Source organism: Acomys russatus, chromosome 8 (assembly GCF_903995435.1).
Source record: "Acomys russatus chromosome 8, mAcoRus1.1, whole genome shotgun sequence".
NCBI lineage: Eukaryota > Metazoa > Chordata > Mammalia > Rodentia > Muridae > Acomys > Acomys russatus.
In genome coordinates, this window is record NC_067144.1 from 45576442 (window position 1) to 45698337 (window position 121896).

Sequence of the window (121896 nt, forward strand, 5' to 3'; positions counted from 1 at the left end):
TATCTTCAGAAAAGGGCAGTCTCCCATAGACACCAACCAAACACGGCATATCAAGTTGACCAAAACACTTTTTTAAAAAGATGAGCAAGAAGCATCAGGAAGAAATCAGCCCCTCCTTCTACAAAGAGCTATAAACATATTCACCCCCTCCCCTCTTTTCTCTGCTTCCTTTGAGCATGCACAGACAAAGGGTCAAGTGAGGACAACGGACAACAGAAGATGCTCATCTGAGAGTCAGGGACTTAAGTTTCCTCAGAGCCAGTCCTGTCAGCTTCGTGAGCTCGGGATTCCAGGCTCCAGAGAGGCAGAGACGTAATCTCGTTGTTTAATGCACTCCATCTGTGGGGTCTTATTGTGGCATACCAAGTACACGAGTGCCTTGAGCATTCTATAGAGTACGTGGATGAGGCTGTCCTTTCTACTGGGGGTACAGGAGTCCTAAAAAATGTCCACATCTACCCATAAGCAATAGCTTTAAAGCAATTTGAGAAAAGGATCACAATTATTTCCTAGTGTCAACTGCCTGCCGAAAAAAGTACAGAGTTTGTTAAAAGAATATAAAATAACCTACCACTCAACAATAAGAAAGTTCCAATAGTTAACATGTAATAAAAAAAATTGATGAACATGTCAAAACAGTAAAGGATAAATCTAAACCCCAAAATCAATCAATCAATATAAAGAGAGCATTGAATGGCAAAGATAGGTTAATAGACAAAAGAGCTATAAAAATAAGTAAATTTAGAATGTAAAATAAAATGTAAATGAAATGAGGAGATGAAATATAGAAAAACATGAAAAAGATTTTGAAAATGTAAAGTACATTATCTGTAAACTAAAATTCACAGGGTGAAGTAGACTAAAGTCTTGATAGGGAAAAAAATAAAAGTAAACTGGAAAATACAGTAATAAAAACTGATTGATTAAAATAGAATGAACTAATGGAGAGACGAAGCTATATCATATAAGTGTTGGTTTATTGGAGCAACATGGAAATGGGAAGGAGAGAAAGAGAGAGGTGTGTGCAGGGGAAAAGGTGAGAGAAAGGGAAGAAAGGAAGGAAAGAGAATGGGAATGGGGAAGGGGGGCCCATGGTGGGGGGAAGGGGCCAAGGGGGGGGAAGGCAGGTGGAACCAAAATGTCTGGATTATATAGTGAAGGATCTCTGGGGGAGGGGAAGTCCCACCTCTAGGCGGAGGACAGGGTATGCCAGCCATGCCTACAGAAATACCTATCAGGTATGTCAAACTGCCTTCTAAATTTGTCTCTCTACCCATTGATTAGTGTAGCTCTCAGATCCCATCAGAGAAATTTCTTTGTGTAGTGCTGTTGGTTAATGTTGAAATGCACAGCTGCTTAAATTGCAGAGAACAAGTGTCTGTGTGACATCCAGCCACAGATGGCACATCTATATGACACCTCTCACCAAGGCTCAAGGACCATTGAGGAACAGTGTGTGGATTGTAAAGTACATTTATCTATAAACTAGAATCTTGATAAGGAAAAATAAAAAGTAAACTGAAAAAATGCCACAATAAATGCTACCCAAATAAAACCACTGAGGAAGTAATGCTGAAAAAAGAAAACAAAAGAAAAAAGTATAGTCTCGGTGTCCTGTGGGACAATATCCACCAGCCTAAAGTATGTGTTATAGGTTATGTTGTAGATAAAACAAAAGCTGAAGAGGCAGTGTGGGATGAAAATAATTGTAGTGATAACAGCAACCATCTCCCAAGTTTTATAAGGATGATAAATTCAAGCTGATTAACAAAGGAAATAAAGGAGGAAACAATTCAGGAAGGGAGGAGGGCGGTAGGGAGGAAAAGAGAGAGTAAGGGAGTAAGGAGTCATCTCCAGTCATCACATCACCATGAAACAGTCACTCTTTTAAACAAACATGATTTCACTTGTTAATCTAAAGTCTTTATTTTATGTTTTTAAATGTGTGTTTATGTGAGTATTGCAGAGTATGCCACTGCCCCTGAGGGTGGAAGACAGCATTAGTGTTAGTTCACAAGTGATCCACTGGCCTTCCTCTAGGTTGCCTAGCAATCTCTGACATCATTACTTGAGGCCCCCAGATGTGTGCCAGATTATAAAAAGACCAACCTGACACCTCATCTCTCTTGCACTATCACTTCCTGGGCTTGTCTAGCTCCCTCAGGGGTACCCCACCCCGACTCCACCTCAGTCTTTCTCTACTCCTATGGCCCACTCAGACCCTAATTCCTCTCTCCTTTCCTTCCCCCAAATAAATCTCTCCATATCTATTGCATGGCATCTCATTCTTAATCATTATAACCATCAGCTTCCCCTGGAGTTGAAGCTGCAGATTGTTATGACATCTGACAGGTGCTGGAAACTGAACTCAGACCCTCTGCAAGAACAAGATCCTGCGTGAGGTTTAATTAAGACACAGAGCTATCTATAGAGTTCAAGGCTATGGGCCTTTTGCTGGGGCTGTCTGTCTGCCAGCTACTAACTTAACCCGACTTCTCCTGTGTTTGTCTCTGCCTTTCCATGAGGTTCTCACTACCTATCACCCTGCTACATTTTGTCTCCCTTCAATCTTTTTGGCTTCTTCTGTGACCTTCTAAGTATCTCAGAGACATTTCTGTCTGCCTGGAAGTCCAGCCTTACTTCCTGCCCCAGCTCTGGCTGCCAGCTCTTTATTATGCAAAAAGCCACATTCCTTATTGAACTAGTAGTCTAGGGAAGGTCACCTTCCCCACATTGGCTTGCTATTTATTTACTTACTTACTTACTTACTTATATAATGCTCTGCCTGCATCTATGCCTGTAGGCCCATGTGGTTGCTGGGAATTGAACTCAGGACCTCTAGAGGAGCAATGAGTGCTCTTAACCTCTTAGCTACCTCTCCAGCACCCCAGCTTGCCTTCTTTTAAAGGCAGGTGAGGAAGTGACATTTATATATCCTGCTGTGAAGACCAGATACTGCTCAAAGGACAGGACTAGAGTCACACTAGCCTCCAAAAGGACGGGCCTGCCTCCACTGGCACTGCCCAATCCCAGTTAGAGCCCTGAAGCCACAGAAAGAATTCCTTTAGAAGCCTTTAAAAGAGCCTTTGAGCTCCCCTTTGGAGTTGCTGCCATTTTGTATAGATGGCTGACCTCTGCATACGGGCTGTTTTGCCAGAATAAACGCTCCTTGTTTTTATATACTATTTGAGTCTGGAATCTTCCTTCAGTGACTTTCGGATCCATACACTGTTAGCTCAGTTTTGCCAATTCAAATAATAATTAATATACTTTTTCATAGCCAGAAAATATAACACTTGTGGGTCGCCCCAACAAACAATACATGCTCTTAACCACTGAGCTATTTCTTCAGCCTTCAGTGCACTTCCTTTTTTTTTTTTGGTTTTTCGAGACAGGGTTTCTCTGTGTAGCCTTGACCATCCTGGACTCACTTTGTAGACCAGGCTGGCCTCGAACTCACAGCGATCCGCCTGCCTCTGCCTCCCGAGTGCTCAGTGCACTTTCTTTCTACAATCTCTTCTGAGAGAGGATTGCAAATAGAGTGAATTTGAGGAAACATCCCTGCCCCCTTGATTCCATATCTATCAGAATCTACTCTGCACCAGGCTATCTTTTCTCCTTAGGATTCAGGTCTGTTACGATGAATATAAATCTACTTAATTGATTTTTAGAATATAGGCTGTTTTGATCATCTCCAGTCCTATTAACCATGAATTAGTTACTTTCCAGGCCATGATGTGGAGTAAGGAAGGTGCTGGCCCTGCCAGGGCTTGTACAGGGTGGCAAACAGTCTACAGAGACAAACTCACTGGGTTGAGAAAGTCCTACAATACCCAACTGTGAGACTTTGTCATATAGAGTCTACATTGCTTCCAATTGGATATTAAATATAATATTTGGAACTTTCCTCCTTGGTTTAATGAGTATTAGAAAAATACAGTTCAGGGCTGGAAAGATGGCTCAGAGGTTAAGAACACTGGCTGCTCTTCCAAAGGTCCTGAGTTCAATTCCCAGCAACCACACGGTGCCTCACAACAATCTGTAATGAGATCTGGTGCCCTCTTCTGGCACGCAGGCATACACGCAGACAAAAGATTGTGAATACTTAATAAATAAATAAATCTTTTAAAAAGGAAAATAAATTTTTTTTAAAAAAGAAAGAAAAACACAGTTCAATAGTTTAATTGTGCAACTTCCTTACAAATAAAAGATTACTTTCAATTATTACTTACATAAAGTCATTGTCGAATAATGAGTTATGCTGGGATTTGCTTTTATTTATGCTGGGGGAAGCTTTAGAGGCCTTAAGAGAGTGTTCAGAGCTGGAGAGATGGCTCAGCCATTAAAGGTTAGGCTCACAACCAAAAATATAAGAGAATGTCCAGTCATCTATAGCTGGAGTTACGAATGGTTGCGAGCTTCCTGCCTTACGTGTTGGAACCTTCTAAAAGATCAGCACACACTCTTAACCATGAACTACCTCTTCGGCCATAGCTTCCTTTTAGTAAATATATAAGTATATAATTTTATAAGTATATAAAAATATAATAATTTTGCTAACTCTTTGAGAATTTCATATATGCAATCTATATATTCTGAGCATATTCACTCCCCACTGCTCCCCTAAACTCCTCCCAGTTCCAATCTTCACTCCCCCCCCCCCCACCGCCCCGACCCTTCCTAACTTCCTGTTTTCTTTCTTTCTTTCTTTCTTTTTTTTTTTGGTATGTTTGTTTTGTTTTGTTCTGGGTTTTTTTTTTCTTTCTTTCTTTTTTTGGTTTTTCAAGACAGAGTTTCTCTGTGTAGCCTTGGCTGTCTTGAACTCACATTGAGCCACCTGCCTCTGCATCCCAGTGCTGGGATTAATGGTGTGCGCCACCACACTCTGTTTTCTTTTTCTTAGGCACAGAGCGCAAGTTTTAGTCCCCACATACTCATGGATAAGAGGTGCTGTGTAGGCTGTTAGGACAAAAACATCACCAGCAGTCTTACCCAACTGTGAACCTTGTGAGACAGTAATGTGGGAGATGCCCTTGGCTGCAACAGAGGCACAAATGTTGTGGAGTAACCAACTGCTTTCTGGATCCACTGAAGCATAGTCAATCCACCACAAGGTGCCACAGATCTGAAGAAATCTGACTTTTCTGCTGAAGCCAGCAACTATCAATTGCTCCTCGGCTAAGGGTCAAGACTCATGAGCTCTTCTCCACTCTGTGCTGGAATTAACTGTGGTGATTTTGTGTAGGTACAGGCAACCATTGCTCATATGAGTTCATGAGTGCAGCAATCCTGTCATGTCCAGAAGACACTGTTTCATTTCATTTGCCCCCTATAGCTGACTCTTAAAACCCACACACTCTTCCTCAATGGTCCACGAGCCTTGGTGAGAGGCACCCATCTGTGGCATCCATGTGTGGAATGTTACACAAACACGTGTTGTCTGCAACTTAAGCAGCTGTGTGTTTCAACACTAACCACCAGGCACTGCACAAAGAAACTTCTCTGATGGGCTCTGAGAGCTACAGTAATCGATGGGCAGATAGATACTAATTTAGGAGGTAGTTGGACACTGCATTCACTTAACCAAAATCAAAGTAGTAGGTTTTCCCAGGATCTGTGAGCTTCCCAACCATGGGTTCTTGGCTAGATTTATAACACCAAACACGTGTTTCCTTTTCTTATAGACAACCAAGGGCAATAGCAATATTCCGGGATAGTCCAGTGACCAACAACTCTATAAGAGTTATCCTATACCTGGCAATGAGCTTAGGGCTTATCCAGCAACCTATGACTTTGGGGACAAGCATTGTCCCCTTTATAGGATAACGCCATTAAGCTTCTATATGAGTATACTATACTTGTATATGTATACTTAGAAATCTTATAAAAAAAACAGATGCTTAAAGCCAGGCGTGGTGGCGCACGCCTTTAATCTCAGCACTCGGGAGGCAGAGGCAGGCGGATCGCTGTGAGTTCGAGGCCAGCCTGGTCTACAAAGTGAGTCCAGGATGGCCAAGGTTACACAGAGAAACCCTGTCTCGAAAAAAAAAAAAAACAGATGCTTATTTGTGTGTGTGTGTGTGTGTGTATACACAGTGTTCTGCCTCCATATACACCTGCACACCAGAAGAGGACACCAGATCTCATTACAGATGATTACAAGCCACCATGTGGTTGCTGGGAGTTGAACTTAGAACCTTTGGAAGAGCAGCCAGTGCTCTTAACCTCTGAGCCATCTCTCCAGCTCTGCCCATATGGGTTTTGTCTTTTAGAACCATCATTAATGTTGTTTATCCCCCACAATCATCTCCTTCACTCTACCCAACACTCCCTCTCCCTATTTATATCCCCCTGCCCATCGTTTTTCCTTCTCACCTTCATAATACCTATATTCTACTCTCTCCTTCCCTTAAGATCTTTCTTTAACCAACGGCCTGTTTCTAGCTTCCTGACTTCTGCATGTTCTCCAAGGTAAACACATCAATCGAAAGGCTCAGCCTCAAGATCTACATATGTATAAGAACAAACGTTCATCTTTCTGGATCTAGGTTACCTCACTCAATATAAAGTTATCCAGTTCCATCCGTTTGCCTGATTTCATTTTTCATTACAGATGAATGAATGCATGGGTACCATGAGTTAATTATCTGTTCATCGTTTGCTGGGCATCAAGGTTGTTGCCATGTCTCAGTAGCTAGCACTGCTCTCAATTCTGGCCTTTCCCACCTTCTCTTCCCAGTCAGCATTGTCTAACATGCTCTCTTCTCTGTGTGGGATGCTCTCCATCTGCCTCACTTTCTGTCATGAACCTTCCTCCTGCCTCCCGTTTTGAGTCAGCTTATTCTATTTCACAGCTTCATGTAACTATGTATTTTTAAGGTTTTGTATGTACAAGTAGTGTGCCTGTGTGTGTGTTTATGCGCTACATGTGTGCAGTGCCTACAATCCCAGAAGAAGCAATCAGATCCCTTGAACTGGAGTTACAGATGCTGTGAGCCGTCCTGTGGGTTCTGGGAATCCAACCCATGTTTTCTGCGAGAAGAGCTGGTGCTACCAGGCATGGTGGCACACGCTTTTAATCCCAGCACTCTGGAGGCAGAGGCAGGTGGATCTCTTTGAGTTTGAGGCCAGCATGGTCTGCAAAGCGAGTTCTAGGACAGCTAGGGCAATTACACAGAGAGAACCTGTCTTGGGGCGGGGGGGGGGGGGGGGGGGGGGGGGGGGGGGGGGGGGGGGGGGGGGAGTAAGAACAGCTAGTGCTCCTAACCACTGAGCAATCTGCCCAGCCTCTAATAATGTTTTGGGTTTTTTTGGGTTTTGTTGTTGTTGTTGTTGTTTTGGTTTTTCGAGACAGGGTTTCTCTGTGTAGCCTTGACTGTCCTGGACTCACTTTGTAGACCAGGCTGGCCTCGAACTCACAGCGATCCGCCTGCCTCTGCCTCCCGAGTGCTGGGATTAAAGACGTGTGCCACCACGCCCGGCCTCTAATAATGTATTTTTAATACCACCTTGTTCAAATAGGCAAGCACCAAGCATCTTTGTTTCTGTATATCCAAGGGCAGTATCAGGCGCTGTATCCGAGGCCCTCCTATATGTGGGCCTGGCTGTGGGTTTTGCATAAGAGTATAATTTACGAGGAGTATCATTTTATTCTTCAGCAAAGCTCGGGCTGATATTTGTCCTTATTTTAAATGCTGGATGGCTCTTCCAAGAGCGCTATATATTGAAATTTGCTTATTTAGCATTACTTGGGTTCCCACGTTGCTATGTAAAGAATCATTTAAAAAGCACGGTTATGTTTAACATTTAGAGGTAATATATGCATAAAAATCTAATGAACCTTTCCAAAAGAAAGTGTGATGAACCCATACCAGGAAATGGACACACTGGCTTATGATAAGATATCATAAAATGGAAAAGAAAATGAGTACAGGTCCAGAAAACCCAAGTTCAACATGTGAACTCAGGAGCCCTTCCTCAAGGCAAGATGAATCTGTGTCACAACACTGCCACCCTGTGGTCACATGCAGAATCGCTCTGGCTCTCGTGTTACTGCATGCTTTCAGGTGTAAGGGCAAGGTTCACTGAACCTGGGGCTTGTAGTTCCGCTAGACTGGTGCTGTACTGCTGTTTCCTCTGAGACTGAAACATCCCACCCCGTTTGCTCACTAAGGTGATGTCTTCGTCTTTCCTGTCTAGTGTTTCTAGATGAGATTAGGTGAGATAGTGGACCTCAGGTGATGGGCAGCCCTCCTAAGAGGGCCTGTGCACCTTTGGAACTGTTGAGGACCTGAAGAGACTGGCGGGGGTAGGGGGGGGGGGTGGTGAGGGAGGAGGAGTGACTCTTCCTCTTGCCCAAGCTTCACTGTTCAGGCCGAAAGAGCTCACCTTATTCTGCTCTCAGGCCGAGGCAGGGCACTTGCTCCCTTAGATCTCCTGCATGCAGCTACCAGGCCAGGGAGTTCTCTGCACAAGGATATGATTCGACATCTCATGAGAAATCGCCCAACACTTGTGCTTCTCTGTCTGGAGAACTTTGACTAAAATCACGAATTCTGTCGTCAAGCAGCAATTTCTGCTTGTTTTTTTTTTTTTTTTTTTTTTTTTTTTTTTAGAGTGGCTTAGTAATCAAATCAATAAGATCTCTCCAAATTCTATACTATATAATTACATGATGAACTGCATTGTTTATATTAAATATTTTAATTAAAAACACTTAAATTGCCAAGAAAAATATTTCGCTGAAGTCACAGTAGAACATAAATAACTACTTATTACATAACATAAAATATAAGTAGTGTCATTAACCTACAAAGTCTATTTATATATTATAATTTATTAAAATACAGCTTTAAGCTCTGAAGCGAGTCAGAATGCAATCACTATAATCACTGAGGATTCTCTATATGACTCATCATTTCCCATTTAAAAACATATGCATTAAACATACCTACAGTACAAAGGTCTATCCCACATCCATGCAGCATAATAAAGTCTATAACTGGAATAATTGGCCATATTAACGAATTATAACCTTGCCACTCAAATACATGATCCCTTTGTAGCTGATGATGGCCATGAACTCTGAATCCTCATCGCTGGCACTCCTTTGAAGAACAGAACAACAGGACTTTCCATGAAGCACAGAAGACTTCTTGAGGGCCTGGAGAGATGGCTCAGTGGTTAAGAGCACTGGCTGCTCTTCTAGAGGTCCTGAGTTCAATTCCCGGCACCCACGTGGCAGCTCACAATTGTCTGTAATTCCATCCAATTCCAGGGGATCTGACACTCTCTCACAGACATACATGCAGGCAAAATACCATCATGAATAAAATAAATAAATCATTTAAAAAAAAAAAAAAAAAAGACGTCTTGGGGCCATGCTGTGGTGGCGCACACCTTTAATCCCAGCACTAGGGAGAAAGCGGCAGGTGGATCGCTGTGAGTTCGAGGCCAGCCTGGCGTACAAAGAGAGTCCAGGTCAGCCAAGGCTACACAGAGAAACCCTGTAAATAAATAAATAAATGGAATTTTTTAAAAAAGACTTTTTGACCTGGATCAATGGGTGGATGTTCTGTCTCTTTCTAAAACCAATTAATTAGGAATATCACCCAGAAAACAATGTATTTAGGAATACGTGTTCTCTCTGTCTCTGTCTCCCTCTCTCTTTCTGCGTCTCTGCCTCTCTGTGTCCATCTGTCCCTATGTGTCTCTGTCTTTCTGTCTGTCTCTCTCTCTCCTCCATAGGTAACAATGTCAAGACTCTTTAGGAGTTCACTAGGGAAAACAGTCAGAAGAGGATTTTTTTTAAACAACTATTTGCCAACCCTAAACATTTACATTTCCTAAAAATGTCCTGCTCCTCCCCAAAATTCCCTGTCCCACCACCACTTTCTTGTCTAGCTATAAAGTTATTTGTATTTAAATTGCTAACAGTTCCTCAGGAATACTCAGAATTTCAGCAAAGTTATTTTTGATGTGCAAAGCCCAGGAGGGTTTTTTTTTTTTTTTCAGATTTGCATAACATAAAGTGGCATTCCATTCTTTTCAGCACTGTCTCCGACATCCTTCAACTGTATAATAGTGATGGGGAGGAACCAGGGCAAGCACAGAAACAGCAATCGGAAAGGGGATCTGATGCTGCAGAAGAGTGCTTGCTTTCCTAATTGCATGAGCATTTTAGTTTCAAAATATGGGAAAGGGTTCCCAGGAGGCAGGGAGGGGTTGGGAAGACCCAACAATTGGATAGAAAATGCATAGGGATTCAGAGTCCCTTCCCTTCCCAGATTTGGCCCACGAGAATCCTTTGACTTCTCCTTCGTGATGATTAAAGTTCCCTTTCTCAGTCTATAGCTCAGCATTACCTTCCACTGTGAGCATCACAATGGACCTCCTCCCCAGTCCTCCCTATGTAGTTGTCCCGCAGCCCCGCCCTCCTCTATTTCAGAATGGAAAACTCATCATTGATACAGTCTCTCTTTGTCATGGACCTATCATTCAAAACAGACTGTCGGGGAGGGGGGGTAGGTAGCAAGAGGCCTTAGCTGCCAGGCCTGAGGACCCATCCAAGTTTGATCTCAGATTCCACGTTGAAAAAAAGAAAACTGGGCTGGAGAGATGGCTCAGAGGTTAAGAGCACTGGCTGTTCTTCCAAAGGTCCTGAGCTCAATTCCCAGCAACCACATAATGGCTGCTCATCTCCATTTATAGAGACATCTCGTGCCTTCTTCTGGCATGCAGACAGAACACTATGTAAGTTATAAATAAATCTTTTTTTTTTAAAGAGATAAACCACTCCTGAAAGTTGTCCTCTGACCTCTACACACACACACACACACACACACACACACACACACACACACACACACACATGCAGGCACACACACATACACACACACACAAAATTATTTAAGAAAACAACATGGTGTGTCTTGTTTTGTGATGCTGTGCTAGAGTTGAGTCACGGGCCTTGCATATACCAACAAGGGCTCTGCCACTGTGGAATCTGAGCCATGGCGACTCCATCCTATGCCTGTCCTCAACTTCACCCAGTTACTGGGAAAACCATCCTAGGCCTGATCAGGGGACAGCGGGAAAGCACCTAACATCCCAGATGTTATAGATAGATTGCTTAAGCTTTTACAACCAGACTCGACCAATCCCACTGTGCCACCCCATTCTTGCACAAATTCCTGTCCCTTGCTGTAATGACAATAAAAAACCCCTAACAATAGTTCAAAGCTCTCACTACTGATTGGCTGCATTGGTAAGCTCTGGGGCCCTGAAGCTTAGGCAATAAAGGCTCTTTGCTTTTGCATATGACATCGGACTCCTGGTGGTCTTTGGGGATTTGGAGATCTGGGCATAACACAACTGCTAAGTTGCAACCCTTTGAATTAGGACATCAGAAACCACTACAATCTTCAGGAACCTTCAGAGCAATGTATTTTCCTGATGAATGACCAGTAGGAAAGCAATCCCATGCCATGGACACAAAACATTCAGAGAACTGTCTTGGCCACAAGATGTCAGTAAATTTCCACATTCTACTTTGAAACATGGTGCAGGGAGAGGCATTTGGTTCTGAGTAAGAAAAGGATAAAAGGCTTCGGTTCTTAATGTTAAGTGGAAAACTGTGACCAACCAAGGAGGGATGCAAATGCAATGAAAAAAAAAAAGCCATTTGTAATATCCTCTTGTGCTATCTGGACCTTAGAAATTTAGTTTTAGTAAAATGGAACCTAGTCTACATGTTTAAATGATAATTAAAATTTAATAATTTAAAGTTAATAATTAAAAGCCAGGTGGTGCCGGGCGTGGTGGTGCACGCCTTTAATCCCAGCACTCGGGAGGCAGAGGCAGGCGGATCGCTGTGAGTTCGAGGCCAGCCTGGTCTACAAAGTGAGTCCAGGATGGCCAAGGCTACACAGAGAAACCTTGTCTCAAAAAACCAAACCCCCCCCCCAAAAAAAGCCAGGTGGTGGTGGTGCACTCCTTAATTCCAACACTTAGGAGGCAGAGGCAGGGGGATCTCTGAGCTCAAGCCCGGTCTACAGAGTTGCAGGACAGCCAAGGAACTCTGTCTCAAAGAACCAAATTTAATTTATTTTAATTTAAAAATATACAATAATGATAATGATGATGATGATGATGATAAAATTAACACGCAAAAGTGGAGATACTACAATTTTTATCAAAATTCTCAATAACTGGTATCAGTAAACAAATTCATTTTGTGTTACTATTAGTTAGAGCAAATTTACTTTAGAAAATAAAATATATCTGCTCATTCAAAAGTGACTATGGAAAGCCTAATGTTTTCATGTTATCAAGCTTCATTTAGTCTTTAAGAGTTACTTTTTGTTCGGAGCCAGCCCGGGGTCATTCAAGGTTAAATGAGTCTACTGGCTATGGAAAGATACTGATGCCCCGCTCCAAAGCTAACTTCCTCCTTTCAGCCCCTGCAGATGTTGTTTAGCAGGTTAGCTAACTTCCTCCTTTCAGCCCCTGCAGATGTTGTTTAGCAGGTTAGCTCGGGACTTTCCAAGAGATAGTTAGCTAAGATACGATAGACACTGTTCCGAGATAAACCACAGGATGTTCCCCTGATGGTATTATCTAGAGACATTCTCGGGCCCCTCCTACTGCCTAGTTCCTGCCTCCATTCCATATAAGCTTCTGTTTTTGATTCAATAAATGGACCTTGATAGGAACGCTACTTGGTCTCGCCTCTTTCTTTCCCTTCTCATCCCTCAGGTATGGCTCCCCTCGCGACCCCATAATTACTGGTCCTGCTGGACGGGACAACTTTTGTGGGGAAAGGGATTAGCTTACAGTTCTAGAGGTTTATGTCAGCACTTGAATGGCCCTAGTGCACTGCCCAGTGGTGAGGCTGAACATTTATGGTGGAAAGTAAATAACCAAAACTATTACATTGTGGCCAGGAAACAAAGAGCTCACTTTTATAACAAAGTCTTTCTCCTGAAACCCTCTGAGTTATGAATCCATGCATGGAGTAGCCTACTCATGAGATCACGGCCATCCAAGGGCCCCAAACCCTGATCAGTTTTTAATAGTAGACATTCAGAAATATTGAAAGTCTAAGCCATAATGTTCTGCCCAAAGTTAAAAATGCTCACATCTTTCTCACACTGCAATACCCTTCAGTCCATCTCCAAGAGTTTTCACTGACTGAATAGTTCCAGCATTGCTCAAAAGTGCAAACTCTTCTGAAAGACTAGGCAAATTGTCTCTCCTTTATCGTTTACTTTTACTTTTCTTTTCTTTCTTTTTTTTTTTTTTTTTTTTTTTTTTTTTTTTTTTTTGGTTGTTGTTTGTTTTCTGAGACAGGGTTTCTCTGTGTAGCCTTGGCTATCCTGAACTCACTCTGTAGACCAGGATGGACTCAAACTCACTTTGATGCATCTGCCTCTGCCTCCCAAGTGCTGGGATTAAAGACATATGCCACCATGTCTGGCTGTTTCTCTCTCTCTCTCCTGTCTCTCTTTTAAATCAGCACACAAAGCAATGCATGTCATTATAGCATCTTCATATATGCATGCCATTTTACTGTGTTCTGATTAATCCCTTTTCTCCAATGCCCCCTATTCTCACATCCACTACGCACTTCTGCTCTTCTATCATTTGCTTCCATCTCTCTCTCTTATCCTCCTTCATCTTTCCCTTAACTTTGAGATCTCTCCCTCATCTCATGGTCCCCATTCTACTTTCACGACCTACACACATACATGCACACATGCAGTGAGTAAGGCAGGGAGAAAATTAAATTGTGTACATGATAGAAAATTTTGTTATTTGTCTTTCTGAACTTTACTCATTTTTCTTAACGAATGATCTCCCATTGAATCCATTTTTCTGTAAATGCTGTGCATGATTTCATTTTTTATGGCTGCACAAAATTCAATTGTGTATATGTATACATATGTTTAATCCATTCATTTGTTGGCCTGCTCCATTTCTGTGCTACTATGAATAATCATAAATAAACATGGATAGGCAATATCTCTGTGGTATGTTGACTTAGAATCTTTTGGGTATTTATACCTATGAGTGGAACAGCTTAGTCATGTAGTAGTTATATTTTCAGTATTCTGAGGCACCTACACAGTGGCTTCCCTAGTGAGGACCCCACTTTCCATTTCTATAGTAAGGCATAAGGGTTCCTCTTTCCTAACAGTTGTCAGTGCAAGCTCTTAGCTATGGATATGTATAAAATAAAATAAATGCTGCCAAGATATAATAGAATGGCATAAACTTCCCCATTCTCAAAGGGATGATACGGGAATAGAAAGTCAAAATTAAACCAAACCCAGCAGAGCAAATACTGGATCTTGTTGGTCCTGGGTTCTGCATTCAGGTCACACTGCAGTATGGTTTTTTTAAGTTAAAAGACTCAAGTAGCACTTTGGGGGTACAGCATACTTGTTCTTGAGTGTTTGTACCTTACCTATATGGATATGCTCGGATATAGATCTGGAAGCAAGTAAAAGTGGTAGATATCATCCTTGAGAGAATCAGTTTCTATGTCTTGAGGAAAGAGAGAGAGAGAGAGAGAGAGAGAGTAAAAAGAAAAAAGAAAAAGAAAGGGATGAATGAGAGACAAAGTGCATGGGGGGAAACAGGAAGATAACACATAGGGAAGTAAGAAGTAGCCACTGGTAGGTTGGTCATGTCTCAGTGGACGGCCTCACAACCATGGACATTGCTAACTGGGCCTGAGGTTATTAATAACAAAGACAAAAAAGAGAGGACACAAAGCTGGGAGAAAAGATGGCGTGGGAGGGACTAGGAAAGGAAGGAGTGGCGGGTGGATATGATCCCATACATTTGTAAACACATGGAACTTTCAAAGAAGAAAACACATATTTAAAATGTTTCTCACACCAATTCTCACTCTCTGTTGGGTAGGGAACCTTGAAGCCACAAACATAAAACAAGCCAGGACAGTAATATTGGCTTTGATGACAACAGACTGAAGGTCCTAGTAACAAGAAAACAAACAAACAAATAATCACCAACACATCTCTTCTGGCAACCTTAAATTGGGTGGAGGAATTCTGTCTGCCTGTCCCTCATCCTGGAGGGTGGCTCAGCACTGGAGACATCCACTGCATCACTCCTCACATCTGAGACTGCTGTGAGCAGGTCCAGGGGTTGACAGTGAGTGAACTATGCTGGGCAACAAGCATGAGACAGGCGTAAGGACACCCTGCACACTGTCAGGGTAGGAAAGAGCAAGGTAATCTAAGTCTGTAGGGCAGCTGGGCTGGGTGTAAAGCTACTTGGAACTTTTTGCTCCCCCCCTCAATCACTGGGGGTGGGGCGGCGGGTGTGTAGATGTCATAGTGAGCATGGTGACACCCTGTGGGACATGGAAATTGAAGTCAGGTTGTCAAGTGTGTGCACAGGCTGTTCTGAGGGCTGAACCATCTTACCCACCGGCCTCTGCTGCGAACATGTAAGTAGCAAGACTCAGTCTGTGATTGAAGAATGCCACACACAGTGGCCTTACTGTCCGCAGTAGGGAACGTAGAATGGAGGGTAAACAATTGCTCAGCCTTCCGGAGCTGCCTCACTTCCGTGTGTGGTTTGCCGAGAACCTGGAGGTGTGGGCCACTCGTTGCCTACAGCCTCCTCCCTGTGTGGAGTAGCCTACATACATGAAGGGCAGGATCTGAGAACACCAGCACTGGCCGGAAGAGTTCTGGTTCACTCAACTTGCAGGCTCTGCTGTGGAGTTCAATTCCGTGTCTGCTTTCCCAACTCTGATGTGGTCAAGAGACACCCCACCCCTTAGCTAGAAATGCCATACACCTGAGTGCATGTGGCCTCTGGAGCAAATGTAAACATGCCTCGCCCCATAGGCTTTAGAAGCCTTCAGAGTTGGCAGTTGCTCCTGGAATGCAAAGAAGAAAAGGTTCTAAAGGGAATACAGACCTGTCTCTGACAACATACATTTAAAAATATTATTTTTTATTATTTTTATATTGTGTGTTGTGGTGTGTATCTGTGCGTATGTGTGCTTGGAGACCGGAAGATGACATCAGATCCCTGGAGTTTTAAGCAGTGGTGACCTACCCAGCGTGGATGCTAGGACCTGAACCTTGTCACGAGCCTCAGCTGCTCTCTGGCTCCTCCTTTCTCCTTTGTATCCATCCAGTCTAATCACGGAGCTGTAGCAGGTAATCCGATTATTAGCTAACTAGGCAACCATGAAATTTATTAAAAAGACATGAAAAAAAGGGGGCACTAAAAGCTGCTAAAACGCAAGTGAGGTGCCAATTGCTTGTGTGAAAAGGTCATTACTGATTTGTTACAGCACTCAGTCACTGCGACCGGACCTTTAATGACAAACTGTTGGACTTTCAGAAGAGTTCTTCAGTCAGGGTTCTCAGGTAGCTCTATAAAGCTTGTTTCTCTTAGCAATCAATTTATGTAAATATTTGTTTTATTTTTTAGAATGACAACTCTTTTTTTAAAAGATTTATTCATTTATTTTGTATTACTGTGTATACAGTGCTCTGCCGGCTTATACGCCTGCAGGTCAGAAGGAGGTATCAGATCACATTATAGATGGTTATGAGGTGGTTGCTGGGAATTGAACTCAGGACCTCTGGAATAGCAGTCAATGCTCTTAACCTCTGAGCCATCTCTCCAGGCCTCTATATAAATACTTTTGACCATAAACTTTCTCTTTCAGTAATATTGTCACCTATACGCAGGAAAAGAAACAAGTCCGTTCACTGAGGAGCTTACATGGGCTCTGTGTGCCCTTGAGTTAGCTCCAGAAAAAAAGTCTCTCATAGAAGTCACAGCATTTGGACGTGGTTTTAAATAAAGCCCAACAGTTTCTGCAGTACACAAGCCACCAACATGACCTCGAAGAGATAAGCAGCTCTGCAGAACTCAACTGTTTGTACAAGAGTCACATGACCTTGTCATCTTAAAATAACCAGCTCTTCAAGGTGGCTTTGCTCATACACCACTTACACAAGGCGCCTAATAGTACAGAGAAACCGAGTCTGCTGAAGAAACGCTTTTTGTCTCTACCCTGCTCCAAAACCTCATGTGAACCCTTCCCTCTATAAACAGGTAGTGGGGGGGCGGGGGAGTGTGACTTCCTGCCCAGTTTTCCCTCCAGCAATTATAACTCAGGAAATGAAAGTTTACCTCTCCTCCCTTCAACAAATGAACCGCCATGCTGCTCTTCCTTATTCAGTTACTCACTTATTTAAGAAAGGGAAGTGTTGGCTGTAATGTTTCTTTCTTTCTTTCTTTTTTCTTTTTCTTTTTTTCTAGTAATGCCATTTTGAAAAATCTTTTTTTGTAATGTCTTTATTTATCGTTAACTTTTGGGGTTGCCAAAGCCTGCATTGCATCACTATGGAAAGGTCATAGGTCCTAAAGATCACATACCATTTTACTCCACACTAAAGCTTGTTTCCTATTGTCTTGCTTTCTATATTTCTGGGTTTTCAGAGAAAAGTAGAACAGGGAATTAGTCTTTATTCTTATGTGTAATACATTCCTGTGAGGAAGTTTGTTTGAAAGACTGAGTAACTTCAAGAACACAAGCCAGGACTGCTCTTCCACACTGCCCCTTAATTACGCTATTTTTCAAAGGTTTATTTTTATGCATATGAATTGTCCCTCTGTACATATTTGTACCATGTGTGTGCCTTGTGCACCCCTGAAATTGGTGTATAGAGTGCTGAGAACTAACCCTGGGTGATCTCCCGGTGGAGGAGCAGGAGCTCTCAGCCTCAGCTGTTTTCTTTCTTTCCTTTTTAAGTTTTAACCTTTTAATTCTTTTCAGGTAAAACATACAAACCTATATTACCACCCCCCCGCCCCCCGCAAACAATAGAAAAGTGTTGCAGTTTTTATTCTTGCAGTTCTCCTTTGTGTCTGGCTGAAAGCATCTGGATTCTCTGGAGCCAATCTGTTGCAATGTGTTGTTGTGGTGGAAGCATATTAAGAAATTCAGACTTATGGAGATCTATAATTTGGCAAAGAAAAATCTCATGTACTTCCTTGAAATAGTCCAAGGATAACCCCCACCCACCAAGTACAGGCTGAACATCTCTAATCTGAAAATCTAAAGTGCTCAAAAGCACTGAGCAATGAAACACAAAAACAAAAAATAAATAACCATGACCCCAGCCCCCAAGATTTTGAGGTCCCAAGCATTTCGGATGAAAGAATACACAGCTTCAAAAACTAAAAACTATCGCGCTTAGCTACCTATCTTAGAAGATTCAAAGAAAGGTGCCCCATAAGTAGTTCTAAGGATATGTGTTCCCTTAAACAAAGTAATTCTAGTAGCATCAGACATTGTTAAGAATCATGTCTTGAGCCGGGCGTGGTGGCGCACGCCTGTAATCCCAGCACTCGGGAGGCAGAGGCAGGAGGATCGCTGTGAGTTCGAGGCCAGCCTGGTCTACAAAGTGAGTCCAGGATGGCCAAGGCTACACAGAGAAACTCTGTGCCGAAAAAACCAAAAAAAAAAAAAAAAAAAAAAAAAAAAAAAGAATCATGTCTTAGAGGAGGAACCTAATCAGGCACAGGACACTGTCATCACCCTTCATGTTGCCCAACCAATTTACTGGCTTTCTAGGATATACGTCAACTAGGTCATATGAAGAAGCACTTTGAAATCCATTAAAATCCTGCTCAGTCATTTTCTTGCTGATAAAGCCTTTTCAGTAATTTCTGCTTTCCCTCACATTTGAATTGCATAAGTTGCTAACAAGTACCTTATGGTTTATTACATTCTATAAGGTGCTTCTAACTTTTGTTTCCTCTACCTGGTAAATTAATTTACTAGAGAAGTCAAAGTGCTTTAAAAAAAAAAATCACAAGGCTGAAGGATGGGGAAGAATGTTATGAACGTTGTCATCTGGACATGACATGGCCAGTATGCACCTGAAGTCACTGCAGCTATGGCTGCCTGCACAGGGGCAAGCCAATAAGATCAGTAGTCAACAGTCCAGTGGACACCCTTAACTTGGCTGAGTTACAAAAGGGGGCGGGGCATGGTGAGAAGGGGCATATATTGGGGTGCCTGTGGGAAGTCAGGGAGGAGATTTGGGGTGAAAATGGTCAAGTTTCACTGGTTACATATATGAAATTGTCAAAGAGTAAATAAAAAAATTCTATTAAAGAAAACAAAATAAGCATATAAAATTTTGGTGGCATCATAAAGCTATTTGACATGCAGTACAATTTTGATCAATAATAAATGGATTTCAAGCCAAAACTCACTTCAGATAATCAATGTCCTTCTTTGTCTGTTTCGGATGTTTGAAAACACTACCTATGGGATCTCTTGCATGGCACACCCACTGTTTTCCTGAATTCACACACCTCTTCGCCTACGTACACTGTGCAGTCTTCCCTGTGAATAGTTCAATCTACAGCAGGGAAACTGAAACACGCTTCTGTGTGTTGCTTTCACACATCAGTCAAAAGATCTCAGGTCAAACCATCAGCAGCCGAGAATTTCCTGCAACAGCTTTTCATTTAGTTTCTGTCAAACCACTTTGCCCTTTTCTTGGTTAAAAACACGGAAATAATATAAGCATATATATTATAAGCATATGTAAAAGCGCACACACATACAGAACAGCTTAGCAAAACGCTTTCGCAGTTTATAGTGACTAAACAAAAATTTTAAAGACAATAGTTTTTCCCTTTTGGGAAAAGTATAATATAAACTTTTTTTTCAGATCATTTTCTGGATGTTACCCACTGCAAATAAAAATTCAAATACTAATCACACAAATACTTAAAAGTATATGTCTATTTTTGGCAGGAGGGGGGAGGGGAGTGACCTCTTTAATATGGACACTCCATCCCGGGTGGAGGGAAAGAGATTAGGAGCTCAGAAGGCAAACAAGTGGGTGAGTTGTACGACCCACTGGTCCAGGCTGGGAGCCCCACTAGGGGACCTGAGGGTCAGTGCCTGAGATGCTATTTAAGCCAAGGAGAATTTACTCAGGACAGAGGATGGACTAGAGCGGCAAGGGTGGGGCCTGGTTGGGGACTTGCAGCACTCAGGAGCTGGCACCACTGGGAGCCTCCCCAAGCTGTTGCTGGAATTCCAGGCGTGTCTGCCAGTTGGACTCCAGCAGCTCCTGGAGGCAGTCATTGTCGTCCAGGTGGTCCAGACATCCTTGCTCATCTTCCACATCCATCAGCATGCCTAGGCCCCTGTCAGAGGCGGACATTACTGGCTCAGGCACTGCACAGAAAGCCGGCGCTGGGCTTTTTAAAAAATAAAGATCTATTTTAACCACTACTGAGTTTTGCCTACATATATGTGTACCATGTACACAGGCCAGATGGTGATATCAGAGCCCTGGAACTGTAGTTACAGATGGTCGTGAGCTGGACGTGGGTGCTGGAAATTGAATGCAGGCCCTCTGAAAGTGCTCTTAAGTGCTGAGCCATCTCTCCAGCCCCTGCAAACATGTGTTTGAAGAATGGGTGTGTGTTTCAGTAAGTGTAACTTGTGAAAAAAAATCAAGGTATTGTGTTGTATATGTATATACTAAAAGATACACACACACACACACACACACACACACACACACACACACACACACACACACACGGTTTTATTTCAAGACAAGGTCTCACTATGTAGTTCTGGCTGTCCTGGAACTCACTATGTAGACCAGGCTAACATCAAACTCTGCCTCTGCTTCCAGGGTTGCTAGGATTAAAGGTATGTGCCACTACACCCAGTTCAGATAGTCATCAAAATCCTTCACTGGTGAAAAACCAAAAAGTTTTACGGTGATCATTTTTTATTAAAAAATATTAATTAATAGGCAAAACTTATAACACATGAGTAAATGAGGCAGGAAACAGTCTATGCATTTTTCCTATAGAGTTTCCAGACTAACAGACCAGCGTTTCCTCATTCCTTCAGCATCAGTGATACAGTCCGAGGTAGGACTCAGCATAAAATATAAAAACAGTTTAGAGCCAGGTGCAGTGGCGAACTGCTTTTAATCCCAGCATTTAAGGAGGCAGAGGCTGATGGATCAAAGCAAGCCTGGTCTACAAAGCAAGTTCATGATACCCGAGGCTACACAGAGAAACCCTGTCTCGGAGGAAAACCTAGTTTAGGTAGTAAAAACATCAATGAGACATGACAAGCAGCACTTGGTAATAAAATAAACTATTAAAATAGTAAAAATTACTTTATATAAGCTAAGTAACAAGAGAATACCTTAAGAAATTAGGAGAAACCTCACACCAACAATAAATGCCTACCAAAACAAAACGTTTTAAGAGCAAACGCTGGTGTACTCCCTAAGATCAGTGTTTTTCTTTTTTCCTTTCTTTGTATATATTCCTGAGACAGAGTCTCCCTGAGCAGCACTGGCTGGCCTGGAAGTCCCTACAGAGAGGAAGCCTGACTGAAGCTCAGACCCACCTGCTTGGGCTTCCCAGGTGCTGGGATTAAAGGTGTGCGTGCGCCATCACACCTGGCTGTCAGTGTTTCTCTTTTTCCTAAACTCTTGTGCTGTCACAAACTTTTCTTTAAATTAGGAGTATGGCATATGCTGCAAAAACTCCCAATTCCTAGTACCAAATATTTTCAGGCTTTTCTCACCTATGAATAGAAATATAATTACTATCTACACATATACTTAAAAATGTACACGTGGGTTTTTGTTGAAGAATGAATTGTGTTTTCGATGAGCACTACTTTTGAGAAGGTAAGCTAATAGAGAATTTCCACCCAGTAAACTACACACTCCTTTAAAAGTAAATCAGTTTCTGAGAAATTATCCGATCCTACTACCGTGCAACTTCAAAAGCATGGGAGACAGAAACTATTTGGCCTGGCTTCCTTTAAAGCAAGGGTCCAGTGAGATGGCTCGGCAGGTGCAGGAGCTTGCTGCACAGCCCTGAAAACCTGACCTCAGTCCCCTGGGACCCAAGGGTTCTCAGCTTTCACGACTTCCCCTCTCATCCGCATACATGATTGTGTCATTTGTGCATTATATGCATGTGCGCACGCGCGCACACACACACAAGTTCACATATACATCTCACACTAATAAAAAACATAAGCAAGATTTCAACCTAAGCAGTAAGCTGAAAACAAAACAAATCCAAGAATAAACATTGGCTTTATAATGTAAAACCACAACTTAAAAAGACCAACTACATAACAATAAAATAAAATGAAATTTTGAATGTTACTTGAATATTGAAGCCTCAATGTCATCTTTTACAAAAGTACAAGCATGACCTTAAGTATTCTACCAGAATGTCGTTAATTGTCGTTAACTGGCGACACTGGCATGCAAGGAACAGGCTCGAAAGCAGGGGGCTGAGGCCACCCTCGAGTATATGAGGAGACTTCTCAAAATAAATTAAATAATAAATAAATTAAATAAATAGCTAGCAATTGATAACTCTAGCTTTTTCAATTTAGCAAATACTGGGCACTTTAAGGTTTCTATTGCTGTAAAGTGATATAAAACTAGCTAGCACACCAATAATTTATACTCTATATGTAAAGTGTTGTACTAGCCAGATCTTTCAAGTATTAGCTAGGTAGAATACAGCAAAAAAAAGTTTGCTTCAGCTGTTCCCTAACATACACAACTGTGGGCCAAAAAAAAAAAAATGTGTTTGTATTTTCTTCTGATTCCAAGCTTTTTTTTCTTAATCCTTTTTTTTGGGATTTTTTTTTGTTTGTTTGTTTGTTTGTTTTGTTTTTTTTTTTTTTTTTTTTTTTTTTTTTCGAGACAGGGTTTTCTCTGTGTAGCCTTGGCCATCCTGGACTCACTTTGTATACCAGGCTGGCCTCGAACTCACAGCGATCCGCCTGCCTCTGCCTCCGGAGTGCTGGGATTAAAGGCGTGCACCACCACGCCCGGCAAATCATTTATTTTTATGTGCACTGGTGTTTTGCCTGCACAAGTCTGTGTGAGAGTCAGTTCCCACGGAGCTTGAGTTACAGACAGTTGTGAGCTGCCATGTGGGTGCTGGGAATCAAACCCAGGTCCTGTGGAAGAGCCGCCAGTGCTCTTAACCAGAGCCACCTCTCCAGCCCTGATTCTAAGCTTCTTCAACAGCTTTCAAATCTTCTCAATTTGTTTCTCCTCATTATTTCCCTATACTTGTTAGTTGCCTCAGTTGTAAGAATATCCCACCAACCCCAAAGACAATTATTACCTTACGTTTGAGTGTTAAGGAGGCCTAAGTTTTTGCATACCTACATATTAAGCCAAACATGACCAAAGGGGGAAGGGTGAGGAAAACAAACACAAAGCCTCCCTGCCTAGAAGTTTGCTCACTTCTCATCTCACTGCAAAGAGGATCGACTATTGAGTCCAGATGCAGAGTAACCTGGGAAAAGTAGCCAATCCTCTCAATCTATTTATATTTCAAAATCTTCATGTTGACCTAACACTCTGCAGAAATATGTGCCTTCCTTAGGCTTTTACAAATACACAAGTTCAATACTGAAGTTAACGAACCAAAATTCTTCTGTAGTACTGACCCCAAATAGCACAAGGATAGTTTTTAATCTTATTTGTTTCTCAAGATATTTTTATGGGTACTTAAAACCTAAGAAACTATGGGCCAGGCGTGGCGACACAAGCCTTTAACACCATCACTCAGAAGGCAGAGGCAGGTGGATCTCCACTAGTTCCAGGCTAGCCTGTTCCACAGAGCAAGTTCCCAGCCAGGCAGAGCTACAGAGAGAAACCTTGTCTCAAACAATAACAACAACAACAAAAGCATAAAGTCAAGCCATAGAAGTAGAGCATGGGTAAGGGTGTGGTCTGGCTATCTTGACTTATAAACATGAAAATTGTTTTGCACACTGTTGTTCCTTTCTACCTAATTTTGTTAACAATATAAATAACAGGAAAATCTGTTTAGGAACTGTGGGCTGAATCTAAGCAGCCTGCTATTCCTACAGACAAAAAGAAATGCTGATCTGTCCTCTTCACAGAGGCACGCCACTAAACAAAAGGGGCTGTGGTGGTGCATGTGTGCCTCTTACTTCCAATAACCACAATCAATCTCCCTAGACTATCAGAGTCAAATGCAAAAATTTAACATTTAACACCATCACATTTTCCAGAACTTTTTCCAAATAGTAATTTAAAATTTGAAATTCCGACCAGATCAGCAAATAGTTACCAGATGATGAGATGTTAAGGCAGCTGAATAATCTGTCAAATCAATTTGGTTCTCAAATCTAGTAACATAGAGGTGAAAAGACTTTATGTTAGGCTATATATATGTGTGTATTTGCATACTCATGGTTTAAGTTCTAAACGGGCTTTGTTTTCATTTTGAGGAGTGCCAACCTCTGTCAAGATCAACAGTAATTTGTTGGTAATTGTGCACACGTTTAAAATCTCAAAGCATACTTTTCATCTGTAGGGTGTTACAGTAAACATTCTGTGAACTGTTGGCCCAACCTAAGCATTCTGGGTTGAGAACAGCATTTACTGCTCAAAACAGTTCAGAAAAGTAGCAGACTTCGAGATATTTGCTTGAACTAGAACAGATAACTTGAAAAAGAAGCTTTTAAAAGGCAGTATGGTTTTTTTCGAGGCTAAATTACTGGACTTTTGGAGAAGTCCGTGACTTGTACTTTATATAAGACTTTTGAGTTTATACAAAACATCTATAAAATGTTGGGGGGTTTTGTTGTTTTTTTTTTGTTTGTTTGTTTGTTTGTTTGAGGGGGGTAGGGGTTAAGACAGGGTTTCTCTGTGTAGCCTTCCTTGGCTGTCCTGGAACTCAGAGATCCGCCTGCCTCTGCATCCCAAGTGCTGTGATTAAAGGTGTACAACACCACCACACCCGGCTGGTTTTGTTTTGTTTTGTTTTAAATGGTAACACTTTAGCAAGGTGCACTTGTAAAATACTAATAAGAGCCAGGCATGGTGGCACACACCTTTATTCTCAGCACTTAGGAGGCAGAGACAGGCGATCACTGAGTTCTAGTCTGAGGGGAGGGGGGGAGAGAACACACTAATAAGCAATGAATACCATTAATCTCTGCCACTTAGAAATGTAGAGATTAGCAGGCTATTCACTAAATAAAATGAAAATATTACCTAAGGTTTCTAAGGCACACAGTTATTTACAACATCTCAAGTGGGATTTATTTGGTGGACCACAATAAGTTCTCAGAACATTTGCTGTAACTCAGGTAGAATTAGGCAAGTATTCACATTAGTCTGTAGTCCAAAAGGTATTTCAGCTAAAATATGTCAGTCCTCACATCTGCAATTGCTTAGAGATGATCAGTGTTGCTTCTGTAGCTACTTTAACCTGACCGGATAGATAGAGCTCAGTGCTTTAGAGGGTTAGGCAAATTCAGTTCCTTTTTGTTCAACAATACCTCATCTGCACTACCTAAACCCTGGTCTCCACTATCCAATGTCTGCCTTACATTAGGTCGTACCTCAGGGCTATTACACATAGTGATTACATTATAAAAGGCCTCCAGATCACTCTGTTCAAACGTAATCGCTGGTTTCAACGATGGGCCAGGAGTAAGGGAACTTCCGCCAACAATTCTGAGGTTGATAAACTTGATTTTCCAAGTATTTTCCACAAAAGGGCTACGGATAAGTCCAAAAGTTTGTTCAAATATGCCCAAACAAGTATTTCCTCGGTGGACAGTCCCTGCAACTCCAACCATAACCAATCCATGAGGAGAGGACGCACATTTTAATCCTTGAGAATCGAGGTTGGGACTGAGAAAAAGAAATTCCTCTTTCACTAATGACAGTAAGCGAAGGCTCACAATGTCTGCTCCATGGTAGTCTGTCACGTTTTGCTCTGAGGTGCTGTAATAAAACCTAAGCTTGACATCATGCCAGAAGTGCTGTGGGCCCCACTCATCTTGAGGTGGTCCCAGAAATGGGTTCTGAGAATTAAGAAGTTCAAAGAACCAGTGACAGAATTCTTCTCCTAAGCGACGAAAATCAACCTTTTCAGCTTCTTTTTCTTCTTTTGCCTGCTGGTTAAAGCAAACAGAAAGTAAAATAAAGATTTACCACTCACATCTAAGTTTCTATATAACCTGTTTCCTAAATAAGTGCTAATGTCCTGTTTAGAGCAAAGGGATCTGAAACACAGCATGCCAAGTAAAACCTCTTTCAAAAAGAAAAAAACCTTTTACATTTAAATTTTAGATATGTAAAATTTAACAAGGCCACTGCTGGGTTCAGTGGCACACCGCTAAGGATGAGGGAGGTGGAGGGCTGGCCGGGCACGGAAGTCCAAGGCCAGCCCCAGCATTCTGTCATTCACCCTTCCCTGCCCCACCCCTCTCATTCCTTTTTCTGTACTGTGTTTGGGGTCAAGCTGATATGTCCCCTAGACCTTCTGGGTTTTCTAGGAGACTCTTACTCTGCATTGAAAATTGACTTGGAGCTTGCATTCATCAAGCCTCTTGTCTCCTATGTGCTGAGGTTACAGGCCACGTATTCTGATAGTCTGTCTCTTCAAAACCAATGATAAAACAGCAATACAGCAATGTTATATGCAATACTGAAGAGTGTGATCTTAGATAAAGGAAGCTCAAAAAAAAAAATGAACAAAGTTCCTTAAAATATAAGTATCAGCATGAAGAGTCAATGATACTGGTTTGTGCATAATTTTCCCGTAATTATACATGTCTCTCAAAGCTTTACCACAACTGCTTCAAATGGAGCCTTTATTGACTGTAAACTAAATCTCAATAAAGATGATGAAAATAGGAAGCTGCAATAATTAATAAAACGCACGAGGAATTTGTACATTTTTCTAACATCATCATAAATTCTATTGAAAAGTATTTAAGCTCCTGTCACTCATGGAATCTACTCAAGCAGATGACCAGTTTTTTTGTTTTTGTTTTTTTTTTAGCCAAGAGAGGTTTGTCAGAGTTTTTTTTAATTACTAACTTCTTTAAATAGATACTTCAAAAAGGGACTGAAATGGGTAATTTTCTATGACTGGGATTATTAATTCTTTAAATGAAAGGGAATATTAGTATAAAAGCATACCCTATAAACTAGACCTCATGCATCTATGTATTCCAGGACAGAATACTCCATCAAGAATAAGATGTTATGCCAGGTCTGGTGGCACATGCCTTTAATCCCAGCACTTGGGAGGCAGAGGCAGATGGATCTCTGCGAGTTCAAGGCTAGCCTGGTCTACAAAGAGAATTCCAGGACAACCAGGGCTCTTACACAGAGAAACCCTATCTCAACACCCCCCAAATAAATAAATAAATAAGATGCTTTATCTTACTCTATACTATACGAAGCGCCTGCTATCAATGCATTTAGCACAGTATGTGATATATAAGCATACTTTCTCCATCTTCAAAAGACTGAAGAACATTTTTTCTTTTCAGTATATTAAGAACACAAGACCTTAAAACATTCTGTCCTAATATAAAAGCACAGTAACTATCCAAAATTATGTCAAGGAACATAAAGCACTCAATATCTAAGACTAAGACACACACACACACAAATGTATGCATGAGTGTACTTGCATGCTGCAAGGATTAACTGAAGAAAAATGGAAATCTTTTTCTTTCCTTTTAAAAAAATATTTATTTATTATGTATGCAGTGCTCCGCCTGCATGTACACCTGTACGCCAGGAGAGGGCACCAGATCTCATTACAGATGGTTGTGAGCTACCATGTGGTTGCAGAGAATTGAACTCAGGACCTCTGGAAGAAGAGACAGTGCTCTTAGCCTCTGAGCCATCTCTCCAGCCCCGAAATCTTTTTCTTTTAATTTCTTAAATGAAATTTTAAAAAATTTCTTAAACAAAAAATTTACATGGCTAATAAAGGCAGTTTTACAAAATGAGAAAAGAAATGTACAGTAGCTTTCTTTTAAAGTAAAATGAAATTAATCTTATAGTCTACTTTCTAAACATACAGTAATTCTCATTTTTGGAAAGAGGGTACTCCCTGACCCCCACTCCCAACCCAATATATTACATACACTTCACCAAGTCTGAAGTATTCGTTCATGGTCTTCAAGTATGTCAAGGAGATAAAAAGTGAAAACACAAGTGCTATGAACCATGAACCCTCAGATCCAGGATTTTTGCAGTTTCAGATACAACAAGGATGCAGAATGTCAGCACAAATCTAAGGTACCTGTTGGAAGAGCTGGATCTCTTCTGTCTTTGTACCTGGCTCCGCTGGCTCCTTCAGTTTCTGTGTCTGTTTTTCCCAGTAACCTTTTGCATACTGAATAAGATTGTGTTTTTCAGTAGTTGGAGGTACAACCACCCCTTGTATTGCCAAATACTTAAATATGACTTCTCGGTGGACTTTTTTGCGCCTCAGAAGTTCTTCTACATTTTGGCTATACACTAATATTGCATGGATAGCATCTATAAAAAAAATAACAAAAATTAATAGACAATCAGGAGGCATTTGTAAATTTGCCCTGTGTCAGAAAAATTCTACTGAAATGTATTTAAGCTCTTGTTTGCATTAAGATGGCTATGGCTTTGAAAATCAAGAAGTGGCTTATCCATTTAGTTCCCCACCCCACCTACCCACCTCTTTTGTTTTGTTTGTTTGTTTTTCTGAGACAAGGTTTCTCTGTGTTTCCCTGGCTGTCCAGGACTCAACTCTGTAAATCAGGCTGGCCTCCAACTCACAGAGATCCTGCCTGCCTCTGCCTTATGAGCGCTGGAGTTAAAGACGTGTGCCACCACTGCAGCAGAGCCATTTGTCTCCTTTTTTAATCCTTTATACTTTAAACTTTCTTTACCTTGCAGGCAGTGGTAGCATGCCTTCAGTCCCAGCACTGGGGAGGCAGAGGAAGGTATATGTTGGGGGGTAGTCTGCTGTATTTTGATGCTAAGTACAGCTTGCTGTCTGACCTACTTTTTGCTTAATAAATAGCCATCCCACCTGGGCAGGGCAAAGAAGACAGGTGGGGCTAGGAGTGAGAGGAATTCTGGAAAGAAAAAGGACTGCCAAGAGGAAAAGGGAGAGAGCGGAAGCAAAGAGAGGAAGGTCGCCATGGGTTAGCTGGAGGAGAAGCACATGGCCGGCGGTGTGGATGGAGAATCCAGCCCAGATGAAGAACATTAACAAGTATTTGGGATTATGGATGGGAGGTAGCTTGATAAAAATTATTTAAAACAGATGGCATGGGATTGAGACAGGGATCCCAGGCCTGAGGCCCTACTATGGAAAGTAGTTTAGAGGATTGAGATCTGCCCTGCTCCAGGTTAATTAAGGCTAGCTTAAAATATAACAAGTGTCTGTGTCTTGATTGATTGCTAGCCGGGCCTACTGATAACACTTGTAATTTTAAAAACAATAGGCATATTTCTGAGTTTGAGGCCAGGCTGATCTACAAAGTGAGTCCAGGACAGCCAGGGCAACACAGCCAAAAAACAAAACAAAACAAAACAAAACAAAACAAAAAACAAACAACAACAACAAAACTTACCCGGAAAAAAAAGTTATTTCTATGCCCCAAATATCTAAAATCCATAAACCTTGAGATGTCAAGGAACGTTGTCAAACTCCTGACTCTACAGATAATCGAAGTTGTAAGTGGCAGAATCAAGGAGTTGCATTTAAATCTGAAAATTGTGCTGACAACACGGACCAAATATCTTTGTGATATATGACGAAATGGCAATTTTTAAAAACTGCCCTCATCACACATACCTTCCTCAGATCTTATCCCATGGACACGCAGGATCTTTAAAGCCCCTATTTCAAAGCTCCTTAACGGCCGCTATCCTCTTTTCCCATTAATTTCGGGGTAGTTACTACATTCGACTGGTTTGTTTGTTTGTTTGTTGGGGGGGTATTTTTGTTTTGTCATTTCTATCCCTTTCTTTACAGCAACATACGTTTCCCTAATGTATTTAGTAAGGATCAGTAAGGACATTTTTAAATGATTTATAATTCAACGTACTTATATCCTTTGTGTCTTATATACAATTTTTAGAACTTAAAAGAAAGTGTGGTCCTGCCGCCTCAACTTTTATATGTAGGACAAAGAGACTGAGCATTCCTTGATATACATGGAATACATGGACTAACGCCATCAGCCTTCTGCTTGTTTCTTTCTTGCATACAGTGTTTACCTATGAGACCCACAAAAGGTGTTTCTGTTCCCTTCAAGCTGAAAGGAAACAGCCAGAGCAGCAGCTGACTCCTCAGATGGCTGAAACTTAAAACTGAAACACAACGGGAGGGAGGGGAGAGTTGGGCGGAGGCTGTCGGAGGTCGGGGGCTCTTGGAAATCATGAAAAATGCCTGATCTCGTAATCCGGCCAAAGTTTTACCCGGCCTGTAGCCCTGTCCGCCCCACCAGCCCCGCCCCCCAACTCCCGAGACCGGAGCGGCCGCCTCCCGGGCTCACGCCTGAGCGGAGCCTCCTCTCCCCTTCGGACCCCTCGGCGAGAGACAGCAGCCCTGTGGGTACCTACCTTGGCGGTCCACAGGATGCACCAGGCGGTTGGTGACAGTGTCGCACAGGGCCATGATCTCATCGTTATCCAGCAGCTCGAGCAGGCTACGGCAGCCCTCCGTCTCTAAGTGGCTGAGCCCCGACATCTCGCCCCCGGGGAAGGGGGGCAGAGGACGACGCCACTAAAGTCGCCCTCACGGCCCGCGGGCCGGACGGCGCCTTGGCAACAGAAACCGGAAGTGCCTTTCCAGTAGCTAGTGCCGGAAGTCTCAGATGTTCCCGCCCCCTGGGCGGAAGTGCTCGTTCAGAAAGGAAGAAAGGAAACGCTGTGTTCCCGACTTCTGGTTCCGGCCTGTCTTAGAGTTGAGTTCCACAGATCGCGCTTAAAAGAAGCGTCGTGAACATTCACCTACCATTCGAGGACTGGCTAGAAATGAATCTTTTAGTTCACCAACACGGCCTCATCCGATAGTGCCACTTAAAGTTCAGCGCATGCGCGGGCGGGTGTGAGCCGGAGGAGACGGAAGTGGAGCGCGCAAGCGAGCTCCTGTGGTACCGCGGGTCTGGCAGGGAGAGATGCTCCGCCTCTCCTGGGGCCCGGGAACGTTTGAATGTTTGTGGTCCTCTAGTCACTTCTGAGTTAGGTGAGCCGGTACCTTAATATTCTTCAGCAACACAAACTGAAAAACACTATACTGAGAAAATGTTTAAAAAGAACTAACAACTTGCTGATCCGTGATCCCACGCTTGACAGCCCTCTAGATAACTTTAGATTGAGCCCAAGAATGTGGTAGTGGAACCTCATTTGCAGTTGGTTGGTCATTAGAACAAGTGAAACAACCTGGAGTTTCAGAATTGCATCTAATATGCAGATGAAGGGGCGCGATGCCACGCAAGGACCTGATTTAGATTTGAATACAGTAATAGTTCGGTTGATGTGGGAAAAATACACCCACCCACACACCCCTTGGGTAGAAGTAATTTGTGTTGAGAGCATATGTAAGAGAAACTGGGTTTTGGTTAGAGTTTTTTTCTTTTTTCTTTTTGGTTTTTCGAGACAGGGTTTCTCTGTGTAGCCTTGGCCATACTGGACTCACTTTGTAGACCAGGCTGGCCTCGAACTCACAGCGATCCGCCTGCCTCTGCCTCCCGAGTGCTGGGATTAAAGGCGTGCACCACCACGCTCGGCTAGAGTTTTTTTCTAAATAGGAAATTACTAAGATTTGGGGGCAGGATAGTTTATTGATGTGGACATTGAGTTCTACGCTGCAGGCTGCTTAACACAATCCCTGCATTTCTACAGAATAGCGCACCTCTTCTCACTGATGCAGGAGGGAACACCTCCAGGCTAGCCAATGCTCCCTGAGAAGGACTCATCTCCAGGCGAGCCACTGACTGGAACCCTGTCCAAGGGGGTTTCTGAGACGATGAAAATTTTTTTCTATTACCCTACACTAAACACTCTTCACACCACCTTTGAGATCTTGCACTATTGGTAGTAAAACTGAAGAACTTAATTACAAATTTTACTTGAACCTGAATAAAATTTTAATATATTCTATTAATTTATTCATATTACATCTTAATTGTTATCCCATCCCTTGTATCCTCCCATTCCTCCCTCCCTCCCATTTTCCCCTTACTCCCCTCCCCTATGACTGTGACTGAGGGGGACCTCCTTCCCCTGTATATGCTCATAGGGTATCAAGTCTCTTTTTGGCATTGAATAAAGTTTTAATATCTACTTGTGGCTCTTGGCTGCTGAATTGGATCAGAGGCTACGGAATCAGATCGTGCAAAGAGATCGAGAGATTTGTAGGCCATTCTGTGCATGTGCGTCGTTTATGTTTGAACCTTGGCTTCAATTCTTTTTAATTTCTAAACCCATTTTGAAGTCACAAGGGTTCCTTTATGATTGCTAGCTCGGACTTGTATTGCAGATCTCTGCTCCAAAGCCTTTGTTCTTGCTATTGTACTTGAGACAGTCTTCCCTTCAGACATCTCAGCTGCTGATACTCATTTTTTCTAATGCTTATTCAGTAGGAAAATATTCTGCTAGGGAGTCCTTTCCTGCAAGGTCACGTCATCACTTTGCCTATGCTTCCTGCCCACTTCATTTGTCTCCAAAGTGTTTATATAATTTAATTTAGTATGTATATTAGGCCGTTTATTGTTCTCAATTCATTTCTATCCCATTGCAGGGTGAGCTTCGTGAGGCAAGCACTCTTTGTTTTATTACCTTTACAATGCCTAGCACATAGTAGATAGATATATTTTTTAAATAACTTGTGAGACCACTGGAGTGTTAAACAGAGGGATGAAATGATCAAACTTGTTTCAAAAGAAATTACTTTTCAATAGTGATATGAAGGGAACACTAAAGGAATGAAGATGAAAGAGAGCCCAATGGAGAGGCTTCTATAATAGACTGTGTGACAGAAAATGATGACTGGAAAAAGAGTGGAAGATCTTGGATGAGTTCAGGCTTTGGTTTGGACTACCAGAGTTGCCATTTCCTGAGAAAAAGGAACACTGGATAAAGTAGATTTTAATGAGCAGTAAGAGACTAGCTCAGACTTTTCTGGTGCAAGTGATGATATGTACAAAAGAATAAATCAGAGGGAAGGCTGAAGCAGAGAGAAGGTGCTGAATTAATTGTGACAAGATAGCAATATGAAGGCAGGTAGAATTTTCAACGTGACTATAAGGCTGGAGACTAGACATGATAACAAATCTGGCAAAAGCATAACAAGCAAGTTTCAGCCTCAGTACTGAGTTCGAGGCCAGCCTTGTGTACAAAGTGAGCTTTGGATAGCCAAGGCTACACAGAGAAACTCTGGAAAAAACAAAAGAAATAATTTATAACCTAAATAAATTATAAATTCTCTGAGCATTCCTTATGTTTTGATCACATTTACTCCTTTCCCCATCCTTTTCCAAGATCCACTCCCACTACCCCACCCACTCAACCTTGTATCCTTTTATTTTTAAAACCCGCCAAGACCAATTTGTGCTGCCAAATATTCTTGGAGTTACAGCCTTCAACTGGAGTGTGGTCAACTTACCAGAGGCTGACTAAACCCTTAACGAGAACTTAACTTTCCCTCTCCAAGGGCTAACAATTGCTGCTCCTAAGCTAGAGCAGCAGGACTGGGCGCCCAACTTCCCTGCCCATGTTAAGATTTGGTGGCTTGGGCTTCCACAAGTCTTGTGCTGCTGCCCTGCTGTGTGTCCACAAAACCAGTTCTCTTGTCATCTTCTATTTCTTCTAGCCCTTATACTCTTTCCATATCCTCTTCTGAATGATCCCTGAGCCCAAGGCAGAGCGCTCTCGTTCTCTCCTCTCTCTCCCTCCTCCCTTCCCTCCCTTGTGTATGTGCTTTTCTCTGTGTAGCCTTGGCTATGCTGGGCTTGCTTTGTAGACCAGGCTAGCTTCAGAGATGCACCTGCCTCTGCCTCCCTGAGTGCTGGGATTACAGGCCTGCGCCATTGTGCCAGCTGTGCATGTGTCTTTTAGGCCTGAGTATTCTGCAGTTTCTTACTCTACACATTGGCTAGTTTGGGGTTTCTGCGTTAATAACTTGCCTATGTACCCTTTGGATTGTTGCTAATAAACTCTGAATACTTTCTCTAAGAGGTGAAAGATATTTACATTGTGAGGAGACACCAAAGTATACTTTTTTTTTTTTTTTTTTGAAAAGTAAATAAATTCTCAGGCTTCAGTTCTTACTATCTTAATGACTCACTTAAGTCATTAAGTGCCAACCAATGGGAGTGTTTCTGAGAAAGCTCTGAATTTAAGGGTGGGAGGTTACCATATAGGGGAGTAATATGTTGTTTATTATCTACTTTCAAATCTTAACTTGTGTAAGAATCACCCAAGATTTGTGATAGATGTAGAGGATTCGAGCTCACAGACAAGCACTAGGGAAACCGGTAATGTTAATCACCCAGGCTTATCTCTTCAAAGTACCTGTTTTCTACACACAGGCTGAAAGTAGATGTTAATAGCCTGGTGACATTTGCTAACTGTAAGGCTAGGTCTCACTCAAATCTCCCAGAATGTTTATACCCCACCCCTAGATCTTTATCTTCTGCTTTGTTTTTTAACTAATAGAACCCACCCTTAGGGGAGATATCACATGTACTTAAATTAATAGTCCAGTGAGCTCCACACTATCTCTGTCAGAGACCATTCCCTAGTCAATTAAGCTATAGAACCCATCTTTAAGGTAGATGCCATATGTACTTCTGCAAAAAAAAAAATTTCAATAAATTCATGCCTTAAGCTTTACTATGCACATGGGGTTGAGATAATTGTTACCAGGAAACTTTCCCCCAAAATTATACTGTACTTAAATATGTCTAAAATAAACCACTGCCTGGTGTCAGGCTCCAGAAGTTTGAACCATCCCGGTTAAGTTCTGAGGAACCAAGTTTCCTTCTTGTCTGTTGTGGTTCTTTCTCTGCCAGCAGTAGAGCTTACAGGAACCCCTACAATATGTATAAAATTCTTTAACCTAATATTTACCAAGTTTCCATGTGATGCTGATTGTACTGCTGCTGAGATCATACCTTTAAGTATCATTACTAGGAGCCAGCTGTGGTGGCACACGCGTTTAATCCCAGCACTCAGGAGGCAGAGGCAGGCAGGTTTGGACAAGGTGAAGCCAGAGGCCAGCCTGGTCTACAAAGTGGGTCTAAGGCAGCCAGGGCTGTTACAAAGAGAAACCTTGTCTCAAAAACAAACAAACAAAAAAGCATTACTAAAAAGTAATGAAGTGCCAACTAAGTGTGTCAGACAGACTTCATTCTGTCCCTGAGATCACGGACTCTCAGGTAAGGTTGTCTGTTTGGACATGTCTCCATGTTTGTAGGAGAAACTGCATGGCAGAATGGAAAATCTTGATTATTCAAAACTGGGCAATCCTTCTGACTCTTAGGGCTCACATTAACCCTGGAGGTGTTATAACAATTAGAAGTGACACATAATGGCCACAGATACAGAAAACCAGAAGCCATTTCTCTTGGGTGTATAGCACTCTTCAATGAGATGAAGATCTTGATATATAATCTGAACTTGTGTCCTTGTAAACCACTGGTTCTTCATTAATCCAGATTTATACCACGTGGATATAGCATATTTGATTTGAGCACTTGCATACATTCATGTGCTGGGAGCTTAGTCCATAATGAGGTATGAAGAACATTAAGAAACTATTAGATGATTAGTCATCCTTGGCCGCATGTTGGCTCCTGTGAGCTTGTTATAGAATAGCATGGCTCCTCCTCACTCCTGCTGCTTCTCGGCACATAACTCTTCTGCAGACTGCCGGTTTTTCTAACCATGCCATGACACGGTCAGGTTTGGAAGTATGCATTTTTGGCTTTCTAACCCCCAACTATGAGCTGAATAAACCATGTTTATATACTTACTAGTGTCAGATATAGTAGCTACACCAAACAGACATAAGAACTATGAAAGCAACTTAATTCGATTATCTTGTAAGTGATCTTAGTACTATTTCCCCCCAAAAATGTTCCATTTGCAGAAGAGAAAAAAATGGAAAGTTACCAAAGCAACAAATTGCCTAAATATCTTAATAGATGCATTGTTTTGAAAGTGGATCATTTAGTCCAAGATCATGTCCCTCAGTCAGAAAATGTAACTCCCTGCTAAAATGCTTGAGTGCCATGTCAAACTGTTGTTTGTAATGTATGCAAATCGCCCTAACTCATCCATTCACTCTCTTTCACTGCTACTTCATTGCCTTAAAATTTTTCTTCCTACTTATACATCACATTTTTAAGTGTTTAAGTTATAGCTAATAGTGCAGGGGTTGGTTTTGTCTTTTCCCTGCTACTGAACCAAAGAGGAGCCCACATGCCCAAGATCACTTTTGGATACAAATAATAACTTTAGTGATTTTTTTTTATAATATTGGCAATAAAACCAGAGCAAGTGTGGCAAACATGCTTCCACTGCAGAAACACACCCTGCTAAAAATGAATAATAGGATGAAAATCTTGAGCATGGCAGGAAATAAGATGTGTCCCAGCCAGAACTTATCATGATACCGCAGTGACTCATTTAAGTTCCAGGATGCACTTCATCTTTGAAGGCACAAATGTTGACAGATGCACTGCCTGGCATCTCATGAGCTCTGATACTTCTTTTGCCCCAAGTCTGCAGAGCCTTCAGCCCTTTACCTAAAATGACTTCAGTAACCATCATTTTAAGTGTGTGTGTGTGTGTGTGTGTGTGTGTGTGTGTGTGTGTGTGTGTGTCTGCATACCATGTGTGCCTGGTGTCCAGGCTAGAAGAGAGTATTAAATCCCCTAAGACCTAGAGTTAGGCAGTTGTGGGTGCTGGGAACTGAATCCAAGTCCTTTAGAAGAGCAGGAAGCACTCTATAAACCTCTGAGGCACCTTTTTAGTTCCCTCTATCAACTCTTACCAAAAATAAATAAAATAAATAAATAAAAAGCTCACGTGCATCATTTTCTATCATGTTTTTAAAAATTTAAATAACCCAGAATGTGATAACATTAACTAAAAATATTCCACTCTTTTATGAAGCATAAAATTTTCATTTAAATAAGCTGAATTCTTGAAATCAGTATACTACATAAAACTGAACACTTGCATTATCAACAAGGACAATGTTTTATTGAACAAATCTATGTACAATACAAAAAAGTTCTTGAAATGAGACACTATTGTTGATTTATTGCAGTTCAATGGCTCAGTTTTAATTTGTACTTTTATAAAATGCAAAGTAAAATAATTTAATGTTCAACGGGGAAGCACAAATTTCCCTTCTTGCTGAATTTGTAGTATCTTTCACATAGTAACAATTCCAAAATGCATATGCAGCATTTTCTCATTCTGAAAAGGTGTTTGACAGTACCAAATAAATTAAAAAATAAACACTATCATCCCTTTTAGGCTTCATTCATACAACATTAAACCAACATGAAAATACAGCTAGACGTTCAGTGTGATTTGAAAAGAACTACAGATCAATGAGATAAATTATATTTTTGTTATATATTGGTGGTATTTAAAAAATGGATATGGCTAGAGCCCAAAGTACCAGTGTCCTTGTCCATGGAGGGTTCCTCCTGTGCATCTTCTACATCTGAGCAGCAAGGATTCAGATTTGCACTTTTCTTGACCTCACTGACACATATATAATCTTTTACTTTAAAACACAAATTTGAAACTTGGTCCATGTATCCTCAAAATAAAAGTAGGAAAGAATAAATGAGAAGGAAAAGAGTGTAAGTAAATGACAGCTTGCTGTCCTTCTAAATCCCAAATCAGAACTGCTGGAAGGTTACACAAAAGCAGACTGTTGTGGAGAAAAATCATAGTGAAATGCAACAGGAAAACCAAGAAAGAGGTTAGACAAATGTGCTCAAACAGAATTTTACCTGACATTTTGGTTTGCTTATATATGAGCCAATTTTATCTATAAGAAAATTTTCTCCTAGCAACACAAATCAAGAAAAACCCTTCAAATTAAGCTTAAAGACAAAATAACAAGTGGAATTTGTTTAATACATCTTTGCACAAACTTCAAAATTCATAAAAATGTAATACTTTGTGGATTTATATTTTGATATCAGTGGTTACAACTTGTAAAAACTAATGTTAAAAATGGTAAAGTGTTAGTATTAACTGAAACGTGTACAAAGCAGAAATTATGTTTCCAAAAAAATTCATGGTGCAAATGAACCAGTTTCCAAACAAAATTTTTATTACAAGATGTACTTTTATATGAACTAAAATAAAAATCAATTATTACATTTTTAGTGTCAGGAAATATGGAAAACATTTTGAGTTGAACTTATAGGATTTGAAACTTATCTGTTATCTGCATATAAATTCCAAAGCCTAATGTAGGCTACATAGCAAAACTAAAACAAACTTCAAATGTGATTGGAATAGACTAGTGACCATCATTGCATAGTTGCAAATGCCCATGGTAAATAATTCACAACTTTTTAAAAAATCCTCTGATACAACATTCTTGGAAAGCAGTTTTAAAAGTCTGGATGCCACCCTGAAAGTAATGCCCCATTTTTCTAACCTCATTCAAGAAGCCATACTGCTCATAAAATCTGTAATATGTGTGATGAGATTGTCTGATTTACACAAAACCATGCTGGAATAACTGAACACTCAATTGACAGTAATGTAGTAATATGTCTAAAGAGTACACCTGTGCATTTGTATTCTCTTTATCTTGCTTTAGACTAATATATTATTAGGTAAAGGAGTTCTTTAAGTATCTTCCTGTTAATAATAGGCAGGTGGGAAATATCTAGAGGATTTTTTTTAAATCTGTAAAACATTTGTTTCAATAATTTAATAAGTTAGAATCTTCCTTAGGAAAATTAATGGTCACCAAGGACAATAATGAATTAATATCTCTTATTGTATTCCTGTTGTGCAAATTTTGGTGTAAATACTTCCTTAAATATAAAAATTACTATGCAGGCCAAATTCATTACTAGTGAAGAAAGTACATTAGTATGGCTTACTTTGGAATTACTTCTCCTAACTGAATAAAATGAACTCTTGATCTGATTCTTAATTGACATACTTTTAAGCCAATTATTTTCATAGGACTGTACTTAGATAACTCACACTAATGTCTAAAGGACTTTACTATGAATCATCAAGCAATGTCCTAATATTATGTACAGATAGAAATATCCCAGTGTGCTTTTACCATTATTCACATTTAAGATTGCAATTCAGTGTTTTCCTTCAACTATCTAGCATGCGATGGTCTTAGATTTTTCTCACATTCCCCTAAAGTAACTGATGGTACTTTCTTACATTTCTACTTAACCCTGCTGCCTTTTAAATAAGTAACTGATATTACAAAAGTGGGATATTGAAGGTTCTTATCAAGAGCTTATTAGCCAAGCACTGTGTTTGCTTTGTTTTTAATTTTTCAATGGTGGCATGTCATTCACTGAACTTTGACCTGTCTACTTATTCATCTGGAAACAAGTTACAATCTTTAGTAGATAGCATGAAGATAAATGAAGCTTTATTTCTATGTATCAGCTTCTCAATTAAGTCACAAACTAAAGAGCAATGAACAATTCTTTAAAATATGTTTGACCAGAAGGGAAGACGTAATGAATATGCATGACAAGAAAACAAATTCCATTTTCAGAATGCTTTACAATGTATATTGTAAACCAGCCCCCCTCCACCTTATCTTATAATGAATCAACTTCTTCCTTTCTTCAGTAAGGCCATAGCTGGTTTTTCCTTCTGACTAGTTAACCAAATGTGTTTTCACACAAAGCAAAACTGAACATGCTGCTATTAATCACCATAAATGTTGAAAAAGTGTGGTTTCCTGGATAACTGGTACTTTGGGAGTTTTATAACCCTTTTGGAGTCTAAGCCGGCACATCTCCTCTGCAAGTTCATTCCAGAAAATGTGCTTTGTCTTTTCTTTAGTAATTCGAGACCACTCTAAAATTAAGGCCATCAGGGAAATAGCAAACTGATGATGCATTTTCTTGTAGTGCTTTTTTTTTTTTAACACTACTGCATGATCAACAGATCTTTCTGAGACATTATCAGGCACCTGTAAAATAAAACATGTTTTAATTCAAATTTCATAGATTATGTAAGAAAGCAAGCCTTATATTTCTGGTGTGTGTGTGTGTGTGTGTGTGTGTGTGTGTGTGTGTGTGTGTGCGTGCGCGCGCACGTGCACACATGCGCGCACGCACATATGCTTTGTGGTGTACATGCATGTGTATGCATGCTTGTGTGTGCACATATATATCCAAATGCATGTAGAAATCAGAAGTTAATATTGGTTATCTTTCATTTTTGTTATTGTTGGTTCTTTGTTGTTACTCTTTGAGACAGGGTTTCTCTGTATAACAGAGCCCTGGCTGTCCTGGACTCACTATGTAGACCAGCCTGGCCTCAAACTCAGAGATCCACTGCTTCTGGCTCCCAAGTGCTGGGATAAAGGCATGCACCACCATGCCTGGCCCAGTTATCTTTCTTGATATTTAGGCAGGCTCTCACTGGAACCCAAAGCTCAGAGATTCTGCTAGTCTAGCTAGCTAGACTGCTTGAGCATTCCATCTGAGCTTCCTGCATGCTCAGATTACAGGTGAGGCACTATGCTGGCCCAGCATTTACATGGGTGCAGAGGATCTGAAGTCCAGTCCCTACCACTGCACAGGAGGTAGTTTATCTGCTGAGCCATTTCCCCAGGCTCTTTACTTCGATTTTTGGCAACCACTTAGTTTCACTTGCTTCATACGCTACCATGCTGATGAAAATTATGGTTTCTACAACTTCTATTATATGAAACTTAGAATGAAGAAAAGCTACTACTCCTAGAAAAAGTAGGAGCAAGAATGAAAACTCTTGAATTCCAGCTTCCACAAGTTCATAAGCCTTGCAAACTGCTTGTGAATGTGTTGCTCAGTCTAAAACAAGGCTATTAATTTCGCCCCATAATGGTTGTGGATTTAAAGGAAATGTGTGGAATAGTGCTTTATCATTTGGGCTATATAGATATAATGGTCTTTGTTGCACAAATATACATTATGGCTATATTGATGGTTATCTTTCTATTTCTACAGATAGAGCTACTGAAAACACAGAAGACTTACTTTCATCATCTGAATCAAATCCAAAGAGTGTCTGACATTTCTTTTGTGCAAGGTGAGCCTCAAGTGCTTCTGCATTACAGTAGGTGGTCAGGCATTTGCCACATCGTAATCTTTTCACTGGTTTTTTATACATGTTATCTTGATCCGAACAGGCATCTACTCGATCCGTGAGAAATTTTCTGCGTTTTGGCATACTAAGGTATCGTTCATCAAGGTAACTGGGAGGCAAAGGTCTGACATATGGCTTTGTTAAAATTAAGCCATATGAAGTATGGTCACTTGTAAGATTTGGTTTGGATGGTGCCTGAGATACTGACAGGGCACTATGTTCTTGTGATACAACACTGGGTAAAATAGAGCCGTTTTCTGTCCTTTTTCTGTTTAAATCTATTTTCAGAGTAGAATCTGATGCAACTAATGGTGTTTGCTCTATATCACTGTGTCCATTGACTAAGTCACTGGTACTATGACTATTTTCAGGATTTGGCTCTATGGCAGGCATCTTTTGGTCTATCAAGCTTATATCTGAAACAGTATCATCAGAATGTTCATTTCCATTCTGAACTAAACTGTCCATTTTCTTTTCCATAGTGTCTATACATGTCTTTGGTTCTGTGGAATCTTTCCTTGCTTTACTAGTAGAAGCTGGCTGGTGAATCGTTTGGTTCTCATTACTGGATGGGTCTGCTTCCTGATGATTAGGAACTGCTTCACTCAGCTGTGCAGATGAGTCTGGTGTTTTGCTTAAGTAATGCTGGGCTTCATGTTCATATAACAGAGGAAGGTCTTCAAAAAGCTCATGGCATTCTGGAAAACTACACTGAGCTTGAAATGTCCTGTGACTTTTTGTATGCTGGGCAAGCTGGAATGGCAGCTTAAATGACTCGTTGCAATTAAAATGCAAACAAAAGTACACATTTGGATAGCTGTGTCTATTAAGGTGATCTATAAAATGTTGAGAATCCTCAAACTGCCTTTGGCAAAATCTGCATTTTCCTTTGCTCCACTTCATTACAGTTTGCCGCACATTTAAATCAGTTGGATGCACAGTCCTTGCATGCATATTTAGAAACCCAATTCTTTTAAATATCCTTACACAGCCAAGAGCAGGGCACTTGAAGTTGCCTTCTTGGTCTGTAGCATACACATCTTTTGGATGGCACACAGTCCCATTGACTTTATGAAATACTGATGTTTCTTGATTCAGGTCATAATCATCTTCATACTCATCTTCATTCTCTTCCTCCTCATAGTCGTCATCACACTGAGGTGAAGACTCTGAGATATTATTGGAAGAAGTGTCTGGTCTGCCATTCTCAATAACGTTTTCAATAGCATTCTCTGGTATACCAATGGGAATTTTAATGAATTCAGCCATGTGTTCATGGATGACCTCTTTGTTTCTATCACTGGAAAGAGTCAATGTCTCAATCTCCAAGCCCTTAGTATTTGAATTCCCGTTTTCAAAGGAAATGGAAGATTTGGAACCATTTATTTCTTCCAGAGTGATGACTTCTGGCTCATCCTGTTGTGCTGTAGCAATCTGCTGTCTCTGGATCTTCTTAACATGATTTTTTAAATGCTTCTGCATAAGTCCTCTGTTCCTAAATTTCCTACCACATATCACACATGAAAAACTACCTTTTTTCTGATGAGCCTGGGCATGCCTTACAATGTGGCCACCAAGAAATTCCTTGTTACATAACATGCACCGATGCCGTGGGACATTGTGATCCACTTTGGAAGTGTTAAGAGCAGGGAGGCTTCTCTTTGCATTACCGGCACCTTTAGGCTGCACTCCAGACACATCATCAGGGTCAGTCTCTCCAGTGCTCTGATCTGTGAGTGTGTCAAGTCCTTCATCCACACTTCGATGTTCCACTGTCTTTTTTCGACTACCTGCAGAATTTTCCAGTGTATTTTCATTTAGAAGCCTCACTGCTGATTTATCACGCAGTAATGCTATACAGTTTTTCTTAATCATTACAAAGTTCCAAAACTCAGGATCAAAAAACAATCCCTTTTTCAAAATTGGAAGTAATTCAAAACGTACACGATTTTGAACAGTACTTGTGCCTTCACTGTACTCTTCATCCGGACGTCTGTAAAGCTCTTCAACGGTGTGGTAGGCCTCCAAGGAACGCTCAAGAAAAAATACCGACAGAGCACAAACCCTGACAATCTCTAGATCATTTGGCAAAAAGTGTGCAATTGTTTTATAAATTAGACATTTAGTTTCAGGATCATCATGAAGATCAAGCTGAAGAGCACAACCACATATCTCAACACAAATTTGTAAGCCTTCTTCTTCAACCTGGAAAAACAAAAATATTCCTACTAAATATATCTTTAAAATCTGTTGCCTGCTTTTTGATCATTTCCCCTGTTGGGACTGCCTTGCCAAGGGCACAGGGGAAGAGGACAAACTCAGTCCTGGTGCAACTTGATGAGCTGGGGTGGGTGTGTAGGAGGCTCCCCTTTTCCAAGGAATAATAGGTGGGGGAGATGAGGGAGGGAGGGTGGGGCTGGGAGAACAGGGAGGGTGTCTACAGCCAGGGTGTAAATTGAATAAATAAATAAATAAACTAATTAATTAAAAAAAAAAAAGACATCATTGTATAGCAAGGCACCGGTGGCACATGCCTGTAAATCCCAGCACTCAGGGAGGCAGAGGCAAGCAGATCTCTGTGAGTTGGAGGCCAGCCTGGTATACAAAGCAAGTCAAGGACAGCCAAGAGAAACTGTCTCTAAAAAAGAAAGGGGGGGGGGGGGGAGAGAGAGAGAGAGAGAGAGAGAGAGAGAGAGAGAGAGAGAGAGAGAGAGAGAGAGAGAGAGAGGAGAAGCATTATACTCTCTGCTGTAGCATTTTGAATACAACTCCAAAAGGAAAACTTTCTGAGTTTTCTGAAATGTGGGAAGAATTTCCAAAGCAAGTCTCTTCAATAATTTGTTTGCTTTATTCTTTTATAACATATATCTTTTGTTAAATGAGAATAACCTAACATAGGTAAAATTTCATTTTCAAGTTTGACAAAACCCAATAACAACAGTATAAAATGTTTGCAAACTTTGTTTAGAATTTCAACTCTAGGCTCCCTTGAGAGAGCCTTCTTATTCTTTGACAGAAGAGATAACGCATATCATTTCAAACAGATGCCAAGAAGTAATTATGTTTTAAAATCTGTGAAAATTTTGCCATACTTACAATAATGGTCATATTATTATGGTTGTTATTGTAATACATGCTAGGCAAGTGCTTTACTTTTATTCAATATGAAAAGGGTCATCATCAAATCTAATAAAATATAATAATAAGCTTGCTGGAAACTGTATGAAAAATAAGTCCACATTTACTTCTAATTATATTAGATTTAACTGCAGACTTTTTCATTGATTCACTGAAATTGATTTTGTTTCTAATGTTTGGAATAATCAATAGTTATTTGAGCAGGGCAAGAAATGAAAATGGCATCTGCACAGGTTGCATGTCATACTGCCCACATATGGTTACAGATTATAGGAAAGAGTAACCATTTGCAAGCCTCATGTCTATCCTTTTAGTCCCTTATACTCTGGTAATCACACTTACCTACATACAGTTTTACTATCAACTAAGATTTTCTAAGACAGTGAATGCGTACGATCGGATCATTTGTTAAGTCATTGTTCAAAAACCAGAACTTGCACTAATAAAAATGATAAATTTGCTCAGTTATAAGAAATGTTTGATATGGAAGGAATTGTTCCCAAATTAAGTGACAATAGACTGGCTTCTCCTCCCTACATTTCATGGTAAATGTTTGAAGCTGGAGAGAAAAAATTGTGACATACAGAGACAAAAATCTAAAAACTGAAAATATATTTACCTCATCTTTAATGATTTTCATGAAAGGAAATATGACTCTCACATTAGTTGCTGTTCTTAAAAGTTGGTAACATTGATCTACAAACACTTGTTTTGAAGGATTAGTTTTAAGCTGTAGTTTACTCCATATGAAAATCAACTCCCTGTAAATGAGAAAAAGACATATATCAAAAACTACTTCACTCAAGTACAGACATGTGTTTCTTTCCCCTGGTCCTATACTGTCCTAGCTAGGATATATATAGTGTAGTTATAAATATGTATGCTAACTGTGCTACCTTGAGATTAATAGACGTTAAAAGAGAAAAATTAAAACTACACAATTTTGCAGTGATAGTAATGACTTCCAGTGATATGCTGGCATCCCTAAGAAAGCTATAGTGTTGAATCAAAGCAGTCCTAAAATGTTAAAACACACACTTTGACCTCTAGTGTACTACAGTCGGGACACCATACAAGAATGGAGTCATGTGAGAACCCTGAGTGCTTGTGAGAAAACTCCAAAAACACAAGTCTTGTGTCCTCAGTTTCTTCAAAAACACGGAATTATTCTTGGAATGTATTTTTGCGCTCCTCCTAGGTATAGTAAATAGGAGTCAGTTTACTTCCAATTCTTCATTACAACTGGTTATTGTTATTTGTTTATATGCCTTTATGGAAAAACATATTTTTGACACATGCTCCCCATGTTGCTTGCCCTTTTGATTCTACGCTTTACTCATGTGACTCCTCTTAATCCTCAGAGTATAAGCTGTCTGATGCTCTGAATAAATATAGCTGTTTGCTGAAAAAGGCTTTAGTCCCTTCATTTTCGCAGGTCCCACTGCCAACTAGAGCAGTAAACAGTCTACTTGCAAATTTAGAAACCAATATTTAGAGTATTTTCATTCTGTGAAGATACTAAACGTAATTTTAAAATTTACGTATATTATAGTACTGATTATAAAAGTAACTTTTATTCTCCTGGCTCAGTTGTTGTCTGGGAGGCTTACTGCCTCCTTCTGCTGGCCTAGGCCTCGACCTGGAAACGTCTAGCCTCCACACAATCTAAACTAGGCCTAGAATGTTTTCAGCCTCTGAGACTTACTGCTTAGTAAATTTACCCTTTCTTGTTCTGAGCTCTGGGCTGGCTGGTTCAATTCAGCTGTTCTGGCTCAAACTCTTCTCCCAGCTGACTTATTTAATCTGGCTTCTCTCTTGGCCCAGAATTGCTCTGCTTGTCCTCAAACTAACTCAGCAATCTGCTCGAATCTTCTAGATTCTCATTTTCTGGCTTATTCCATCTTCACCTGAGCTCTCTGCAACCCATCTCTCTATTACTGACTGGTAAGAACTGCCTCCTCTCTCTCTGTAAAACTGCCTCTAAAGTAGCTTCGTTTTCCTTTCTCTCTACTCAGGAGAGTTAGTCGTATCTTATTCTGTCAAATCTCTGATTTGTCACCTTCTCGACCACTCAACTAGACATCACTTTCAAACATGGATGCTTCCTTCTACAAACTAACTTTACCTTCCTTTGGGATTAAAGGCATGTACAACAATGCCTGGAACTAAGCTTTTCTTTACCTAAAACTTGCTCTATAGCAGGCTGGCCTTGAGCGTAGATCTGTTTGCCTCAGTCTCCTGGATTTAAGGTATGTGTGGATTCGAGTTGGATCACATAGACCTTGAAGGTCTTTGGATGTGATCTCTTGCCAGAACAGCCATGTTCTGAATTAACATTCCTCTACAACTGATTTTAAAACTGTATCCTTTACATTATCTTTAGATCATCTGCTTTTCTGTTAACATGTAATTTTTTTGAACTGACAAACCACAGAGAGATTCTTTTTTTTTTTTTTTTTTTGTGGTTTTTCAAGACAGGGTTTCTCTGTGTAGCCTTGACTATCCTAGACTTGCTTTGTAGACCAGTTTGGCCTGGAACTCACATCCACCTGCCTCTGCCTCCCAGGTGCTGGGGTTAGAGGCATGTGCCACCACCGCCCAGCGAGATTCTTTCCTAATACATGGCAAGGATGAACTAGGACAAATAAAGGCAGTGAGTTCTGAGGCAAAATGAAAGCATAAGGATATAACTCATATACATGGTGAGCAAGTTAGCATCCTTTACAATCTGCCCTAGAAGTTATACAAAGCATTATAACTTGAAACTACTAAAATAGTTGTTGGAAAGTTTTTCTTTTTTTCAAAATAGAGTTGCTGTGTGTCTTGTGAGCCCAGCACAGGCAAGCGGACTTAGGCTCTTCATAAGAAGGTGTTACCCTGTAACATCACATAAATATCTCTCCACTAGGGAGACAGATAGCAAGTCTGGCATCAAAAAGTACTTTGGGCCAAAATAAAACAACAACATTATTCAGTTAAAAAATTCATGACTCAATATTATGTATTATGAATTTTTGGTTTTTGTTTTTTTAAAGATTTATTTATTTAGGTATACAGTGTTTTGTCTACATGTATACTTGCAGGCCAGAAGAGGGCATCAGATCTCTTTATAAATGGTTATGAGTCACCATGTGGCTGCTGGGAATTGAACTCAGGACCTTTGGAAGAGCAGCCAGTGCTCTTAACCTCTGAGCCATCTCTTCAGCCTATGAGATTTTTAAAATTTTATTTATTTTTTAAATTTTTGTTTATTTATCTATTTATTTATTTGATTTTTTAAAAATGACTATCATGCTGCAGTTGGGGAACAGCATTGTGTTTGCTACTCACACTGACTTGGTTTAAATCTCCTGAAGCACCTACTTTCCAAGATGCTAGTTAGGCTTGTCTATATATTTTATGAATCATACTTCCCAGATACTAATGCATGAAAATATCCTCAGTAATACAATGTTTGATGGAGACCGTGACTGACATTAAAAAAGAAAAGAATAAGAAGCCAATGTTTACTTGCCTTTATTCACTATTTTTAAAGACATCCCCAGTGAATTTCTTGGTATATACTGAAGTTTAATAAATCACTAGCTTCCTACATAGATTCTATGTAACCTTCAAGATATTAAGAAATTGAACAATTAATAAATTTTTGGTAGCTAATAATCTGGAATATTCTATTTTAATTTTGGTCTGTTACTGTTGTTCACAGATTCCAGGCAACTGTTCTATAACTAAGCTATTGCCCCATCTAGATAATCTACTAGCTATTATTATATTCCTAAATGCTGAAGCCTCTTGAGGAAATTACAAAAATAAAGTGAACGCATGAAGTGAGATAAAAGATGATGGTGCACATTTTAAATAAGGAGTGTTTTTGATTTTTTGTTTTGGTTTGGCGTCTTGGTTTTTTTCGAGACTGTTCTTCTTTGTGTAGACTTGGCTGTATTAGATTTGATTTTGTAGACCAGGCTTGGCCTTCAACTCACAGAGATCTGCCTGCCTCTGCCTCCCTGCATGCTGGGATTACAGGCATGTACCACCATGCCCAACTACGAGTGATTCTATAAAAGGGAAACAGATAAAGCAAAAAGGCCAATTACATTGAAGAGTATATGGCCTAACTTTGCAATAGATTTTTAAAACAAAATGATACCTGGAAAACATTAGATAATGCATTTAATACTTTATAAATGAACATACCATAAATTTATACATATTTATTTATGGGATTTTAAAATGGTCATTCTTTGCACTCAAAAGCTTTGTTTTTTAATTCATAGCTGATAAAAGTTTTTGTCTTTGTTAAATTGGGGGTGGGATGGGACTTGGTAAACAAAAGATATACCTGTCCCAAGATTTTTTTCAGCATAACTTTAAAAAAAAGTAATTGAAGGGACTGGAGAGATGGTTTGGTGCTTAACATCTTGTACTGCTCTTGTAGACTAGTTCAGTTCCTAGCATCCACATTGGATGGCTCACAAACACCATCACCTCCAGCTCCAGAGGATCTGATGCCCTCTTCTGGCCTCCAGGGGCATTTGCATTTACATGCATACAGATATACATTCACACATAATTTAAAAATAATAAAAACTAAACCTTTTTTTAAAAAGTAGTCAAACAACTATAAGGAAAATATAAAGTCCAAACTCTACTAAGCAGTCCACCTCTGTTCACCATTGTTCCATTCCCACTTACGCATCAGAAGACTTACCATATGCAGTACATGCCCCCATTCTGGAGCTGTGGGATAAGAAAGGATTCACAGAGTTGTAAGGCCAGCAAAGTCTTGCCTTCTTTCTCAGTGTTACAGATGATATCAATTCCACTCTTACAGTCAGTTTTCAGCAAGTGCTATAAGAAGAAAGGAAGAATCAGTTCCAATCATTAAAAATGTATAAAAATCTAGTTGCAATCACTGTTTAAAATACTTGCTCTCTAGTTTCTTTTACACATACACACTGTGCTGAAACACTCCTGTAGTTTAGAGTACATATAGCACATGTGTTTCACAACAAGTACTTGCAAGGTCATTAATGCCCATGGGAAAGTAAGAGTGGGGTTGGGAAAGAATTCCCCCACTTACTGTGAAAAGCAAAATAAGCATAAGTAACTTCTTAGTATTTTGAGAGACAAAATCATGTTTCTCAGTTTTGTTTAATTTCTGTATCATACTCAAAATTTTGTAAGTATATTGTATTAATTCAATTTTGTTAATATCAGATCCTGACTAATTCAAATGAACTTAAAGAATGGCCACAAGAGAACATATTTAGATAATGTGATCTCTAAATCTTTGTTATTTCTGCAAAAGAAATCTACTAACAGTGGGGTTTTGTTTTATTTTGTTTTGTTTTTAGTGAGGTTAAAATGGTAATAGGAAAAATATAGTCTCAAATGATACCTCCCGGAATAGCTGGTCTTCTACAGGTAACATAAACAGACAGGTGAAGAGTGCTTGATGGAAGTACAAGTCTTTACTGATTTCAGGGTGATTTATACAAGATTTAATAAGAGCCATTGCTTCAGGTATGCGTTCACAGGCAATTAGGTATCTGGCACGTAGTTCAAAGAACAGTGGATTTTCAGAACTTAAGTATTCATTCACTGTATTAAAAAAAGAAAACATATTATTACTCTCAAATAGTATCCAAACTTTCTTGTTTGAAACTTTACAACTAAAACATCATGTCTAATTAGATTATTTAAATAACATGTTCCATAGTAAAACTCTTCTTTTAAGAATAGTCATGTAAGATGGCTGGTAAATGGAAAATAAAACTTCAAACAGTGCTCATAAAATTCTAGTTGATTTTTTCTTAGTCTAAAAAAGGGTAAAAATTAGAATTAAAACTTTATATAAGGGAAATCAAATGTTCTTCTTTTAGTTCATCAATACATTATTATGTTTCAAGTAGCAAGTCTGAAATGCTCCTCTAATCTAAGATTTTGCTTCTGGTAGTCCAATATTTTCATTATTATAAAAGACAGTATGCTAAATTACTACATTAAAATCACATTAAATCCGATTAACTGTAGAAAAATGTAAGCTAAGTTAATGAAAAAACTGAATCATGAATAAATAAATATTAAAATTAATGCAAAATTGTACCAAAGAAGTCTATTAATGTGTTCATGTATCATCTAGGATAATTACTAATTTATGCTTACCTTCATTTTCATAATATACAAACACACTTAATTGTGTAAGTTTATTTGAACCTAACACAACCTTATGACAGGTACTATGCTATTCGTTTCAGAGATTAAATGATTTGCCCAATGACAAAGAAATTATAAGGGGCAGAGACTGAATTGGAACCTGTATTTTATGAATTTTAAATGCAAACATTTTTCAAGTATTTACATTTCCTCAGTAGCTACTGAAGTGCTGACGGACTATATTTTATTTTGACTTAAACATTTTTCTTATACTTCTGTTTAAAATGTATGGTAAGCAAGCACTGGAGTGGCATTCATGCACTGTGAACTTTACCTTAATGACTACTACCCAGAGAAGAGTCATCTATATTAATGAGGCTCTCGAAAACCTTTGTCCAAGGTGAGCAATGCTAGTGTAGCTATAAAAGGAATCTTCATTATTTTAATGTGGTTACAGCTTGAAGAGGCCATCAGCCCTCACGCCAGCTAACGATAGGTCTGTTCTTCCTCCTACTCAAAGAAGCCTAAAAGCCTAATAAACTTTCTTCTCTCCTGACCTCTTAAAAAATTATAAAAAAAATTATTGGTGTATGTGTATATGTTACTCAGACTAACAAGTATGTGTAGCAAGTATCTTTACCTTCTGAGCCAGCGCCTGCCTTCTTCCATTTGTGGCTTTCTTAGGGTTACACTCTATCTTCTGTGGCCACATTTTCTCATTTCCTCTCACTATGACCTTCATCTTTACTATAATTTGCTCTTTATAATTTTCCTCAATAAGAACGTCTTTCTCCTCAGTCCAGTTGTCTCTGTCTTTGCTTTTCTCTAAATGCTTTTCAAGACCCACACATCAAGCTGCAGCTTCCCTTGTTTCCCAGGTTCTCCACCCTGGGTGCAGTGCTGGTTTGCTCTTACGGCCAGCATTGAAGTTCCTTCTCCACACTCCACCTCTTAACCTGGTGCAAACAGGAATATCCTAACGTGTTCAACACATGCTAGTTCAGCTGGCCCCAAGTTGGAAGAGCTTGTGTGTTCTCTTTGTCTTTCTTATAACTGCACTTCATAAACTCTCTCCACAATTTCGAAATATTTTCCACAATTTGGTGTTTATACAAACTTACATCCTGAGTTTTGGTGATCCACATATCCTAGAATTTAGGACATTTTAGTAATATGGGAAACTAAAGGATTAACAGGTGGGAACAGGGAACAGGGCCTCCTGCCTCAGTAAGAAATTTTGGCTCATAAGAGTCCACTGTGGGGAACTGGAGAGATGGCTCAGCCGTTAAGAGCACTGGCTGCTCTTCCAGAGGTCCTGAGTTCAATTCCCAGCACCACATGGTGGCTCACAACTATCTGTAATGGAATCTGAATCCCTCTTCTAGTGTGCATGAAGACAGGGCACTCATATACATAAAACACATTAATTAATTGATAAATTAATTAGTTAACTAAAAAAAGAGTCCATTGCAGATCTGTATGACAGAAGCTGATGTCAAAGAAGAATGTAAGTGATAAGAGGATGACACAAAATCTTATTAATTTGAGAGATGCTGTTCTATTACATTTGAAATTTACTTATTCATTTAATTCATTCATGTGATCATTCGAACAGTGCTAAGCAGTAACTGTGCACTGGGCATTGGACTAACTATAGAATATGGACATAATAGTGTACTACCATAGTAACAGGGATAATAAATTCAGAGTTCCAATCTTTTCAGGAGAACTCCTATGCAATGGATATTTCGTGGTTTTTTTTCATGAAAAGTTTTTTTTTTAAAAAATGAAAGTGTTCCTACTTAAACCAATTTTAAAAATATACTGAAGGGACAAAAACAAACTCCCTATAATACCCAGTAAATATGTCAACAACCACAGTACCATTACTAGAAAGACATGTAACAACTCTGGTTTCAAGAAGCACTTTGGGCCAAGTTAGAAAAGACATGGTTTTGGTGTTGACTCTCCTGCAGTACCTATCTCCTGAGATGTCGGTTGGGCTTTAAGAACAGCTTGCAACACTGGATCTTCCCATGGGCCACCATCTCTAATGATTCGAGTCACCAGTTCCAGATTCACATTTCCATATCTGCGGAGGTGATTCTGGCATTCCTAGGAGAGAAAAATCATTTTGGCTTTGTGAATTTAAAGGAGTTAAAAACTATTTGATCATTGTTGTTTAGAAAGTGGCTGATGGCCATGTGATAGCTATTTAAGTATAAAAGAGGAAAGGGTACCATTGCAACCTAAGTAGGGCAACAAAACCCCAACAGTAGCAAATAGGCTTAATGCCAAAGGTTACACAGATATGCATGAAGCGACTGAGAAAATCCCATTAAAGCAGGGATAAAATGTAACCAAAGGGGAAAACTTACAGGTGAGTCACTTGTAGGGAAAGAGCCAGGTTGCAAAAAGCTGAAAATTAAATGATGTTAAATTTACATAAGGATTCAAAAAGTTCCTGTAACAATGTCAGGCAAGAGCTTAAGGGGAGGTGCTGCTCAGAACGTACACTCTATGTACAGGAGACACTGGTCCTTTGCTCTTCCCTGAACTTATGCCAAATCTAAGCTGCAGGAACAGGTTTCAAGACAGAAAACTCCACTTCCTTTTGTTTGGGAATTAGATTTGTGATTAGCAGATGAAGAAACAACAGGCTGAGGAAAGATATCAAACCTATAATAGGAACAGTTTGCATCAGGCTTTAGATAAAGATGTATTAATAAAATAAGCAGTAAGTAATATTCTCCATTGTCTATTTTTTTGTTTGTTTTGTTTGTTTGTTTTTCGAGACAGGGTCTCTCTGTGTAGCCTTGGCCATCCTGGACTCACTTTGTAGACCAGGCTGGCCTCGAACTCACAGCGATCCGCCTGCCTCTGCCTCCCGAGTGCTGGGATTAAAGGCGTGTGCCACGACGCCCGGCTTCGTCTATATTTTTTTAGATATATACAGTGCTTTTAAATCATCTCTCGTTATATTGTGAAGTTTTTAAGGGAAATTACGCTGCTTTACTTAATCTTATTTACAGTTGGGTGCACTAGCTTTAGATAAATGTCACTTGCTTACTTGTTGGACTGTTCTTTCTGAGTCTTCATACACTAAGACTTTTAAAAGTTGTTCAGGAAACTTAGTCTTAGAATTCTGAAAGACGAACTAAGACTAGTAAATTTATTTTTTAAAAGTAAGCTGAGCTCAAGCCTTTAAGAAAAAAAGATAATAATGAAGCTGGCATTATCTGAATGTATTTGCATAATGTCTGCATTGCAATAAAGGCACAATTGCCAGAAGTTTTTTCTTCTGTACTTAGAAAATGCCCAAGGCAGACAGGTACCTTAACATCTTATAAATACTTCTTCAGAATTTTTAAAAGGTGTTAAATTTTTTGATTTATTAGATGAATCATCAATTAACAAATTTACAGTGGCTGTTACTTGTATTAAACCTCATGTTTTTATATCATTTGAACATTGTATTTTTGACTAAAATGTTATAAATATTATTTTCACTTACTGGTTAAGGATAAAGAAGATTTAGTTTATCAACAAACAAGATGTGAAAAACTGAAAAACAAACATTTCAAATGGGGTGTCCCTGTTCCCCAGATGGATCTCAAGCTGCTGGGCTCAATCAGTCCTCCCACCCCAGGCTCCTAGGTAGGAGGAACTAGAAGTACATCACACCAAAGAAGTCACAGATATTTTTTATAATTATTTCATCAAGTAGATCAGAGGATCATTAAGTTCAAACACTAGGAAATAAGTTACCTCCTAAATTAAGGGTGTCCCCAAATTAAAACAAAACAATACAAAATCCCAGAGTGGGCAAGTTACTTAACCTCTCGGAGCTCTATCAGGTAACTTGTCGACAACATGGCTGCTGGAAAAAGCCCAGTCCGTAAGACTGCTGTGAGGAGTAAATAATAACAGGCAGCAGTAAACGGTTCTTGGGAGTACCTTGTGCTTAGTAAGCACTCACTGAAGGTTAGCTTTCACTTCTTACAATATTTTAACATCTGAAAAAGGTGTATGTTGGGTGGAGAGATGGTTCAGTGGTTAAGAGCGCTGCCTGCTCTTCCAAAGGTCCTGAGTTCGATTCCCAGCAACCACATGGTGGCTCATAACCATCTGCAATGTGATATGGCACCCTCTTCTGGCTTGCAGGAGTACATGCAAGCAGAGAGCTGTATACATAATAATACATAAATCTTTAAAAAAAGAAAAGAAAAGAAAAAGGTGTATAAGTGTGTAAAATAATATATTTTAGGACACCTAGTTGCCTGAGCATTAAAAAACATGCTTTTTCTCACTAACATGCTACAATATTTACTATTAAAAGATATGTGGAGGGGAAAGTCGTATTGACCATTATGCTCAGGTATTTAGAATTGCACTCAGGAGTATGTTGGTGTATACTGTCAGTTTCCTAAGAAACAAGGAGAAATTCTGTTTAAACCCTACTTGAAAGAACAAGGAGGAAAAGAAGGAAAAAAGTTTCCAAAGGCCCCTAGATGACTGAAAAGTTTTTCAGAGAAAGCTCTGACACACTTTATATCTTTAACAACTTACCATCCCCAAGAAAATTTAGGAAGTAGGTAGATGTATGCAAGCATGAATGTACGTGTGTGTGTGTGTGTGTGTGTGTGTGTGTGTGATGAGGAGGCATTACTATGTTTCCTAAACTGCTCCCAAATGCCTATGCCAAAGAAACCTATCTCTGTTTGCTATATATATATAGCTAGACTATATTACAGGCTAGGATTATAATACATGCTCTGCATCTGGTAGGACACATTTTTAACTATACCTGCCTCATTTAATTTGATTTTTTCTGGTGTGTGTGTTTCTTTTGTCAGTACACTAAATTTTGAGGGTACTCCTTTGGAAACAGAAATGAACATTTCAGTGTGGTCTTTTTAAAGACAGGATGAAAGAGAATAAATAAGTATGAAAATAGTTCCCTTCTTTAAATAGTATTATGGCTTGTTGCATGATATTCAATCTAATACCTCACTGGCCCGGAACCCTAGCTGACATGGCCAATCAACTTCAGGTTCAGTAAGAGACCCTGTGTCAAAATATAAGATGGAGATTGATAAAGGATACCCAACATCCTCTCTGTCCTTTGCATCCGAGCATGACTATGAGTACCCGCACAGTCGTCATGCATACACCTTAAAACATGCTTGCAGCCAGGCGTGGTGGCACACACCTTTAAACCCAGCACTCGGGAGGCAGAGGCAGTCGGATTGCTGTGAGTTCATAGCCAGCTTTGTCTACAAAGTGAGTCTAGGACAGCCAAGGCTACACAGAGAAACCCTGTTACAAAAACCAAAAAAACAAAAAACAGAAACAAAAACAGAAACAAACAAAAAACAGAAAAGAAAAGAAAGAAAAATGCTTGCTTGTTTTTGTTTTTGTTTTTCAAGAGTAACCGCCCTGGCTGACCTGGACTCTACCTGTGTGTAGACCTATACGCCAGAAGAGGGTATCAGATCCCAGTATAGATGGTTGTGAGCCACCAAGTTGTTGCTGGGAATTGAACTCAGGGCCTCAGGAAGAGCAGCCACTGCTCTTAACCGCTGAGCCATCTCTCTAGCCCCCAGCACAAGCTTTTTTTTCCTTTAAAAAGTTATTTGGGATGTTTTGCCTGCATGCAGGTTTGTACATCACGTGTGTGCAGTGCCTATGGAAGCCAGTAGATAGTACCAGATTCCTTGGACCTGGAGTTAGAGATGGTTGTGAGCTGTCATAAGGGTACTGGGAATCAAACCTGGTTCCTCTGGAAGAGCAGCAAGTGCTCTTAACTGCTAAGTCATCTCACAAGACCCAGCCAGTACATTCTTAATATTAACTTTTTGATCGAAATAGATTCCATACATAGATTCCATCTGTGTGGATGAAACATCATGAGCATCTCTCTATTTATAAAACATGTGTCAAATTCTTCTTAAGTAAGTGACCATATCAAATGGAAGCAAAAATGTAAGTGCTTTTCAGTATGGTTATTTACAAAAATATGCATCAGTAAAATCAAGATTTAGTAGGTTTGCCTTAGATTTAATCCTTCACATCACATCGAACTAGTGCCTATAATATCAGCACTAGGAGTTCAACAGGAGGATCAGAAGCTCAGGGATATCTGAGGCTACTTAGAGAGTTGGACGCTAGGCTGGCATGCTAAAATCATCTTTAAAAAGCTAAAAATTAAACAACAAATTTTAAAGTACTTTGAAATGAAAAAAATTAAAAGATCATTTACTTAGCACCAATTTTATTCTTACAATTTTATTGGTTGTCACTTGGCAAAAATTGCAAGTTTAAAAGGTCGTTACATATTTTTAAACAAAATATTCTGTTTGTTCACATATAAGGAACATTACTGTTTTAGAAAAAATACGTTTAATGGAGAAGCTGATTTTCAGTGAATTTGTGCAAGTATTTTCATTATTACATGTTTGTTGTTATTATTGGCATGTTATCTTTAAATTTTTAAGGCAGAATTTACTGTGGAAAAGCCTGTTACTTGGAGCATATTAATGGGTTTTTAGCCCATTTTTTTTTTTAGGGCCTGAGCCCCATCTCGTACAGAAAAGGAAGGTAATGGAATGGTTCAGATATTAAAAAAAACTAGGGCTGGGAAGTGGATCAGCCCATTAAAGTGCCTTCCATGCATGAGGAAGTGAGTTTGCATCCCTGTGAAAGCCAGATGTGTCGTTACACTCCCTGATCTATTTCCTGTCCTCCAGCCTTACATATTACAGTCCCCTGAGGAGGAGAGCAGAGGTCTGGGCCCAGAGGCAGACATGCTCTGAGACAAAGAAGTCAAAAGAGACAGGGAGAAAGCCTGAGGAGTTCAGCATTATGAAACAAGAGAATCCCTGAAGCTTATTGGCCAGCCAACCAGTCAAATTGATGAGCTTCAGGTTCATTGAGAAATAATGCTTCAAACATTAAGATAAAGAGTGACTGAGTACAACACCTAAAGTTGACCTGTGGTCTCCACATGCACCTTCACACACATACATGCTCACACTCACTCTAACAAGAACACAGACCACACACTACATACTACAAAACATACACAATACAGCACCAAATACAAGGTGGAGGGGGTAAAAGAAATTTAGAAGTCAATAGATTTCAACAAAACCCTTTGTATGACTGGTATAAGGAATTTTAAGTTGAGCATCATGACTTATACAACATGTTTTAAATAAGCTATGAATTAATACAGCTACCAGACAATGTGCTATTCTTAATTGTTCTAACCCATAATATAATACAAGCCCTGAAGACTTAAGATATATGTGTAAGGTTTATTTGAACACATGATCCCACATAAAGAAATACATACAAAATCCAATTTAGTAGAACAAGTATTTTTAGTTGGGAGAAAAAGAAGTCCTCTTGACCCCTATGCTGCCTGCCACCAACAGGACAAGTTACTTAATCTCAAATTTTGTTTGAATGGATAAATGAATGAATGAATCTTTTTGGTCCTTCATTTCACTATTTATTTTTAAATGAGACTGGCTTTAATGTTCTCTATTATTCCTCACAGCTAATTTTCTATGATATATTTTATCTGAGATAATCTAGACAGCCTCAAGAATTAATATGCTGAGATTTTTAATTCTCTGTTAGTACACTGTACTTTCAGTACCTTTCAGTGAACAATGAATGTCTCAACCTTAATGTGTTCTTTTTATTTATTTTTAAATTCACTTTACATCCCAATCAGAGCCGCCTCCGTCCTCTCCTCCCAGTCCTGCCCTCCCACCCTGTTCCCCTTTCCCCAGTCCCCTTCTCCTCAGAAAAGGGACCTTAATGTATTGTATTGTTAGATACAATGGAAAAAAGATAGAGTCTTCAACAAAATGTGTCCATCTAATGGAATGTCTACAGTAGAAAAATAAAAATACATCAATATTTATCACCATGCACAAAGCTAAAGTCCAAGTGGATTAAAGACCTCAACATAAAACTAGAGACACTAAATCTGTTGGAAGAAAAACTGGGGAAGAGCCTTGAACTCATTGGCATAGGAGATAATTTCCTGAACAGAACACCAACAGCTTAAGCTCTCAGGTCAACAATTAATAAATGGGACCTCATGAAACTGAAAAGTTTCTGTGAGGCAAAGGACACTGTCAACAGAAAAGGGACAGCCTACAGACTGGGAGAAGATCTTCACCAACCCTACATCTGACAATGGGCTAATATCTAAAATATATAAGGAATTCAAGAAATTAAACACCAGTAAACCAAATAAACCAATTTTAAAAATGGGATACAGAACTAAACAGAGAATTCTCAACAAGGGAATATCAAATGGCTGAGAAACACTTAAAGAAATGTTCAATGTCCTTAGCCATGAGGGAAATGCAAACCAAAACGAGTCTGAGAATTCACCTTATACCCATCAGAACGGCTGAGATAAAAAACTCAAGTGGCAGTACATATTGGTGATGATGTGGAGAAAGGGGAACACTCCTCTATTGTTGGTGGGAGTGTAAACATGTACAACCACTTTGGAAATCTGGCACTTTCTCAGAAAATTGCGAATAGTTCTACCTTATGACCCAGCTATACCACTCCTGGGCATATACCCAAAAGATGCTCCATCATACAAGGACTTTTGCTCAACTATGTTCATAGCAGCATTATTGGTAATAGCCAGAATCTGGAAACAACCTAGATGTTCATAAACCGAAAATTGATAAAGAAACTGCAGTACATTTACACAATGGAATACTACTCAGCTATTAAAAACAAGGAAATCTAGAAATTGGCAGGCAAATGGATGGAACTAGAAATGATCATCCTGATTAAGCTAACCCAGACCCAGAAAGACAGGCATGATATATACTCACTTATAAGCAGATATTAGCCATATAACACATGATAACCACACTACAGTACACAGACCTAAAGAAGTTAAATAACAAGGAGGATCCTAGGGAAGATGCTTAATTCTCATTCAGAAGGGCAAATAGAATAGATACCTGAAGTAGTTGAAGAGAAGGAACAGGACACATGGCTACCTTAGAGATCCTCTGAAAGACTCCACCTTGCTGCTGATCCTAGCAGATGCTGACATTCACAGCCAAACTTCAGGTAGAGTCTTATGGAAGAGTTGGGGAATAGGAGGGCCTGGAATGCACAGGAGCTCCACAAGGAGACCAGTGGAGCCAATACATCCAGGCAGGCTGGGGGATGGGGATGGGATGCTGAAGTGACTGATATATCTCCAAGGACCATGGATGTTGAGGACCTAGGACCTAAACCCTTTGCTCAGATGTAGTAGATAAGCAGCACAGTCTCCTTGCCCATCCCATAATATGGAGAGTAGGGGCTATTTCTGACATGGATATGTGGATCACTACCCATGAGAGGCGGCCTTGCCAGGCCAGAGGAAGAGGATGCAGGCAGTCCAGATGAGACTTGACAGGCTGAGGTCAGATGTTAGGGGAGGAGGGTCCCCTCTTTCTGAGGACTAGGGAATGGGGAAGTAGGGATGAGGGAGGAAAGATGGGACCGGAGGGGTGATGAGGGAGAGGGCTACATAATATATTGGTGCTAATATTTCAACATTTTAGAGGTTTGAAGCTGGGTTCTTGGGCTTACAATCTGGTATTTAGCTAGGCATGGTAGCACATGGCTTTGTTCCAGCACTCAGGAGGCAAAGACAGGCAGATGTTTGTGAGTTTGGGGACAGTCTAGTTTTACCAAGTTCCAGGGCAACCATACAATTTACAGAAGACACTTCACACTCATATCAGCAAACCTATACAGATCTTTTAATTTTTTTTTAACTGTGTTATCTCTCCATGCAACTGATGACAATTAGTTTTTTTTTTTTTTTGTTTTTTGTTTTTTTTTTTTTGGCTTCTTTACCTTTTCCTAGTGAAAAACTGTGAAAAGATGTTTTACTAGTCAATGAATTGATACCTAATCTTTCATGACCAACAAAAAATAAAAATAAAAAATAAAAAAGGAAAGTGTGCATAGACTAGTTTGTTCTGCTATATGTTATTTATATCGTTATGTTATTCCACCATGGCCTTTATAATAGAATAAAAACAAATTATTAGTGTAATCAAAGCCCTGAGGCAGGCTGCATTTCAATAGAGCAACACATTATTTTCTCAATGGAAATAATCTATATATGCTATTCCTGGTATTATATTGGGATTCTTGGCTTAAGGGCTCTATCACATGTTTGGCGCACTTTTGGGAAATACCAAGAATAAAAATGGCTATCAAATCCCCACCACCTGATATTTTCTCTGTTATATGTTGATAAATACTAATGGAAGGACAGAACATACTATGTCCATCTGTCTCTCCCCCCGCCTCAGGTAGTTTTCTATTTTATTATATTCACTCAGTGAAGTAATGTTTGGCAACTCCCCACATCTGATGTCTTGTCTGAGCAGTGAGCATAAGGCCCTCATCCAGTTTTTTTTCCTTCATTTTATATTTCTTCATTTTACATTTCATTAGGTATGTAGATATGTGGATGATGAAGAGGTAAGTACATCATGTGAAAAGTATCTTATATCATGATAAAAAACAAAACAAAAACCCAAAAACAAAACAAAAAAAAAAAAAACATTAAAAAAAGAACTAAAGGAACTCAAAGATTTGTGTTATATATATTTGGCTATAAAAAATAAAGGTTCCTACAACACCACCAGGCCTAGCAGATATCCCCAGCGGTTCAATAGTGGCAATTTATCTTGGGGAAACCAAGAGCCACCTAACTGGACATAAAGCCCATTCAGGAGAAAGGAATTCATGCCTGGAAACCTCCTGTAACTAGAGAGGTCATAGATCCTAGAGCAGAATGTACTACTGCCATTTTCCTGGCCAGTATAATTTCTAACTGAAGTCTAAATACTTATCCTCCTACACACAGATAAGTTAGCTCTCACCTCAGCAAAGAAGCACCTTTTACAGCAGATAAAGATTACTACAGAAACCCACAACTGGTTAAAAATGCAGAAAATAAGTGATTGTAGGGTGCCCAACCTCACTTGGTATATCGATAACTCATCTCCTACACCTAAGGTTCAGAGAACACATCAGAAAGAAGAGATAGAAAGACTCTAAGAATCCACGGACCAGGATACCTGCTATGAGATACTGTCATTTAGGCCTGACAGGAAAGCTGCCACCCATAGTATCTCAATATTAATGATTTAAACAAGACATGCCTAATCACAACACTAAGCAGTTACACTGGCCCCAAATATGTACACTGGGCAACCCTAAATAGATTCTGTAGGTCTGTTTGAGTCTAGCACATATAACAACAACAATAATAAAAAGAACACGAGTTTGAAAGGGAGTTGGGGGAAAACATGATGACTTGGAGGAGATATGGAAATGATATCAATACAGTATTCATATGAAATTCTCAAAAGAAAAAAAAAAGATTCCCCTTAAGATTATTCAGGAAATTATAAGCAGAGTTTATAACTTATATTTGAGAAACTCCAAGTTTAGGTGGTCAGAAATCATGAAAAAACAGAAGTATAAGAGCTGAGTTTGAAAGCTGGTGCAGTGGTACAACCTGTAATCCCAGCACCTGGGCAGGCAGAGTTTAAGGCCATTCTGATCGACAGCCAGAACAGCTAAGGCTACACAGAAAAACCCTGTCCCGAAAAGCCACAAAAACAACAATAATAACAAAAAGAAAACCTACGTTTGAGTCTTATTATATATAAAAACAGAAATTTACACAATATTACTTCAGAACCTACACCTTACTAGAAAGGTTGTCACTAACTACCTTAAAAACAGCATCAAGGGCATTTTGCCAGAAGTGATACCAAGCATGCTACTAATTAAGCCCATACAGTGATTGCTTTCAGCCAGTACAGTGATTATCCCCCTTTTATAAGTGAGGAAACTATTAAATAAAATATATAGCCTGCTTAGCATAAGGTAGAGTGGACTATAAAATTGAGGTATTTTTAGTTTACCATATGGGATATTATGTATGGATGGCATGTGGATTTAGCCCCCTGGCCGCCAAAAGGAAGGAGGCTGTATCAGCAGTACAGAATTGTTGCGAAGAGGAAAGTTGTGTGGCACTGCCTGTACACTATCCAGTGAACTCTAGTGAAGAAGCTCTGCTGGGTTATCACTCATGCTCCTGGAATTAAATACCCAAATTCACCCAGGCAGAAATGAAATCATTTCTTTGGTCTGTAGTCTATAGCCTAGTAGGGTGAACTGCTATATGTCACGTAATAGTGGAACATAAAGTTTACTCAAATCCATATCCAGGGATTAGCACCATTAGTATAACCTAGGAGCTTGTTAGAAAGCAGACCATCAGGTCCCATGTTACACTCCTAAGTCACAATCTGAATTTTGACACATTCCTCAGATAAGTATTAGCAACACTGAGTTTGTTCCATTTAAAGTGAAAGGGAAAAAACACAACCTGAAACCTATTTATAGTATGATTTGACAAAAGATAGACAGAGGTAAGATCCTCAGGAGAATAGGATTTTTACTAGGACACTACATTAAAAATAATTCAAAAGGCTATATTAGATTATAACTTTATTATCCGAAAACTGGAAGCTTTCCAAGCTTTATAAATACAAGATTTAAGGAGGTATACAGAATAAAAATGCATGTTGACCTTTGCTAGATCTCAAAAGAAAGCCACCAGAGGTTTTAAAGCTTCTATTAACTAGAAGACTCAAGTAAGTAAGTTGTGTTCCTAATATTTGGAATAGTGGGGCAGGGGTTGCCCCAAAGTCAAGGGCAGCCTGGGCTACACAGTAAATTCTAGGCTAGCCAATACTACACAATGCAAACAAAACAAAAGAAGGGTCAAATAAGTTCAACCTAAAAAGAAGCCATAATCACAGAAATAAGATTTTTTTCTTTGTTTGTTTTATTTTTCAAGACAGGGTTTCTCTGTGTAACAGTCCTGGCTGTCCTGGATCTATCTCTGTAGACCAGGATGGGTACATATTCACAGAGATCCATCTGCCTCTACCTCTCAAGTGCTTGGATTAAAAGTGTGTACCACCATGCCAGATTGGAAAAAGAGATTTTATTAAAGAGGGGCAGAGAGGGGCCGGGGGTGAGGATGGGCTTTCTAATTCAGCCAGAATTAAGATATTGAAAAACTCTCTCTCCCTCCCCACTCCCTGCACCCCCTCTCCCTCCCCCTCCCCCTCCCCCTCTCTCCCTCCCTCGCTCCCTAAGAGGGAATGAGGTATATTGTGGGGGATTTTAAATAACTGATTAAATTATGCGAAAAAATACAGGGTATATTTCTTTACAAATGTTTACCACATTTTAAATAGAAAATAACCTTAGCTGAAGTTGGAAAAATATGCATGCAGATACAAAAACTACCCACACACATAAAACAAAACCTGACACCTCTATGACACACTTGACCAGCACCTCTTTTTTTTTAACGTGATAATTTAAAATGTTTTATTAACTTTTTTTTCATTTTTAAAATTTTATTAATTTATTCATATTACATCTAGATTGTTAGCCCTTCCCCTGTTTCCTCCCATTCTTCCCTCCCTCCCACTTCCCCCCTTCTCCCCTCCCCTATGTCTGTGATTGAGGGAGACCTCCTCACCCTATATATGGTCTTAGAATATCGAGTCTCTTCTTGGTAACTTGCTATCCTTCCTCTGAGTGCCGCCAGGCCTCCCCATCCAGGGGACATGGTCAGAAAAGGGGCATCAGAGTTCCTGTGAGAGTCAGATCTCACTCTCCACTCAACGGTGGAGAATATCATGATCGTCGGCTAGGTCTTGGTAGGGGTTCGAAGTTTAATGCCTATATTCTCCTTGGCTGGTGCCTTAGTTTGAGGAGGACCCCAGGACCCAGATCTGCCTGTCATAAAGTTCTTCTTGTAGGTTTCCAGGACCCTGTGGGTCCTACTATTTCCTTATTCTTCCATGTTACTCTCGCCTAAAGTCTCAATAGGATGTCCTCTCCTCTGACCCACTTTTTTGGTAAGTAAAGTTTCATGGTACGTATCCCTTGGACTAGTGTTTTGATATAAGTGAGTATATACCATTTGTCTCTTTTTGCTTCTGGGTGAACTCACTCATTATAATAATTTCTAGATATGCCGGGCGTGGTGGCGCACGCCTTTAATCCCAGCACTCGGTAGGCAGAAGCAGGCGGATCGCTGTGAGTTCGAGGCCAGCCTGGTCTACAGAGTGAGTCCAGGATGACCAAGGCTACACAGAGAAACCCTGTCTCGAAACCCCCCCCAAAAAAAATTTCTAGATCAATCCATTTGTCCACAAACTTTGGGAATTCCTTGTTTTTAATAGCTGAGTAGTATTCCATCGTGTAAATGTACCACAGTTTCTTAGTCCATTCTTCTACTGAGGGATACTTAAGCTGTTTCCATGTTCTGGCTATTACGTATAAAGCAGCTATGAACATGGTTGAGCATATGTCCCTGTTGTGTGATAGGGCATTTTCTGGGTATATTCCAAGGAGTGGGATAGCTGGGTCTTGAGGAAGCCCTATTCCCATTTTTCTGAGAAAGCGCCAGATAGCTTTCCAAAGTGGTTATACTAGTTTGCATTCCCACCAGCAATGAAGGAGTGTTCCTCTCTCTCCACATCCTCGCCAACACATGGTGTCATTTGAGTTTTTGATCTTAGCCATTCTGATGGGTGTAAGATGGAATCTCAGTGTCGTTTTGATTTGCATTTCCCTGATGACTAAGGAGGTTGAGCATTTCTTTAAGTGTTTCTCAGCCATTTGATATTCCTCTGCTGAGAATTCTCTGTTAAGTTCCAAGCCCCATTTCTCAATTGGGTTGTTTGGTTTTATGGTGTTTAATTTCTTGAGTTCTTTATATATTTTGGATATTAGACCTTTGTCAGATGAAGGGTTGGTGAAGATCTTTTCCCAGTCTGTAGGACCTCACCTCTCTTAACACTAAAATGTCCTTCTCCAATCCTACTGTGCCACCATTCTCTATCGGTTTAGACAGCTGCTGCTTCCAAAGTGCTCACTTTAAAAGTCTTAGTTTATTATCTTCCTGCCACAATTACAGGAGCTCATTCTGCTGCTTACTGTTGTTTTCCATGGAGCTTAGTACTGAGAACAGTGTGGGGACTCAATAAATACCTGATGAGCAAAGAAGTTCAAGAGGACTGTGGTGGCTTGAAAGAAAACGGCCTCACAGGCTCATAGGGAGTGGCACTACTAGGAGGCGTGGCCTTGTTGGAGGAAGTATGTCTTAGTTCTCTTCCTGCTGCCTGAGGATCAAGATGTAGAAATCTCAGCTCCTTCTCCAGCACCAACTGTGCCTGCAGGCCTCTATGTTCCTGGCCATAACAAAAATGGACTCAACCTCTGAAATTATAAGCCAGCCCCAATCAAATGTTTTCCTTTGTAAGAGAGACTGTGGTCACAGTATCTCTTTAGAGCTTAATTAAAGCCCTAACTAAGACAAGGTCCATTGCCAAGAACAAGTGTCAAAGACAAAATGAAATAAACAATAAGTAATGAAAACTTGAATATATAATCTAAGTAAACTATAAATTTGATGCAAACAGTTTTGCTTTGATATTTGTTATTTTCTATTAGTATATTTGTGAGACAGACAGGCTTTCACTGTGTAGCTCTGGCTGATCTGGATATCACTATGAAGACAAAACTGGTCTCAAACTCACATAGAGCTGCCTACTTTTGCCCACCAAGTGCTGATATTAAGAAAACAGCTATTTTGATCAATTTTGTTGAATTATAAGTAGACACAATAGAATGCTGAATATAATTTTCATAAATAGCCAAACTCCTGGTTGGCCATAAGCCTTTAACACTATAGTAATATTATATATGACAGGTCGCAAAGCAGCCCCCTGGAGGTACTCCAGCCACATAAGTGCTGATGATACAGTGAGAGCACTTGGGTGACCAGAGCACTAGTATGTGTTGTTTCCTAAATAAATGACTTAAAAGAACCAAAATATTTTAGATATATAGAAGAGGTCTTAAAATTTTGTCAGTCTATGTTTTTATACTGTATGTATTTATTCATATATGCAAGTATATACAGGTGAAAAAGAAATTGTGTTTATAAGTATGGAAGCCAGAAGTTGATGGTGGATATCTTTCTCAATTGCTGTCCATCTTATTTTTGAGACAGTCTTTTCTTTGTTTGGTTTGTGTTTTTGTTGTTGTTGTTGTTGTTTTGTTTTTGTTTTTTATTTAAATGATTTATTCAGAACATCTCAATTGTTATCCCCTCACTTGTATCCTCCCGTTCCTCCCTCCCTCCCTCCCTCCCTCCCTCCCTCTTTCACCATATTCCCTTTCCATGGGTCTGTGACAGAAGGGGACCTCCTTCCCCACCATATGGTCACAGCCTATCAAGTCTCATCCCAGTAGCCTGCTTATTCTTTCTCTGAGTGCCACCAAGCCTCCTCACCAAGGGGTCACCAGAGCTCATGTCAGAGTCAGTCCCCGCTCTCCACACAACTGTGGAGAATGGCCTTGAGACAGTCTTTTAACTGAACCTGGAGTTTTTCAATTCAGCCAGACTGGAGAGCCACTAAGATACTAGCATCTGCCCATCACCACCTCCTCAGCACTGCAATTACAGAAGTGTACAGCTGTGTCTGGCACTTTTTCTACAATAATTTATTTTGTGTACATGTGTGAACACCCGAATATCGCATCATATATGTGGCATTTAGAGAACAACCCCTTGAGTCAGTTTTCTCCCTCCACCATATGGGATGCAGGGATTTAACTCAAGTCATTCAGTTTGGCAGCAAGCACCTTTACCCACTAAGTAATCTATCCAGTCACTAATGTTTGTTAATGGGTGCTGGAAGCCAAATTCTCCAGGGCAGGCATTTATCAACTGAGCCATCTCACTTATTGTCTAGATTTGTCTCTGTCTATCTATCTGTCTGTCTCTCCCCTTTTTTCTTTCTTTCTTTTCTTTACTTTTTCTTTGTTTGTTTTTTGTTTTGTTTTATTGTTTTCAGTTTTTTGTTGTTGTTGTTTTGGTTTTGTTTTATGAGAAAGGGTTCCTATGTATAGCCTTAGCCGTACTGGACTCACTTTGTAGACCAGGCTGGCGTCCAACTTACAGAGATCCACCTGCCTCTGCCTCCTGAGTGCTGGGATTAAAGGCGCACGACACCACGCCTGGCTTCTCTCTGTCCTCTTACAGATCCCAAAACAAGAACAACCATCTGCATAGATTATATGAGACAGGAAAATTGGTGAGACAGTTTCTTCACCAGGGGAAAGTTCTAGATTCTCACATGTGCTTAGGTTCTTTAGACATGGTAGCTGCATTAGAATCCTGGATAGAAGCTGCTTAGAATACAGTTAAAATTGATTTCATGATCTTTCTACACCTGCCAGTATAGGGAACTCTTTAATACCATCACTGTAGTGACCGTAACATTTAAGCAAAAATTTAATATAACAATTTTACTGATTTGTATGTGTATAAAATGTAAAATAGTTAACTATTTTACCTGAAATGAGCCAAGAATATCCTTTAAGGGTTCTTCATAAAACTCATCTCTTCCAAAGAACAGGAGCAACTCAAAGAAACTCCTGAAAAGAAAAGGAAAAAAATATATATATATATATATAATTTTCATTGCATTGTGGTTTTGTTCTACTTTAAAAGACTACCAAGTTGTAACATCTACCTAATAGGAAATATTTTACTTATAAGTACTTGGTTTTTTATTTTAATATATTTTATTAATTTATTCATATTACATCTCAATTGCTATCCCATCCCTTGTATCCTCCCATTCCCCCCTCCCTCCCATTTTCCCCTTACTCTCCTCCCTTATGACTGTGACTGAGGGGGACCTCTTCCCCCTATATATGCTTATAGGGTATCAAGTCTCTTCTTGGTTGCCTGATATCCTTTTTCTGAGTGCCAGCAGGTCTCCCCATCCAGGGGATGTGGTCAAATATGGGGAACATTTGCTCAACCATGCTCATAGCAGCCTTCTTCATAATAGCCAGAACATGGAAATAGCCTAAGCGTCCCTCAGTAGAAGAGTGGATAAAGAACCTGTGGTAGACTGTGGAATACTACTCAGCTATTAAAAACAAAGAATTCCCGAAATTTGTGGACAAATGGATTGATCTAGAAATAATCATAATGAGTGAGTTAACCCAGAAGCAGAAAGAGTCAAATGGTAGTACTTGGTTTTTTAAAACCTCATTAAGGGCTAGAGATTTAACTCAGTTATCATACACAAAGCGCCAAGTTCAATCTCTATGGCCGGCCAGAAAAGGATGTGTATGTCTCTAATCCCAGCACTTTGCAAGTGAAAACAAGACCAAAAGTTCAACATCATCCTCAGTTACATACCAAGTTTGAAGCCAGCCTGGAATACATAAAATTTCATCTCAAAATACAAAAAACAAAAACAAAAACAAAAACTTACAAAGTACAAAAGAAATTATGCAAAGTAGACAACAGGAGATTAAATAAAGTTTGGCACTATGTGACACTATGTACAAGAAACACTGTATGTGGAATTTCTTACTATCTGAGATTTTAGACATCTACTAGAAATCCTAGGATGTACACTTCATGTACAAGTAAGAACTTTGTACACTCATCAATGTATAATATTCATATTTTCATAGATTACCTAGGCAGACCAGAAACTAATAAAAGCAATCATCTCTCTTTAGAGTAAAAAAGAAGGCATAGAAGTCAAAGATGAACTGGAAAAAGGAAAAGGGACTAGTGCGAGCAAGGAAGATGAACAAGTGAGTATACTTACTGGTGGGATGAATATGACCAAAGTTTATTATACTTGTGTATAAAAGTCTCATAATAAAAACCCATTATTTTGTACAATGGATATATTTTAATAATGGAAAAGAAAAAGGCCACAGTGAAGTTGCCACATCAGTTGGGGTCTCCCTTTCAGAGACTTGTTTCAAATGTGATCCAGACAGCATGAAATGCTAACACGAAGTAGAACTTTTATGAAATTGGAAGGAGCTAGGGAAGTAGCTCAGGGGTAGAGCCCTTGCCTAGCGTGAACACCACCCTTGGTTCAGTCCCTAGCATCAGAGAAGAGATAGCCTATGGTTTTAATAAAAGGTGGAATGAAACTTTCAAAGCTCTTTATCAACTAAGTTTTCATTCACCTTTTTAGCAATATTTAATAGCATCTTCACCAGGAATAGATTCTATCTCAAAAAACCACTGTTTTTTGTTTTGTTTTGTTTTTCAATTAGAGAATCAGTCCCCCTATGTTGCCCAGAGCCTGGCCTCAAACTTTTTGATTCAAGAAATCTACCTGTGTCAACTTCCCAAAAAGCTTTGATAGGTGCCTACCCAGGATCATCTTAAAAGCACCATATTTATTCATAAGAAGTAACTCTTCCTATTTTAAAATTAATTATAGCAATTCAGTCATATCTCCAGGCTCCATGTATAGTTCTACTTTGATCCCTACTATATCTGCATGCAATTATTCATCTACTGAAGTCTTGAACCTTTGAACATTATCCATGCAGGGTAGAATCTACTTCAAATTCCCATATATATTCTTTTTTTTTTAATCCTCCTATGAACTACAGGTGTTTGTTATCATTACTATCTAGATAGATGAAACATTTCCACAAGGTTTATAATTTTCCCAAATCCATCAGGGGATTACTACCTAAGATAAGCACTGCTTAAAAAGTAAAATTCTCAAATAATAAGACATGAAATTTTAAGTTACTGCTTGTTACAAAATAGATATATATACATGAAGATAACATTAATCTCACTGTAAACCTTCACCAGAGCCCTTGAGTAAAGAGGTCCATTGACTGCAAACAGCATACTTAGAAAGGACTCTATCTTTGTAAGCAATAGGTCTCACGACTGGACTCAGCAAACCATGCTGTAAACAGATGGACCATCATTCAGGCATTTTTCCACTAGTAAAGCTTAGAAGGCGTTTGGTAGAACTCTCAAAGACCCTAGGTTTTTCATAAATGATAGATAAGGTTCAGCAAAAAGTCACCAGCCACATAAGAAATTAATAAGAGTCAGTGTGGCCTGGTATGAACTTCTTTGGCTGAGAGTTACAACGGAGCTTCTTTAAAATTTTTACTTGAGAATTTTTTAAATTTTTATTTATTTATTATGTATACAGTATACATTAGATCACATTATTATTTGAGAATTTTTTACATGATCCTTAATATATAGGTATGGAAAATATCTGCTGATAATTTATTTTAAAATATATTTAATTTAATTTTACCACTTACTAAAGATGAAAACAAATTTCCATACATGTTCTTTACTGTTACATACAACACTATAAATTGTATGAATATTGTATAAGGTAGGACATAGAATATGTTCTGCGCTTTTCAGAGTTGAATGATAATTTGGGTTTTATAATCATCAATGCTGAGAATGCTCTTTTGTATAAACACATAGTACAAAATGACAAAAGTATGTTTCGGGCCTTTCAGAAATTGCTGACAATCCTGTCCTGATCCCAAGCCCAAATTCATTTCTTGTTTCTTTATAAGATTCAAGTAAGCTCTCAAACAGCAGCTTTCACAACCAAACATTCTAACACAATACAACACAAAGATGCACTAATTTGGTACTTACATAGGGAGGAATGGTAGGAAGCTATTAAAAGTCTTTGTTTTCCAGAATTAGATCATTAGGTTCTCTAAGTAGAAAATTTTGTATGTACAGTTAAAAAAAATGCAATTTATAACAAATATTTTTGAATCCGAGCTAAGGTGTTTATGATAGCATTTGTTGGTAGTGCTTGGCATAACAACATAGTCAATACAAAGTATGCAAGTTGTGTGTTCAGAACCAAGGCTGAAGTGAAGTAATGCAACACAGGTGAACAGTACCAGAGATACCTTAAATTCATCATATACTTGAACTTGAGTTAAGTTCTGGTCATTGCATGTTTACAAACTTTAATGTTTGCTAATTTTTCACAATCTTCCCATTCAGTTACCAACCACATATGGTCACAACATACAGTTTGAGCAGCTATCCCCTAGATGGAATCATCTATTCCATCAAAATCAAAAATCTGTTTGGCTTATCTACTAAACAGCATGGCTGCATCTTAAAAACCTTCCAATAGCCATTGATAAAAGTTTGGTCACCAGCTTATGGCACTGTTAAGAGAATCCTAAAATAGCTATATCATTGTTTGTGTACCCATGAAGGGGATCATGGGTCTCTGGTATCTTCATCTCTTCTGTTTCCTTGCAGGTAACCATGAGGTAACCAGCCTTCTCATCCGTGAACTTTTCTGCCAGGACGTAGTGTTGTTAAAGGCCCAATAGACTGAACCTCCAAAACTCTGAAATAAAATAAACCTACCATGGGTAATGTGCTACTTTTACAAGTAAGAAAGAGAACCCAAGTTATGAACCTCAGCATTCATATAAAAGTCAAAGGCAGTGACAGGCACCCAGAACTCTAGCACTAGAGTGGCAGGGGGTAGAGACATTCAAAGCCTTGGGACTCACTGGCTAGCCAGTTTAAGCAAAACAGCAAGCTCTAGGTTCAGGAAGAGACCCTGTCTTAAAAACAAAAGTGGAGAGCAATCAACTTCTTTCCCACACACACAAGGGCAATCTTGCTTACACACATGCAGATACTTCACAAAATAAACAAACCTACCCTCTTTTTAAGTTGGTCATTTTCAAGTATTCTATTACCGTAAAGAAAATAGTCTAACTGCCATTTTCACAATTTTCTTAGCTAGATCTTCTGGATAACTTCTTCAGCTTCTATATCAGCTTCCTGTTCCACTTGGTACTTTTGAGTTATAGACAAAGCTTCTTGCCTAAAGAGTAATAAATGAACCTTTACTAACATTAGTCTTTTCTTTTATAGAGAGCCTTTAGAGAATTGAAAGCAAAGCCTTGTGTGCTCTTACATACAACTTTCGAGAGAAGTTGATTACAAAGCTAAATATCTAAACCAAAAACAAACAAACAACAACAACAACAAAACAGCTATGAATCTGGGTATGGTGGCACACACCTTTTATTAATCCCAGCATTCCAGAGGAACAGATAGGTGGATATCCTCTATGTTCCAGTGCAACCTGGTCTACATAGTAAGTTCCAGGCTAAACAAGGCTATGTAGTGAGAAAGGAAGAGAGAGGAGAGGAGAGGAAGGAAGGGCCGGGGAAGGAGGGCAGAGGGAATAGGAGGTATGCTATAGCTAGCACAAACAAACTTGACAAACCTGATAAGCAAACTAGAGTTATCTAAAAGGAGGGAACCTCAATTAAGAAAAGTATTTCATAAAATCTGGCTATAAAGAATTTTCTTAATTAGTGATTGGTGGGAAGGACCCAGCACACTGTGGGTGGTGCCATCCCTGGGCTGGAGGTCCTAGGTTCCATAAGAAAGCAGGCTGAGCAAGCCATGTGAAGAAAGCCAGTAAGCAGCACCTCTCTATGCCCTCTACATTAGCTTCTGCCTCCAGATTCCTCCCCTGTTTGCGTTCCTGCGCTGACTTCCTTTGGTGATGAACAGCAATATGGAAGTATAAGCTAAATAAACCCTTTCCTGTCCACTTGCTGTTTGGTTACGGTGTTTCACTACAGCAATAAAAACCACAAGACAGTGGGGGGGGGGAGAGAACAGAGGGAAGTGGAGAGAAGAGAAGAGAGAGGGGGAGGAAAGAGAAAGGGGGCTAGAAAGAAAAGGAAAGGAATCTATGGAACAAAGAATAATATTAAAGAACTAATTTTACATTCTATAAAGCCTCTGCAATTCAATCAATATCATATTGGCATATGAACAAATAGATTATTGAAGCCAAACGTAAAATAAAAAGGGTTCTTAAATAAAAGGCATCACTTAAATATTAAGAGCATCTCAACTCAATAGCCAAGTGGTAGGTAGTAGCATATCAAATCTATATAGCCAAATGTTAAAAATGCAGATATGATTTGCCTCAATCTCCAAACACGGGAAATATTCAAACTAAAACTCAAATACAAAAAATTAATCAATGAAAAAAAAAGATTCCATATAACATAGCTTTTAAAACATCCTTATGACTCAAACTCAGAAGCAAGGAGGAAATATTGATAAATTCAAATTACATTTACATTTAAAAATACATGTGGATTTCAAAAATAGTAAAACCATCACTCTCATATCCAATGTTTGCTCAGTATTGGTGCTACTTCAAGAGTTTTTCTTCCTCTTCCCCTTGCTTTTCCTAGGTCAGAGCTGTTAGAAACGCACTATTGACACTTGAGTTTGGGCTTAACTGAAGACATTTATTTCTCTTCCAATTAGAAATATATTTCAGTTGAGAGATTTCTTTTAATCTCATTGTTTTATGAGGTCATTTCATTGTGTTCTGCCTTGAATAGTTCCAGAAGAAGTGTTTGTATTATATGTCTGGAATTTTTACTCTTGAAGTATAAACCATACCCTGGTTTTCAATTTGAGTAACATGCTGTTGAGGCACTAACTCTTTATACATGTGTACATGAGAAATCATGCTTGGACTCAATTTCTGGGTCAGGGTATTAATTTCTCTTATTTTTAGAAAAATTGTGGCCAGCATTTTGTAGAAATTGCTTCTGGTTTATTTTTGATCTTCCTTCTAGAAGAGAGGTTCTCAGCCTATGTATTGTGACCCCTTGTGGGGGGAGGGGGGATCATATACCAGATAGCCTACATATCAGATACTTACATTATGATTCAGAACAGTAGCAAAATTACAGTAATGAAGTAGCAAGGAAATAATTTTATGGTTAGAGGGTCATTATAACATGAAGAACTATATTAAACTGTATTAAAGGGTCATAGCTTTAGGAAAGTTAAGATCCACTGTTCTAGGATTCTTTTTTGGTTTCGAGACAGGGTTTCTCTGTGTGTCCCTTGGCTGTCCTGGACTCACTGTGTAGAAAGATATGCCTCAAACTCACAAAGATCCATCACCTGCCTCCGCCTCCTCAAGTGCTGGGATTATAGGTGTGCGTGATGGTGCCTGGGTCGCTGTATGATTTTAATAGTTTTATATTTTCCCAAAGCTCCTAAAGGTTTTGTTTTTTATTTGCCTTTCAACGTTGATAATTTCCATTAATAGATATTCAACATTCATTCAATTTTTGTTCCAGGCCAAAGCCCAGGACTTTGACTAAACTACATCTCCAATCCCTTTTTCTTTTTATAAATATACTAATGACCTCATCAAAAGCACTAGCCATTCTAAACAATACTATGCTTTTTAGTTTCTAGCACCTACATTTGAACATTTAAATTTCCCGTTTCTGTGCAGAAATCTGCAGTTTGTTCAAGCATGCTGCCCATCTTTCCCACTGGAATCTTTATACACTTGCAGCTGATTTTACTGACCATTTTGACTCTTGATGGTGTTACTTTTTAAATCAGATTTTTTAAATGTGTGTACATTTGTAAAGTTTGTTTCATGTTATACCACAGTAGAGACTGTAGTGCCGTTTATGCCTGGAAACATTCTTGTCTTTCCTTGCCCTGTGCCTTTATTGTAGAGCATTTGACTTAAACTAGTTAGAATGTAAGCTGAGGTAGGCAGGTAGAATGGATGGATGTGATAGAAATTAAGGAGAGGTGGGGAGGAATATGATCACAATACATTGTATGAAATCCTGAAATAATTATTTTTAAAATTTAAGTTAAGCTTGCATAAGTTTTGTTTTTCTTTCATGGTCCTCAGTAGGTGGAAATAGGGTATTTATTTCATCACTTATCACTTTCCATACCTACCAATACAAATTTAACAATAAAATACAGACCTTTAATCTTTACTTTGGCTACAAGATGACTATAGTCTTAATGGGTTGATGAAATACACAAAACAGGCAAAAATGTCAAAATTATAGGTATAAAAATTCCAGTCATAATTAGCACCAAATGAAACACCAAATTTCTAACCATGAACAAGATAAATAGGTCTATAGGTACAACAAATACTGAAAAAAAATGTTCTAATGTAATAGTAAAGAACAATCTAGAGCGCTGGCAATATACTCAGTGGTTGAGTACTTGTCTGGAAAGTACAAGGCCCTTTGTTTAATCCCCAGTACTAGGGGCAATGGGGGTGGGGGCGGGGTTGAATTTAGCAAGGAAACAGAATTAAAGCAAGAATAGTTCTTTGTCCTCAGAGGGAACAAAAATAGGAAAATAGAAATCTCTATAGTTCTCTCTATAATATGACTGTGGAAGAGAATACAGACAGAATTGGAAAAGGTGCTGATTAAGAGTTGATCAATATAACTGAACATTAAGAAGCAGTTAAGAATGCTATTGTTGGGGCTGGAGAAATGGCTCAGAGGTGAAGACCACTGACTGCTCTTCCAGAGGTCCTCAGTTCAATTCCCAGCAACCACATACTGGCTCACAACCCTCTATAACATGATCTGATGCCCTTTTCTGGCCTGCAGGTGTACATGCAGATAGAGCACTATAAATAAATCTTTTAAAAAAAAATGCTATTGTTGCTGGGCATGGTGGAGGACGCCTTTAATCCCAGCACTCTGAAGGCGGAGGAAGGCAGATCTCTGTGAGTTCGAGGCTAGCCTGGTCTACAAAGAGAGTCCGGAACAACCAAGGCTATACAGAGAAACCATATCTTGAAAAACAAAAATAAAACAACAAAACAAAGAATGCATATTGTTGTAGAAAAGGAATTCAGATAGACCCTTTCTCTCTCTCTTCCTTCTAGAAAAACTAACCCAAAGGGACTGCAATATGGCTCAGTGCATAAAATACTTACTATCAAGTCTGATGACCTGAGTTCAATCCCCAGGAACCACAAGGTAGAAGGAAAGAACAGACTACCTTGGGTGTCATCTGACCTCACACAGTGCATGCATGCATGTGCGCATACACACACACACTAACTGAAAAAGAAAGACAAATGTACCACCATTACTATTCTTTCTTCCTGTGATTTCCAAATTAGTTGATACTTGTATCTACATTACCGTATGTTATAAGTGAATCAAATAAAACTTGGTTGCAATACAGTAAAAAATCAAATTTAAAATACAATGCAATAAAGTAAGATAATCAAAAAGGATTGACGATCTACCATTAAACCTGTGGTATAGCCCCAAAATGTCTCTGTCTGATATGCTAAAATTCATGAACATTCTTTCATTTTTTCCAAAGAAGGCCGAGAAAACAACGTATCTGTATATTATACAAAACTGGTAGCTATCTCTGTTCCCAGTTTCATACACCATTGTGTTTTACCTATGAAAGTTAAGAATTAGTGCTATACTCATAGATTGGTTCCTTGTATAGTTGTTATCAGAGAGGCTTCCTCCATCAGCAGATAGAAGCAGACGCAGAGACCCACAGCCAGACATTATACAGAGAGAGAGTCTAAACTGGAGGTCTCCATTTGGTCTCTCCTCTTGGAGACCAGGAACCACACAGAAGAGGGGGAGGGACAACTTTAAGAGTCAGAAGATGCCAGAACATGGCCCACAGAATCAACGAAGGAAGTCTCACATGGGTTCACAGAGACTGAAATGGCAAGCACAATGCCTGAATGGCTGTGTTCCAGGTCCTGTGAGTATATATGTTGTGGCTGTTAGTTTGGTGTTCTTGTGGAGCTCCCAACAGTGGGAGCAGGTGTTTCTCTGACTTTTGCCTGTGCTCCAGACTCTTTTCCTTCTATTGAGTTGCCTTGTCTAACCTGGATAAGGGCTTTCACCTTATCCTATTGTATCTTATTTGTTGTTTTTCGTGTTCTTTACAAGAAAAGAGAAAAGGCCTAGCTAGTCCTGACTAGCAATCTGAAATTTGCCGATCTCCAAACTTCTCAATCCTTAGTTTCCTTCTCTATCAAGAATGAATTTGAGGTGTTCTTTAATTTAAACACACACACACACACAATTTCAATTTTTTAATAAAATACCGTTTACAAAGGAAGTAAACCCAGATAAAGCCAGTTATGTTGTGGTAACAAATTTAAAATAATTTTTACATGACTCTTCATTTCCAAAACATTTGAAAATTACTCAGGTGAATAAAAACAGAATTCATTTTCATTCTCTGTATAGATCCCCTTAAAAGCCATAGTTCAACTACCCAGACTAGAGATGGCCTGTCTTCCTATAGTACAGGAAGTACTGAATTTTATAAAACTGGACATATATAAATTACTACCAGAGAATACAGTAGCTTACATATTTATATACAGTATATATATATATAATTACATACATATAAAACAGAATCATAAACACATAGCTCTATATATTTTTCAACTGAATAAATTTTATACATATATAATATATACTATGAAAAAGAACTCTTCAAACAGAGACTAAACGTAATGAATTCTGTGACTATTCTGACTTCCTGTCTAGGTGCCTTTATGTGGTGCCAAGGGAGGGTCTTCTGCTGCTTCACCTGGTTATTCCTAGCATTCGTTCAGAACTCAGTGAGCGCTAACTCACCCAGAAGGCTTCCCTCACACCCAGACCGGGGCAAGCCTTCGTTATGTCCTCTCATTACACACTGCAATTACCTCAAAATCGCAATTACATAGTAATATAACTGGTGATTTAGTATCTCTAAACTCTGCAAGATTTTTTGAGACTAAGAGTTTTTTGTTTCCAGTGTTTGCCTAAGAACAAAACAGAGAGCTTTATAGGAAATAAATTGAGAATAGTTATGGACTTCTAGAACAATTTTCTGTTTATTTTAGAAAAATGAAATACTATCATCACAAAATTTTTACTATTTTAATGGAACAATCACTTTGCTATTTCTCTATTTTTCTTGTAGTGTGAAAACATAGTTCTTTTTTCTATTACAGTAAATTCCAATAATACAGACAGGTTCTCTTTTAAAATACGGCACTACTTAACAATCAGTTCACATCACTAATTCATTCTTTTACCTAGTGTTCTCCATCTTATATAACATTTGATTCTTGGGGTTTTTTGTTTGTTTGTTTGTTTTGTTTTGTTTTGTTTTTGAGTGAGGGTTTCATCTAACCTATGGTGGCCTCAACCTTCCTATATAACCAGTGAAGACCTTGAACTTCTGAGTCTCCTGCCTCAACAAGATACATGCTGGGATCACAGACTAATGTAATTATACACAGGCCACATAGTTTAAGAGTTGATTCCTAAACTATTGTATTTTATATGAGCAGCAGTAAATAGGCTATCAAGCAAAACAATAAAATAAAATCACCTGTGACACTTTAAGTACTGGGAAGGGAGCTCTAAGTAGGAAGTGAGATAAATACAGGAGAAGGAAGGATGTAACAGGAAATATGTCTGAAAGTCATTTAAAAAACACACTATTAACACCTAAAAAGACACAATAATAAGGGTAAGTTTGTGTATAGATGTACGTACATAGTTTAAATGAAACATTCTCATCAAGGCTGACAATGATCCCTCCAAGAGCCAAAGATCACCTAATAAACCCCAACACCGGGAAATGAGAAGCCCTCTTTTGAGCTGTTGGTCAAGTTTGCCCAAGACACTAGCAAAATATTACAGACTATTACTACTGTGCTTGGATATCCCTAGACGGAAGAAGTTAAGTTTCTGTTTTGAAGGCACCATGAACTTCAGATACACGGCCCGTAGGCCCCCTGAGCTCAAACTGATTTGAGCAGCTCTTCCCAGAGGACTAGCTTTCATAGTACCAGGCATGTCATGTAAGCTTTCAAAGGAGGAAAGCAGCCAACAGTCCTAAAGCAAGTATGATGCCAATGAACCACATCAATGACCCCATGGCACTATAACCCTAAGGACACAGTAATAACACACATATCTTGGTGATAATTAACAGCTCTCTAATCAGACTTACAAACAACTCAACAAGAGGGAACCATGAACATCTACCCACCTACTCAGGGTAGATAAAAGTCCTGGATCTTGAAGAAGAACCCACAACCACCACTCTACTAAGCCAGCATAATTCCTAACTACATTTTAAATATGTTTTTATATACATATAAATGTAGTCCTCAACTCAAGGAAACATCTTTCCAGAGGCTCCTAAAACATTCCAGATAATCCAAATGCAATGTTGTTGAAGCCATTCCCAATTATATTTACAATATACTCCCACACATAGGGCTCAGAAACATTGAAGAAGAGGAGTTGAAATAATTGTAGCAGTAAAAGGATCAAAGTTTGCTGTAAGGATATGTCTCCTAAAAATGTCAGACCCATAAATTCTCACCAACACAACTACCTAAACATGACCCTCACAAAGACAACGACAATAAACATGCCTAAGTGAACAGAAGAAAAACCACAAGGCCTCAACACAAAGAACTTCAGACTACTAAGAAATGCTGAGAATGGGAAGAAAACAGCCTTATGCAGGGAAGAGCACACCAATTGGTTATCCGATACTAAATGGTTAGCCCTGAACACATACACACAAGTAACATTATACAAATGGAGTATGTTGTATTTAGTAATACATACACACATACACACACACACACACACACACACACACACACACACACACACACACACATATCAGTAATTAATGAAAAGAAAGGCCATGAACTTGAAGATGAAGAAGGGATATATGGGAAGATCTGGAGGGAAGGGAAGAGGGAAGTGATTTAACTATATTATAATCTCAAAAATAAGATATCAGAACTTGGGTGACAGAGGTCAGCCTGGTATATATATAGTGAGTTCTAGGACAGCCAAGGGTATATAGAAAGACTCTGTCTCAAAAAAGCTAAACTAATGACGACGAAGAGGATGATGATGTACTTCCAAAAGCTTTCAAAACTTTCATATTACAGCACTGTAGTTGACAATGATACTATAGCAAAGAAGTGGGGGTGAGATAATAGCACTTTACAAAAAAATAATAATACTTATACTTAAAAATAAAGTGATTTAACTTCCCCTTGGTGGGGAGGCCTGGTGGCACTCAGAGAAAGGATAAGCAGGCTACCAAGATGAGAACTGAAAGGCTGTGACCATATGGTGGGGGAGGAGGTCCCCTTCTGTCACAGACCTAGGGGAGAGGAATAAGGTGAAATTGGGAGGGAGGGAGGGAGGAATGGGAGGATACAAGTGAAGGGATAATAACTGAGATGTAATCTGAATAAATTAATAAAAAATAATAAAGTAATTTACTACTTTTATTTTCCTCAAAATCAGTAGAGAATCCTGAAAATGTTTTTAAAGTCCTCAAAATATAGAAATGTTCTTTATAGTGGACTCAATTTTTGCCAACCTAGCCAGACTCATCTGCAACTACCTGACACATTTCTTTTTTATTTTTGGGGGGGGGGGGGTTTCAAGACAGGGTTTCTCTGTGTAGCCTTGGCCATCCTGGACTCACTTTGTAGACCAGGCTGGCCTCGAACTCACAGCGATCCTCCTGCCTCTGCCTCCCGAGTGCTGGGATTAAAGGCGTGCGCCACCACACCCAGCTCCTGACACGTTTCTTAAGAGAAGTATTTATCTCTTTGGGATTTCTATGGTTCAGTGGAGATGCCTATGTAGTACCTTTCCTGTAACATGGGAGGCATGGGACTTTCATTAGAATAAGCCAAAAATTTTACCACCTTTTCCTCACCAGTGATTAACCCCAAGTAGTGGACACATAACCAAACTGAGCTTGAGATCTTGCAAATATACTTTTTTGGTGGGGAGAGAGACTGGTTAGTTAATGAGCTGAGGTTAATCTAGTATTGTCAGAGGCTCTAGAGGAATTAATTAACGCAAAAGATTAAGCCTAGAAAGGAAAAAGAAAATCTTCTCTCGGTATGATTATGTAGAAGATCCTGAAATTCGTTCCTGTTCCAGTGTTTGTTTTCTTATGGTTGAGTTCACTAACACACACACACACACACACACACAAATGCTTTTCTCTCGTGTTATTTTCACTTAGCTAGTTTGAGTAAGTATTTTTGTACTTATGAACAGCATTATAGTTTTCATTCCATTAAGTATCACAAAACATTTTTAAATAATCAACTTTTTTGTTTGTTTGTTTGGTTGGTTGGTTTGGTTTTTCAACACAGAGTTTCTCTATGTAGCCTTGGCTGTCCTGGACACACTTTGTAGACAAGACTGACCTCAAACTCACAGAGGATCTGCCTCCCTGAGTGCTAAGATTACAAGCATACACAATCATGGCCAGCTAATAACCAACTTTTTAAGGTAAAAACATGATATCTTATATTTTTTTTCCCAAGTTTAAGCATATATGACCAATTTTTAAAGAACACAATGTTCTTTTTTTTCTTTTTATCTCATTTGATAATTATTTCTTTTATATATTGAAATGATATATAATTACATCATTTGCCCTCTTCGCTTTCCTCCCCCCAAACACTTCCACATAGCCCTCCTTGCTCTTTCTAAATCATGGCCTCTTCATTAACTGTTGATATATGTGTGTGTGTGTGTGTGTGTGTGTGTGTGTGTGTGTGTGTGTGTAGATGTATGCACATGTATACATACATGTATCTATATAGTAGTGTCTGTATATGTTTCTAAATACATTAAGTACAACCTTCTCAGTCTGTATGTTACATGTATGTCTGCATTTTATTATCTTCAGGACAGGTTCTGCAATGTAGCCCAGGCTGGCTTCAAACTTGTGATTTTTCTGTCAGCCTTCTAAATAATTAGATTGTAGGTACATGTCACTATCTATAGCTATATAGGCACCCAACTTTCTTTTATATTGTTTTACATCCTAATTTTTAAAATTTTTTAAGTTCTAGCTTTCTAGCCTTTACATTTTAACTATACTTCTTTTAAATTTTATTAAATTTTATTTTTTTATGCTCATTGGTGTAAGGGTGTCAGATTTCCAGGAACCAGAGTTACAGACAGTTGTGGGCTGCCATGTGGGTCCTGAGAATTGAACCTGGGTCCTTTGGAAGAGCAGCCAGTGCTCTTAATCACTGAGCTATCTCTCCAACTCCTTGACTATACTTCTTAATTTCAACCTTACCTTTGGTATCTCATAATATTATTTCAGTGTTCTCAACTTCCTCTTAAAAATGCAGTACATTTTAGATCTTAATATTTTGGTGTCAGAAACTTCCACTTGCTTTTTTGTTTCTCACATTAATACTATTCTTCCATAACTTTTTAAAAAATTGTTTCCATTGTATTTTTTCCCAATGAAGGAAATCTTGAAATGTCTGATGATTCTTTAACAACCATTAGTACTTTAAATAGCTAGCCATCCAGGAGGAATCTTTCAGTAAGAGAATGCAAAGGTCACTCTACCAACATCATTTAATTTCTTTAGAAAACAACAACTGGGTGTGGTACTCCACACCTATAATCCCAGCACTCAGGGAAGCAGAAGCAGTCAGATCTCTGTGAGTTCGAGGCCAACCTGGTCTACAAAGTGAGGCCAGGACAGCCAAAGCTACATTGAAACCCTGTCTCAAAAAAAACAAAAGAAAACAAAACAAAACAAACAAAAAACCACCATGACCCTTAAGCCTGGTGAATGGCCTGACTAAAAAAATATCTACAAGTAACTCTTTCACACATTTGCTCTCAAATGGTCAGGTCCTATGGACAATTCACACCTTGTATGTTCACATTCCATGCCTACTGGTAGGGATGCAAGGAATACAGACCTCCTTCTACTTGATTTCATCACTACACAGTTTTTAAAACCCACCTTACAACTAAGTATATAGATACCTAAAGCAGTAAGAAGTTCAGATACTTAACAATACAGACATACTCTGGTACTTCCTTTTCATTTGGCAGTGGATAGATAACTTCACAGCCCAGTGTAGTGCCACAAGTGTAAGCTGAGGCCAAACAGAGACAATAGGTGGGTTTGAACTTGTTCCTGAGCTCTATATCCTTTCTGAACTCCAAGAAGGTGTAGCTGTCTCCTCCCCCACCCAGACCCCACCCCCACTCCCCACCCAGACACAGAGTTTCTCTGTGTGTCTCTGGCTATTCTGGACTTGTTTTGTAGACCAGGCTGGTCTCTTACTCCCAGTGATGCTCCTGCCTCTGCCTCCCTAAGTGTGTGCAACCACACCCGGCTGTGGCTGTTTTTTTTATCACTACTGATCCTTACCTATTTTATTTTCTCTGTATTTCTTTTATTTCTTTATTATTATCATTTTAGTGGGCTCCTAGGAGGGCAAAAAGAAAAAAACACAAGTGCCCAGTTTATAATTTTAATTCAATGTTATTTGAAAGGTTTTTAAGCCCCTCTCTCCTAATTATCATAACCTCAATTACCATATTCTGAGACTTAACATTCAAACTTGGAGAAATAAGACACAATGTAACGACCAGAGGAATGTGTGTACCACAAATCCATTTCACCCCAATAAAAGTAAAATTGTTCTTAACTGTTGAAAATTAAAATGAAATTACTTGAGTGAAGAAATGGCCATTTCTTTTTGAGGGACATTAGGAAAGGTTTCTTCCTCAGCCCATATATCAAAGAAAACAATGTGTTGATAAGAAACAAAGTACTTACACAGCAAGACTACTCAACACGTACTGGACATGCTCACACTCATCTGGGAAGGATGCGCTGGCTGATGTGAAACAGCAAAGGGCAGTCTGAAGAACCTGAAGCTGGGGCAAAGGGACCTGCCATCGTCCAGCATAGTCTTCAACCACCTTAAGAGAAGTGATTTTGAAAGTACATTATTATGGGAAAATGTTGCCAACTTTAAATTTAAAATGCAAACAAAACTTAAAGAATATACAAAAACATTACTTCTGCATGAAAGCACATGACTGAGAGGTAAGGAGAAGTATTCTATATTGTTTTTCTTACAGTATAAATCTGAATATAAAATCAACTGAAGACTTGGCCTAAGAGTCAACTACTTGGAACAATCAACTATCTTTGAAAATGTGGAAAAGGAATACAATAAATGAATATGTTCAACTGCAAATCATTACCAATTTTTGTTAACAAATTTTCACAGTCCATATACAACTTTTGTTTACACATCAAAAGTATAAAAATTAAAATAGTTAAACAGAGAATACTAGAAACTGACATGCATATTACAACTATTACTAGCACTAAGCATTCTAATAAGTGCTTCTTAAGATACAGTAGCATAATACTCTGATTATGAATATCTATGTACTATATTATGGGGGGGGGGAGAAGGGGAGTTATGATTCCTGGGGCTTGCTAGCCACCAGCTGAGTTCCAGACTCAGTTTCAAGATAATAAGGCGAAAGATGGGGCTGGATATGACTGCCTCATCTGGCCTCCATGTATGCACAAAGGTATGTGCACCCTATGCAACACACCCTACCCCTACAAACACACAAACACATGCGTGCGCGCGTGCACACATACACACAACACAACCCACTCATTTATAGAAAAGGAGTCAATCGTCATTTTGAACTTTCCTGACTAGAATAATTTTGTAAGAAAATCTTTTTCCAAGTTAGATATGTATGTATCACATACACACACACACACACACACACAGAGAGAGGGGGGGGGGGAGATTTGGTTTTTCGAGACATGGTTTTTCTGTGTAACCTAGGCTGTCCTGGACTTGCTTTGTATACCAGGCTAGCCTCAAACTCACAGTGATATGCCTGCCTCTGTCTCCCAAGTGCTGGGATTATAGGCACGCACCTCCAAACCCAGCTAAGAAAGTGAAATTCTTTAAAACACCAAAATGATTTAAAAGCAGACTCTAGAAAGTTAAAAGACATTTGGAATCTGCAAACAACTTAAAACTCAGTATTTTTGGATGCCTAATAAAGCATATTCCTTGCTCAACCCATTGTTCCTTAAGTTGATATTTATATAACATGAAGGACTTTTAAGAGCTCTCAGTATGTTTAAGACCAAACTTTCCCCAGATGCAAACTGGCATGAGTACTTTTGCATCTTCAAATTCTATGGCACTGAAGGTTGTCTATTCTATACGTACCTACCACCCAGAAGCTTATGCAAATTCAAATGCAGCTATTGCTAGATAATTCACCACATCAAAGGACAAGTTTTTGTTGGGGTCCATAGCTCAATGGTAGACAGCAGAGTAGGATGTATGAAGTTCCAAATGCAATTTCTCATAGCAGCAAAATAAATAAACAAAATTAAATAGAGATGATTTACTTTTCAGACTCATTTATTAGAACAGTCTTCATTATGAAACAAAAAACAGAATCTACCTACAAGTTTTAGTTTGGTGATCTAAAACTATATAAACAGAATGTCACAGCCTGTCAAATGTACATGGCAGGCGTCATCAACTTCCCTATAATCTCTTGTCTGAATTTGATACCTAACATCTTTCATTTTAACTATTTTCACAATGGTCTCCAAAATTTTCTACTTCTCTCAAGATCATACCCTGTTCACAGCCCAAACTACCATTCATGTTCCTCCTAAACTTTTGATATTTCAGTCAGCAAAAATACTTTCTCTTTTTCACACAGAGATTGCTCTTAAGCAGTCCTCCTAATTTCATAGGTTTCACTCTTCCTACTCTCCGTACTAGCCCAAACCATCAAGCATGCACAGCTAGTATATTAGCACTTACTTCCAGTTCATGTCACCTGAAAATATGAAAGGTTTTTTTTCATGTTGTCATCAAAGTTGAATACAAAAGTAACACAGATGTGAGAGAGCCCTGCCCTGAGGACATGGGAGCAGGAGAGCCAGCCCTGCCCTGATGACCCAGAGCAGGAAAGCAGCCCTGCCCTGAGGACACAAGAACAGGAGAACTGGCCTTGCCATGATACAGCTGGCCCTGCCATGACCAGACACGGGAGCAGGAGAGCAGGCCCTGATCCAGGACTCTGAGTCGACCTCACCCCAACATCTACCCCATGTATGACCTGCTGGAACACATGAAGGGGCCATTCCTGCAGATTCAAAGATTAAGAATCTCCTTGACACACGGCAACAACGGGATATCTGACAGCAGTCCCAGTGAGAATCCTGTAATGATATTGTAGGTCTCAAACCAGACCCATGACTCATAGCAATGAACATTTGAAAGTAAACATATATGGACAAAAGGCTATACTGTGTGATACACTACAGTTTCTGTGACAAGATTTGTTTGTTTGTTTGTTTTATTTTACTGGGGGGAGGAGAGGGATTTTGGTGCATGATGTGTAAATCATAGACATCAATAAAAGTTAAAAAAAAAAAAACACACAGACAGATTATAGGAACAAGTTCAGATCCTAGCCACATATTAAAGATCACTAGTCAACATCTTTCGGCAAGGTTATTAAATCAGCTACTAATATTAAGTCTCTCCTATCTGACTATCTGAGAAAATTTATTTAGAAAAGGAAAAATATATTGAAATTTATATATACTGAGTCTGCCAAAGATCCCATAGCTATTGTCAACAGTCCATTTTTTAAGTAGAAATAATTTAAGTTACCTGGTGGCAAAAAGACACAGACACTCTTCTCTTTCTCCTGTCAACCATTTCTTCAGTAAACAATTCAGCAAATATACTCAATGGTTCCCTATTTGAAAAATAGAGTACTTGAGGATATCTGTCTAGGTTTACAACAATTCTTCAGTTCTGGTTTTTATAAGTTTCATTGTTAGCAAAGTGTCCCCCAAAGTCCACCAGTATGCACTTTGAGAAATTTAAAATTATTACAGTCCCCTACCAATTTTGGTTTGTTAAGCTTTGGTTCTTTAGCCACAAACAGTTCTTAGGTTGGAGTGGGGAGGGATCATTTGTTAAATAAGAGACTCTGTAATGAAGTAATTGTATTTTTTCTACCCAAAGCACTGACATCCCCTATATTTATAGTCACTGAATTAACAAAAGATAATAAATTTGCACAAGAAAGAAGGAAATTAAGTAAAATCATATTACAGGAATGTATTCCATTCAAAAGGAAAGATATCAAAACTAACTTCACACAAAAATCAATAGACTACAAAAAAGTTTGAAACAAACTCCAGAGTATCAGTATCAAATACAAATATACTTCAAAGCATTAACTCCATACTAACAAGCAACCTTGGTTTGCAGCAACTGCCATTAAAACACTGTAAATAACTCTTTGAACTAAGATCTTTGTAATATTTAAAATTAGTTGAGATTTCATATTTTAAATATTCAGTTAAATTGCATTCTGCTAGTTTACATTTGAATAGTATGCAGCATTTTCCACATAGCATTTGTATTTTTAAACAGTAATATCATCCAGATGCAATCAATGTTTTAAAAACATTCTTTCAATAAGAAAGGTAATGTTTCTCTATTTATACTTTGTATAAAATAAGAGCCAACATTCTTCTTTTTCTCTTCTATAACCCCAACACTTTTCTATAAACTAGAGGAAACAGCTAGAAAGTCTATACTGGTTAATGAAAAAGAAGGGTAGACACCAAAACATCAGCCAGAATATGCTCACTCTTTGTCCTCTCTCTAAACTCTGGACAGTATGACTTTCTTTTTCTCTACATTCTTGTTTATAAATTATGAACTTAGTCCTTCTTAAAACATACCATCGTGGCCAGGCGTGGTGGCACATACCTGTAATCCCAGCACTTGGGAGGGTACTTGTACATGTACATGTCCACAAATATACGCAATTAAAAGTAAACCTTTTGATTGCTTGTTTTTTAAAGAAGCGTTCACTGGTTTCCAAAGACACTGTGTGTGAGTGAGTGTGTGTGTGTGTGTGTGTGTGTGTGTGTGTGTGTGTGTGTGTGTGTACACATATATTCAAAAACATCTAAAGGAACTTCATTTCTTGGTGATTATCTAAGTGGTGCCAACATGGAGTAGAAGAATGATTTTATGACTTAATTTAGTAAGTTTAAATGTCAGGGGAGCTGCAACAGCCCAGGTAACAAGGTGCTCAAAGTGTCTTAGCACAAGGATGGAAACAGGAAACAAGAACAGAACCCTGGACTATGAAGACTGTAGGGCAACAGCTGTACCTGGGGTTCCTCACACAGTATGTGCATGCTGTGCTACTACACAGACTCCGGCCTACTCTAGCAAAAAGTACCAGGACCACACAGAAGAAATATGATTAAAAGTCTGGAGTATGCTCTACTTCTAATGTAGGAAACACCAGTTAATATCTGGCACCCACAGTTGCAAACCACTGAGCTCATAAAATTTTTATAAGGAAAAATTCAAACTACTTTCTGGGTGTAAAAATGTTTGGGAATAAGAACTCTCTGCCAAACAAACAAACAAAACAGTGGTACAAACCACTTGGTGGAGCTCTCTAGTAAAATTTAAATGCAAGTTATAGAGGATAGAGAGAAAGCTCAGTCAGTAAAAGGCCTTTGTACAAGCAGGAAGACTCAAGTTCAGATGCCTAGCCCTCACATAAAAGCTGGGCATGGCATCATGCATTTGTTCTCTGGTAGGGGACACTACATTTTCAGAGCTCTCTACCCAGCCAGCCCACGATCTAGGCCCAGTAATATCCTGTTCTAAGAACAGATCTCTGTGAGTTCCAAAGCCAATCTGGCCTGCAGAGAGAGAGAGAGTTCTAAGACAGCCAAGGTTACATAGAGAGACTCTGTCTGGTTTTTTGTTTGTTTGTTTGTTTGTTTTGGTTTTTTTTTTAATTAAGGTGGAGAGAGATTGAGAAAGGCACATGAAGTTGGCCTATGTCCCCCACAGGCATATGCACATTCATGCAGTAAGTAAATAAACATTATGGATTCAAACACCAGATAATAATGACTGATAAAGCCAGAAACAAACTCATTTTATCAAGTTTTGATATGTTATGATTTGAATATGAAGTATTTCCAAAATTCTTATGTGTTGAAATCCTGAGTCTTGGCCTAATAAATGGATTAATCCACCAGTAGTTTCATACTCTGATGGCATAATTGGAGGTGTTCAAATTCTTCAGAAGTGGGGCCTAGGCCTGGAGGCATGTTGTTAGTGACTGTATCTTGTCATTGCCTCCTTCAATGTATTCTGCTTCCTGGCTACCATCAATAGAGCAGCTCTGTTCCACCTATCTTACCTCATCTCAGGCCTAAAGCAATACAGACAGCCAACCATGGTCTGAAATCTCTGGTAACAGGAGACAATTCAATTGAACAAATTGATACATTATTAATCAGAAGGTTAAATTTGATACATTTTAAACATCTATACCAAGGCTATTCAATGTCCAAATTAAAACCCAAAAGAAAATTCTAAACTTAAAAAGTAATTATAGTGGACAGTGTTTAGCTTGGTGGTAGAACAAAAAAGCTCAGTAAATGCAGGGCCTGGGTTTGATCCTTAGTACTACAAAGGGGCAAAAATAGCAACCAAAAGGAAAATGCAACAAATTTTACTAGGCATAAGTTAAGGCCCATATATCCTCTACTAAGTAAGGTCTTACACTGAAGCACTACTGAAAGAAAGGAAACAAGTTCTGTATTTCAATAAACTCATCAACTACTTTAAAGGTCATTTTTCTTATATCAGGAAGAATGTCCTCAAATTAATAACTATGTATAGTGTAGTTATATGATACATTATAGCTAAATGATACACAATTTCTGTTTGTCATTTTTAAAGGGAATATACTAATAGTTGAAACAGAAACATTAACTCTTTGAGCCAGCAAATCAACCTGTTCATTAGGTTTAACTGTTTCTTCTGTTTATTAACAACATATCTCCATATATTCAGATTAGATCCTGATATAATTTCAAGGAATTCTTTTAGGCATTTTTCACAAAATGTTAAATACTCTACTTCCTTAACATTTCTAGTAACTGTCCTCTCACCCGACTCCATTTCCACTAACATTAGTCTGTCAGGCATTCAATCATTCATTTTCCAGCTACTCAGCAACAGCATCCTTTTTTGTGTGGGCTTTCATACATTGCCTTCCCTTAAATATCTTAACACGCTTAAGATTCACAAAAATACGGATCTGCTTCAGTCTCTCTACATATGGTTACATAAAATTCAAATTCCTAAGCCAAGATCTAGATGAAGCACCTTTTCAGTCTCATGCTGCAGGTCTTTGAGTCCATTGAGGCTGCACCGCTCCCTCAAAGTCAGCTTTGGATTGTACTATCTGTTTCCCTGGTAACTCTAAAAAGGTAAACATATCAGCTTTGTCACTCTTGAACCTCAAAAGACAAAACAAATCACTACTGCCATGGATGGAGACTATGGCATTCTGATCTGTTCTAACGATTGGAACATTATATAGCATTGTCTCCTTGAAGAGGTAATCCAGCTAAGCCTGCCAATCACCTAGCCAGAAGTCCATGACCTGGGAAATTTGATTTACTTGAAAACATACTAAGAAGAGGGGAGAAACCCCAGACATGGTGGTACACAACTTTAATCTCAGCACTCGGGAGGCAGAGGCAGGTGGATCTCTGAGTTCAAGGCCAGCCTTGTCTAAAAGCAAGTCCAGAACAGCCGGGGCTGTTACACAAAGAAACCCTTTCTTGAAACACCCCCCCTCAAAAAAAAAAAAAAAAAAAAAAGAGGGGAGAATAAGCAAACTGGTCCCTCTTCTTCTTCTTCTTCTTCTTCTTCTTCTTCTTCTTCTTCTTCTTCTTCTTCTTCTTCTTCTTCTTCTTCTTCTTCTTCTTTTTGTTTCTTTCTGATCGTGGCCAATCCCTAGATGGTTGGCCCTAACTATCTAGGCTTTTGCCACTGTCTCTGAAGTTTCTCCTTTCCTGCCAGGCATCTGTTGGCCAAGCTGTACTGCTGAACATGCCAGCTTTCAAACTCTAACTCAAGCAGAATAGCTTCCCCTCTTCCTCTTGTGCATCTCCCTCCTTCCAGATAGTTACAACTTGTCTGTGTTGGCTTTGTTTGGTTTTGTTTGTTTGTTTGTTTGTTTTTCCCTCTTAAATGCTAATTAAATTGTTCTGGAGCTTTTCAGTCCTTAACTGAATTCTTTGATTAGTAAGACCCAGTTCACACTAGTACCGACATACGAATATAGGCATCTTATCCTGAAAAGCATAGATGACTAGACTCTTGCTCCAGTTTCAAGTTAGGTCCTGGGATGTAAAATAATGACTGTGATCTACTCTTTTTATAAACACAGGACACAAGAAATCAAAGTAATGCTTTAAAAAAAAAAAAAAAAAAGAACAGCTTTTAATATTCCCATAATTCTTGTCTACTTCATTTTTACACCTTGTCCCTATCTTATTACAAGTTATACATATGGCTTCAATTAATTTGAACATCATTTGAAAAAATCATCCATTATTAATTTGCCCACCTATAAGCACAACTAACATCTTGCTATACTTCTGTATTTATAAAGCTAGGTACTTAATAGGGCATAGTGGCACACTCCTTAGTCCCAGCGCTCAAAAGGCAAAAGCAGGCAGATTTCTATGAGTTTGAGGCCAGCCTGCTCTACATACTGAGTTCTAGGACAGCCACAGCTACATAATAAAAAACCATGTCTCAAAACAAAACAAAGAATACATGCTTAACCTCTCTGAACCTCAGCTGATCATTAATAAAATGAAGATAAAATAGTGCTTAACCTGGGCGGTAGTGGCTCACATCTTTGATCCTGGCACTAGAGAAGCAGAGGCAGGCCTGGTCTACAGAGCTGAGTTCCAGGACAACCAGTACTACACAAAGAAACTCTGTCTTAAAAACAAAAAAAAATAAAACAAAAAAAAAAAAAAAAAAAAAAAAAAACAAATAAAAGTGCTTAGTATTGTTGCAAATCATAAATAAGAATCTAGGACAGAGAGTGACACCTTCTTTTTCTTAGAAGACCAGCAAGTAGCTTAAAGGCTGTACACATTCTCCATCCTATGTCATTAAGACAACGACTGAAAAGAGATAATGCATGAGCAAACTGCACCAGTGCGGACTTGCAAACAGGCAGTGTGGCTGTTCCACATGATTTGCAACAGAGGCTCACAACTGTGGGTGTTTAGATTACTGCTGGGGTATATTTGTTTGTAAGGCAAGCTATGAAGTCCTTAAAAGAATCTCCTTTGGGGGCTGGAGAGAGGGCTCAGCGGTTAAGATCTCTGACTGCTTTTCCAGTGGACCTGGGTTAATTCCTAGCACCCACATGGCAGCTTACCTCTGTTTGTTAACTCTAAGATCTGACACCCTCACACTGATATACACGCAGGCAAAACACCAATATACATAACTAATACAGAAAGAGAGGGGGGAGGGGAGAGATCTGATTTTAGAACCTCAGATTAGCACATAAGGAAAATCTGACTATTCTTTACAGCACTTCCTTTGCTCCTAAATTTCAGATGTAAGCACATAGGAATGAGCTGATTTGTAGTCAAACTGTTTAATCTCACTACAAATTAACTGTTTCATTTGATTCTTAGTTATATTTTTCTAGGTTGCAACATATTTATTAAAACCTTAGTTTTCTGGATAAAAATATTTTAGGTCATGAGAGTTGAAAGTGAAATTATTTTGCAAATATCTTAATTAATTGTGGCCCAAAGATTGTTGTGAGTTTTACTCCTTCTGGAGACAATGGGAAACCATTTCACCACCATTATTATATGCATGAATATATACAAATTTTAGAAGTTTATAAATAATGTCTATAATCTAGATAGTCATGGGCAATAGTTTTTAAAGGGTGCTAAGTTGAAAGAAAATAAAGTAAGAACAATGCATATCTATTTTATTTAGAGTTGGTAGGGACTTCTAAAGTATTCTAAATAACATGTAGAGATGAAAATGTTAATCATTTTATTAACATTTAAAATATTTCCCATGTTTTTCTCTTTTAAAAAGACAAGATAATAAACTTAACTTCTACTGGTTTTAAATTATCACATGTTTACATTTGGAGACTAACTGCTATCATAGGCCACTCCTGTTGAGATTAATGGATCTTCACATAGGTTCATAGGGACACAGAATAAAAGTTAATTATCATTGTATGAGAAACTTCAGTAAGCTAAATTTAAGTTTTTGGGTTTTCTTTTTTCCTTCCCTTCCTCCTTTTCTCTTCTACACTGTGGTAGTTAGAATGAGAGTGTCCCCATAGGTCAGATATGTGACCACTTGCGTCTCTGGGTAGTGATGCTGTCTAGGGTGGTTTAGCCAGTATGGTCTTGCTGAAGGAAGAATGCCACTGGAGAAGGAAGGGCTGTGAGAGGTAAAGTCTTGTGCCACTTTCAGGCAGCTTGCTTTCTGCCCCTGTTTGCATCTCTCAGCTTCCTGCCCCTGCCCCAATGCCTGCTGCTTGTTGCATGTCTCCATATCATGTTATACCTCTGTAACTGTAAGCCAAAATAAACTCTTTTTCCACAAGTTGCTTTGGGTCATAGTGTTTTATCACAGCAATAGGTAAATAATACACACAATCAGGAACATTTGTAGCATTGTTGTTTTGTGTTTTTTTTTTAATTGGTGTCCATGACATTACTTCTATTCAATCAATAATGAATTTTAAATGCTATAATATGTATCAAATGTATATCCCAGATATACTACACTTCATATGTCTATCATAGTAGCTAAAATGTATAGGCTGGTTCTTATCAACAATAGCCTGGCTATAGTCAGATCATCATATACTAGCAATATAACTTGACCAGGTCATTTGCTCTCTCAATCTTAGTTCCTCCCTTATCTATAAAATGGAAATAATAGTACATAGCATGAAGGGTAGCAAATTAAATGCATTGCAATAAGCAAAGTAATTATCAAAATCCCTGATACATGCATAACACTGAAAAGAGTAATAAGCAGTATATATATATATTTTACAATTTAATAAAATATTCTGGATATTTAAAACTGCTATAGTTTGAATGTCTAACATTCATGTTATAAAAACTTAATTTACATTCTGATAGTGTTTGGAATTGGAGCCTTTTTAAGATGACATCACAAGGATGGGGCAATCATAATAGCATTAGTAGTTTTTACGAAGGCAGAGACAGAGACAGAGGCAGAGAGAGCCTTGTATAGATGCCCCCTGCTCTTAACAAATGGTACTCGCCTCTAAGTTCTGATTCAGTAAGAAGGCCCTAGCCAGATGCTGCAACTTCTAGCCTTGTCATTACTACCTACTTGAATTATAAGAAATCTTTTGACTTTATAAATTACTTAAGTCTGTGGTATTCTATTTTAGCAACAGAAAATATACTAAGACAATGTTAAACTTTTGTTACTGTAAGTATATTTTTAAAAATCATTGCCCCATGCCAATAAACTCAGTAACATTAAATAGAGGGTATTTAGAACATTATATTTTGGAGTAGTAAAAATATCCTAGTGATATCAACTTTAGTAGTAGAAATATATTAATATACATAGTATACATGTTTGGGGATAGTGTTGATGAGCAATTTCTTCATAATTGAAAGATTCCTTAGTGCTCTCAGGAAGTAAACAAACCTAAATTCAGCAAAGCTGAAGCTTGTAAAATTCACAAGTTGATAGGGACAGTTAACAACTTCTGCAAGAGAAGACTCCTAAAGGCTGCACTGTCTACAAGCTGCAAGTGGATCTCCAAGAATGCAGCTTTCCTGACTCATCACCATTGGGGGGTTAAGAGCTCAGGAATGAGTCATTCATGCTCCTGCAAGTCATGCCCTTATCCATACTCTGCTAAGTAACCTCAACAAACTCACTGGATCAGCAAGCTAGACTTTGGTAGAATTGTTACTTTGGTTCCTATCTGAAGTAAACACACACTTTTTCATGTCTTCCAGGAAAAGCTGACACAATAATGTATATAGACTACCACAGAAGCCAGAAACCAAGCCTGCCCCCCTTTTCCTTAATGTTAGTTAAGTGATAAGCCATAGAGTCTGTCACCCACTCCTGAATGGGGGAGTTATGTCCTCCATGCCATAACTCGGGCTGGTGAACATTGATAAAGAAAGGTATAATCTAGCGCCTACTCTATACCCAGTATCAGTAATCTCAAATGCTCCTCTGTATGTCAAGTCAACTCATCACTCACTGAGCAGCTGCCAATGGAGACCTCCGTTCTATCTCCTGCCACACCCACACACTCTCAACAAATCAAGTGTTCTGCTGTTGGTGACCACTCTGCCTTCCCGAAACACATCTAGTATGCCATCTGCTCCCTGGTTTTCTGCAATATTGAATTTCTCCAATTATTCTTAGGGAGCCATTTGAGTTCTATTTCAATTCTTCCAACTTCAGTTCTAGTGATTCTTCTTAAGCTAGTCTGTATTTTCTCCCTGTGTGAATTCATATCTTACATCAAAAATCATCCGCATAGCTACAAAAACCAGAGCTCCCTTGCCAAGGTGTGATTTCTAGAAGTCCAGCTATCTTTGTTTTTTTTTTTAATATTTATTTATTTACTACATATTACACATACAGTATTCAGCCTGCATGTATGCCTGCAGGCCAGAAGAGGACACCAGATCACATTATAGAAGGCTGTGAGCCCACCATGTGGTTGCTGAGAATTGAACTCAGGACCTCTGGAAGAGCAGCCAGTGCTCTTACCCTTGGAGCCATCTCTCCAACCCTTAGCTATCTTTGAACTCAACTTAAATGGGGTATAATACCTTAAATTTAAGTTTATATTAAACCAAAGAACTTCAGCAAAGAAGCTGTGTAAGAATCTAAAAACAGTCATGTCTATTTGCCCCATTTATAGAATTATACACCTTCTCTTCATGGAGCCTTTATAAACAAGTACCAACATTAACATCACCCATCTACTGCATAGATAGTTTTCTACTCTTTTATGATTCACTGCTAGTTTGCTACTACTTACTGCTTCACCATCTCCTAAATCCTGATGATTACATATTAATGTGCACCTGAATGGCATCCAGTACACTAGATTATATTGGTTACTAACTTACTACAGACTAATTTCACTGGATTTTGTTTTTCTTTTGCAGTACTGGGAATTGGTCAGCTCACTATAGCAAAGCTGCATCTCCAGCCTTTTTTTCTCTTGGTTTTTTATTTTCCTTTTTTTGATTTATTATTTACTTTATATCCTAGTAGGAATTTCTCCTCCATCCTCTCCTTCCAGATGACTTTTATTTTCAAGGAAAGTCTCAATAAGTTGCCTGGGGCTGAGTTTCAACTTCTGCAATGCACACAGGCCTTAAACTTGCAACATATCTACTTTCTTTAGTGTCTATATCACCAGACCCACCCAGCTATAGAGATTTCTTAAATTGATTAGACTGTATGTGTGTGTCTATTTCTTAAATTTGATTTAAAATGTGTGTATACATACATATTCATATGTATATACATTTATTCATACACATAAATACATATATTCTTTTTTAATACATATATTCTTATATATATTCCTTTTTTAATTATTTTTATTTTATATGCATTGGTATTTTGCCTGCTCTCTGTGTGAGAGGGTCAGATCTTGGACTTATAGACAGTTGTGAGCTGCCATATGGGTATTGGGAATTGAACCCAGGTCCTCTGGAAGAGCAATCAGTGCTCTGAACTATTGTGCCACCCCTCTAGCCCCATACATATATTCTTAATAATTATGGCATGAGCTACAAGTATCCTAGACAAAAGTTGTATCACAGAGCTACAATCCCAGCCTGAGATAGCTTTTTTTTGTTTTGTTTTATCAAGACAGGGTCTCTCTGCGTTAGCCTTGGCTGTCCTGGACTTGCTTTGTAGACCAGGCTGGCCTCGAACTCACAGCGATCCGCCTGCCTTTGCCTCCTGAGTGCTAGGATTAAAGGCGTGTGCCACCACGCCCGGCCCTGAGATAGCTTTTCAAAACAAGGTAACTTACTGGTTATTTAGAAAACAATGGTAAACATATGAAAGACTTTGTGTCAATAAATTACGCTTAGGATTTCTCTGGTATATGTAAAATAACACCTTTACTAAATTCACTTTATCAAATTATCATTTCTCTACACCCACACCAAGGTGGGTGCATTTCAATCATCTTTGGGGATAAGAGAAATTTTCATTATGCAAAATGACTGCACTTGAAAATAATTAAGAAAAAGTAAAAAAATAATCTAAGCAAGAAAATAAGACATTTTATCCTGTACTTTTCCTTAATTAAAAAAAAAGTAGTTTTTAATAGCTGGGTATGTTGAAGTATGCCTTTAATCCCAGCATTCAGGAGACAGGGGTCGGCAGTTCTCTGAGTTTGGGGCCAGCATGGTCTACAAAGCAAGTGTAAAGATAATCAAAGCTACATAGATAATCCTGTCTTGAAAAACTCAAAAAGAAGTTTTAAAATAAATTTTAATAAAGAAAACCCAAGAAAATAAGCAGGTAAAATGAATAATAAAATTCAGCCATAAGCATACCATCAAGAGATTCCACACTTGTCTGTCTATGAGGGTTCAAAATTAAACTTTTATATGCACTGAGAAAAGTATACAAGTGCCTTCAGGTTAAGAATAAAATGTATGGGAAGCAAATGGATTCAGGGTTTGGATCCAGATCTCATGTATTTATAAGAGCCAGATCTTATGTACATACTCTAAAATACAGGGAATGAGGGGACCACTATTTGACAGAGTGTGGTAGTGTGAGTCTTTAGTTCTAGCACCCAGAAGGTAAGAGGCAGGCCGAGCTCTGAGTTCAACTAAGACTACATAGTAAGACCACAGGTCTCAAACAAAAATAAGTAAACAAAAATAAAATCCTAAATGAAAAAGACTTCTATCTGGTCTTAAGCATCTTAAACAGTTTCCATGTCAATAAACATTCTTTATAAGCATGACTTGGATGAGGGGACATAGATTCCTTTACATGTCAAAATTTCTATGTCGTTTGTCACTAAAGGTGTTCTCAGTAATTTATTGTCCTTAGCAACAATTAGACTTCAACTCTCAAAGTCAACCTGAAACAGTATTAAAGAACAACATGTAGATTGATTAGTTTTGTTTTGCTTCCCCTAGTTACTAATAAATAAGTAAATAATCTTCCATGAAATTCACCTTTTGAGCCGGCATTGGTGGCACACGCCTTTAATCCCAGCACTTGGGAGGCAGATGCAGGCGGATCGCTGTGAGTTAAAGGCCAGCCTGGTCTACAATGTGAGGCCAGGACAACCAAGGCTATATAGAGAAACCCTGTCTGCGAAGAAGAAGAAGAAAAAGAAGGAGGAGGAGAAGGAGGAGGAGGAGGAGGAGAAGAAGAAGAAATTCACCTTTCATGAATACTGAAAGTGTCTCTAGGCTGGCCTCGAACTCACAGCAATCTGCCTGCCTCTGACTCCTGAGAGTTGAGATTAAAGGTGTGCGCACCACCACACCCTCATCTTTTATATTTATTCTTTTGGTTTTGTTGTTTGTTTTTATTGAGAAAGGATTTCTCTATGTAGCCCTGGCTGTTTTGGACTTATTTTGTAGACTATGCTGGTCTAAATCACAGATATGACTGCCTCTGCTTCCCAAGTGCTGGAATTAAGGATGTGCACCACCATGCTCGGCTTTATATTTATTCTTAACTGAGCTAGTTTTCAATATTTATTTAAATGTGACAGAATAAACACATATTTACTTGTTCTAACTTGCAACTAAGAGTTAAAATGTTTTTGTTTTAAAAGACTTAAACACATACACACACACACACACACACAGAGAGAGAGAGAGAGAGAGAGAGAGAGAGAGAGAGAGAGAGAGAGAGGTGTCAAAATGGAAATTTTTGACTACATTTAGGTAACTAGGAAATAGCTGGAGCAAATTGTTCCTAGCTTCAGACCTAAGAAGCTAAAATACAAAACATCAGTGGAGGAGGTTCAGGAACAAGCTAAGCTGTGCTTTAAGGACCTCAGAGTCCCAGAAAGGTGGGGTGGGGGTGGGGTGGGGGTAAGGCCAGAAAGTGAGGTACTACATACTTGTAAAAGTGAAAGTGAAAGGTGAGTCAAAAATCACACACACATACACACACACACACACATACACAAAACCACGGGATTAAAAAAATCTCCCCCTGTCTCAAAAAAACAAAAACAAAACCAAAAACCAAAAGTCATGTCCCTCCACCCAGCCCCCATATAAAAAGGTGATTGTTTCTATAACTCAGTATCCAAACTTGTTTTCTTCCTTACTTAACTACGTAGAACCATAAACATAAATTAATCTTTTTTTTTTTTTTTTTAAGTCTAACATTTTTGTGAATGGGGATGGCTAAGCAAGCTGGAAGAAGCCTGTGAACACGATTTAGGGCAAGGTAGTTTTCAATTACCCACAGAAATTCCGTGTTCTTATAACTTAGAAGTCAGATGTGGCAGGTGGAACCCCAGGAAGCGTACTGTTTATCAGGTAAACTCAGAACAGAAGAATGGCTAGGAAAGACTAGCAGCTGTGTAGTCATAACAAGACCGCAGTGCCATCCATCCTATCTGCTCAGGACCTTTTACATGAGAAAACACTCAAACCACTTAAGTCAAGTCTGAGCATGCAGCAAAAAAAGAAATTCCTCATATTTAGGCCTTATATGTGACTTTTAAAAATATGTACACTGGGGGCTGGAGAGATGGTTCAGAGTTTAAGAGCACGGGCTGTTCTTCCAAAGGACCTGAGTTCAATTCTCAGCAACCACATGGGAGATTTGGTGCCCTCTTCTGGCCTGCAGGCATACATGCAGGCAAAACACTGCATATATAATAAATAAATCTTTAAAAAAATATGTACACTGATTAAAGAAATTAAAAGATACCCCAATTAATAGTAATAATTATTAATAAAAATAATACATTATATTCCACCAGAAATCTTTCATAAAAGTAAATTTTGTAAATTTTGCACCAACAGATTAGGGCTGTTTTCTAAGACTATTTTGAATTTCTTTGAAGAAACATTACATATGTAATTTTGTAAAAAAATAATGAAGCAAACCTTTGTTTTGTTATAACCATGTCTTATGTGTCTTATGTAGATCATAGTTGCTGTTAAAGCTTACTGAAGAATTATTGGGTAACTTTTATTAAGAACACCATTACCCAAGCAAAAACATAGCTAGCTACAAAGTCAAGATTAAAAGTATAGCAGGCTCTCTCGTCCAGATACCACTAACATGTTAGACCAAGTTTACTGTTGGGCTGTCCTACACTATGGGCCACTGGAGGATAGGCAGCATTTATAGCCAGCCCCACCTACTGGCTGCCTGTCAGAACAATCTATTCTGAGGCATCTGAACGCCCCTTAAGGAAACAAAATTCCTGAAAACCCAGAAAGAAAATGTAATTGCTTTACAAATCACTGCTTCATTCATCAGGAGCATCTAGCTATAACAATATTTACAAACTGACTAAAGTGCAAAGATCGTAACATTTTAAAATATTCTCTCAAGTTCATTATGGAATGTAAGCTATCAAATTCCTAAAGATTAGATTATCTCTAATGCCCCTCTTAAACCTGCAGAGGATTTTGCATCACAGCAATATTAATAGCTTCTGTTAAGCCTACTTATATGTTAGGTGTGAATATGAGGGCTGTATGTTCACTATGTCCACTCATTTTATAGCTTGTCATCTTCCTACGGTGGCCATCAAGTCCACGTAGTACAAAATAATTTTTATAGATTATAATCTATCAGATTATTTCCAGATATGTGTCACATTATAATCATTGTGGTGCTAAAACTAAGAATGAAATATTTTAACTTGTTTAGTTTATAGTATATGACCAAAGTCAAATTATTATAGGTTTTAGGAATTGAGTGAATGCTTCCCACATTTAACAAGTCAAATGAGGCAACAATGGTGGGATTAAAGGCTGCACCACCATGCTTGACTCCTTTTTAAATTTTGTATCTGTGCTTCTTTGAGTACTTTCAGGATTTTTGCCTCCTGCCTGTCATTAACTTTCCACCACTCTATCCCACCCACACCACACAATTCAACATATGTGTTTGATCATTTCAATTTGCTTTTCAGTAGATATCAAAGTCTGAATTCAAATCCCAGCTTGTTCTTCCTTTGGAATCTAAAAAAGAAGTTAACTTGTTTAGACTTTAAGTTCTGCTATGTAACTTACTATATGAAAGTTGACTTAATAGGCTTTTAATAAAAGTTGCCCTCCCCTCCATTTCATATCAAAGCAAATCAAGTATGGGTTAAGGGCCCATTCTATTGAAGCATTTCTTGAGCAGATAACTAACATAAGGCAAAGGAAGAGGTAATTAGAGGCAATTAGTTCCTGGACTCTTTGTTTTACTTTTCCTTTAAAGGTCTGTTCATTTCTTTCTCCTGTAGTTACTGGCAAAAAATTTTGATTCATATTTCCCTCCAAAAGGAAGGAGATAAATTGTAGTTTTTCTTCTCAATATCACTAAGCTGTATAAATGATTCATATTTTAGCTTACTGCCATTTAGATGATCTATTTTACACTACTATTTTATTAATAAATATTAAATTATCTTTTAAAAAATTACTTGTGATTAAGTAATTTGCTAATAGATTAGATTTCTTTAATATTACTATCAGTAAATAATAGAATCCTAATTATTTAAGAGAATTGATGTTGGGAAATCCAACTATATGAGCCAGTTTTCCTTACTGGCTCATCAAGCAATTAACATACTCCCATTTTGTTAAGTAGTACATGAAATGTAACTTATTATATGTGATTCTTTCATTCCATTTATATTCCACATAATATGTATGGCATATATATATCCATCCAGAACTAGAATGAAGAATGAGATCAATAGCCCTAAAATAGATGATGATAAAGTTTCAGGGGGGAAAATATCAAAGTACGTCAATATAATACTCATAATTTAGCTATATAAAATAAAAGTTCAGTCGGGCGTGGTGGCGCACGCCTTTAATCCCAGCACTCGGGAGGCAGAGGCAGGAGGATCGCTGTGAGTTTGAGGCCATTCTGGTCTACAAAGTGAGTCCAGGACAGCCAAGGCTACACAGAGAAACCCTGTCTCGAAAAACCAAAAAAATAAAAAAATTTTAAAAATTAAAAAAATAAAAGTTCATTGCATTTCTCTTCTTCAGTTTTAGTCTTGGCTATTCATAACCAATGAACCAACTTAGAATTTTATAAAATAGTTAACTTTTGTTGTTCTTAAAATATTTTAAAGTCAGCTATCAGAATCTGATTTAGTTTTGTTTATTGACTCAGGGTCTCACTATGTAACCCAGGCAGTCCTTGAATTTGTGCTCCTGGTATCCCACCCCCAGGAGCATAGCTTTTCATAAGCTAAATTGGCTCGTTTGTTCTTTAAAAATTAACATCAAAAAGAAATTTAAGAGTAGGTAAAGGTTCTCCAGGGTTGGAGAGATGGCTCAGAGGTTAAGAGCACTTGACTGTTCCTCAAGAGGTCCTGAGTTCAATTCCCAGCAACCACATGATGGCTCACAGCCATCTACTATGTGATTGATGCCCTCTTCTGGCCTGCAGGTATAGCTGCAGGCAGAGCACTGTGTACATAAAAAAATTTTTTTTTTTAAAGAGTAGGTAAAGGTTCTTCAAAATGCTCTGGCACTCAAAAATTTCAGAAATGAGGAGTCATTTGAGCAAGCAAATTACCATCACCAGGTTGGGGGTAGAGCTCCATGGGAGATCCAGCCTTGGTTTCAATGTCCAGTATGTACACACACACACACACACACACACACACACACACACACACACACACACACACACACACTCACTCACACAATGGGAGGCTGGGGGTGAGGCAGAAACAGTTTTTAAAAGTGTGTGTGTGTGTGTGTGTGTGTCCTGAAACAATAATATTTGTTTCAGAAAATAAATATCAAATGCATGCTCTTTTTCCTAACCTTAAAGTTCCTAAATACATAGTCTACAAACATAATGGTTGCTAAACATTAAACATGTACTTAGGGGCTGGAGAGACAGCTCAGAGGTTAAGAGCACTGACTGTTCCTCCACAGGCCCTGAGTTCAATTCTCAGCAACCACATGGTGGTTCACAATCATCTATAGTGAGATCTAATGCCCTCTTCTGGCCTGCAGGTGTACATGCAGACAAAGCACTGTACACATAATAATAAATAAATCTAAAAAAAAGAAAGAAAGAAACATGTACTTAGAAGACTGATGCTCTAAATATCAAGACACTGAACTTCAGAGAATGTCAGTTGTCAAGATGAAAAACCATTAATAAACTGGGCCAGGTGGCACAGCCTGTAATCCAAACACAGGGGGAGGTAGAGACAGGAGGATCTCTGTGAGTTCAAAGCCAGCCTCATCTACAAATCGAGTCCAGGACAGCCAAGGCTACAAGGCTACACAGAGAAACCCTGTCTGAAAAACCAAAGGGGGGGGGGGTTAGAAGACGAAGAAGAAGAAAAAGAAGAAGAAGAAGAAGAAGGAGGAGGAGGAGGAGGAGGAGGAGGAGGAGGAGGAGGAGGAGGAAAGAAAAAAAGAAAAAAGAAAGGGAAATAAAGCCACTCACTAAGTATAAATGTTAAAGATATACACTGTCTATACCCAGACTGTTTTGACCTTCAAGCCAATTTATTGATGACGCTGGCAGAAACTTGACAAAAGAAAATTTAATCAACTAGTAACTTATCCAAAAATATCAACTTTATTCTTTTTTTCCTTAAATGCTTGGCAGGGAATAAAATGAAATGTCAACGAATTTCGTGCTCACGCACTTGTTGTTCGCTTTATCGTGCACCTGTGACCAAAGTGAAATTAACGAACAATTGATCCAAACCTTTCATGTATAGGAAACTGAGGCGCAGAGCTTAAGTAATGTACTTGTACAGTTAAACAGGTAAGAAATGGTAGGTCCAGGATTTGAACCCCTTATGCACAATAAGAAGCATTTTTAAAGGTGGTGTGAAAAAAAGTATATTTGTTTAAAGAAGCAAGCGTTGAGAATGTAAAACAAAACAAAACAAAAAAAACTTGTATTACAAACATGCGGATGAGAATACAGAGTATAAAACTTTATCCCTAAACACATAGGTTGTTTCTATATTTGCTTAGAGTTAAATACAAAACTACATTCAATCCTAAGAGCAGTCCGCAGAATAAAGGAAATAAATAATTTATTGTCACTTTTCCGATACTGAATTTAACAGACTAACCAAAAAACGTGTAATTTAAGGAATGGGGGAGGGGTGGTGAAACCAGGGCAATAGTTTCAGGAAAACGACTTTCTCCGAGTGCAGTTAATTAGGAAACAGTGTGTTTGACAGAAAGGGGGATCAAAAGAGAAAGATGACAATCACTCCAACAATGTCCCACACCCAAAACACGCCCCCCCCACACACACACACCTGGGGGGCGGGGCGGAGTAGCTAACAGTGGGTCAGCGCCAAAGCCAACTGAAGAACTGGTCCAGAGGGACCTAATGAGGGAATGACAGGAGACCCTAGCAGAGGAGGAGGGGTGGCGATGACAGGAGGGTAGGTAGGTAGCAGGGCCAAAGCATGCTTGGCGTCCCCGAAAAAAAGAATGAGGAGGACTTGGGTCTTAGAGAAAGGCAGGAGAGCTCGGCACAACTGAGGGGACCCAGGTAGGGAAACGTGTGAAAGGCAGGACCCTGGGGCTCCAAGGGGGAACCGGCGTGAGGCAGAGACGTGTCAGGACCCGGTTCTTTCCAGCTGACCGTCCGGTACCCAGCCCCCTCGCCACGACAAACTCACTTTCTCCTCACCCCCAAGTCCGCAAGTCACCCCCCAGTCCGCTCCCCGTCCCCCCTCGCCAAGCCGGAGAGGTGCAGAGAGGGAACCGGGGCTTCCCACACTCCCTCTCTGCCGGGCTGGAGGATCAAGACCCGGACGCAGCGCAGATACGTGGGCCAGCAGGCCAGGAGCCACGCAGAGGCCCAGGAGCCGGGTGACAAGTCGGAGCGGCCGACGGGCGCCTCACCTGACAGAAGCGTCGGCAGTAATCCCGGCTGCTGATCCCGACACCACCGCCACAGCCGCTACCTCCGGCGGCCCCTCTGCCGTCGCCCGCAGCTCTGAGCCCCACGGGGCCCGGGGGGGACTCCACAATGGCCACGAGCTCTTCTCCGAGGCGTTCGGCCTCTTGATCGCTCTCTTCCTCCGCCATGAGGCTCTCGCCGCCCAGCGCGTACCCAGCCCCTGCGCCGCCGCCGCCGCCGCCGCCGCCGCCGCCGCTGCCTCGGCTAACCTCCCTCCTCCTCCTCCTCCTCCTCTCCTCCTCCTCCTCCTCCCCTAGTTCCCTCCTCCTTTCCCTCCGCCCCAGCCGGACAGGGCCACTCGGCCGGGCTCTACTTCCGGCTCCGCCCACCCACGCCCCCAGTTTTCACTGGAGGAAAGAAACCGCCAATCAAAGGCATGCCCGCCCTACACTCCTATTGGTTAGCATACCCGTCTGTTTGACAGCCCAGCCATCTGTTGGTCAGCGCTGCTCGGCGGTTGCTGAGGTCCGCCTACGAGCTCTGCCATAGGGCGCGCCGGAGGACGGGGCGCGGCGGGGGACACGGCGGCCGCGGCGGGGTTCGCTCGGGCGGCGGCGGCGGCGGTGGCGGCAGCGGCGGCAGCAGCGGCGGCAGGAGCAGCAGCGGCAGGAACAGCGACGGCGGCGGCGGCCGCAGCAGCACCCCCTTCATTCCCGTTGCTGCGCCTTTCCTTCCTCCTCTTCGTTCCGGGCGGAGGACTCGTGCACTTCCCCTAACGGCGGCCCGATCCTACGGTCCCGAGGAGCTGGGAAGGCGGAAGGTGGGCTTGGCCGTTGGTGCGGGCTGCGGGCCGGGGCCTTCGGGCGTTGAGAGGGAGCTGGGGGCGGGGCCGGCGGCAGGAGGAGAGAGGGAGGGAGGGAGAGAGGGAGGGAGGAGACGGGCAGCCTGACAGCAACGGCCTCCGCCGGCGCCCTGCCGCCCCCTCCCCAGGGACAGCCACCGAATCCGCTGCCTACTTCTTGTCCCTTGGAGGGCAGCTGGGACACGGCCCCGGCCCGCGGCCGAGATCACGGCGCCCCGGCGCCACCTCGGCCGGCGCGGCGGGAGGAGGCTGTCTAGACGTCGGGCGGCCCGCGCCCGCCTTCCCCGCCCCCACCGGAGCCTCGGGCCTGTGGAGCGCGCGGGGCGGCGGGGCACCCGCCCGGGCCGGCCGTGTAGGCAGAGCTGGCTTGAGCCTTGAGCTTCGGAATGGGGGGCACCGAGGGCCGAGACACCTGTATGGTGAGTGGCTCTAGACGCTTGGCCTCGGCCCTGCACTCCACCTTTCCCGCCCCTCCACCATCTTTCCTTTCTGTTTTTGTGTTTTACAGTAAAGGCATGACTTCCCGGCGCCGCAGGGAAAATAGGGTGCAAGCCCAGAAACTGTTTCCCCACCACCACCTGTTGAAAAACTGATTCGAAGGCGCCTGAACAAACGGAAAGTTGCTAGGATTGGATGTGTCTGTAGTTTTGCACTGGAAAACCTACATTATTTAATATCGAGGGGAGAAAAAAAAACAACTGGAAATTAAGGTGGTAAATGTTTCGGCTTGGAAACTTCTGAATTTAGTTTTTACTCTAGTAAACTGCTGCCTCGCTTTTGTTGCTTGCTCTTGGCGATTAACTTTTTAACTTCCTCATTTGTTTAAAGTACTTCTGACTTCTTAAAATACTTCTGAAAAAATATGTGCAACCAAGATAGTTGCCTCTCTACGAGGTGATTATTTACATCGGCAGTATCAATAACAAATCTTTCAAGTTAAAAGATCAAAAAGTTTAGGCCTTACAATTGCCCAAGAATTACAGATTCATTATTTCTAAGTTTGCAGTCTAAGTACTTAAGTGTACTTCCACAGAGAAAAAATTTTAAGCTGTACCCCAGAACAAGATTGCACGGTTTTTCATAACTGTCTTAGAGCTATTAATAGTTATTAAAACAGGTTTGTTTTATAGGCAGAGAATACTTAGGGAAATCATCATGTCTGCCTTTTCTGCTGTGGAAAACCTGTACCCTAACACAGTATGTGACAAGAGAAGCGGTGCCAAATCCACAAAGATTAAGTATAATTACTTTCTAGACTTTCTGTGCCCTACAGAATTTTCATGAATTGTTAAGTCCTGTACTTTGGGTCCATAGAGTTTTCTTAACCGACAAAAGTTGAAAGACTCTTGGTGTTGCTCAGCAAGTAGACGAATGCAGTGGGATTCTCCATGGCTTGTAATTTTACTCGTAAGAACTAATTCTTCAGAACATATTTGGAAATACTTCTTTTATTACATAAAGTTATTCCCATTTGGAATTCAGTGTTTTAAGTCTTGATTTTTGTAAAAAGTTAATTCAGAGGCATAATCCCAGGGGAGTAAGACTTACTAAGCATTCATTAGGAAAGTGCACCTATTATCCTTGGGTGTTGAGTGCTTGTAATTTTATGAAGCTGATAGTCCCATGATACTTTTAAGAAGTTTGTGGGACTGGGGAGATGACTGAAAGTAAAGGCACTTGCAGCCGCACCTGGCAACAACCATGAATTCAGTTGGTAGAAAGGGAGTTCCACCTCCCTCTAGTTGACCTCTGAGCGCCACACATGTGCCATGGCTCACATGTGTGCTCACACACATTTATCCATATATACACATAATATGAGACCTAAAAAGCAGCCAGATATGGTGGCATATGCCTGTAATCCCAACTACTCAGGACACTGAGGCAGGAGGATTTCACATTGAAAGCCAGCCTGGACAGCAGGGGTTTTTTTGAAGCCTGATATTAGGCTAGATTGAGTATTAAGCTGTTTCCAAATTATATATTTGGATAAATGGCTACTTGGGGTTTTGTTTGACTTTTGCTTTTTTTCTGCTTGTGTTTCCTTTTTGTTTTGTTTTGTTTTGTTTGTTTGTTTTGTTTTGTTTTTCTGTAGCTGGGGTCAAACCCAGAATTTAGCTCATGCCAGGCAACTGTTCTGTCACTAATAGACACCCAGCCAGCCATTCATTTACTTTTTCAAACACCAACTTTTGATTGACTTCCTGTCACATATTGGACTATGTTAAGAGAAATGAAAGTCTATGAAAATAGGAAACCAAGTGGTAGAGAACATATGGCTTATCCTGATCATACACTTTTAACCCCACCATTCAAAGATAGGTCAGTCTCTCTCTATATATGTCTACATAGTAGGATTCTATCTTTGTTTTGTTTCTCAAGACAGGATTTCTGTGTAATCCTGGCTGTCCTGCAACTAATTCTATAGACCAGGCCTGGCTCTGCCTCCCCAGTGCTGGGATTAAAAGCATGCACCACCCAGCAGTGAGAGCCTGTCTTAAATAAGTAAACCCTTACTTTCAACTATATATAAGCCTCAAGCTTTAATGTCATTGTGAATAGTTGCGCTTGCTATTTTTTGTTAGTTTTTAGTTGTTTTTCTCTTCAAAAAGTAAGTTTTGGCCGGGCGGTGGTGGCGCATGCCTTTAATCCCAGCACTTGGGAGGCAGAGGCAGGTGCATCTTTGTGAGTTCGAGGCCAGCCTGGACTTCAGAGCAAGTTCCAGGACAGCTAGAACTGTTACACAGAATAACCCTGTCTCGAAAAACAAAACAAAAAAAAGTTTTATTACCAAGTTTGCACATAGTTGAATTCTCAAAATTTGTTTACCAGCAAAAAGTTCTTTAACTTGAACACATGTCTAACTTGAAGATTAGTGTTCTTAATACTCTGAATGTTTGCTGTGATGTAATTTTCTACAACATAAAGACATTAGAATAACTTTAGTTTTCATAAAGCTAATTTAGAGGACACTGAGGATCATTAAGTTTGGAGGAGTGAATAAAGATTTAAATCTTTACTCTTAAAAAAGCATTTAAAACCCAGCTTTTATTGTTAATTACTTCTAGAATGAACTATTATTGTAATACTTACGTCTTTCTCTTGTCTTAGAAGAACATTATTCAGAGTCACAATGGAACGATTCGTTGTAACAGCACCACCTGCGCGGAATCGGTCTAAGACCGCATTGTATGTGACCCCTCTGGATCGCGTCACTGAGTTTGGCGGTGAGCTTCATGAGGATGGAGGAAAACTCTTCTGCACTTCCTGCAATGTGGTGTTGAACCATGTCCGCAAGTCTGCCATTAGTGACCACCTCAAGTCAAAGACTCACACGAAGAGGAAGGCAGAGTTTGAAGAGCAGAATGTGAGAAAGAAGCAGAGGCCCCTGACCGCATCCCTTCAGTGCAACAGTGCTGCGCAGACAGAGAAAGGCAGTGTCATCCAGGACTTTGTGAAAATGTGCCTGGAAGCCAACATCCCCCTGGAGAAAGCTGATCATCCAGCAGTCCGAGCGTTCCTGTCTCGACACGTGAAGAACGGAGGATCCATACCTAAGTCAGACCAGCTGAGGAGAGCGTATCTGCCTGATGGATATGAGAATGAAAATCAGCTCCTCAACTCACAAGATTGTTGACAAGGCAGTTATGACCGTTGTGATCAAGATAAATAATGTGGAGTATTAAAGTTATGTGTTGATTGTGTGGTTCATTTTTATATTTATTTCATTTAAAATCATGTGATACAGAATAGTTTTGCAATGTGTATATAGTTGCAGGCAAAAGGAAAAAAAAAACCTCACTGCAAAACTTACTGCTAATTTTAGTCACCTATGGTATAAAGCAAAACTTAGCTGTAGAGTGTATTAGGTCATCTGAAACCTGGTGGTTATCTGAAACGTTCGTGCATGGAAGAACTTCCCTGCATTGTAGCCTCGTTGCCATGAATGATTTCTTGTGAGGTTACTTAATTATTTGGGACTTAAAGAAGCTCAAATTCTTTTTGAAATAGAATAGAAGGCAGGAAATGCTCATAGAGATAGAGCTTGAGATCTCTAGGAGAAAATGACTCTTTTATTTGTATGTGAAATAATTGCCTAGCCTTCAGTTTCTCAGTCTTTTCTTACTCCTTTCTAAAGACACATTAGTAGCAGCTTCAAGTGACCAAAAGACTAAAATCTCTCTTAATGTCTTTGCCAAAAGCCATGGGGGATTTTGCAGTGATGAGATTTTAGTCTCGAACTAAGAACACAAATTTTTGAACCATTGTTTTCATGTTAAATACCATCTTGGGATTTGCAAACTTTTTTTAATGTCTTGGTATTAAAAGACTACAAGCCTGATCTTTTCATTTAACACTGTAGTTCAGTTTCCTCTTTTTACAGAAACTTTAAATAGTTGCTTTTTGGCTGACAGCAAATAAGAAAATTGCTTTCTATACATTAATTTTTCCTTAACATTTTCTAAGAGTTTATTTAGGTAAATAGACTAGAAATGAGTTTTAGTTTCACTTTTACTGCTTTGCCTCTAGTGATGGAGGTTTTAAAACTTGGATGCTAAAGAGTTGTGTAGAAAACAAGGCAAGAATTTTATAATAAAAAGTAGGCTGCTGACTTGCTGTCTGAGTCAGGAAATAATCAATTGTGTTAAAGGTCAACCATGTTTAGGTTCTCCGAGCCTCACTTCTGTAAGCTTATTAGAAGTAATTTAGCTCAGATAAGTCCTCTTCATCAGATCCGAATTATATTTTTTAAAAGTTTAGTAACTGAAGACTTAGATTAGAGCTTTAATATAAAAATTAATAATAATCAAATAGTTGAAAACATTGAAGTTATATTTCTATTGTAAATTAGTGGCAAGATGCCCTGTTTGACTTGGAGTTATCTTTGAGGTCATTGTGCCACAAATTTCCATTAAACAAAAAGCCAAAGTTAATTTAAAAAAAAATAATATGGTTTGTGGGTTTTCTTTTTGGTTTTTTGAGACAGGGTCTTTACATAGCCCTGGAACTCAGTCGAGGCTAGCCTTGAAATCCACCTGCCTCCTTCACTCCTGAATGCTGGGATTAAAGGTGTGTATCACCACGCCCAGCAATAATTTGTGTTTTTAAGAAGACAATTCAGGTTGTCAAAGTGACCACTTACTTTGTTTTTATTTTAAAAGCTTGTCATGGAAAAAAATTAGTTCTCAAAAATTGCAGTTTCCATGTTGTCATGTTTGGTTATGTTCTTGTAGCACATAAATGCTTCCACTAGTTGTTTACTAACTACAGCATACAGACCAGCAGCAAGGTAGGAATAGTGATTTGCTTCCACTTCCTCAAAGAATTTGCAGGCAACCATGTTTAAATTGCCTAAGATGGTAGGAAATCAAAGCAACTAAAAAAATAATTGAGTTTTGTACCACTATTTTCAGAATAAAAACAATCATTCTAATTTTTCAGGACTCCATGTGATTTGGACTATTCCCTGTTGTCGGGGACTATGCACTATCAGTAAACATGGCAGAACAGCTTCTAGTGGTCTAGAAACATTTAATGTTGCACTAGGAAAATAATTCACCTTTGCCTTTCCTGCAGCTATTACTGAGTTCACAGTCACTTATTTCCTACAGAACTATTTTCCCAGGCTCGCAACTATTCTTCTACTTTCCCATCTCTAGGGGTGTAGTTCATTCTGTTAGGGTTGTATCATGGCCTTAGAGTGAGTTTTCCATCCCCTTGGGGGAGAGTTAGTATTAATGTTTCTTCACTGATTATGAAAGTTTGTTTCTTGGAACTGGTTAAATTCGTCTCAGAAATAATAACAGTGGTTGTAGTAGCCTGCTCAAACTGGTAAAGGTTTGCAAAACTGTGATTGGCATGTTAAATAACAAATGAGACTGTCTAAGGCATGTGCTACTTGAGAGAGGCAAAGTGAACTTGTGTACAGAAGCTTCCAATCTTCGTTATATAGTGGTAGTATGATGCTATACTATTGGACCAATAGCAGCTCTTTTTTTATATATATAAGTTGGATGCATTATCATATGCTTTGTAATTTTCATTTATAAACTGCCTTCAACACATGCTTACCTGTTAATGTTTTCTTATCGTAGTATGTCTTCCAGAACCTCACTATATCCTGACAGTAAATAGTTCTAGCTTGTTGAGTTTCCTATTAGTTTCTTTTTCATTATCCGTGGCATATAGCAAGCCTGAAAGATATTATAATCATTTTTACAGAGTGAGAAATTAGATTGTGTATGAGAACCTATATAGTTATTTTATCCATTATCTTTGATTAAGGCTTTCAAATATTATTTAGTAAATGCTACTTCCACTTAATGCCTGTGGTCCTACTGAATTTTTAAGGGACCAGAAAACTTGTTGTAACAAGTTTTACATCTTGGTGTTTAATACAGTTAAACATCTGCTTGAGAATGCTCTGAAGTTGGCCATATTGTGGGTAAGATTCCCAAGCTAAAACTTTGGCCTAAAAGAATATGTACGTGAATGTTAACAAGTACATAAAAGCAAATTAAATATAAGGTGACCTAAAACAAAGGCTAGAAACAAGCGTTCATCTGATTCATAGTCTTTGTAAGGGCTGTTTGACTTAGCCTCAACTGCCATTCCATGAGGATAGATCACCTTAAAATAACTGATTTACATGGAAGGTTAGTTCTGTAGTTTGCATAATGAATTACTTGGGCTTTTGGTCAGCACTGATGAAATGTGAAGTGGCTCTCCTAAACCTTACTCAACTCATACTCACAGGTCGCTGAGGTAACCACAGTCCTTTACCTAGTGCTATTCTACTTGTATCCAGAACACTGTATTAAAATTTTACTATGTTAATTTTCGTATTCCTGTGCTTATTTTTTACTTTTGCTCATGCACGTATTTTAGTATGAATGAATGTGTTGCTTTTTTAAAAGTTTGTGACATTTAGAAATAAATTTCAAAAAAGTTTCTAAAGTTTTTGAACTCATTCTGTTTTGTGAGTCCCTGACAAACATTTTATAATTTCAAGGTTTTGCCTACTGAGTTTTGATTTTCTACCAGTCATTTTTCTTATTTGTAGTGTTAACCATTTAAGTCAAAGTGACATCATCGCTTCAAACTGTCCTGTTCCATAATTTTGCAAGAAATGGGTAAGTTCTGTGAACTTTTTGTTTTGTTTTGTTTTTTCAAGACAAGATTTCTCTGTGTAGTCTTGACTGTCCTAGACTCACTTTGTAGACCGGACTGGCCTTGAACTCACGGTGATATGTCTGCCTCTGCCTCCTGAGTGCTGGGATTAAAGGTGTGTGCCATCATGCCCAGCTGTTCTGTCAACATTTTAATGGGGACATTTTGCTATACTTTTATAAGTATTATGAAGGGCCAGGAATATGGCTTAGTGATAAGAACTGCTCTCATACAGGGTTCCCAGCACCCACACTAATTGACTTAAAACAACCTATAACTCCAGTTCCAGGGCCAATGACACTTCTGGCCGCCTCAGGCACCTGCATGCAAGTACACACCAGCACACACATAAACATAAATCTTCAGAAATGTCAGGAGCATTAGCTGACCACAGGCAGGACTGGTCATTTCATATATACTTGTGTGTGTGTGTGTGTGTAGCCTTGTTTGCATCTTGTATGTTTTTGAAATTCAACTAAGACACAGTTGTCTTAATAATTTTACATGGTTTGACGTGTTCCTGCCTCTGTAACAGAACAAAGAACTAATTTGGTGTTTTGTTTTTTCTAAAACCAAAATGGTAGGAAAGATCTTTAGAAGTCAACCTATACTCTTCAGTTTTATGTTAAAGAATTATCTTCAGGTTTCCTAAAGAACCTCAGGTAATTAAGAATAAACCAGAAAGGAAGAAAAAGACCAGGGGTGGGGGTGGGGTCTAATTTCCATATATGGTATCAGAGAAATGTCTCCCCTCAGGACTCAAGTGCAGTGGCATGCTGCAAGAAGATATATCTTTGTTTCTAGGCAACTATAAGAGTTTCTCATGAGACTTGCTACCAGCCAATTTTTTTCTGGATTCTCAAAAACTTGTGTTTTTAAAAAGCGACAAAAAAAAAAAATCTGAACATCTGCAGACATGTATCTTTTAGAAACCTGGCATTCTATATTGAAATTTTGTTTTAATGTTCATTATTAATCTATAGAATGTTATAGTGGTTAATTTTTTGACCTGCTACCATTTCAATAAAAGACACAGACACCTGTTAGTCTTTTTTTTTTTTTTTTTTTTTTTTTTTGGTTTTTCAAAACGGTTTCTCTGTATAGCCTTGGTTGTCCTGGACTCACATTCTAGACAAGGTTGGCCTCGAGCTCACAGTGATCCGCCTGCCTCTGCCTCCCGAGTGCTGAGATTAATAGATTCTTAATATGCAATATGCATATAGACTGGACTGAGCAGAAACTAACCGCCTAAGCTGCCTTTTACCTCCCAGACCCACATCTTATACCAATTGCTCTCATTCCTCGCTGGGCTCCTTCCTGTTCAGTACCCCATCAGTACTTGCATTTGTTTGTCATCTGGCCTGCTTGTCTCCATTGCCAATCCTCAGAGTAAACTCCGTGCCACCTGGCTCTTCTTTATGCTAACTCATGGCCAGTCCCCCCCTCTCTCCTACCTAGCTCTCATCTCCCATGGTCCTCCTGTCCTCCAAGCCCTTGAACCTTGGCACTGCCTACCTCATGTCTGCCCTTCCCAGGTGTAAGCATTTATTCCTTCAGTCAGGGATATTTTGGAGACCAGGTTACACAGCATCATTTTGGTATACATGAGGGTTTTCTCATAAAAAGACAGCAAATGAACCTTGGGGAGCAAAATAATTAACAATCAAACACAAGAGCTCCAGACCATGCTGTAGCGCTATAAAGCCTATAGAACACCAGTTTCAGATTAAAATCTATCAAGCAATGAAATTGAAATCTTTGCAAAGAAACTGCCACAAAACAATTATAACAAGTTCTGCACAAAAGGCCAAACACTTAATTGTTGACTATCAAGATAGACACACGTGTATGTAAACACATACTTATTAATGACTATCATAACCCAAACCCCTGGGTTTATATGTATATCATAAAACAATGCCCCTGCCTCCCAAGTGCTGGGATTAAAGGTGTGAGCCACCATTGCCCAGCCTTAAGATTTTCTTTCTTTCTTTCTTTCTTTCTTTCTTTCTTTCTTTCTTTCTTTCTTTCTTTCTTTCTTTTAGGTTTTTCAAGACAGAGTTTCTTTGTGTAACAGTCCGGCTGTCCTGGACATGCTTTTGTAAACCAGGCTGGCCTGGAACTAACAGTCCACCTGTCTCTGCCTCCTGAGTGCTGGGATTAAAGGTGTGTGCCACCATGCCTGGCCAAAGGTACAATTCTTAATACCTTGCAGGACTAAAAATCACTTCATTATTCCTTCACAATTAATTAAAAGTTTAACTAAGTAAGTTGAAAATAATTTCCTTTTTTTTGAAGGGGGCATTACTTTATAAACAGAAATAATAGCACTATTTGATCCTTCCATAGGCCATGTGTTAGAATAGGAAGTTTGGTGGTTGGTTTTTTTTTTTTTTCCTGTTTCCTCCATGTATAATATGGATTTATATCATCTTTATATACATTATATTATAAATATTTACTGCCACAAAAGATAAAATCTGTGACAACCCAAAGTAACTTAGAAAAACAAATTTTGATTAAAATAAAAAAAACACACAGAAAGATCTCCATTAAAATGAATATATGCATGTTATTTTATATTGTGGTATTCATAATCTATTAGCTTACTATAGCTTTAGTCTGCTATGGATTTCTAAGATGTCTTTGTTGTTTTCTATTTTTTTTTTTTTTGAGACAGGGTTTCTCTGTGTAGCCTGGGCTGTCCTGGACTCATTTGTAGACCAGGCTGGTCTTGAACTCACAGGGATCCATCTGCCTCTGCTTCCCAAGTGCGAGGATTAAAGGCATGCGCCACCACCGCCTGGCTGAACATTTACTTTTAATAACATCCTATTTTAAGTTTATGGTTGCAGTATTGTATATTCCTGTGAAGAGAGAGAGAAGTTCAAGGTTATCCTTTGTAAGTGGATTTGGAGTGAGTCAGTCTTGGTTCTATGAAGCCCTATCTCAAAAAACTTGTAAAAAAAAAAAAAAGTAAATAAATAGAAACTGTTCTTTGCTTCTATTTTGTTTTTGTTCCTCCATGTCCCTTTTTTTTTTTTTTTTTTCCCTTGAGACAGGGTTTCTCTGTGTAGCCGTGGCTGTCCTGGACTCCCTTTGTAGACTAGGCTGGCCTGGAACTCATAGCAATCTGATAAAGCACTTACCTGGCATACTGGAGCCCTGGAGGGTTGCGGGCATCAGGGAAGAGTCTGAGGATTTTTTTTTTAATATTTTATTTAATTTTAATTTATGTGCATTGGTGTGGGGGTGTCAGATCTTGGAGTTACAGACAGTTATGAGCTGCCATGTGGGTGCTGGGAATTGAACCCAGGTCCTTTGGAAGAGCAGGCAGTGCTCTTAACCACTAGGCCATCTCTCCAGCCCTGAGTCTGAGGATTTATCAAGACTTCACTCTTACTAGCTTCTGTGGTTTGCCAGGAATCTTTGGTACTCCTTGACTGACATTTGTGGCCTCTAGTCTCTGTCTCTGCTGTTCTATGAAATTCTTTCTTTGTGTCTGTGTCTAAACTTCCCTATGCTTGTAAGAACACCATTCACGGTGAACTAGGAACAGTTTAATGCTTTCCAAACTTAATGAAGTCTGTAATTTGTTCTAGAGATGCTTCTTAGGTGGTGATGAATTACCTCCTGATTCACTCCATTGTAAATGGAAAATATCTATCATGGTTTGTTGTGTTTTGATTTTGAGTTTCTTGAGACAGGGTTTCTCTGTGTAATCTTGGCTGTCCTGGATTCACTTTGTAGACCAGGCTGGCCTTGAGCTCACAGTGATCTGCCTGCCTCTGTGTCCCAAGTGCTGGCATTAAAGGCGTGCGCCACCATGCTCGGCCTATCATGTTTTTTAAAAGCACATCTAATAATTAACTATTGAACCTCACCACTTAGCAGCACAATATGCTTATAATATCAGATGTCTATCTTCACTCTCATGCGACTGTTAACTATGTACTACCACCCGCTGCTACCCAGAATGACAAGAAAGCACCATACTACAAAACCCAGGAAAAATATGTATACTATCTTTGACTCATTCCATCAAATGTTTCTCTGATTCATTACTTTGTCTGCCCTTCAATTTGACATCATTTTCAAACATGGCTGCTTCCTTCTACAAACTAACTTTACCTTCATTATTTGGGATTAAAGGTATATACTAATGGCGTGTTTATGTTCCAGCCAGAGGGATTAAAGGTGTGTTATTCCAGCTGGATCACACAGATCTCGAAAATATTTGGATGTGATCTCTTTCCAGAGCAGCCATGTTGCTGGATTAAAATTCCTCTATGTAAGACAGTGCCTGTAAACTTGAAGAGTAAGATTGAGTATCTAGGGCCTGGCTGGTGGTGCACACCTTTAATCCCAGCACTGGGAGGCAGAGCTGTGAGTTTGAGGCCTACCTGGACTACAAAACAAGTCCAGGACAGCAAAGGCTACACAGAGAAACCCTGTCTCAAAAAAACAAAACAAAACAAAAAATTGAATATCTACATTTATAATTCCTTCAGTTCCTAAGAACGGTCTGTCATTGGGCACGGAGCCTATGGGTAGCCTAGATGAGCTAAAGGAAAGAGATTTGCTTTAAATGTATCTCATTCCTTTAGAAAATGAAAAAACAATGAGAAGCTGTATATAGCACTTGGTAGATAGGTTTATTACAAGACTGAGGCAAGCCTAGGGTGCACAGCTAGTTTCAAGATAGCCTGGTGCTGAGACTTGTTCTTTGTTACAACAAGAAAGTAAATGGTGATGGTGAAAATAATGAAACAATGATACCATAGACATCTATGACGTGTCAGACCTCTTATATCTCAGAGGAATTCCATAAACATCTATAAATATTTTTTTATTTAATTTTAATTTATGTGCATTGGTGTGAGAGTGTCAGATCTTGGAGTTACAGACAGTTGTGAGTTGCCATGTGGATGCTGGGAATTGAACCTGGGTCCTTTCGAAGAGCAGGCAGTGCTCTTAACCACTGAGCCATCTCTCCAGCCCCCCATAAACATCTATAAAGGGAAGATGTTACTTATACAAAAACTGACACATCAGAAACACCATGAGCCACCATGTGCATGGTACCTAACAGGCTTTGAACCCTTAAGATTCAAAAAGAAAAGCCGGGCGTGGTGGCGCACGCCTTTAATCCTAGTACTTGGGAGGCAGAGGCAGGAGGATCGCTGTGAGTTCGAGGTCAGCCTGGTCTACAAAGCGAGTCTAGGACAGGCAAGGCTACACAGAGAAACCCTGTCTCAAAAAACGAAAAAGAAAAAAAAGATTCAAAAAGAATATCTCTTGAAGAAAGGGGTGGTTGAAGCATTGGCTAGTGTTTAGAAGTCAATAAATAGATCTATTCCTCCCAAATTCTGAGGATGTGTTACTTTGCAACTGCATAGGTATATTTATTGAAGCTAGAATGTATCTAAGAGATCAAAATAAAAAATAATCGGACTCACAAAAGTCTCCAGAATTGTCATCTACAACAATTTTCTAAGTAATTATAAAATCGATGACCTCTTCTGATCTGTTCAGACTCTGCATTCATGTGCACAACACCATGGATAATATATAACTAAAGCATAATAAAATAAAATCTTTTTAAACAAATTTTTAGGATAACATTTTAGATAGATATGAAAAAAGATACAATATACAAGAAAGCAGCAAAGAATATGCATGCTAAGTAATACTGATGACATAGATTGCTTAAAAACCAAAAAGGTCATTTGTAAAATTCTTTTTTTTTTTTTTTTTCTTCTTTCGGTTTTTTTGAGACAGGGCTTCTCTTGTAGTCCTGGCTGTTCTGGATTAACTTTGTAGACCAGGCTGGCCTCGAACTCACAGAGATCCACCGGCCTCTGCCTCCTAAGTGCTGGGATTAAAGGTGTATGCCACCACACCTAGCTTTGTAAAATTCTTGATGGTACTATTATTTTAAAGATTGAGTTGTAATAATGGATAAAATTCAAAATAAAATAAAGCTTTAAAATGTACTATAATTTTCAAAAAGTATAATCCTTATATGCAGCTACAGTTAAATATTAAATACTTCTCTAGAACAAATTTACACATAAAAAGCAACAACAGAAACTCACCAAGAATTAGCACATAGCTTCCAATAGTTCTTTCTTGGTTAAAGTTTCTATTGCTGTGAAGAGACACCATGACCACAGCAACTCTTATAAAGAAAAACATTTAATTGAGGCTAGCTTACAGTTTCAGAGGTTCAGGCCATTACCGTCATGGTGGGAAACATGCCAGAATGCAGGCAGGCATGGTGCTGGAGAAAGGAACTGAGAGTTCTTCGTCTTCATCGGCAGGCAGCAGAAGGAGACTGTGTGCCACACTGAGCATGGCTTGAGCACAAGAGATCTCAAAGCCTTCCCCCACAGTGACACACCTCCTCCAACAAGGCCACACCTCCTAATAGTGCCACTTCCCATGGCCTAGCATTCAAACACTTGAGTCTATTAGGGACCATTCCTATCAAACCACAACAATCTTTGATAGACATAAGATTTAGGGAAAAAAATTATATGGAGCAGACACATCATTAAAGAAATAAACCAGGGAAGCAACACAAAGGACAATATATGAATAATGGGAATAAGTCCAAATACATCTGTGATGGGGGATCCTCATGGTCCAGTTGATTGGCTATAGAGTCACCTAGGAGGCCCGCCTCTGTGTTTTCGTGTGATGATGTTTCCAGACAGGTTTAACTGAGGAAGAAGGATGACGTTCAATGTGGGCGGTGTTATCTCATGAGCTAGGGTCTTGGACGGAATAAGAAAGACAGAAGTCAAATGGGGCACAAGCATCTCTGTCTCTGCTTCATGACGGGTGGATGTAATGGTACCAGCCACATCACTCTCTGTACTGTGAAACTGTTTAAAAACTTGTGCTAGGAGGTCGTAGGCTGGGGAGGGAGAAACTGACACTTCTGTTCCACTGTGTGGCTAAACGGATGCAAAATTCCCATTCAATTGTCTTCCAAATAGCAGAGTTTATACCCATAGATTAGTGCTTCTGCTAGATGTGGTTGGAGAAGCTTCCCCCAACCCCTGCCAGTGGTCAATGCGTGGTAACTGAACAGATTTATAATTAGTCGAAGTGGTGAGAGTAAGTAACTGTTCAATGTTCAGCCACAGATGAGATTTCTGTATCATTCCCTCAAAGGCTCAGGGAACATCATGGAAGAAGAGGCAGAAAGAATACAAAAGCTGGAGGAAAGGTGGAGGGCAGTGCCCGTAGGGAAAGTTCACTTGTAGGCGTGATGTGGTCACTGCACTCTTAAACTCACAAGATCTATACAGGATTGGGAGTGTCGATACCTTGCTATGGCAAGACCAGTAAGTAGTTCATGGCACTCCACCCCTCCCTGAGGATTTATGAGCAGCTAGTGCTTGCAAGGGGAGGAGGAACATTTTCTTCACTAGTAGTATGCCCATGCTCCTCTAAGTAACCATTACCCAAGTTTCTATAAGTAATTTTAATGAAACTCACTGGCTATCTATCTATCTATCTACCTACCTACCTATCTATCTACCTACCTATCTATCTATCATCTATCTTTCTATCATCTGTCTATCTACCATCTGTGTCTCTGTCTTTCTGTGTCTGTGTGTGTGAGTCTGTCTGTCTGTCTCTCTCTCTCCTTTATCTCTCTCTCTTTCTCCTTCTCCTCTCTCTCTTCTCCTTATCTCTCCCTCCCCCTTTCTCTCTCTCTCTCTCTCTCTCTCTCTCTCTCTCTCTCTCTCACACACACACACACACACACACACACACACACACTGTTCCTAATGGCAACTCATACAACCTCTTGCAAAAGCACAGCCTAGTTGATTATGACAGAAACAGTGCTATGTGCTGCTATCCTGTCTCCAGAAGGCCTAAAGATAAGGACAACTTTCAGCTCCTATTTCTTCCTTTCTTTTTTTCTCTTTTCTTTTCCTTTCTTTTTTTTCCCCCCTCACAGACAGGGTCTCTCTGTGTTAGCCTTGGCTATCCTGGACTTGCTTTGTAGGTCAGGCTGGTCTTGAACTCACATCGATCCGCCTGCCTCTGCCTCCCAAGTGCTGTTATTTTAATTTTTTTCCGAGGCAGGGTTTCTTTTGTAGTCCTGGCTGTCCTGGACTTGCTTTGTAGATCAGGCTGGCCTCGAACCCAGAGATCTGCCTACGTCTGCCTACCCTAGTGCTGGGATTGAAGGAGTATGCCACTGTAAAGGGCCATGTTGCTGTTTTAGGAAATGTGATTGTCATGCTAGAAAGACTACATGTTGCCGCCCTTGTCATAGCTTGGTGTTGACTCAGCCTTCCCAGTCTCCCCATGAAAATACAAGTCATGGGAATAGAAAATGTTAGACACCATATTTTTCAGACCATAAGACGCACCCAGTTTATAGAGCAGTAAAATGAGAAAAAATATTCTGAGCCAAATTAGTATTAGTATAATAAAAATACTTATTAAAATTTAACAAAATACAGTAATATTAAACAGTGTTAACTCAACAGAAGGA

General features: G+C 39.4%; 3 protein-coding genes across 5 annotated transcripts; 1 reads left to right on the forward strand and 2 right to left on the reverse strand.

The window, feature by feature from the left end:
- Positions 1 to 25041: 25041 nt before the first annotated feature.
- On the reverse strand, positions 25042 to 30737 carry C8H3orf38 (chromosome 8 C3orf38 homolog). Of its 2 annotated transcripts, none has more exons than XM_051150118.1 (3): positions 30501 to 30737; positions 28192 to 28430; positions 25042 to 26038 (listed from the first exon to the last, which is right to left on the reverse strand). In XM_051150118.1, the coding sequence occupies exons 1-3, from the start codon at positions 30625 to 30627 to the stop codon at positions 25367 to 25369; spliced, it is 1038 nt and encodes a 345-aa protein (XP_051006075.1). In that variant the 5' UTR covers positions 30628 to 30737; the 3' UTR covers positions 25042 to 25366. The 2 variants fall into 2 exon arrangements, with proteins under 2 accessions (XP_051006075.1, XP_051006074.1); XM_051150117.1 differs by having other exon boundaries at positions 25044 to 26041; positions 30501 to 30736.
- A 7898-nt stretch (positions 30738 to 38635) lies between these two features.
- Positions 38636 to 105580, reverse strand: Znf654 (zinc finger protein 654). 2 transcript variants are annotated; one of them, XM_051150120.1, is made up of 10 exons: positions 105343 to 105472; positions 86987 to 87074; positions 84079 to 84224; positions 68081 to 68162; positions 52538 to 52673; positions 49801 to 50003; positions 49111 to 49250; positions 45019 to 45160; positions 41153 to 43466; positions 38636 to 40101 (listed from the first exon to the last, which is right to left on the reverse strand). In XM_051150120.1, exons 2-10 carry the CDS (start codon positions 87032 to 87034, stop codon positions 40094 to 40096), a joined length of 3219 nt encoding a protein of 1072 aa, XP_051006077.1. In that variant the 5' UTR covers positions 87035 to 87074; positions 105343 to 105472; the 3' UTR covers positions 38636 to 40093. The 2 variants fall into 2 exon arrangements, with proteins under 2 accessions (XP_051006077.1, XP_051006076.1); XM_051150119.1 differs by lacking the exon at positions 86987 to 87074 and having other exon boundaries at positions 105343 to 105580.
- Positions 105581 to 109300: 3720 nt separating this feature from the next.
- On the forward strand, positions 109301 to 110011 carry Cggbp1 (CGG triplet repeat binding protein 1). The gene has a single exon (XM_051150121.1). The coding sequence runs from the start codon at positions 109336 to 109338 to the stop codon at positions 109837 to 109839; it is 504 nt and encodes a 167-aa protein (XP_051006078.1). The 5' UTR covers positions 109301 to 109335; the 3' UTR covers positions 109840 to 110011.
- Positions 110012 to 121896: the final 11885 nt, after the last annotated feature.

Coding starts and splice junctions, on each gene's coding strand:
- C8H3orf38 (XM_051150117.1), bottom strand. CDS start 30,627: ATGTCGGGGCTCAGCCACTTAGAGACGGAGGGCTGCCGTAGCCTGCTC. Junction 28,431..30,500: donor GCATCCTGTGGACCGCCAAG/GTAGGTACCCAC, acceptor TTTTTTTTATAG/ATGCTATCCATGCAATATTA. Junction 26,042..28,191: donor AGATCCAGCTCTTCCAACAG/GTACCTTAGATT, acceptor TGCTTTAACCAG/CAGGCAAAAGAAGAAAAAGA.
- Znf654 (XM_051150119.1), bottom strand. CDS start 105,528: ATGGCGGAGGAAGAGAGCGATCAAGAGGCCGAACGCCTCGGAGAAGAG. Junction 84,225..105,342: donor ACTGCCGACGCTTCTGTCAG/GTGAGGCGCCCG, acceptor ACTTCTCTTAAG/GTGGTTGAAGACTATGCTGG. Junction 49,251..49,800: donor AAGACCAGCTATTCCGGGAG/GTATCATTTGAG, acceptor TTCTTCTTATAG/CACTTGCTGAAAACTGACTG.
- Cggbp1 (XM_051150121.1), top strand. CDS start 109,336: ATGGAACGATTCGTTGTAACAGCACCACCTGCGCGGAATCGGTCTAAG.